The 143,492-nt window shown below is 37.4% G+C and overlaps 1 protein-coding gene across 1 annotated transcript; it reads left to right on the plus strand.

Annotated features, from left to right (window-relative positions):
- The first annotated feature begins 8,782 nt into the window (after nt 1-8,782).
- On the plus strand, nt 8,783-79,909 carry LOC309627342 (uncharacterized protein). Its single transcript, XM_082389222.1, has 2 exons — nt 8,783-18,062; nt 78,618-79,909. Exons 1-2 carry the CDS (start codon nt 17,885-17,887, stop codon nt 79,616-79,618), a joined length of 1,179 nt encoding a protein of 392 aa, XP_082245348.1. The 5' UTR covers nt 8,783-17,884; the 3' UTR covers nt 79,619-79,909.
- The last annotated feature ends 63,583 nt before the right edge of the window (nt 79,910-143,492 follow it).

Raw genomic sequence — 143,492 nt, forward strand, 5'->3', positions numbered from 1 at the left:
AAACACATCATTCATCAAGTAGAACATACCAAAGCATACTTTCTCATGCAATTCTTGAAGGAATAATATGTAAAAAGAAAATAATCCATTCAAATCTGTAGAGTTCACTGCCTCATTCTAAAGCACCAACTGACTGATCAAAAACAATTTCAATTGGCACAGTGAAAATAACCTACACAACACGAGAAGCAAATGAGGAATTCTTAAGGGAGCAAAAAATGGGCTTCATAAGTTCTAGAGCTGGGACTGTAAATCAAGAACACTTGAGTTCCAATAGACAGCAATAGACTAGACTGGCTGGCTTCAGCCATATGCCATTCTATGTCATATGTCATATATCTATGTCAATGTCTGTGCCTACCTATGTCATCTATGTCTATTAACATATATGTAAATATATTCAACAACTATTATGTGTCAGATATCAATGCTGGTATAGTATCAAGCACTAAGGAACTCAACGGAACAGAATACACAGTGAATGCCATACTATAACTAGCAACATGACCTACGAAGCTCTACTCATTAGGCACTACACGCACAATGGCTCAGGCCCATGAACTTTTCAGAGACCAAGAAAATAGTTGAGTCTTGAATTAAACAATCAAATTTATGGTCTAAAAGATGAAATCAAAACTGCCAAGTCAGATTCACAGTGGCTTAATCAGATGTCTATAAACATAATATTGTGTCAGCTTCATTCATGATGATATCCAGCATTCATAAACATTTCTTTACACTTGAAATCAACTTGTAGGTTAGATTTTCTTGGTTCACAAAAATTTCTGAGTGTGAGCAAAGACTGCTGAGAAATTGTAGCTGACTTTAAATTAAATTAGATATTTGTAGCCCCAAAATTTTGAGGCCCATTATAAGTATCCTCATAAAAATTTTCACTGGCAAAATATACTATTTTGAATGTAGGATTTGGATGCATGTTTATAGGGTTGATATAATGTGGGGTAGGGACTCCAAAAGAAAGAGTGCCAGAGCCTATGGAAGTCTCAGAATCACCTGGATGTGCCAAGGGGAAACACTGGCATACATAGAAAGGGTTTCTTTGAAGATGCGAAATTTGAAATACAATTAAGAGTTCATATGACAAAGGGAGAGAAAATACATACATCTTCAAAGACACAGTCATGCATTTTGGGGCATTGGTAAGGCATTTCTTATGACTGAAGGCTCGGGTTTGCAGCTGGAAGGGAAAAAGTTCCTGGAGAAGGATTAAGGCCAAACAAAGAGCAACTCAGGAGAAAAGGACCAGCGAAGCTTTCTCAACAAGAAAATGACATGATCAGATACACTTTCTTATAAGGTAACCCTGGTGGCAATATGGACAATAGATTTAGTGAGGTCACCCATTCGGAGACCATTGCAATATAAGACAGATAAAAGATGATGAGAGTCAAAGGTCTGGCTCGAAATTCAAGAGATATTTAGTTTGTGAAAGCGATTCTTGGAGATAAAAACAGTTTCCTGCTCTGCACTAAGCCTTTGAGAGCAATTCAGAGAAGAAGTGTTGAGTGGGATCATTTTCTCTGAGGTGCAAGTTATTTTATAAAGTGGGTAAGTCCAATCCACAGCAACCATTAATGCATCCTTTCTCTTTTAGAAATGTAGTATGATTCTCTTTTGTTGAGTCCGGCAAAAATCTGAGTGCCCACTACGCAAGCAACATTATTACCTTGTAAGGACTGGAGAAAATAAGCAGTGCTGTCACATGGCTTTAAAACATGGCTCTTGCTTCTTGTCTACCCCTTTACCTGTTCTTTGTACTTGGGTGGCTCTTTTGTCTTTAGCCAGTCAACTTGCCATCCCCAAATGATGCTCTTATTGTGAACCCAGAGTGCTAACCTCACTACCCGTTTTATCCTCCTACCTTCAAGTTGCTAATTATGCTTACCTAGCCTATCAGGCTGGCTTACCTGCCTTACAACTCATCAATATCCTCCACCCAACAGTCATCTGGGATTTGCCTTCCCTTCTAACCTGCTGCTGACTACCTTTGTCTGCTAAATTTGTAGCTCCATGCCTTTTTTTCAATCTTTCAAAGCCATATTATAAATAGTCCTAATTCTATTGTTTATAACCTAATAATACCTTAACATATTTAATAAGATCATGACAACCCTGCAATTAATTACTCTTTCTACTCCTAGAGATAATGATAACAAAAGAAACGGAAATGTGATTTATGTATCATCAGGTATCCAAGAAACCTGTTTATCCTAAGAGAGGTGGTAAAGAAAGATTTTATTATTGCCTTTTAAAAAATACAGTGACTGAGCCAGAGAAAGGTTAACTGGCCATGTTTACCCATTATTTGGTTTCCATGCCAAGGTAAAGTTCATGCTTCAAATACATCTCCATACTCTTCTCACAAACTTTTTGTTTCTGTTTTTTCTCAATAATCCCTTACCTCAACAGAAACCTAGCACAATTCTTATAAAGATGTTTGTCTTATAAATTGATGTTTGCCTCTGGGCTTCAGATATTTATTTTTGTTTTACTTAAATTGGTTTAAGGTGCATCCCCTGAAGATCAGTGTTCTAACCGTCTCCATCACTCTAGAGGGGTAAGAAAAGGGAGAAAGAAAATAATTGGCTTTCTTTTCCTTTCTGTCCCTGCTCCTGTACCTCCTCTTCATCTCTAGCTTTTCCCATTGTTAAATCTTGTTCCAATAAAGGGAAAATTAAAAAATGGAATAGGAAAATGTGAACAGTGAAAGAAGTTCTCTGATTAACCACTGAGTCATAATGACCTCAGCTACAGTGTTCTCTGGTTGGTTAAGAATTTAAAAATAAATAAATAAATAACATATCTGAGAATATTTATAACATAGTAGGTGTTCAAAGAATTTCGTGGGGTTGTTTTTTCCTTCTGTGCACTCCAACCAACAATTTCAGTTCAGTTATTTTTTATAATCCCAAATGGTGTGTTACTGTAATTATGCATAGATCATACATAAACCACCATATTTTTTAAATTATTCATTTTGCATATCAGCCATCTCATAATTGTATTCATTAAAATGATCCTTATTTGAACATCCATCCAGTGCAACCTTCAGCTTGCTGAACATCTGTACATAACCTGGAACTATGGGCTTCATTTGGCTTTCTTTGTTGAATTACCAGCAAATATAGAGAACTGCTTTTGTGCAGTTTTATTTGAATTTTGAAGGCAGGTAATTTACTAATCCTCCTTTCAGATGCTTCCTTTGTTCTTTTCTGAGATTTGTATTGACTGAATGTTTCAAGGTCTTCATTGTTTAAAGTCAATGAGATAATGGAATTCCCTTTGATAAACTAAATTTGTTGACAGAAATTTAAAAAGTGCAGAAATAAAAATTTTTATTTTATTTCCTTTGCAGAAATTTAAAAAGTCTTCAATGTATAAATATATGTTGATGGAGGTGACTGCATCTCTTGGTGAAACATTTAGCTGCCTGTCTTCATAAGATCTGGTATCTTAACAGGAGAGCATAACTTTCTATCTTTCTGTTGTAACTTTAACCACCTAAAGGTGCTGGCAGCAAAGCAAAAGAAGCAGGAAGTCTAATAAAGACATTAATAATGCATGTCCACAAATCATCATTTTCATAGACACTTCTTATGCTGCATCTACACTTAAATGAACAATTTACTTCCTTGGAATCATTTCTAAACCTTCTCCAATACATCCTCTCCCCCAAGGATCTACATCTGGGCACCATATGCATGCTCAGCTGCTTTCCTACTGTCTCATCTCACACTTTGCACTGAACTGAGACATTTGCTGAAGAAATAAGAAGAGTACTGCCCCAAAAGTAGAAGACAATGAGTTCTATGGCCACCCTCACCATTTATTCTTTCTTTCTGCAAACCACTGAAATTCTCTAGGCACCAGGGATCTCAAGTGTAAAGTACAGATCATCATAGCTTATCTTCCTAAAATTAGATGATCCCTGAATGCTTTTTCAACTTTAAGTCTCCATTTCAATAGAAATATATGGAGAGGACTTTAAGCCTTGTCAAATTCAAACTTTGTATTTTGACCCTATCTTCCTTATCTCATAGGAATAATATGAAAGCACTTTAAAGATCTATGAAATAATTACCTAAACGTAAGGGGAAAATGTATTATTGTAGAAAACCTAAATAAAATATCTTAATAACTAACACAGGACTGTCTCTTAGGGTAGAAGTGAAGCTGTGCAGAGAAAATACCTTAAGAGGTTGCTTGCTGGAAGAAGGTGAGGCATCCGCTGGGAGAAACCAAGGTAAAAAGAGAGGTAACTGGAATTGAACAATTCTGGTACCTGGGCCAGAATTGAACCAAAACGTTGTGTTGGGGGATAGTCAAGCAGAGAAGGGTAAAGATGGAAGAAATGAGCATGACTAAAGAGTATATGATGGACATCAGAAGCCTCAGCTGAAGTTATAATTTTCACTTTGACTTGAATGTAAATCCCTCAAACCTATATGCTAGAAAGCCTGCTTCACACACAAAATCATGGTGAGTAAGTCTTCTTAGTAGAAATTATAGAAAATGGTTAAAGTTCTGTTTCTCAGTCCATGCGTTAGAGTTGAAGGATAATAAAGTCCAGAAATGAGATACTGTCTAAACTGAAATAATTCAGAAAAAAGTAGGGTCTCAGAAACACAGTAGAACATGAAAAATTTTAGAACGTGAAAACCTTAGGATAAGTGTAAAATTTGTTTTGGTCATGATCTGAATCTTACTTTTCTGAAATATTAAGGGGAGGTGATCAATCTCAGCTCATATCTGGATAATGATGGTGATGAGGAGGAGGGGGAAGAGAAGAAGGGAGGAGGGGGATGGTGATGATTATGACTGGTATTAGGAGAATTTTTATTTCCAGAGAAATTTAATGATATGGAAGGAGAAGAATCAATATGCCCTAGTGAAAAAAGGGGTTGTCAGTGAAAAGAATAGCTTTATAAACAAGATAGTAGTTAAAAACCATGAACCAAAAGGTCACAGGTAATTTGTAATGGAGAAAATAAGTTAGGACAGAGGAGTGGGGAACAATCCAGAAAAGAAATGTGAGACCTTGAAGGAGATGCTACGAGGTTAGACTACATCTTAACATGCACAACAAGTTTCCATAAAATTAGCATTCCTTTTTGAATCATAATTATTGTAACATTAAAGGAAATAATTGAAATGAATTAGTAGTCTTCTTCAATAAATGTCTTAGCTACTATTTCAACTAATAGAACAGATGCACTTCCAGAATTCATTTATAATAGTAAGATGAAAAACAACATAAAATGAAGGTGACTGATGTGATGGAGAAAAAAGAAAAGAACTGGACTTAAAGTTCTAGGATCTAAATTCAAACCTTGCTTTAGCTATTGAAAATTATTTACTGAATTTCTACATGCCTGACTTTGTGTTATATTCAAGGATATAAAAATGACTAACATGGTGTCTGGACTGCAGAAATGCACAGTCTACTCAAACAAACATGAAAACAGATTACTTTATTACAATATAAAATGCTACCGTAACAATCTGAATGGTAAGTACAGTGCAGTGTGGCAACAGAGAGCATAGACCCAGAAGCTAGACCTCCAGAGTCCAAATTCTGTCTCCTGCATTTAATTGTTGTGTGATCTTGAGTGACTTATATAACCTCTCTGTGCCTCAGTTTCCCCACTAATAAAATGGAAATGCTAAGATTGCTTCATGAGGTTATTGAAAATTGTAAAATACTTAAAACAATTCCTGGCATATAAAGAGGGTTGTGTCATCACCATTCTCTTCACTGTCATCATCATCACCATCATCTTCATCACTATGGAAACACTAAAGTGAGAAGAGCTAATCTTGTCTAAGAAAACCAAGAGAGGCTCACAAAGTAAATGTGAATCCACTTAAAGTGGATATTCCAGGTAGATAAATGGGAAAGTATATGCCAAACAGCATGAACTACACATCCAAAAGTGAAAAAATTAAGACAAGCCCTGCTGAATTGCTGGCTACGAGGTTAGGCTCAACTGGGTTCCTGTCCCCTTCTCTGTAGTCTCAGAGCTTCTCCACATGGTTTCTCGAGCAGAGTTGTCAGACTTCTTATTGGTGTCTCAGGGCTCCAAAAGACGGAGGCAGAAGCTGCCAGTCCTCTGAAGTTCATGTGTCTATTGCATTCCATTGGTCAAAGAAGTTACGTCCAGTCCAGGTTCAAAGGGAAGGGAAATTAACCCTACCTTTCGAAGGGAAGAGGGTCAAGGAATCTGTGGCTATCCTCCATACATGTAAAGAGTGGAGGACAGATTAAGGAGCTATGTCTAAGAATCAGCAGGATATGTTGTCCATCAGTGTGTGGAATGGAAATGAAAGGTAAGAATCATGAAGAAACACAGTCAAAGATAAGAGGATCATTTTTGCAATACACAAGCATATGGAAATGGAAATTGTAAGTCCTGAATTTTCCAAGAAATTATGATCAAGATGATGGTCACATCCAGGAGATTTGTTTCAAGATGTTATTTGTGTAAGATGTTTATAAAAGTTCTACAAAAACACACCAAAAAGCATATGTTAAATCAAAATAAACTTTATTTTAGAAAGTCACTTTAAGTATGTGGTGATATAATTAAGCCTTATTAATATGCTGTTTATTTAACAGATTAAAAATGCATAAGAAGCATGTCCCATTCATCTTAATTAGACAATATGCTTGTCACAATTATTTGCTTTATATTTTCATTTTTCATGAACATTTTGAGGATATCCATTGATGCTATTAAAATCAACTTTCCCCTTGGTTTGTGGTTCTCTGATCTCAGTGCCACAGCTCTCCTGAGGCACTACCCAGGATTTCTCACCTGACCCTCTGCCAATGCCTGGCTGTTAGATCTGTTCTGGAGCTAAGAACAGCTACAAAAAAATGACTGCATGTATTTTCATGTTCTCAACAGTGTTCTTGCTTTCTTTGTGATTCAGATTTCAAAATTTGCCCACTCTCAAGTACTGCACACAGCTATGGGTGTGAGATAATAGATACTGGCTGACAGAATATCAAATTCTAGAGCTGCAAGAGGTTTTTAAAATTATCCCTTCCAATTTTTTCCAAACTCAATCATTTGGAATCATTTTCCAAACTCACCACTTTCACCACATTGCACCAACCATTCACATACTATTATTTTTTCCTGTAAATGTATTTACATTTTTACTCATATACTTTGAGGAACGTATATATTGCTATTACAAATAGAAAACTAGTTGAATCTGCCATAATTGAAGATGATAATGCAAATGAATATAACCAAAACAAAATTATATTAATAGATTCTAACTTGATGTTTTTGCTTGCCTGAAGCTCAGGGCCTGAGGTTCACTCACTCTGTTAGAAAAGTAAATTCTCAAGTTTGAGATTACCAGGATCAAATGGAAGGTTTCTCCTTGAACCATAAGGATTAGAAGAAAGTTGTAAAGGTATAAATGCCTCCACCATGTCATCCAGTAGACTGCACCTTTGAGGCATCACTAATCACTTTGGTATTTTCAGTGGCATGGAACACTTGCTTGGGAAGCATTTACTATTCCTTTCCCCTCATCAAAGACACACTTATTGAGTACACCTTGTGCCCAAATCTTGGTTTCTAATACCATTTCTGACAAAAGAAACCAGGGCTTCTTGGTGATTCTAGGACTGAGATAGAAAATATACAAAATTAGCCTAGAGCATCATGTAGTGCCAGAAAGTAAGGATATTCTGAAAAAAAGAAAATCAAACCACGATGATGGGGTATGTCAAAGGGACACAGGAGCCAATCAAAAGAGCTTCCAATGGTCAAAGTTGGAACAATTTGAACAATAAAGTCAAGTAGTATTGGATTATAAAGAAAAGCATAGAATAAATAACCATAAGTCCATGCTGATAAAAAAGAAATAACTGAGTAAATGAGGAAGAAGAGACAAATCTCCCAAGTAGAAGACTTCCAAATCATTTATGTAGATACTTCATCCTCAGCAAGGTGGAGTAAAACCAACATTCCTTAAGTGCAGATTGAGCACAGTGACTTCTTTCATGGTATGGAAAAGAAGAAAACTTTACAGTGGAGAAACCTTACAAACATTACCTCAGCAACAGTGATCAAGGTCAATAACAACAGTGATAAGTCATTTTGATAATATGTGCCCTTGATATGATGTGATGAAAATACCACAACCCCAGGATAATTATGACAAAACATCAGACAAATCCCAATAAGGGGACACTCTACAAAACATCTGACTAGTATTACTCAAAACTGTCAAGGGCATCAAGAGCAAAGGAAATATGAGACATGACAACAAAATGTAATGTGGTATCCTGGATAGGAAGCTGGAATCAAAAAAGAAAGAAAAAAAAAGGACATTAGATAAAAACTAAGGAAATTTGAATAAAGTATGGATTTTGAATAAAGCATGGAACCAATAATGTATTGGTTCATTAATTGTAACACTGTACCATGCTAATGTAGATGTTAATAATAAGGGAAACTGGGTGTGGGATATATAAGAACTATTTGTTCTCTTAATTTTTCTGTAAATCTAAAACTCTTCTAAAAAATAAAGTTTATTTTTAAAATATGCATTTATTTGTCCATTTAACACATATTTTTCAAATGTCTAATAGATGCCAAGGTCCAAGCTAGATGCAAGGGGCACAAGATGGTAGTTGCCCTCATGGAAATAACTGACACACAAAAAAATTAAGTGGCTCATCCAAAGTCATATAGCTGGGAAGGAAGAAGTGCCTCCAAACCCATGATTTTGCCACTCAACCTTAGCAGCCTACTTTCTTCCATATTCTGACATATTCAAGAAGATATTCCTTGTTGAGTTATTGTATGTAAATGAACCTGAATCAATCAGCAAATGTTTATTAAAAATGTATCTTGTTCCTAGGACAAAGCTACCTGCTGAAAATTAAAAAGGGAACCAGTGGTCTCTGTCCCCAACGAGCATGTTCTTTCTGTGACTGTAGAACAAATATACAAGCATAAGATTTAAGGATGATCCTCAATAAATTTGAAGGGTAAGGATCACAAAACAATAGTGGTCAAATAAAATGAGAATGTTTTAGAAGAAAAGGGGACTTAAACTGGGCTGTCGTTCTAGGTAGAGTGTTCATTTGGAACAAGGATTTTTTTTTATTAAAGCGTTATAATGTGGTAAAGCTACACTTCCTGTGTTCCAATCCCAACTATTCTACTCACAAGATTTGTGATCTTCTGCAGATTGCTGAAGCCCAACTGTTTTCCTCATTTGTAAAATGAGGCAATAATGGTATATTCCTGAGAAGGTTGATTTAAGCATTCCATGATATATCAGCCAGGGTTCCAAGAAAAAGGATGACCCATTCACTCTAGGGAAATTCAAGGAGAATATATTTTATGTCATAGTCATATATATACAATTGATCATAAACACATAATTGACAACGACATGAGTTTAAATGAGTTGGAATATGAACGTTGGAGGATACTAGGAAATGGAGTTGCAGGGGGAGTTCATGAAACCTTTAGAAAACAAAAATCACACTATTAAAATATCTACTGTTCCACATAGAGGGACAAGTTAGGAAGTGGTAAGGGGTAGTGAGATGCAAGGGAAGGATTCAAGCTTCCAGACATAGAAGCATGTTCGCCCATGTCTATATGTCTTTGAGCAAGTTTCTTTCCCCTCTGAGCCTGTGTAATTTTATTTGTCAGCATGGCTGGACCACAGAGTGCCCAGACACTTGGTCAAACATTATTCTGGGTGTGTCTGCAACGGTGTTTCTGGATAAGATTAACATTTGCATGGGTAGTCTGAGTAAAGCAGGTTTCCACCTCTAATGTTGGGGGTGGGACCGGAACCCACCCAATCAATTGAACACCTGAATAGAACAAAAAGGCTAAGTAAGTAGGAACTTCTGCCTGACTGTTGAGCTGGGTCATGGGTCTTTCCTAGCCTTTGGTCTCCAACCAAAACAAGGGCTCTTCTTTGTTCTCAAGCTTGGTGGCTTTCAAACTGGGCTTACAGCATTGGCTCTTCTAGTTCTCAGACCTTCAGACTCAAAGTGAAAGTACATCATCTGCTCTCCTGGGTCTCCAAATTGCAGATCTTAGAATTTGTCAGCCTCCATAACTGTGTGAGCCCATGCCTCATAATACACACAAACACACACACACACACACACACACACACACATAGGTTCTGTTTCTCTGGAGAAGCCTAATACAGAGCCCTAATGCCCTAATTTATAAAAGAGGGAGTATCAGGAGAATTCAGTGAGAAAACCATGTAATTATTGCCAGCACATAGTAGGCATTCAATGAATGTGTTTGTTCCCCCTGCACAGCTGAGGGATTGAAAGCACAGCCAGTAGAAATAAAATAAAGGGCTATCTTTCTAATAGACATCGTTTCTGCTTCCAGTCTTTAATAGAGTCCATTAATATCTATCAAACATTCCTGGGAATGGAAATATAAAGCTATCGTTGCTATATATGTGGCAGCCTAATGAGCCAGCTTCTCCCAGTGAGGCAATAATTTACTCAAAGGTCCCAAAGTGGCCAGCATGATGAGTTCAGAGAGCTTACCAAATGGACCAGTTCTTGCACAAAGAGATTGCATTATTATGCTACCCTTTCTGTGTGGTTTGCTCAATGAAGCTCTATGTAGGATAAACCAATGTGATATCTGCCCTCTAGGACATTTCCCTGCAGGGATTTCAGTGCCAACTTCAATCCCCCAAAATCATGCAGTCAGCTCTCCTAGTTTCAGGCCAATGGAGTTCTCCTAAAACACAGCTTTCTCTAAGTCATGTATATCCATTTCCCCCAGGAGGGAAGGGAGGGGCAGGGGAGGCAGGGGAGGTGGTGGTAGTGGGGGCTGGAGGAGGGATGACATTGGGCAATTTCTCAAGCTCCATTTCTCAGTAAAATGTCTCAATATTTGTGTGCATAAGAGCTTTTTTATGTTGGCCAATGCATATTGGGTGATGATATATGTATATGTCACTTCACAGTGATGGAAGGCCCGGCTGCAGAAACCATTTTCTGAAGTCAAGGATTGCAGCCCCAGTGCTAATTTGGCAAGAGAGATATTTATGACCTTAACAATGGTACCAGAAGGCTCTCTGTCTCCCCTTTTGAGTCTGGACAGTGACTGTGGAGAGACTGGATTGCATTTTAGTCACCAGAGTTTGATGTTTAAACATATTAGAAAGTACTTAGCCAAAATGACTGAATAATATGATATGGAAAATGAATCTAGTAGAAAGAGCACTGCAAGCAGAAAACTGAGTTATCAGACCTCTTCCAGTCCTAACTATCAGTGTCACCTTGGGCAAGCCACTTAATCTTTCCATGATGAAATTGTGTGACCTGAAAAATGGGTTAATAATAATCATTCTAACTTTAAAGCCTAAAGAAAGTAAAAAGATTTCCTGAGGTTCTTTCCTGCACTATTATATCTAAAACTGTGCTCTTTATTCTAGGTAAAGACAACATTAATCACCATCAGCCTATTAACACTTGATAGATTCCCTTTATATGGTGCTTCTGATTTGACAAAGTATTTTTTAAGATTATTTTATTTTTGGACTTCCCTGGCAGTCAAATGGTTAAGACTCAGTGCTCACTTCCACTACCAAGGGAGCGCATTAGATCCCTGGCTGGGGAACTAAGATCCCACATGCCACGAGGTGTGGCCAAAAAAATAAATAAATAAAAGAGTAGATGGCTAAAAAAAAAAAATTATTTGATTATTTTATTTTGTTTTTTTATTGAAGTATAGTTGATTTACAATGTTGTATTAATTTCTGCTGTACAGCAAAGTGACTCAGTTATACATATATATACATTTTTTATATCCTTTTCCATAATGGTTTATAGAGAAAGACAAGTACCATATGATACCCCTTATATGTAAAATCTAAAATATGACACAAATGAATCTATCTATGAAACAGAAACAGAATCACGGAGGTAGAGAACAGACTGGTGGTTGCCAAGGGGCAGGCGGTTGGAGGAGGGATGGAGTGGGAGATTGGGGTTAGCAGATATAAACTTTTATATATAGACTGGATAAACAACAAGGTCCTACTGTAAAGCACAGACAACTATATTCAATATCCTATGACAAAGTATTTTTATGTACATTGCTTAATTCAATACACACAGTATTGCACTTAAAGAGTGGCAAAATGAAATTATCATTCTCACTGGGAAAATGAAGAAAATGGAAGCTAAGAAGGATAAATGACTTACTTAATGTGTTCCAAGTACCAAGTACACTGCTGCCTCAGTTCCTTTGAGATTACTCTTCCCTGCCACACTTTCTCAGCTATCTCCCATCTCTCTTCTTCACCTCATTCAAGCCTCTCTACTCAATACCACTTTTTTAGAGAGTCTTTATTCCCTGATCACCCCAGATAAAATAGTATCACTCTATCCCCTTACCTTGCTTTATCCTTCTTCAAAGAACTTAATATGTCAAGAAAAAGTCATCATTTATTTGTTTATTCATTTATTGGTCCCTTGTCTCCACTTGTAAGCTCTATAAGAGTAGGAACTTTGTCAGTTTTTTGCTCATTCTTATGTTCCTAAAACCTAGAATAGTGTCTGATCAGTAGTAGGCACTCGATAAATAATTGTTAGTGAATAAACGAACAAATGAAGTGAAACAGGAAAGCCACTGGAAACTTTGGTTTTTATCCTTAAAAAAATGGAGGGTATCCATGTCCCTTAACTGAGTTTCCTAGGATATCTTGATTGAATTTTATTTCACATATATTTTTATCTGTCTTTTTCATGAAAAATTAGACCGTATTTTATTATTTTTTTCTTAAACCATGGGGAAATGTAATTATATTTTTCTAGTTTAGGAATTATAAGAGTGGTCCTTCAGGTAGAAAATAAAAATAAATATCAGTGATTCCAAGCTTGGCTGTATATCAAAATCACCAGGGGACATTTTTTTAAACTCTAAATTCCTGATGCTTACCCTTGACAATTTTGAATTCATTGGTAAAGGCAGGATTTGTACATTTCAAACATTCCCCAGTTGATTCAGATGCACAGCCATGTTAGAGAACTAACGAGTTCAGTGAGAAATTCCTTTCTGCTCTGCATATTATTACCTGAGGCTTGAGCAAGCACCATGATGGTTGAGTTACAGCCATAAGATCTATTTTGGAAGAATAAGAGTTATATTCTCATCAGAAACCATCCAAAATTTGTTAGCCATGGGGATTTCTGATTACGTGGATAGAACACAGAGGTCAAGCAGTAGTGTTTTCCTTATGATAAAGGTCTATCCTCAGGGAACAGAAGCCCATTCATTTTTCTGAGTGTGGAATAAAGCTTTTGACCCCATAAGGAAGCCAGGTAAATACAAAGTAGTACAACCCAAAACCTAGAAGCAAGGAATAAGGCAAAATCTTGGCTCAGTGCACTGGGGCAACATGATGGATGGCATGAAGTGAATCTGAGAACATTCATTCAGTCTTCTATGGATATTTACTGAGCATCTACTAGGACCTAGAAACATACAAGTGAGCAAGATGGTCTCTGCCTTCCAGAAACATACATTGAAGTGAGAGAGAGAAAAACATACTAAACATAATGGTACAGAAGAATTGGATTTCGGTGGTTAAATATTGAAGAAATGTCTACCTCACTAATGAAATAAGGAGAGTTAGATCTAAACTCAAAATGGAAGGATGTGTTAAAGATGATAAATAGGAAATGGAAAGAGGAAAAAGAGTGTTGCAGAAAGTAAAAAGAGCAAAGAGGTTGGTCCAGACTTATGCTACAGCTTCAGCATTTAAGGAAGTGAAAGTCTAGAGAAAACAGAATGACAGAGAGTAGAAGTCTGAAGTGATAGAAGACAAGTTTGTTGGAAAGACTGTGTATAATATTTTTAATGACTTTTTTAAAGGGAAATTCAGCAAATATATGTTGAGTTGACCCAATATATAGGTTGTGCCTAACACAAGGCATTCATTGTTCTCGGCATTGGAGATACAGTGGAAAGAAAAAGGACAGACAAGATCCTAGCAACCTCAAAGCTAACATCTGAATAATTGGTTAACCAATATACAAGTGAATAAAAATATAACCATAGTTCAATTGATGGTGACTTAGTCTAACTTTGGCAATGGGAATGGACAAAATGAAGAACATGTAAATGACCACCTGCAGAGATATAGCATGAAGAATGAGAAAGGAATGGCATCCTTATAGGGGTTACCTGACCCTTGGATGAACCTGACTCTGTCTGGATGAGTGGCTAAATTCTAAGCTCCACTATATGTGAGATATTGAACTTTATATTCCACCTGCTTCAGTGTATGGATTCCAGTTCAGTGTATCCAGCTGAAATGTCCTAGGAAGGAATTGCTTGGAAGAATTGAAACTGAGGCTGACCCCATTTATCTGTGAAGAATAAACAAATTCTATGCATTTGGAAAGTTGTATAATTAAATTCAAATACTGAAGTAAATATAAAACACCCAAATGTTCTCTCTAAACCCCAGTGATCATTGAACTAAACTTAAAATAATTTTGAAGGTGACAACAAAACAAAGAGTTTAAAGTCAAGATTAAACTTACATTTATCTTGTTTTATTTTATAATGAGGTGAACTTGTTTGTTATTCCCTTGAAAATCAGATATCTGATAGCAGTACACCTTTTGAGTTATTACATTATGATCTTATAAATCTCTTCTAAACCTTGCATGTGAATGATTCATAGATGAAAAATGAAAGGATGGGCTTATAGCAAATGGAAGAAAGTATCCATAATCCAAGTGGACATAGGCAAGAAGAATTAAATCACAGTAAGACAAACAGAAGAGACAAGATCTGAATGAGTTAAGAGAGGTTAATCAAAATGTGTTCTCACTCCAGAAAAGAAGGGGAAGTATAGAATAAATGATAGCCTCAGGAGAAATACAAAAGTTATGGGTAATCTAGTATCTGATGGTCTGGGTGTGAGGCTTCTGTACACAGTGCCCTACAAGCAAGTGAGACTGGACTAAGCATAAAGGAAAAGAAAAGGTTCAACATCAGTTGTCTATGGAAAATGAACAGATGGTCTTCTAGCCCCTGGCAACACCATTCTGCTTTCTGCCTCTATGACTTGGACTATTCCGTGTGGCTGACAGGGGCTTCATGCTCCAGCTGGGTGTCAGGCCTGTGCCTCTGAGATGGGAGAGCCGAGTTCAGCACATTGGTCCACCAGAGACTCCCGGCTCCATGTAATATCAAATGGCAAAAGCTCTCCAAGAGATCTCCATCTCAATGCGAAGACCCAGCTACACTCAACGACCAGCAAGGTACAGTGCTAGACACCCTATGCCAAACAACTAGCAAGATAGGAACACAACCCCACCCATTGACAGAGAGGCTGCCTAAAATCATAATAAGGTCTCAGACACCCCAAAACACACCACCAGACACAGCCCTGCCCACCAGAAAGACAAGATCCAGCCTCATCCACCAGAACACAGGCACTGGTTCCCTCCACCAGGAAGCCTAGACAACCCACTGAACCAACCTTAGCCACTGGGAGCAGACACCAAAAACAACAGTAACTAAAAACCTGGAGCCTGTGAAAAGGAGCCCCCAAACACAGTAAGTTAAGCAAAATGAGAAGACAGAGAAACACACAGAAGATGAAGGAGCAACGTAAAAACCCATCAGACCAAACAAATGAAGAAGAAACAGGCAGTCTACCTGAAAAAGAATTCAGAGTAATGATAGTAAAGATGATCCAAAATCTTGGAAATAAAATGGAGAAAATACAAGAAACATATAACACGGACTTAAAAGAACTAAAGAGCAAACAAACAATGATGAACAACACAATAAAAGAAATTTAAAACTCTCTAGAAGGAATCAATAGCAGAATAACTGAGGCAGAAGAACAGATAAGTGACCTGGAAGATAAAATATTGGAAATAACTACTGCAGAGCAGAATAAAGAAAAAAGAATGAAAAGAATTGAGGACAGTCTCAGAGACCTGTGGGACAACATTAAATGCACCAACATCCGAATTATAGGGGTCTCAGAGGAAGAGGAGAAAAAGAAAGAGACTGAGAAAATATTTGAAGATATTATAGTTGAAAACTTCCTTAATATGAGAAAGGAAATAGTCAATCAAGTCCAGGAAGTGCAGAGAGTCCCATACGGGATAAATCCAAGGAGAAAAATGCCAAGACACATATTAATCAAACTATCAAAAATTAAATACAAAGAAAAAAATATTAAAAGCAGCAAGGGAAAAACAACAAATAACATACAAGGGAATCCCCATAAAGTTAACAGCTGATCTTTCAGCAGAAACTCTGCAAGCCAGAAAGGAGTGGTAGGACATATTTAAAATGATGAAAAGGAAAAACCTACAACCAAGATTACTCTACCCAGCAAGGATCTCATTCAGATTCAACAGAGAAATTAAAACCTTTACAGACAAGTAAAAGCTAAGAGAATTCAGCACCACCAAACCAGCTTTACAACAAATGTAAAGAAACTTCTCTAGGCAGGAAACACAAGAGAAGGAAAAGACCTACAATAACAAACTCAAAACAATTAAGAAAGTAAAAAAAGCAAAGAGGTTGGTCCAGACTTATGTACTTGTGGACTTATGGGCTTCTTACAATTAAGAAAATGGTAAGAGGAACATACATATGGATAATTACTTTAAATGTAAATGGATTAAATGCTCCAACCAAAAGACATAGACTGGCTGAATGGATACAAAAACAAGACTCATATATATGCAGTCTACAAGAGACCCACTTCAGACCTAGGGACACATACAGACTGAAAGTGAGGGGATGGAAAAAGATAGTCCATACAAATGGAAAGCAAAAGAAAGCTGGAGTGGCAATTCTCATATCAGACAAAATAGACTTTAAAATAAAGACTATTACAAGAGACAAAGAAGGACACTACGTAATGATCAAGGGATCAATCCAAGAAGAAGATATAACAATTGTAAATATTTATGCACCCAATATTGGAGCACCTCAATGCATAAGGCAAATGCTAACAGCTATAAAAGGGGAAATCAACAGTAACACAATCATAGTAGTGGACTTTAACACCCCATTTTCACCAATGGACAGATCATCCAAAATGAAAATAAATAAGGAAACACAAACTTTAAATGATACATTAAACAAGGTGGACTTAGTTGATATTTATAGGCCATTTCATGCAAAAACAACAGAATACACTTTCTTCTCAAGTGCTCATGGAACATTCTCAATAGATCATACCTTGGGTCACAAATCAAGCCATACTAAATTTAAGAAAATTGAATTGTATCAAGTATATTTTCCAACCACAAAGCTATGAGACTAGATGTCAATTACAGAAAAAAATCTGTAAAAGATACAAACACATGGAGACTAAACAATACACTACTAAATAACCAAGAGATCACTGAAGAAATCAAAGATAAAATAAAAAAAATACCTAGAAACAAATGACAATGAAAACACGACAAACCAAAACCTATGTGATGCAGCAAAAGCAGTTCTAAGAGGGAAGATTAGAGCAATACAGTCCTACCTCAAGAAACAAGAAACATCTCAAATAAACAGTCTAACATTAGACCTAAAGCAATTAGAGAAAGAAGAACAAAAAAACCCCCAAAGTTAGCAAAAGGAAAGAAATCATAAAGATCAGATCAGAAATAAATAAAAAGAAATGAAGGAAATGATAGCAGAGATCAATAAAGCTAAAAGCTCGTTCTTTGACAAGATAAACAAAATTGATAAGCTATTAGCCCGACTCATCAAGAAAAAAGGGAGATACTCAAATCAATAGAATTAGAAATTTAAAAGGAGCAGTAACAACTGACACTGCAGAGATACAAAGGATCATGAGAGATTACTATAAGCAAGTATATGTCAATAAAATGGACAACCTGGAAGAAATGGACAAATTCTTAGAAAAACACAACCTTCCAAGACTGAACCAGGAAGAAATAGAAAATATAAACAGACCAGTCACAAACACTGAAATTCAGGCTGTGATTAAAAATCTTCCAACAAACAAAAGTCCAGGACCAGATGGCTTCACAGGCGAATTCTATCAAACATTTAGAGAAGAGCTAACACCTATCCTTCTCAAACTTTTCCAAAATATACTAGACGAAGGAACACTCCCAAACTCATTCTATGAGGCCCCCATCACCCTAATACCAAACCAGGCAAAGATGTCACAAAGAAAGAAAACTACAGGCCAATATCACTGATGTACATAGATGCAAAAATCCTCAAGAAAATACTAGCAAACAGAATCCAGCAGCATATTAAAAGGATCATACATCATGATCAAGTGGGGTTTATCCCAGGAATTCAAGGATTCTTCAATATATGCAAATCGATCAATGTGATAAACCATATTAACAAACTGAAGGAGAAAAACCATATGATCATCTCAATAGAAGCAGAAAATGCTTTTGACAAAATTCAACACCCATTTATGATAAAAACCCTCCGCAAAATTCAACACCCGTTTATGATAAAAAAAAAAAACCCTCCAGAAAGTAGGCATAGAGGGAACTTACCTCAACATAATAAAGGCCACATATGACAAATGCACAGCCAACATCGTTCTCAATGGTGAAAAACTGAAACCATTTCCTCTAAGATCAGGAGCAAGACAAGGCTGTCCACTCTCACCACTATTATTCAACATAGTTTTGGAAGTTTTAGCCACAGAAATCAGAGAAGATAAAGTAATAAAGGGAAACCAAATCAGAAAAGAAGAAGCAAAGCTGTCTCTGTTTGCAGATGACATGCTACTATACATTGAGAATCCTAAAGATGCTACCAGAAAACTACTAGAGCTAATCAATGAATTTGGTAAAGTAGCAGGATACAAAATTTATGCACAGAAATCTCTTGCATTCCTATACACTAATAATGAAAAATCTGAAAGAGAAATTAAGGAAAAATACCATTTACCACTGCAACAAAAAGAATAAAGTACCTAGGAATAAACCTACCTAAGGAGACAAAAGGCCTGTATGCAGAAAACTCTAAGACACTGATGAAAGAAATTAAAGATGATACCAACAGATGGAGAGATATACCATGTTCTTCGATTGAAAGAATCAATATTGTGAAAATGATTATACTACCAAAAACAATCTAGAGATTCAATGCAATCCCTATCAAACTACAAATGGCATTTTTCACAGAACTAGAACAAAAAATTTCAAATTTGTATGGAAACACAAAAGACCCCAAATAGCCAAAGCAATCTTGAGAAAGAAAAACGGAGCTGGAGGACTCAGGCTCCTGGACTTCAGACTATACTACAAAGCTACAATAATCAAGACAGTATGGTTCTGGCACAAAAAAAGAAATACAGATCAACTGAACAGGATAGAAAGCCCAGAGATAAACCCACGCACATATGGTCACCTTATCTTTGATAAAGGAGGCAAGAATATACAATGGAGAAAAGACAGCCTCTTCAATAAGTGGTGTTGGGAAAACTGGACAGCTACATATAAAAGAGTGAAATTACAACACTCCCTAACACCATACAGAAAAAGAAACTCAAAATGGATTAAAGACCTAAATGTAAGGCCAGACACTATAAAACTCTTAGAGGAAAACATAGGCAGAACACTCTTTGACGTAAATCACAGAAAGATCCTTTTTGACCCACCTCCTAGAGAAATGGAAATAAAAACAAAAATAAACAAATGGGACCTAATGAATCTTAAAAGCTTTTGCACAGCAAAGGAAACCATAAACAAGATGAAAAGACAACCCTCAGAATGGGAGAAAATATTTGCAAATGAAGCAACTGACAAAGTAAATTTTGGAGATTTCCAAAATTTACAAGCAGCTCATGCAGCTCAATTTCAAAAAAGCAAACAACCCAATCCAAAAATGTGTGGAAGACCTAAATAGACATTTCTCCAAAGAAGATATACAGATTACCAACAAACACATGAAAGGATGCTCAACATCACTAATCGTTAGAAAAATGTAAATTAAAACTACAATGAGGTATCACCTCACACCAGTCAGAATGGCCATCATCAAAAAATCTACAAACAATAAATGCTGGAGTGGGTGTGGAGAAAAGTGAACCCTCTTGCACTGTTGGTGGGAATGTAAATTGATACAGCCACTATGGAGAACAGTATGGAGGTTTCTTAAAATACTAAAAATAGAACTACCATACGACCCAGCAATCCCACTACTGGGCATATACCCAGAGTAAACCATAATTCAAAAAGAGTCATGTATCACAATGTTCAGTGCAGCTCTATTTACAATAGCCAGGACATGGAAGCAACCTAAGTATCCATAGACAGATGAATGGATAAAGAAGATGTGGCACATATATACAATGGAATATTTCTCAGCCATAAAAAGAAACGAAATTGAGTTATTTGTAGTGAGGTGGATGGACCTAGAGTCTGTCATACAGAGTGAAATAAGTCAGAAAGAGAAAAACAAATACTGTATGCTAACACATATATATGGAATCTAAGGGGAAAAAAAAATTGTTCTGAAGAACCTAGAGGCAGGACAAGTATAAACACGCAGACGTAGAGAATTGACTTGAGGACACGGGGAGGGGGAAGGGTAAGTTGGGACGAAGTGAGAGAGTGGCATGGACATATATACACTACCAAATGTAAAATAGATAGCTAGTGGGAAGCAGCCGCACATCACAGGGAGATCAGCTCAGTGCTTTGTGACCACCTCGAGGGGTGGGATAGGGAGGATGGGAGGGAGATGCAAGAGAGAGGAGATATGGGGATATATGTATATGTAAAGCTGATTCACTTCGTTATAAAGCAGAAACTAACACACAATTGTAAAGCAATTATACTCCAAGAAAGAAGTTTAAAAAAAACCCAAAACACTGTGGGTAAAACACACATCCTAGAAAGAGCATGTGAGGAAAAATATGGAAATCTGGATGTTATAGTTTTAAGAAAAGACCTTTGTAACAAAGTCATGTAACACAAGATTGTGCTTTACTTTAGGTGTTTTAATTTTCTTCTCAATCAGTCCAAGAGCTTTCTTGTCTCTCTTCCTCAAGTCTCTCTTTATCTTTTTCCTATAGTCAAGCTACATTGGAATAATCTTGATCCTAGAAGTTGATTTCTTTTTTTTAATATCTTTATTGGAGTATAATTGCTTTACAATGTTGTGTTAGTTTCTGCTGTACAACAAAGTGAATTAGCTATATGTATACATATATCGTCATATCCCCATCCTCCCTATCCCACCCCTCTAGGTGGTCACAAAGCACCGAGTTGATCTCCCTGTGCTATGCAGCAGCTTCCCACTAGCCAACCATTTTACATTTGGTAGTGTATATATGTCAATGCTACTTCCTCACTTCATCCCAACTTCCCCTTCCCTCCCGTAAATGTGTTTTCAAAGTAAGTTCATCTTTACCACTTAAAGAGAGGTTTATCTGCTTTTTGCCAGGCAAGCTGTTTGATCAAGTCATTTAATATCACATATTTGGGATACAAGCAATACAAGCTGTTGAGATCAAGAGGAGCTTTGCACTTAAAACGAGTATGTAGTTGTTGACTGACCTCTAATAAAATGCAGTGTCCTGTTTTCTTTGGGAATTAGATGAGAGGGTGGTTTTTACATCTATTTTTATGTTCAGTTTCCAAGATGATTCCAACAGATTCCATGAAATCCACAAAAGCAAATACTCAAACTACAGGATAACATATGCTAAAATTACATGTGTGTTTAAACCAAGATAGGTACAAACAGACCCAAGCTGAGCAATTTTTTTTTAAACAGCAGGTTAATTTTACATACTTTTTATAACTGAAATAGTAGCTAACAAAACATTATATCAGCATATGTGGTTTAAAAATTAAATGATAGCTTGGATTTCCTCGTTCAAGGGTTCTGGCAAAGATCATCTTAAACTTAGAGAAACTACCATGATATAAAATGGGATATAAATGGCAAAATCAACCCCACTCATGATTTGTAATTTTGAAGAACCATAACTAATCAGTACCAGAAGGAAAAGCAGCCAAAGAGACATACCAGTGTAACTGATATCATTTAAATCCCTAATCTGACTTCGGAATAAGACATCTAACCTGATAGTGCTATTCATGTATCACTAAATAAAACTATAATTCAAAGTACAGTGATACTGAGAGTCCCTTAAAGAAGTTATCTAACAAAGATATGGAAAGAAATAAAAATGCAAAAGCCAAATTTCAAGGTAGAAACTGATTCCAGGCTGCTTTCTCTGTTTCCCAATAAGACCCCATCTAAGCTGTCTCTTTCCTCCCTAAATCCCCTTAGCCATGTAGTCTGGAATTGAAACATCGAGCTTTTGGGTAGCGAGAATCTAGTGGCTTTCTGTTCACTGAGTTTTCTTGCCTCTGTACATAAAGAAGCCAATCCTGACATTGGGAACTTGATCCAATTGGCTTAACTACCTAGAAAAACACTCTTGGTCACCTACCTTCTTAAAGAACCCTGTTTCAGAAAATCTTTAGCAGAGACAAAGTGGAAAACTTCATATCTATAATGCTGAACCGAAGAATCAAAATTCCTATTTCTGCAGGAGCTAAAGTTTGAAAGAGTCTATCAGTAGATCGTGGAGAGAAATATGGTATATAAAAGTAAAATAGCATGATTGCTACATTTCAGCCTCCTTCAAAATGCTGAGCTTTCCTTATCCTAATAGTTTTCCCTTTGGTATACATGGAGTGGAAAGTAACTAAACCCTTCTGAGACAGTCAGTGTACAGATTCAATAATAATCATCCTTATTTCTCCTTTCAGGACATGCATAAAGACTGTTTTAATGTTACTGAAAAATAAGACTATATATAACTAGCTTTCACCAGAGCAATAAAAACACATGGTTAGACTAACATTTCTAAAGGTTTTTTTATATTCCAAACTCTAGCAACAGGTGTGGTCAACTGAACCCCTAATGTCCACAAGAATGAAAGCCCTGCATTTGAAGAGATTTTGAAATCCTGAGATCTAAACCCTGGTGTTTCATATATGAAGAATCTGGTAAGTTATATAGCTAGTTAGCTGCAGCAGTGAGAGTAGAAATCAAGACAGCAGGTTTCCAGACCAGGGCTTTTCCTCATCCATCCTCCTGCCTCTCTCTGTACCTTGTCCTTGTAAAGTTACTTGGACACAAAATTGGGAAAGGCATGGTGATTTTCAAAAGATCATCTGATGGCCACTGGTCTTGGAGGAAGGCATTATTGAGAGGAAGAAAGAGATATCCTTAATATCCTATGAGTGGAGACCAAGTTATTGAATAAGATAGTTCACACGAAGACAATAAGAATGCTGCCTAGCAGGCAGAAAGTCTGCCGAGCACCCCATGAGTGTAATAAATGTAAACCACTATTGCCTTCTTCATCATAGTCTTTTTCTTTTTTCTCCTCCTCCCCTCTTCTCCTCCTCCTCTGCCTCCACCTCCCCCTACTTCCTCTCCCCTCCCCCTCCTGCACCTACTGCTCCTCCCCCTCCCCCTCCCCTCCTCCGCCTCTCCCTCCCCTCCTTCTTCTTCTTCCTCTTTATTACCAACATCATCATTACCATCTTCACCCATGTCTCCTTCACTTCACAACAACCTAAGGACAAGGAGCATGGGCAGGTGTGAGTTTCACCAGCACCCAATACAGTGTGGAGTTCTTCATCCATACTTTGGACCCACTTATTTGTAGCATTTCCTTGATTTCTTTGGCCAATATAAACACATCTCCACAAATTAATATCACACTGTTAGCGTCCTCACAGAATTATTTCCTAGTGTTTGTGTTGAAATAAATGTATTCAGAGTCAAAGTTTTTTTCCAGGAGAAAGTGAAATGAACAAGTTCCCTGAAACAAGCCCTCCACCCAGAGCAAGGATGATGGAAAACCTAACCAGACTCCTCGGAAGAGACGAGCCTGACTCTAACGCTCTCTGTGCATCTTTGCCTTCTTCGGGTGAAAGAGAAACTTAATTACGACATTTCAATATTGAAATAAAATTAGTTTGGAATATATTCCTCACTCTTGAGAGGAAATTATGCTCCATTTTTAACTGTGCCAGACAACTACCGATTCATCTGTGGAGTGATAGCAGTGTTATTTTTGTGCACATTCAACAAACTGTACATATGCAGGACCTGCTCAGGGCTTCTTTTCTTGTGGGTGCAACTTGGCATCCAAACTCTTGCTTACAGAAACGTTTATGGACATCTCACATGTCACAATGCCAACCCTGCCAACTGCTCATATTGGTTAAATTTCTTTAGCAACAATAAACATAGACAACTATGATGACATATTTTGTCTGTATCCCGTATTTGTGCCTAGTTGTAATGGACCAAAATAAAAGGTTTAGAGAATTATCTTATCCAGTTTAATCTAAATATTTTTTCATCCCAAATAGAGTATGTGCAACTTCATAATGTCCCTAGATAATGAATCATATATTAAGGTATTGTTTAATATATTAGTAAAGTTTAAAAATCATGTAATAAATATTAAAGACCACATAGCCAATGTAGTTTCACTCCTCTTTAAATGCCTCTGGCAAGGACTTAATTTAGATTTAATAAAAGCATTATTATATTATTTATTTGATTATAAATATGCTAATGTAAATGCCATGCTATAAATACTTCTGCTAATTAAATACTAGCTGACTTATGGAGTTTTATTTAGGCACAACTAGCAGTTTCTCAAGATCTATGAGTTGAAACTCAATAACTGTATTCTCAATAATACATTGATGTTTAATAGGTAATAACCACATTACACTCAATGCAGTGCCTTTATATGTATTCTTTCTATTGAACGTTAGTTTAAAAGTAATTATCAGTAGCATATTTACTAAGCTTTGATTGTTTAAGAGATATTCATCTTAACAAAAGAGGTTGTTATGCACCAATAGATATTCACAATAATCAGTTTATATTTAATTAACATATAATAACTCCCTCATTAAACCTAAATTAAATCCTTATTTGAAATACTCAATTTAAAGTGTAACTGAAAATATCACTATAGAAAATTACACAGCTTACCCTGCATTGCTTTCACAAGCAGAATGAGCGATGGTCCTGACCACCCAAGATGAAATTTCATAGGACATTGAAGAATGTTTAGAGTACTCTTTAAGCCCACATATATAGATCATAAAATAGGACAAGTTTTAAAGTAAATGACATTTCTTGTTGAACTCATATTTGTATGTTTTTTACAATCACTAAAGTCTAATTATCTAGAAACTAAATGAAACACTAAAGCATTTGATGTTCTTAAATAAAATATACCAATTAAGGTGAAAGGGAAGCTGTACCAGATATTCTTCATTTCTCCCTTCAGACCCTCTCTCCACCCTCCCTTACCTAGTTCTCTGACCCAGGAGGTTGACCCCTAAGGAATGCTTCATCAGGGTCCCTTGCCCTCTAGATTCCAGTTGGTTTTGGCCAATGGGAAGCGCCATCAGGAGAGGAGTGAAAGAATAGAGAGATGTTAGGGTCTTTATCCTTTCATCTCTCCTTGCTGAGCTGTGGTTTGCTAGTGGTTATGTTTCTGTACTTAAAGCCACAGGTTCTGTCTGGCAGCCCTTCCAATAGCTCTAGTTCTCATTGCGTGGTGGCAACACTTCCTTCTCTCTGATCTTTCAGTTTGGGGAGAAGTAATGGTTTCCTATATTTGCTAGTTCCAGGGTGTTTCTCCCCTGTTGGTTCCCTTAACTCTGCCCATAACTTTGTAAATACTCTACTAATAAAATTATCTCCAGTTACTCCTTTTGATTGTGTCATCTATTTCCATCTATTTAAGAACTTGGACTGATATGCAGCTTAAATTAACAAAACAAATAACAACTAAAACAGCAGCAACAAACCTTTGCAAAACTTTTCATATGGACTCAGGTTTTCTACACAAAGGCACATGGTTAATAAATGGAAAAGCCAAAAATCAAACCCAGGTCTCCCAATTCCATATCCTAAATATCTTCTATTATATCAAATAAGAAGAATTAAATCCTTCTTAGTTTCAAGCAACATTCTGTTAAAGCAGTAGCTGACAAATTTTTGAAGCCACAGAACCCTTACTTCAAACAAAATCCAAAGGATTTCAACAAGTAAAACAGATAAAAGTAGAGCATCTTTGGTTGAGGTAATCTTTAGTAATCCCATTCAGACCCTGAGGAGATGACTTCACAAAATCTTGCTACTGGGATTGTCACATGTCCCAAGACTGCCCATTTAGAGTGCTCTATCTCCCTCACTACAGTGACTAGTTCACCATAATCACATCATCCAAATGTCCAATGTCTTCCCCAGAAGTGCTGCTTTCTTCTGGAATGTCAAGCTGAAAATATATGAAAGCCTTAGGTCTGCCAGTAGTTACCTTGGCTGTCATACAAACACAACTAGCTTGAGAATATAGCCAAAAATAGAGGAAACCTGAACCAAGTGGAGGGGATCAGAAAGTCTTAATAACACCTTTTGAACTCATGGATTCAAATAAGACTGAAGGCAATGCTATCTTTGGAATAAGCAGGTATGGGAATCAACCAATTCTCTTTCTGCTTAAGTTAGTTTGAATTGTATTTCTAACACTTACAACCAGTAAAACAGAGCTCCACCAAAGTTATATAAGTAGTTAGTTTGGTAGTGACTTATTTGTTATCCAAAAGACACGGTTCTCCCTGACTTGGAGATTTATCTGGAGATTTGATGGCTTATTTCTAGATTATTCTTGATGGTAGTCAAGTTGATCCTTGTAAAGAATTAATACAACACAAAATTTTCCAAAATATATGTAACTCTTTTGTTTTATGGTAGAGTAGAACGAGCACTGATATCTCCAACTTTGTAGCAGCAACCTTTGCAAAACTCATTCTCCTTTTCAAACTTTAATTCCTTACTGATCAGCAAATTAATATTACCAATCTTGCTTTTTCACAGCATTACTGTGAGGTTCAAATTGGGTTTAAAATTTTTTATAATGTAGAAGAGTTCTATATTGTACAAAATATAAGACAATCTGTCAGTAGTTTACCAAATGTCAATTTTAATTATTTTTCAATTTTTTTTATATAAAAGCATATCAAATTATATATTTGTGCCATATATACTAAAGGAGATAATGTGTTTAAAAATATGTGTCACTATTTGTTGTTTTTGGTCTGAACCCTGTAGTTAATGTTCTTAAAGCATTTTACAGACATTAAATGATCAGATTTCTTAACAGTCTTCTGACACATCAGTGTTATAAAGGGGAACACTTCACTGCTATAATGCAGACTTGTATTTATTTTCCAGATTTAAAAAATTCACTTAGGGAAAGTCTGGGCATTAAAAATCAATTTAAAATACAATTAAACTCTTAGTGTATCCAAAAGAGACCAATAACAACATTAGACTATGTCTATTCCTGGGTCAAATGAGTGGGGAGTGCAGGCAAACATCCAGACACTTAGGACATAATGGCTTAAAACATCAACTATGGAAGCAGAAGAACGTTGGGAGGACTTCAGTTTCCCAAACTAACTCTCCTGAATGAAATCCATGTAGATATTATTCTACTTCCATGTGCCTAAATAAACCCAACTTCTGTCTTTATTTTTTTTTGATATGCTCAGTTGGTATGTCATAGGTAATCACCATATTATATTCAAGATATTGCATTTAGATATCTTATTTCTATTGAATTTTTAAGACTAATTACTGGTAACTTTATTTTTTTACAACCAAAGTGTATTTCCATCTTGTGACCTCATCCATCCACATGGTGTAAACATAATCATTATCAAATTGGGGTTTCCCTCCACTCAACCTGGATCACATATTTGCCCTGAGTATGGGTGAGCCCAAATTTAAACCACAACCTCCCATTCTACCATTCCTGCTCTGGCTCCTAGGGAGGGAAAAAAAAACAATCATTAGTATTTTCTGGCTTTTTATAACTTAAAAAAAAATTTTCCTAGTGACAAAAAATAAAATTGACCATTGCTAAAATATATTATTCTACTTATATCAGTTATTAAGGAAGGGCAGAAAGAGAGCAAACTTGAGACATCTGGAAATAATGATGTGAGATCAACACTTTGCACAGTCTACAAGTGACAGCCCCTCACATCCCTCTATGGTTCCAGGATAAATTTAATATGTACACTGCCAACTGGCATAGAGTCAACTAATTTTATGCCTACATAGCAAATAACAAATATTATAAAACTTTTGGTTGGGTCCAGATCTCATATCTATAGTCACATAAATCACTAGATTGTTAGAACAAAAATCTCTATAATTGTCTTTCCTCACCACGTAAGAGAGTACAGAGTAGTCATTAGGTATGTGCGCTCTATTTTCAGACTGCCTGGGTTTAAATCTTGGCCTCACCTCTCTCTCGCCTTGTATTTAACTTCTTTACATTCCATTTCTTCATATGTGGAGGTAATGATAGAGCCTGGCTCATGGTAAAGGACTTGCTGTGTGCCTTAAAAATATCCTAAGTGAACACCAAATATTAACAATTGTAAGCTCTGCTTGGAATGTGAACTCTGCTTAAAATCCCATGCTGAGCCCTGTCCAGTTAGCTCCAGCTCAGCTTTTAGATTTCTTTTGGTCACACACACCTCAGTCTAGATTCTGCCTTCCTGTTAAAGCTTTCATATCACTCAGCACTTTTCTTTCAGAGATATGATTACTGCTTTTTATTATACACTTATGAGTTTTTATAATTTTAATATTTGTATCCTCCATTAAACTCTAAGTTCCACAGAAAAGAGGTGATATTTTGCTCACATCTTTATTTGTAGTGCCTAGCAGCATCTGGTACATAATAGGACCTCAATAAACATGTGTTGAATGAATAAAGGAATGAATAAATAAATGATTATAATATAGGTCTTAATTTTATTTCTTCTTTACTTCTACATATTTTCACTCTTTGAACAACCAATGCTTCAGCAAATATGGCCTTCTTTCCTATTCAAGCTTTTCCTATAATTCCAACTGTCTTGCCTAAACTATTGAATTATTTTTCATGATGGAGTTAGGCAAAATCACTCTAAACTCGGCATTTTGTAAGACTTACAGTGTGACTGAAACAGAATGTAAGCAATGAATTTGCTAACAGTGCTCCCAAACTGATACTAATTTAGTCTCTTTTCTTCTGCAGCAATATAATGGGATTAAAAGTTTCCTTTATATTGCCACAAATCAATACATATGCATTTTTATGCCCACTATGGCTTATGCACTATGGCAAGGTGTCCTATTTACAGTAGACATTGTGCCTGTTTCAATTGCTTTATGTAGCACATAACCATGTAAAGATTCAATGACAAATAAATACATCTTTATAACAATTAAATAAATTGGTGGCCACAAACCAGGGCCAATTAAAGAGTTCTAGAGTCAGAATTCTAAGGAGTTTATTGCCAAAAGGAAATGAAACTACTCAGGAGCTCCACATGGAGTGGATGTTAGAAATTACAAATGCAGTAGGAATATTGGAGAGGTCCACATCTGAGCAGAGTCATCACCATCTCCATAGAAACCACCCCCCACCCCCTTCTGGGGAGAAAGCAGCAGCTGTTCAACAGCACACAACCAAGAAAAATGCAAATCAGTAGGAAGTGGAAAACTCAGGATCCATTTCAAATTGTTAAGGGGGTGAAATTTGAGGTAAAGGAATGAGATTAATGAAGCCATGATTTAGCAAATAGGCTCTATCAGTCTCCTGTGCATTGTGAAGAATGCCAGGGAGGTAGAGGGGCAAGGTGAACAGAAATTCACATCAAACATCATTACATAGCTATGTTGGAATAATACATGGCAGGAATTTTGAAAAGTGCAATTGCAAGGAGAAAAGCATAGTTTTTAAGAAAGAAACCAGTGGAGATATGTTTGGGGTTAGTTTTGAAGAAGAAAGAACAAAGTTAGGCATGCCATTAAGTACCATATAGAAGAAAATTTGGAAAAGTAAGGGAAATAAAAGGTTGTATTCTATGGGCATAATCAATAAACTTGATTGCTTTATATGTTTCTTTCATGTGAGCTTTTATGTGTTTCTCATAGGTATATGTTCTGCTACAAAGGTTTTACTTAAATGTAATATTCAATACTCAAATAGGGAGCCTTACATGACAGCCTTAGATGAATACATGCAGCCAAATCAGGCAGTTTTAGCCATAGCAAGAAGGATGAGGATCTGGATGGTTAGTGGTCTGTTTGCATGAAGAACTCAGGATTAAAATGAGAAGAAATACATGAACACTCCTAAGTGCTAGAGTGAGAAAGGCCTCCTGTCTCATCAGATTTTACCTCTTCAAAATTTAGAGCTTAGATTCCTTTAGTCAGCTGCAGAATGAGGAAGAGCTACGATGCAAGATTCTGCAATGGAGATGGAAAAGCAGAAAGAGAAGAAGAAGAAGAAGCAGGAGGAGGAGGAGAAAGGGGGGAGGGGGAGGAGAGGGGGGAGGAGGAGGAGACGGGGGAGGATGAGGAGGGGGAGGAGAAGAAGAGGAAGAAGAAGAAGAAGAAAGGAGGAGGAGGGAGAGAGGGAAAAACAGGAGGAAGGGGAGGGGAAAGAGGGGGAAGGGGAGGAGGAAGAGAAAGAGAGGGGATGGAGGAGGGGAAAGGGAAGGAGGAGAGGGAGGAGGAGGAGATGGAGAAGGAGAGGAGGGGAGAAGGGTAGACATTCAAAAGAAGAAAGCAGAGAGAGTTTCTAATACCTGCCCATTTCCTGTTTTCAGTCCCATTTCAAGGTCCATCTGCATTTATGCCCTAAAATTCCCAAAATACCACTTTTTCCTTATAAAAAAATTTCCCTTATTATGTAAAGTAATTCAAAATGATTTCCCTTACTGGTAGCCCAAGAGACAGATTGTTATGCCCTGCTCCCCATTACGCACTGCCTGGGGGTAAAGGTCATCTTTAACTCTCTCTGATATAAACACATACACAAACATTGTAACAGCTGGAAAAAGAGGTCAGTTTGTGGGGAGAAATATTCAGAATTTTAGACTTATGTGAGAACAAGTAATCACCGATGAGGAAGAGTTTACCAGATTCAGTAGAATTTGCAGAGGTATATGTGCTGAAAAATACCAACTTATTTCCTTTAATTCCCTCCCTTTTTTAATGGGAGTAACCTTAGCTATTGTTCGGGCTTTCCCCAGGGTAATGCCAAGATCCTAGGGTCAATTCCAGTGGCAAGCATTGGATGGCTCACTGCAGTCTTCAGCCACTGTCCAACAATGGTTATGGATGAAATGCATATGAACCCTGCTTATGTGGTCTTTTCAGGTTAGTCATTGAGACACTTCCCTACTGCTTTTGAGGCTCAAGCATTTGTAAAGATTGGGAGCCTAGGCCTAAGATAACAACTGAGTACTTCCAACTGTATGCCACTTCCTCAGGGTAGTGCCAAGGTACTACCTTGGGACACACATACCCCTCCCCTCCCCACAGCCTCAGGAAATGATTTTCTGGACTGAGGTTAGCACTCTCCCTCTCTCTTGCTTTTTAGAAACACTCCATCTTATTCCATCTTACCCCATCCTTGTTTTTGTTTTTATTTTTTGTTTTGTTTTGTTTTTTAATGCTCTTTGTCTTTTAGATGCAAAAAAACAGGAAGTCTTGCAGGTTGCTACTTTTTCTGATTTGCCACATTCTTCTTCCTGAGCTTTAAAGAACAGAGCTTGAACATGTGGAAGAAGAAAAAAATAATGGGAGAAAATAGTTAATACATCAAATTATGTTCAGCTCACCCTCCCATAGGCTTTCTCTGACTTTTCTCTGAAAAAGAACTGAAATACTTGTGAAAAATAAAATAAAAATTTTAAAGTTCCATCCTGAAATTTCTGTTAGAAACTCAGAGGACTCAAGGCAAGACTTCTTCATGACCTAATGCAAATAATGGGGAAGGTTCCTTGATGACAGTTGGGCTTACAGAAAGCTGTATCTGAGGAGCAGTTTTTGAACTCTCCAAACAGTGACAGTGACACTAGGTATCCCTAGAAGAAAGCTCTGTATTTTGAATTCCATTCATCAATTGACTTTTGTGAAAGATTGGGAACAGCATTCCAATAGAAAATATCTGATCCTCAAGATATCATAAATTCCATGTGCGGGTACAATAAAGCTTTAAAAGTACATATTTAAAAGAAAATGCTGACTTCCTGATAAAATATTAATACTGTTACTCAAATGAAGTCACTAGATAGGAATGCAAAGTAGCCAAAGTTATTGTTATGTTTAGCCTGATAGCTTAGGCTCTAAAGGAAAAATAGCAACCTTCACTCAGTGAAAAACACTTATATGATTGCCAAGTTCCTTAATTTCTGTCCAGCCCATTCTCCAGTTTCTTAGCATTCTGGGCATGGATGGGGACCTTGAAAGAAAAGCTAGGGAGGCAGAAGAAGAAACAATGTGCCCTGGGCACTAAACTCCAAATTAGGAAACAGGAAGAAAATTCTAGAAACACATCCAATCTTCCATATCTTTCAAAACACCCATTCCTATCACCTATCACCTCCTGAGCCTCCTCTCATTATTTTGTATCATTTTATCATTTTCCGTGGGTGTGATAAGTGATTTAGGATATAAGTGGCTAGGTATTCATATATTATTAAATATCATACTATAAAGATGCTAATATAATCTTTAATAGTATTCATGCTATATAAAGACAAATTCTTACTTTTCCCATTTAACAAGTGATGCATACTGTTTCATTTACTTTGAATTAATTATGTAATGAAAAGCATGAATTGTCAACAAATAAATTCAAAAATGATATATATTGTTTTTGTTTGGAGAACTAATGAGTATTAAAATGTAGATTGAAATTTAACTATGCCTCACACCATAAAAACATAAGACAAAAAACTTTTTAGTGACTTATAATGTGGAGTCTTTGAAAACTGCATTTAAAAGAAACAACTGTTTTATTTCTTAATTTGCTTATGATTTTTTTCTACATGATGGGATATAAATGTTACTGTTTTTGGGGGGGTTTTTTGCCAGCAGTTGGCAAATAGTAGCCTGAAGATGTAAACACTCTTTATTCCAATAAATCAAAAACCAAATTGGATTCAATTGTCACTACCTCTTCAAGTTTCAGCCAGGTAAGCCATAAAAGAACATCCGAATTAATTCAAAGATATGTTATGTTCCTGGAAGAGAAGACCTAATAGTGTAAATATATTAATTTCCCCCACGTCAAACTAAAATTTCAGTTAAAGACTTATTAAAACTCCAACAAGATTTTTTTATAGAACTTAATAAGGTGATTCTATTTCTGGAAGAGAAACTATGCAAGAGGTACTGGAAAAAAAATTTTAAGGTAGAATAATGATGAGATCTTGTTTTACCAGATAATAAGATATATTACACACCTACAGAAATTCAAATAGTATGATACTGGTATGAGTATAGAGGAATAGATTGAAGAAAAATTATACAGTCTAGAAACAGACTGACACATATATGCCTGTATTATGTGTTAAACTTGATACTATATCAAATTTAGTGGACAGAGTATAAACAAGTTATTAATGTTGAAGTAATTAGGTCACCAGTTTCAAATATTTTTATCACTTTGGTTTAGGAAAATCTTAAAATGCAAAAACAAATAGCAGCAAGGAGGTAGGGAGAGGTAAATTTTAATTCACTAATATTTTTGTGTGATTGAAAATGATCATAAGAAGCCTCAAAATAAAACATACATAAAAATATTAGCAACACATGTAACAAAGGATTTATATTAATAAAATAGAATAAGGCTTTAAAATAAATAAAACCAAATAATCCAATAGAAAAATAAGCAAAGCATTTAAACAAAAAATTCATAGATGAAGAAATATACATGATCAAAAACCAGAAAAAGTTACCTAACTCTAAAATAATTAGAAAAAAATTAAATTAGAACAATAAAGATATATATTCATCCAACGGGTAAAAACAAAAATTAATTGTTAATATCCAGTGTTGGTCAGAGTGTTTAAAAGAAACATTCTCATTATTGAGTTGTATGGGATTTTTGGAGGGAAATTTGACAATGTCTTATTTTGCAAACGTGTAAAATGCATTCCCTTTGATTACCAAACCATAAATTATTTATTTAAAACCATAAATGTATTTATTTATTAAAACCCAGAAATCTGTAATACATATGCACATATAAGTGTATGTATGTATGAGATGTATGAATGGGTACAGCTAGATTCCTGGGCCCTACGCTACGCCTCCTGATTTACGATTTGAGGAGATGGTATCTAGGATTTTTATTTTTTAAATATTTCTCAGAAATTTTCATGCAGCCATGTTTACAAATTACTGGAGCTAAGCCAAACACAAAGAAGAACTCTTGGGCATCTACATTGTTCATTCATTCAGAAATATTTATTGAATGCTTATTATGTGTCAGTCCTTGTTCTAGCCTCTGGAAATTCAGTAGTGAACAAAGTAACAATTGTGACCTAACAAAACCTCAATTTTATAAGGAAAGAAAAAAAATCAAATAAGAGAATTTATTGCAAAATGTTCTCAAAACTTGATGTGCATTTTAATTTTCTTATTCAATAGATACAAAATATACAACTACTCTCTTTTGAAGATCCTGAACATTTGTTACATGAAAGAGTTCTTGACACTGAAAACCAATAAATAAATAAATAAATAAATAAATAAATAAATAAATAAATAAAGGAACCATTAATACAGATCTGCATTTTCTAGTTAGTGAATTGTGTACTACCCTAGGTTTCAAGAAATCATTCCAAAATATTCACACCTATTAAAGTAATGGTGTGTTAGTTTTGCTTATACCAGAAACAGTCATTGCTGAGATTGAAGTGGAGCTAATTTAAATGAGAGATGGTTTCATGAAACACTGGCAGAGGGAGAACATGTGTCTTAGAGTTATACAAGGAAGCTGGGGTATTTAAACACCAACTTTCATTAGCCATAGAATGAAGAGGGGTTTCTCGGGGTGTTGGCTTCTCCATAACTCTAGCCACATACTCAGAGAAGGCTGCAGAGGTCAGAGGAAGCCCTTAGAAAAACCTTGCACACACTCACATTTGAACATTGAGTATTGAAAAGATATGATGGTTAGTTTTAGTTGTCAACTTCTCTAGGTTATATTATCCAATTAGTTCATCATACATTAATCTAAGTGCCGCTGTGAAGGTAATTTGTAAATGTGGTTAACATCTAAAATCAGTTGACTTTAAGTAAAGGAGATTACGTGTGAAAATGTGGATGGGGCTCATTCCCCCTGCTGAAGGACTTAAGAGCCAAAACTGAGCTTCCCTGGAGAAGAAGAAATTTTGCCTCAAGGCTGAAGTACCAAATCCTGCCTGAGTTTCCAGCCTGTCCTATGGGATTTCAGATGGCAGCCTCATAATTGCATGAGCCAATTTCTTCAAATCAATCTCTCTCTCTCTCTCTCTCACATGTATGTATGAGTAATATAGACATACATTACATATATAGTGAGTATATGTATTATATATTATAATACGTATTGTATCTCTCTCTCTCTCTCTCTCTCTCTCTCTCTCTCTCTCTCTCTATATATATATATATATATATATATTCTGATTCTCTGGAGAACCATAATTAATGTAAATGGTAAGTAAGGGCCAGGAGGATATAAGTCAGGCACTGAAAGCACCTGCTACAAATGATATTTATACCCATTTCCTTGTTTTTTTTAAATTAAAACACAAAAAACACCAGCATAAATTCCATCCCACCTCCATCATGAACACTAAAGATTCAGAGAACTTCTTAGTGTGTACTATTTGAACAAATGGAGACTTGAGTGGAAATCAGATGAATACATCATATCTTAAACACAGCACTCAGCTAAATCCTAATAGCCAGCACGATATTCATGACTGCTATGACCATTCAATTATATTATATATATTGACATATTTTTAAATTTTTTAAGCACAGGGTTCAGAAAGAACACTACTATTTAAATATTCAATACAAATTAATAAGCATTAAAATAAAAATAGGAAATTCATCATTAGATGATCTACCCAGATCATTTATCTGATCAAAATCCTTCTATGAAATAGCAATATATTCTCAATACATATTTTAAAATTAAACATACAATATGCAAATGTGCTTTTATTTTTTAAATCCAACAATATAAAAGTATATTGATTAAAAAGCAAACATAGTACTTGATGGATGCTTCTTGCCCCTCTCATTCTTCCTCTGCAATTCAGATAAAGATAACTATTGACAATTCGGAGTTATACTTCCAACCTTTTTATACACACACACATACAATACAGGCCATCAGTGACCTAGTCTTTGAAAAATACCAAAAGCCTGGAAGACCTGAGGGATTTACAGTTCATCTCTTTTTTGTAGGTATCTGTCAGTCTCTGATTTATTATATTTCTTATTCTGAATGCTTTAATACAGTAGAGACTGTAAAATCCTACATTAAACAAATTTAATAAATTCTACTTACTAACTCCAAAAATTGTACAGTATTGTACTTATGAAAACAATGATATATATAACAATTATATATTGTTATTTAATGGCTCCTGGTTTCATGTAGAAAACTCAAATTTGGCTCTTCCTGCCCAAGACTCTAATGAAAGAAAGTGATGACAAGCATGCTTGAGCCAAAGTCATGAATAAGATTAACATCATGACCAACAAGATCCTCAGTCGAAAAACACATTGAAAACTTTTGACTGACAGTGAGTGGAACTGAGAGCTGTGGGTAAGGAAGCTATAGGGGTCTAACAGTAGAGTTGTCTGTCCAGAAGAAGGGGCCAGCTACCTGCTACGGACAGAGTGCTTGTGTTCCCTCCAAAATCATATGTTAAAACCTTAATCCTCAATATGATGGTATCTGGAGACAGAGCCTTTGAGACATAATTAGGTCATGGGGATGGAGCCCTCCTAAGTGGATTAGTGCCTTTATAAGAATAGACACAAGAGAACTGCTTCCTCTCTCTCTCTCCACTCTGTGAGGATACAGCAAGAAGGTGTCCCTCTGCCAACCAGAAGTTGAATTGGCTGGTACCTTGACCTTGGACTCCCCAACCTTCAGAATTGTGAATATGAAATTTCTGTTGTTTAAGCCACCCAGTCTACGGTATTTTGTTAGAGCAGCCTGAACTGACTAAAACAATCCCAAATAACAAAATCTGAAGGTATATTGGTCTAAGGTGACTGATTAAGAGCTTGAGATAGGGGCAATTGTTCTAGCTAATGGGCATAGGCACCAGAGGTCAGCAACTTTCTTGACTTACAAAGACAATAGACAGTTTATAAGGGGAAAACTTGTGCCTAAATTCCTCCTAATAATAAAAAGTTTAGGTTTCATCATTCTCAACTGATTCAATGTGTCAAATAATTCTGAGCTCATAAATATTCTACTTCCCAGCTTATCAGTGACCTGTTGTGTCTTATTCATGGTCATGTGCTCAGGAAAACACAACTTCCATATAATCTAATGGGTTAGAGAGTCCATTTTGCAAAGTGATCAATATATGCTGAATTTTCTCCTGCTGAGAAAGCTTCAAAAGATGTAGCAGTCCTCCAATATAAAATCCAAATACAGATGAGTTGCATTAGAATAAAGTTCTAATAACAAACTGAATTTAATTCACTTTTGAAATGGAGTTTATTCTCTAATATAAAGTAACAAGACACCTTTTATAAACTTCTGTTTTAATCTTCCATTTACCCAAGATCACTGTCAACTAGCAATTTCCTGTAAGTTTTGTTTATTTCTAAAGGAAAGCGACATAGTACCTTTACACATCTATAGTACTTAATAGAGTGCTTGATTATACTTTACAATCCCATTCATAAATGTAACATTCTTAGGAGCCAGCATTTATGATTTTCAGAATAACAGGTAAAATTAGGTAACAAGAACCCCTAAGCTGATAGTGTGGAATAGTAGACCAATCTTCCTATGCATAATATGCATACATATTTCATACATACATATGAACACATACATATATATATTTCTTATGTATGCACATGTAAAGATGTATGTGTTTGCTACAGCTCCTTTCACGTTTTTAAGGAAATATCACATCTATATATACACAGATATATGACACATAATATGTAATATGCCCATAGATATGAAATAACATATAAATATATACACATAATAGGAATATATAATTTATACATATGAAAATGTATATTTAGGAACAGGAAGGACCTGAATCCTTCAGTCTACTGAGAAGCAACTGAGGTCCAAAGACAATACATGACTTAATCAAGGTTACAGTAGTGAGAAAAAAACAAAAGCCTGAGTGTCGTGATTTCAGCCCAATGTTTTTCCCACTCAGTATTTTGATTTTATATTTTGAATTTCAGAGATGGAGAACGAACTGTAGACTCCTTTTTACCCCAGCATTCAGGTGACTTGTCTGCTGAGATTTGCCTTCTCTGAGATTTGGATTGTTATCATAAGGCTCTGTTTTAGAAGGACCAATTGCCATTTTAATGCAACTTACTGATCATGCAGACAGCCAGCCTTTCATAAATCATGTAAAGTACCTGAAAATATGATTTATGAGCTAAGTTATGGGAAATGGGGCCCTTTAATATCCTTAGTTCTTCAGAATGTTGTTACCTATCACAGAGTCCCCTTACCTGATTTAACTGAAGGTGTGTCTGAATGTTTTCAGCCCAAACTACCCTTATCTCCACCCCAGCTAACACTGACCTTTACCCAACCCCCCATCCATAAAGAATTTTAAGCTTCTTTAATTTCATCAGCTGAGTCTGAAATCTTCATTCAGACCCTTACTCTGCTGTGCCTCTTACAGAATATGCTCCTGAGGCATTGCCTCACATGGTAATTAAAGAACTGCACCTAATATCATCTTACTATAGAATTAAAAGAGCCAGAGTATTACAGTTTGTTGTAGAAAACAGCCCACAAAAGATCCTAGAAAACCCAAGATGAAACTAATTTAAACCATATGCCTTGTTGAAAAGGAATGTGGAAAAAATGTCTGTAATATGCAGTAAATGAGGTCCATAACTCATTGGGGCCTCCAATGAGTTATGTGTTAAATCCATATTTCACAACATGGTCATGCAGTTTTTTAGATCTCCCTGTCTATTAACCCTTTGCTTTGTGTGGGAGAGTTTCTAAGAACAACATAGTTCTGTGGGTATTAACATATTTACATATGCAAATCGAAATCCTATACCAATAGTTTTTTTTTACCCCCTCCCTTATGGCTCAACATATTATCGCTTCACCAAACCAACAAATTAAAAACAATTTCCAATTTCTTCCACAAATATCTAGTGGTTAAATGTTATTAATGCATTTGTCTGAAAGGCACAAATTCAAACATTGCTCAGTTAGGGAAGAAGAATATACAGTGCTGATTGCTTGCAATCAGTTTCAGTAATCTATATTTTCTTCATGGAGGTGAAAGTTTATCTCACCATAGAACAAGTATTTTGCTTCTACCATTCATCAACTCTGATATTTCAGAGCCTCAAATCATCATTTTCTGGAGCTACAGAGTAAGCAAGCTGTTGACTATTTTCTTTTTAACACACTCCTTTAAAGAAAAAATGTTTGCCTGCACATTATGGGTTTATCTTCTGCCTGTGAGAGACCCTAATAAATCACATTTGCTTTCAGCTATCACAGATTATTAGGCTTTTATAATCATGAAATAAACCCAATAGACTATTGTTATTTTCAGAACATTGAAAATCACTAGGTAGTTGCCTCTTTGTATGAGTACATGATTCTCTCATTTTTTAGGAGGGTAGTGTTACATTTAGACACTGTCAGCGTATTGCTTGTACAACAATGATGCTTCCAACAAATTGTGATCCAGGGGTAGGAGACAGAGTAAGCACAGGAAACAAGGGAGCTCCAGAATCACAGGGCTTTAGTCAGCCTCTGCCATCCTTCAGTTAAAAGCCTGAAGTTTATTTCACAATGTGAACCTCTCAAATTGTTCTTTCACCCTGTCTCTTTTCATATACAATAATTGCTGATAATGTTTTGTAGAACAATACTTTGAAATCATTTTAGCTTTAAGAGAGTACATTAAGGCCATCAAATGGAATGAAGCCCCTAAAGGAGATTTATGTGAATTCTTTTCACAACACAATTACTGCAGTTAGACACACGTATACCTTTGTGTCCTTAATATTGTAATTTTCATGGGGCAATGATTTGAAGGAGTTCCTTACTAGAAATAAATCTAAAACACAGGGTTTTGATGACAGTCTCAGCTAAACTAATTGTGTGAGCTGGGAACAAGGTAATGAGGACAGATGTCAAGGTCAATACAATTACTAATTTCTGAATCTGGGTTAATATTTCCAAGGGCCTTGAATATAAGTTACAACACATAACTACCACTAATGGAAAATTCAACTTTCGTTTTCTGGTGTGGATGTAATGTTTGCTTTTTTACAATTGTGTCCCAAAGTGAACTTTATTTTTGCCAAAGGAACAAAACCAAATCTACTTTCTTGTTGACTCTTCATCATATCGAAAGATGCAGATGTGAACAACAAAAGAAACACTTGGCATGATCGCTGGAAATATGTGCATTTCAAAACGCAGCTCATAAAAATCATATTTATCCCTTTGAGAGGAGACAGGCATAAAAGGGGACAAATTCAAGGAGGAATTGTGGTGTTGAGTTATTTACATTGCTAATAGTACTGAAATTATTAGCTAGCTATTTTCTTGGATCTTTTTTTCCCTATCAGCCACAGACTGTACATCTTGTGTCATAATTGCTATGAAAGGACCTTATTCCAAATGACATTCATTTCCAGGTTTTTATGCCTAAGTTGCTGGATGATCACCATGTTTCAAAGTGATATAAGAGTATTCCAGAAACAGTGTTTTAGAACTCTATTCACTTATCTTGGCTAGGAAAAATCAACAAAGGTAGAGAGGTGCTGATTAAACGGCATGTTTCAATGGAAAATTATTTCAAAGCCAAAATTAATAGAAACTGCTTAACTAAACAGATTTAGGGGCCTGGGGAAAAACTGGCGTATAATAACATACAAAGGATAGCAACAAAATCAATCTCTCTATTTATCTCTCTCTTTCTCATACACACACGCACACACACAGAGAATTGCTCAATAATAATGCACGTTTGTCTTTATACTTCATATGATAAAAGTTTCTCTTTAATTAGACTTCTTTTTTTAAAATGTGCTTGTTGAACAGAATTCTATTCAACACAATATTTCAGTGTTCCATAGAGAGTGTGGATGGCAAGCTCTCTGAACTGTAATTGTCCAACAGGTTTCTGGAACTATTTGGCTAATTCAGAAAGGCATCTCCTGCCTTAGGCTTGGCTGAATCTCCCCTCTCTGCAGTGTTCCACTGCCAGTCTGCCTCTGTCTGTCCTGACTTGCTCCACTTTAACACTGAGCCTTGCCTCATGCCAGTTGCTGAGTTCCACTGAGAAATCCTTCCCTTGTGGAACCAAACATTTAAAATCCTAATTAAAAAACACTTCTCAAATTCAACCAAAAGAGAGAAAAGGAAATCTTTCCATCCCCCTTCCCCTTCTACTGACAGCTTGTCTCTCTCTATTTTTCATCCAAATAAGCAGAGCTCTGTAAATCTTGTCCAGAAGACACGGACTGAAAGAATTAATCAAAGTGTTGTTTATGAGCTGCTCAGAGCAGATTAAATGTTGTGTTGACAACACAATTTGCAAATTATCTATCAACATCAACAGACATACAGCAATGAGCCAAGCCAATTGGATACCTTTGGACACAAGAGGACCATGTATCTCCTAGCCTTGCTTCCAAAATTAAGTCCTTTTGAAAGAGTTTTATCCAACATTATTTGCAGTCTCATTGCTGCAGTCGAGTTCCTTTTACAATTTATGTTGGACAATGTCAGTTTTATTTCTGCCACATACAAGTCAAATTTTCATAATCTGACTACAACTTTTCTTCCTCAGTCTTACTTGACTATCCCACTTCAAACATCCTATATACCAGTTCACCATCAGATATCTACCAGATAGCCATCTCTGGAAAATACCTGAAGCAGCCAGCCTCCAAAATGATCCCAACCTTCTGATATTCACAACTTCAAAACACTTTGTGTAGTTCCTTGCATGTAATAAGATCAACTGTGTGACCAATAGAATAGGATAGAAGTGGTGGTATGTCTCTTCTAAAGTTTGTTGTTGTATCTTTAATGTGTTCCTGTATACTTCTGAGGAGTTTTTCATTGTATTGTTATACCACAATTGGTTTATACATTTACCTATTGAACATTAGAGCAGTTTCCAATTTTGGCAACCATGAATAAAACTACTGTGAACATATGTATACAATTCTTTTTGTGGGTATATGCTTTCAGTTCTCTTAAATAAACATCTATGAGTGGAACTGGTCACAACACAACTTTATGCTTTGCTTTATAAAAATTGATAAACTGTTTTCCAGTATAATTTTACAATCTCATAAACAAGGTATGACAATTCCACTTGCTCGACATCCTTGACAATACTTGCTATTCTTGGTCTATTTAAAATTTTTGCCAATCTAATTGGTGTGAAATGTTGTCTCATAATGGTTTAATTTGCATTTTTCTGATGCCCAATAATTTTCAGAAACTTTTCACGAGCTTATTGGCTATTTGTATACCTTTGTGAAGTGTTCGTTCAAATCTTTTACCCTTTTTTTTTCTTTTACCCATTTTTAATTGATTTGTTAGCTTCTTATTATTGAGTTGTCAATTTTTTAATATATTCTTGATAAAAGTCCTTTGTCAGAATTACATACAGTGATTATTTTCCCCAATCTGTGGCTTGATATTTATTCTTAATACTGTTTTACCACAGATTGAGCTTTACTTATCACCTTTTATGGTTAGTAAAACTTTTTTTTTTTTTATGAAACTGTCCGAGAAATACTTGCCTACCCCAAGTTTGTGAAGATTCTTTTCTATATTTTCTCCTAGAAGTATTATAGTTTATCTTCTTGATATAAATTGTAGAATAAGCCTAATAAAATCTATGAAAAAAAAACTTTCTGGAATTTGAATGGGGATTACATTCAATTTAATTCAGGAAGAATCTACATCTTAAAAACATAGTCTTCCAATCCATGAATATTGTAACCCTCTCTATTCTGTAATTTTTTTGGTCAATCTCAATGTACTAGTCTTGCATGCCTTTTGTTACATTCATTTCTAGGTATTTTGATGCCATTGTTATTGTTGTTTTATTGTTATTTTATTTTTCAGATATAATAGACATATGATTGATTTTGTTATAAATCTTATATCCTAAACCTTGCTAAATTCACTTATCAATTGAAGAAGACTTTTTTGTAGATTACCTAAAATTCCCTAGTACTTTCTTTTTCTTCATATGGTCTGTAAATAAATACAATTTTAAATCTTCCCTTCCTATCTGTTTAGTTACAAGTATGCTCCTGTTTTGTTTTGTTTTGTTTTCTCCTTCTTGTTATACTTGCAAGGACCTCCAGTATTATATTGAATAGAATTGAGTAGAACAGACATTTTTGCCTTATTCCCATTCTTTCTCTGTTTTTACCATTAAGCATAATGTCACTTTTAGAAATTCATAAATGTTTTTTATCAAATTCAGGAAATTCTCTTCTATTCTTAGTTGGCTGAGTGATTTTTAATGCTTAAACCAACCTTGCATTCCTGGGATAGATACCACTTGGCCATAATGTGTTATCTTTTTTAATTCATTGTTGTTTTCAATTTGATAATAATTTCTTGAGAATGTGTCTGGGTTCATAAGGGATACTGGTGTGTACTTATCTTTGTAATAATGTGTTTGTCAGGTTTGGGTATCAGCATTATTCTTACCTCATAAAATTTATTGAAAAGCATTCTATCCACTCCTATTTTGTGAAAGAATTTTTTCTAAAAATGACATTATTTATTCCATAAATGTTTCATAGCATTTACCAGTGAAATCACACAGAACTAAAATTTTCCTTAGGAGTGCATTTCTTACTGTGTGTTCAGATATAGTGCTATTCAGCTTTTTCTACTTCATTTTTTGTCAGTTTAGGTAAAATATATTTTTCAAGGTACGTGGCCATTTCATCTAAGTTATTGAAAGTATTGGCATAAAGTTGTCCATACTATTCTTTATATTACGTTTAATGTCTGCAAGATCTGTAATGATATTCCCTTTTTCATCTATGGCATTGCTAATTTGTATTTTATTTGTTTTTTGCTTGATCATTCTAGTCAGGTGTTTCTCAATTTTAGTAATCCTTTCAGGGATAAACTTTTGGCTTTGTTAATTTTCTCTATTGTTTGCCTATTCTAATTCATGGATTTCAGTTATTTTTTTCATTCACGTATTTACTGTTTTTCCTATTTTACTTTTTACTGTCTACTAATTTACCATTTTTTCCTAACTTCTCAAGGTAGAAAATTAAGTCATTAATTTAAAGAGGTCTCCATTTCAAATATAAATATTTAATACTTCAAATTTCCCTCTAAGAATTCTCTAATATTTCTTTCCACAAATCAATTAATTTTGTTGATAGTGTTCTTCAAATTTTCTATGGCCTTACTGATATTTTTCTACTTGTTTCATCTTAAAGAGAGAGGGTTGTTAAAATTTTCAACTATTATTATCTCTGCCTTTACTTCTGCCAATTTCTGTGTAATGAAATTTAAAGTTCTGTTATTAGGTGCATACATCTTTAGGATTGTTATGTCTTCCTGTTGCATTGCTCCTTTTGCATTATAAAATGTCCCTCTTTATCTCTAATAATATTTCTTGTCCTTAAGTCTATATCGTCTGATATAAATAAACTCAATAGAGCTTTTTCTTTGATTAGTATGTCCATAGTATGTTTTCTATCTTGTCTCTTTTAACCTACCTATATCTTTATATTTAAAGTACATTTCATGAAGACAAAATATAGCTATCTTATGTTTAATTCTTTCTAAAAATCTTTGCTTTTAACTAGAATGCTTAAACACTTTGTATTTAATGTAGCAATAGATATGGTTGAGTCTAAGTCTATATACTTCCTATTATTTGTCTATTTATCTCACTTGTTCTTCGTTTCTGTTTTCCTCTTGTATGCCTTCTTTTGGATTAATTGGATGTATTTTATTATTCTATTTTATGTCCTCTATTGGCTTATTAGCCACATTTCTTTTATTTTTAATTACTGTTCTAGCATTTACAATATCCCCACTTAACTTATCAAAGTCTATTTAGAGCCAATATTGTATTACCTCACACTTCATACCTGATAATTCAGCTTTATCGTTTCTCACATCGCTACTGACAAACTTCCTATTTTATACTTCACAGTTCCCAATTAGCAAATCTAGTAACCTTTTGCCTTTTGTTGTACCGTAAAGCATACTTTAAAGCATTATTTCTTTATCTCTACATATATTTTAACCCTGACTTCAATATTATTTTTACACTAAATAGAAGTGTAAGTTTTAAGAAACTTATGAGAAAAAAAATGAGATTTTCCTTTATATTCTCCCATTCCTGTTTCTTTCCTTCCTGTAGTTTCCATTCTCCGCTAAGATGTCCTATCTATTCATGTATTTAGATCATATTTCTATTAGTTATTTTAACTTATTTTATTTTAATTCTTTGAGCATATTTATTCATTTGTTTTACAGTATTTGCCTGCTAAGTCTAATATCAGGGCACCTTGGATTTGGTTTCTAATGCTTGTTTGTTTTCCTCTACTTAAATCTGGATTGCATTTTCCTGCTTCTTAGCATGTCTAGTTATTTTTATTATATACTGGACATTGATAATATTGTAGACACCAGATTCTTTTATTTTCCTCTTAAAGTTATTCATTTTTGTTCTATTAGGAATTTCAATTGTGGCTTCTCATCTTTAAATTGTATCAGCTTAATTTCATGTGTTGTTAGATAGATCTATGGAAAACCAAAGACATTTTCTTTAGTCTCTCTTATATTATAGACTCTACTTCCAAACTCTCAACTCTAAAGATCTTTTCAGGGCTTCTTTTTGGCTTGGATAAGGCTGGTCCAGAATAGATTTAGCTTAAAGATGTGGGCCTTATTTCTGAGGGAAAGTAATTCCTGAAGGGCCTTACTCCTGAGGAGTCTTACTTTCTGGTATCTCAGCTAGGTTCCAAAAATGTTAATGAGATTTTTCTACTCTAGCTGGGCCAGAACGCCAATGTCCCCTGGCACTATTCAAACTCTTGTATCTCTGTTCTACTATCAAACCCATAGCAGCTGCTCTCTAGTAAAACTGGGTAGTCTTATGCTGTGTATGTGTACCCAGGACTCGGTCAGGAACTCATGGGGAATTCCTGTCCCAGAAAATACTGGACTTGTCTATCACAAAGAGCTTCTTTCTCTCCAGTGCCCTGTCTTGTAGATTCCAGCTTCTTCAGGATCCTCATACTAAAATCTTAACTTCTTTGGCTCAGCAGGAGCCATTTTATTTTCTTGGATTCTAGCTCCTTGGATTCTAGCTACACAGTTGGGGATTTGTCCCAGGCAGAGAACCAGAGAAATCACAGGATTCCCCTTACAAATTTCCCTTTTTCAGGGATCATTGTTCTGCCATTGTTGAAGGCCTCAAATCCAATAATTCATATATTTTGTCCAATTTTATGGTTGTCTGTGGTTGATTATGATGTAATGGTCTTATCTAGTATTCTATTATATTTTAATATGATTTATAAGTAAAGAAATTTCAATGTAGATTATTCATGTTTGTGAATGAATTATATTACATTGACTCCTAAGCCCTAGTCTGGGTTTGAGAGTCACTGTAATGATTTTGCCTACTCAGTATGATTTAAATTTGCCAAAAAAGCTTGTTTCTAAAGAATCCATGACCCATCTATCATGAAGCCTCTTGATGTTTTTTTCCCTTGGTCCAAAATTCCCATTAATTTATTACAATGTTGCAGTACATGTAGGGACATACCCTTCAAGAGACACCAGTTATAACAACGTGAATCAGCTACACATATACACACGTTGTTATAAAGCAGAAAATAACACACCACTGTGAAGCAATTATAATTCAATAAAGATGTTTAAAAAAAAAAAAAGAATGTTACAAGAGACAAGGAAGGACACTACATAATGATCAAGGGAGCAATCCAAGAAGAAGATATAACAATTATAAATAGATATGCACCCCCCCAAAAAAAAGACACCAGTTAAAATTCAGTTTGGCACATATTTTTGCAGATGGCCATATGAGTTTTAGAGTAGTATAGCTGCATAAACTCAAGATTCAGAGTTGAGAGAGGACTACTCAGCCTCTCAAAGGCTCTGTTTCCTAATGTGTAAAGTGTGCTAGAGCTCTTTGTGAATTGTTAAATTCTGTCTGAAAATAAGGCACTGATTAAAATATGCTTTCTGTTTGGAGGGAAGAGACAGATGAAGGGACAAAAGGCAGAAGAACAATTTTCTTTAACTTTTGCCCATTTTCATATATTAATTTACCAGAATATTTATTATCTGAGGAAATAAAATGGAACTTGTCCCACTGAAGTGTGAAGAAAGGGGTTCATGACATCAAAAATGCCAACACTGTTGAGAAGTATTGCAAAATGGAAAGAGAAATACCATAAACTTAAAAACTTGTAGTAGAGGCAATGAAGATAAATTACATTCAAGTTGCCCTGATTTTCAATAGCTTACTCTGGCTAATTATTCATTTTTACCTTCAGCAAATGAGCAACTAATAGATGATACTAATATATAATCTGCCATCAAGTGCCAAGCAGAATGTTAAGCACTTTATATGGATTATTGCACATGGTTGGCATTATTTATTCCCACTATGCAGAAGAAGAAATGAAAGTTTAGAAACTGTGAGAGACAGACTTTAAGGTAGCCTTCATGTTCCTTGCTTCCTGGTGTCCATGCCCTGTATAATTTCCTCCTCTTCAGTGTGAGTGACATCTGAAACTTGCTTTTAACCAATAGAATATGTCAAAGGTGATGAATCACTCCCATGATTACAATACATTATACAAGACTCCATCTTAATAACATACTTTATTGGTGGTTGTGAAGAAGCAAGTTGCCATGAATCCTACAGTCACAAGGAAGTACTGACAACAGCTGAAGGAATTTGGAAATAGATCCTTTCCCAGTCAAGGCTCTAATGAGAACGCAATCCTGACTTAAACTTTATTTGCAGCATCGTGTGGCACTAAGCAGAAAGCACAGCTAAAATGTGTCCACACCCCTGACCCACAGAAACTGTGAAATGTATGTTTTTTAAAGCCACTAAGTTTGTGGTGATTTGTCATGCAGCAAGAGATAACTGACATAAGAGGTAAATTAAGTTGCACAAATTCACACAGCTAGGAAGTGGCAACAATAATAACCAAATCAGACCTATTTGAATTCCAAATCCTTGTTCTTTACTTATATTCTATTTTAAATACCACCCCTTTGCCCTATAGTACCCAGTCCTCCACTAGTGAAAGCGTGATAATGCCAAGAAGTTTCACAAAGTAATTCAGAGTTTCAAATAACTTTGAACCTTGATTATGAAATCTGCTTGTTTGTTATGTGAAGTGCTTACAATATCTCCATGTGTGAATAATAATAATAATAGCCGCTTCTATTGAGTGTACCATGTATGAGAAACCATTGTCAGGGAGGTACATGCATTACCTTATTAATCCTTTGACACTCCTATGAGGTAGGGACCATAATTATTCTGCAATAGAGAAAACAACAAGTTAGAGAGTTCATCAGATTTGTCAAAGGTCATATAGCTTCTAAGTAGCAAAGTACAGATTTGAACTCAGGTCTGCTTTATCCTGAAAATTTGGATTTAGAGTCGGAGGAATCTTCGAGCTCTTTACAGAAATTCACTTAAGTCCTAGGAAATGAAAAAATTGGAAAGTGATGGGTTTCAACTGCAATTCCTAGCCTTTAATGTGTGTGTATGCAATTATTTAAGGAGACAGACACTATTTATTGACCCCAAGTACCATACATTGGATTGGGTTCTATAATAGTATTAATAATAATAATGAACTTCATCTATCTACTCTACTATTATTTATTGATTTTTCTCCTATGGTCTAAGCACACAGCAGATCCTAGGAAAGAGAAAGGAAAGGCATAGTATATGACTTCAAGAAGCTTACAGTCAACTGAAGAAGAAAGACAAGCGAACAAACTAATTACAATTATGGAAAAATGTTGAATCTCTCTACTTGCAAATTCAACTTTCTTACTTATTGGCAAGTGACCAAAATCATCCCTGCCCAAATATGTAAACCTCAAGTAACTGAAAACTTATTTAAGTGATGATTTCCTTTGAAAGTAAGGTATTAGCATTGCAAATATAAATTTATCTCTATATTTTGTTAAGTGATTAAACAGAAAAATATACTCTTTAGGAGGTATTTGGGAGAGACATCCAGAATTTGAAAAACTTTTTTTCTTTTCTTTCTTTTTTCTTTTTTTTTTTTTTAGAAGAGAAGAGCAGTATAAGTTATGCCCATTTTGGTAGAGTGCATGTATCTGGTTAGATCAAGTCAGAGCTACTAATTCTAATAAACATGAATATTTGTCCCTGTACAAGACATTATGGTTCCTTCCTACATTTTTTTTTTTCATCCTTTTCTCATCATAAAGCAGCTGCTTATTAGGATGGGTCTTAAATGATGGACACATTGAGAATAATAACTTCCCCTTTACCACACTGATGGTCCAACCAGAAAAATGTTCAGCTAATGAACGTGGATACAGATGAAACTCCCAGGAGAATTCGGCAGCCATTCTGCCACTATGTAAGGAGTCCATTTTAGGATGAAAACATGACAACAAAATAAAAAATTAATTAATTAAAAATAAAATTTTTTAAAAGTAGGTCCTAGATGACATTGTTGAGTACCTAGATTAAGTCCATCTTATTCCTAGACTTCCCCTTTATGTAAGCAAAAAATATCCTCTCTATTTAAGCCAGTATAGATTGAATTTTCTCTTATAGATAACAAACTGAGTGACTGAGTATTACAAAACCTTAAAATTTTTCTCATCACACAAAAAAATGTTAATTATGTAATACAGTAGAAGTGTTAGCTAACTAAGGTGGTAAACATATTGCAATATATAAATGTATCAAATCAACACTTTGTATACCTTAAACTAACACAGTGTTATACATCAATTATATCTCAAAAAAAAATAATTGCAATCATAGCTCTGATTACTCCTATTTTGCAGATAAGGAAACTAATGCATCAGGAAGTTGAATGATTCACAATCATAGCTGTTTTAATTTACTTAATTTTGAGGTACATTGTTACACAGCAATAGCTAATACAAATATCAGGTATTTAATAAGCATGTATGTTTTAGAAGCAGGGGAATAAAAATAATAAATTACCTCTTCCTGGTTAACAGAAAATTTACAATCTTATTGGAAAGATAATAATAACAAATGAAGAAAACACTTTCCTTTCCATATAGTTGACATACAAAAATGCAACATTAATTAACTTAGAGACCAATACATAATAACCTTTTAACAAAGACTAGATTGTGCAGTTCAAGAAATAGTTATGAAGTTAGTCAGCTTCTCACCATTTTCTGTAACCAAAAATTGTGTATTGCTTTATTAGAATTTATTAGTTTAAATTGTGTTAAAAAATTAAGATTACATCTTTAGGTCTTTAATTCCTACAGTAAAATTTGAAAATTTAATTCCTACAGTAAAGTTTGACTAATAAATGGTTTCTGGCTCATTAATAGGCAGTTTATATCTTAAGGTTATAGAAACTATCCTAGAAATGGTTTATGAGATGCCAAAAAACCAAGAGAGCTAATACAGTAATCAATCAATAACCAAAATTTTATATAATTAACATTTGAAATGGAAGCTTGACAATTCTCAGGTTACAAATATATGTCCCTTTTAATATTTTCCTCTTAAGATGGAAGAATGGAAGAAACAGTATGACCATAGGGTTTTGCCGAAGATTTACATCAATGGAGAGCTTAAAACACAGTGTTTCCCTCACCTATGCAGTAGCTACATACAGCATATGAAATAGGAACTGAGGATCCCTTTAGTACATAACAAAACAAAAAAATGATAAATATATTTGCTGAGGTCTACAGGATAATTACTCTAATAGGTGAAAAATAAACTTCTATAATGTGGTCAGCAATTTGCTGGAGGACCAGGAACATCTAATACCAATGATTTCATTAAGCTATTAGATTCTCTTTGATTAACAATAACAGTTGGTGTTACACCACCTGACAATGGAAGCTTTTCATCAGGGCAACTAGTCAAAATACAGCAGCATTGTCTCTCTTATCACTGCTTCCATATGAAAATGCTAAGAATAGAGCTTTCTCAGTCCAACAGCTGGAAAACTCCACTTCTGAGATAAGACATGTTGTGCTCATTGTGACAAAAAGTGCAATATTATGAAGGAATTTGCAGAAATAATAGGATCTACAGGAAATGCTGAAGACAATTTAACAAATGTGTCCAGACACGTTTTAAGCTTCTCTTCAAAACTGGCAATTGCATTCATGGCTGCTAACTTGCACTCGGCTTTTCAGCTTTGAATACTCACACGTAGCTATTCTCTCTCTCTGTCTCTGTCTCTCTCCTTCCCTCTCTCTCTAAAAACAGTAATGATATTTAACAACCAAAACTCAGAAAAGAATTGATACAGCCAATACAGCCAATTTTTCTAAATCTAATAGTAAGTTTTTTATTTAAAGATTGAAGGTTTCTTTTTTAGCAGAAATAAAAATAACACTTGCTAGGCACTAGACTCAGCTACAAAGAGTTTACTTATATTGACTCACTTGAGCCTCACAAGAACCTTGAGAAGTAGTTTACTATGGTTATTCCTATTTTGCAGATAAGGAAACTAATGCATCAGGAAGTTGAGTGATTCACCAAAGGTCATGTAGCTAATAAGCTTTGACATCTGCTCCAGACTCCATGCACTTATTGCCCAACTAACTAGAATGTGTGTTCCCCTCACCCAACATTTTTTTTCATTTTTAATCAAGGAATCAAAACACTGAATAGAGCTGCCAAACTTTTTTTGTGTTAGACAAAGTGTTTTTTGTCTGTTGTCCCATCTTTTTAAAACGGCTCCAATATAAGCAATCTACCAGCTAGAGCAAATATATACATTCCTGAAAATGTTTGTGCAAATCCAATACTTTTGTACACAAATAGTATTTTAAACGAATTAAGAGAGCTACTGTTTAAATTACTTTTTGAAGTACATTTTAGAAATTCAGGGCTTCCTTGGTGGCGCAGTGGTTGGGAGTCCGCCTGCCAATGCAGGGGACATGGGTTCGAGCCCTGGTCTGGGAGGATCCCACATGCCGCGGAGCAGCTGGGCCCGTGAGCCACAACTACTGAGCCTGCGCGTCTGGAGCCTGTGCTCCGCAACAAGAGAGGCCGCGACAGTGAGAGGCCCGCGCACCGCGATGAAGAGTGGCCCCCACTTGCCGCAACTGGAGAAAGCCCTCGCGCAGAAACGAAGACCCAACACAGCCAAAAATAAAAATATAAATAAATAAATAAATAAATAAATAAATAAATAAATAAATAAAAGATTACTAGAAATTCAAATTCCCATAACTGGGTTCAGTTGAAGCATGTCACCTTGTAAATGATTTTTTTACCCTTCTTGGTTAAAAAGGAAAGAAAGAGATCAAAGAAGAATGATAGAAGGAATGCCAAGTTGTAAGAAGAAAATATTTTAATGTATTATTTAATCATATGACCCTTGAATAAATAACAATAATTATAATAAATCCCTGATCGTAGAGAACGTTGTGGTTTACAAAATGTTTTCAAATTCATTTGTGTTTTGAGGCTTAAAACGAAACTGTGATGAAGAAAGTCCAAGTGTAATTATAATCACATTGCATGTGAATAATTGCTTGGCTGTCAGCTCTTGAAAGATAGGAATAAATTTTTGTTGTTCACTCCTGTACCCCAGCTCTTAACATAATATCTGGAATGTGAGGCACTCAATAAGTAGCTGCTAAATAAATAAATGAATCAATCAGTTAATGAGTTGATGTGTGGATGAGAGATCAAAATTTTTATCTCTGGACTGACAGCCCGGGTATGAAGCCCAGCTCTGCTGCTTAAACATTTTGTAACTTTGGGCAAGTTTTCTAACACCTCTGAGTCTCAGTTTCTTCATGATGGGGATAACAGCACCTACCTCCTCATGAAAAGATGCAAGATGCATGAGCTAATGCACGAAAAATACACAGAATGGAGCCTGGCACATAGTAGGTGCTGAATATATATTTAGTGAATGAATGAAAAATACAACTATTAAGTGAACTAAGACACAAAACAAGTCTCTGACTCCAGTGCAGGCTCCTTCTATTACCCTATCACCCAAGAAAAATTTAAGTCCTCTGAAATACACCCCCAGAGCACTTACTTAAAGCCATGGTGCTAATGGACTGACCCAGACACTTGACCAAGTACTTGATAGATTTTTTTTCTTTTTTCTTGGAGTATAATTGCTTTACAATGTTGTGTTAGTTTCTGCTATACAACGAAGTGAGTCAGCTATATGTATACACATATATCCCCTCCCTCTTGAACCTCCCTCTCATCCCCCCATCCCACCCATCTAGTCATCACAGAGCACCGAGCTGAGCTCCCTGTGCTATACAGCAGGTTCTAACCAGCTGTTTAGTTTACACATGGTAGTGTATATATGTCAATCCTAATCTCCCAGTTCATCCTACCCTCCCCTTCCCCTCCCATGTCCACATGTTCATTCTCTATGGCTGGATCTCTATTCCTGCCCTGGAAATAGGTTCATCTGTACTATTTTTCTAGATTCCACATATATGTGTTAATATACAATATTTGTTTTTCTCTTTCTGACTTACTTCACTCCGTATGACAGACTCTAGGTTCAGCCAAATCTCTACAAATGACCCAATTTCATCCCTTTTTATGGCTGAGTAATATTCCATTGTATATATGTACCACATCTTCTTTATCCATTCCTCTGTTGATGGACATTTAGGTTGCTTTCATGTCCTGGCTATTGCAAATAGTGCTGCAATGAATATTGGGTGCATGTGTTTTCTTGAATTATGGTTTTCTCTGGGTATATGCCCAGCAGTGGGATTGCTGGGTCATATGGTAGTTCTATTTTTAGTATTTTAAGGAACCTCCATACTGTTCTCCATAGTGACTGTATCAATTTACATCCCACCAGCAATGCATGTGGGTTCCCTTTTATCTACACCCTCTCCAACATTTATTGTTTGTAGATTTTTTGATCATGGCCATTCTGACTGCTGTGAGGTAATACCTCATTGTAGTTTTGGTTTGCATTTCTCTAATAATTAGTGATGTTGAGCATCTTTTCATGTGTTTGTTGGACATCTGTGTGTCTTCTTTAGAGAAATGTCTGTTTAGGTCTTCCGCACATTTTTGGATAGGGTTGTTTGTTTTTTTGATATTGAGCTGCATGAGCCACTTGTATATTTTGGAGATTGATCCTTTGTCAGTTGCTTCGTTTGCAAATATTTTCTCCCATTTTAAGGGTTGCCTTTTCGTCTTGTTTATGGTTTCCTTTGCTGTGCAAAAGCTTTTAAATTTCATTAGGTCCCAGTTGTTTATTTTTGGTTTTATTTCCATTTCTCTAGGAGGTGGGTCAAAAAGGATCTTGCTGTGATTTATGTCAAAGAGTGTTCTGCCTATGTTTTCCTCTAAGAGTTTGATAGTGTCTGGTCTTACATTTATGTCTTTAATCCATTTTGAGTTTATTTTTGTGTATGGTGTTAGGGAGTGTTCTAATTTCATTCTTTTACATGTAGCTGTCCAGTTTTCCCTTATTGAAGAGGCTGTCTTTTCTCCACTGTATATTCTTGCCTCCTTTTTCATTGATTAGGTGACCATATGTGCATGGGTTTATCTCTGGGTTTTCTATCCTGTACCTTTGATCTATATTTCTGTTTTTGTGCCAGTACCATACTGTCTTGATTATTGTAGCTTTGTAGTATTGTCTGAAATCAGGGAGCCTGATTCCTCCAGCTCTGATTTTCTTTCTCAAGATTGCTTTGGCTATTCAGGGTCTTTTGTGTTTCCATACAAATTGTAAAATTTTTTGTTCTAGTTCTGTGAAAAATGTCATTGGTAATTTGATAGGGATTGTATTGAATCTGTAGATTGCTTTGAGTAGTATAGTCATTTTCACAATATTTTTTCTTCCAGTCCAAGAACATGGTATACCTCTTCATCTGTTTGTATCATCCTTGATTTCTTTCATCAGTTTTTTATAGTTTTCTGAGTACAGGTTTTTTCCTCCTTAGGTAGGTTTATTCCTAGGTATTTTATTCTTTTTGTTGCAATGGTAAATGGGATTGTTTCCTTAAATTCTCTTTCTGATGTTTCATTGTTAGTGCATAAGAATGCAAGAGATTTCTGTGCATTAATTTTGTATCCTGCAACTTTACCAAAGTCATTGATTAGCTCCAGTAGTTTTCTGGTGGAATCTTTAGGATTCTCTATGTATAGTATCATGTCATCTGCAAACAGTGAGAGTTTTACTTCTTCTTTTCTAATTTGGATTCCTTTTATTTCTATTTCTTCTCTGATTGCTATGTCTAGGACTTCCAAAGCTATGTTGAATAAGAGTGATGAGAGTGGACATCCTTGTCTTGTTCCTGATCTTAGAGGAAATGCTTTCAGTTTTTCACCATTGAGAATTTGGTGAATTTTCTGTGGGTTTGTCATATATGGCCTTTATTATATTGAGGTAGGTTCCCTCTATGCCCACTTTCTGGAGAGTTTTTATCATAAATGGGTGTTGAATTTTGTTCAAAAGCTTTTTCTGCATCCATTGAGATGATCATATGGTTTTTATTCTTTAATTTGTTAATATGGTGTATCACATCATTTGATTTGCATATATTGAAGATTCTGATCTGATCTGGTTAAGGGACTCATCCTATGACTCAAAGTAACTTTCCTTAATGGTTCCTTCAAGCCTTCTTTGGAAATAGCCAACATTCTTGGAGTCATCTTACCTAAATATCAAATGATGGAGTTAAACTTAAATTCCTTAATTTTGTGGTTTTAAGTGGCGTTCTCAGTAAACTGCAAGCTCCTTGAAGACAAGGGCTTCATCAATCTTCTTCCCCAGAACTTAACATAGTACTTGGCACCTAGCAGTACTCTGTAAATATTTGTTGAATGAATGGACATGCCACAGAAATCTAGATGTCCACAGGGTAGCTTTGGGGCTTCTGAAATATTTTTTAAAGTATTTATTTTTTAATAAGAATTTATTTTATTTTTAATAAATATTTATTTTAAACATTTTAATTATTTCAAAATCTGTAAAAAAAATAGCACACATGCATTACAGTTCAAAATTTCACATATTGGATACCAGCAATACAATGAATCATACAGTCAGGTGAACACCAGTGTAGTTGTTAACTTGAATAGTGTTTCCTGCCATTTTCTGTGCTTTCATTTACTCATTCATTTAATTCAACAAATATTGATTAAGCAGCTACCCTGTGCCAGGCAACATCTAGGTACTTAGGAAATATCAGCAAATAAAAAAGATAAATATTTCTGCCTTCATGGAGCTAACATTCTAGTGGAGACACTGACAATAAACAGTAAATTGAATAGTTTATCATAAGGAAATAAAGTGTTATAATTGAGAGTTGTGTTTGGGGAGTGATTGGAGGTTGCAGTTTTAAGTAGTCAGGGTAGGTCCCATTGAAAAGATCACATGACAGCAGAAACTTGAAGCAAGTGAGGATGTTAGCCCGATGGATATGTAAGGGAAAGATAGTTGGATGCCCACGTGGGAAAAAAATTAATATTAACTCATGCCTCATACCATGAACAAAAATAATGTTTTGAATGGAGTAAAGATATAAATGTAAAATTCAAAATAAATAATGCTTTTAGAAGACAAAATAGGAGAATAACTTCATGACATCAGGTTGGGAAATTTTTAATAGGACATAAGAACTGTAATTATAAGAGAAATGATAATAAATTTGACTATATTTTGTTTATCAAAGTCACCATTAAGCAAATAAAAAGACAAGGATGGACTGGGAAAAGGCATTTCATCAAATATAACTGACATAAAACTAGTATCCAGAATATATAAAGAACTTCCACAAATCAATAAGAAGTAATGGCAACCAAATAGAAAGAAATGGAGACTGGAATAGATACTTCACAAAAGAGGCTCTCTAAATAGTAGTCATATGAAAAGGTCTTCATCCTTAGTAGTCATAATATAAATGTAAATTTAAAACACATGGATTATGGCTGCAGGCCTACCAGAATGACAAAAATTTTAAAGGCTAAAGTTACTGTTTTCAAGGTTTTGGAACAACTGAAACTTTCATGTACAGATTGGTGAGAATGTAAATTGACACACTTTGGAAAGTAGTGTGACATTATTAAAACTGAAAATATGCATCCCTAATTTCACTTCCATTTATATATACCTCTGAAATGCAATACACACAATAATCAAGACACATGTACGAGAATGTCCACAACAGCACTATTCAAAATAATTCAAATCTAAAAGCAAACCAAATGCCCATCAATGGTAGAATGGAAAAATCAACTGTGGTTAGTGCAGTGTGCAGCAATGAAAATGAACAAATTCCTACTATACACTGCATAGAAGTAATAGGATCACAATCATAAGATGAGGGAAAGAGGCCAGATACAAAGAATACACAGGCACAAAGACTATATCGCCCTATTTATATAAAGTTCAGAAACAGACAAAACTAAACTAAACCGCTTAGATATGTACAACTAGTATGTGGTGTATATCACAAAGAGATTGATATTTTTGAAAAATCAAATAGTGATTACCTATTAGAAGACACCGGGGCAGTAATTGGAAAGACACACATGAAGGGCTTTTGAGATGATGGCAATATCTAATTTCTTGATCTTCATGGTTTTCATGAGAGTTTCTTTATAATAATTTATTAAGCTATCAATTCACTTTTAGCTAACTTTTGCATATTATATTTCATAATAAAAAATCTTAAGTCATTAGAAAGATACTAAAAATTTAAGCAATTTTAAAAATTGGGGAGCAGGGAGAATATATGGGACATCCCTGTACCTTCCTCTCAATTTTGTTGTGAGCTTAAAACTGCCCTTAAAAAAATAGTCTTAATTTTTTTTTACAAAAGAGAGAAGATTTTTTTCATTTTTTCTTCCAGTTTTATTGAGATATGATTGACACACAGCACTAAGTTTAAAGTGTATAGAATAATAATTTGACATATATACATCATGAAATGATTATCACAATAAGTTTAGTGAACATTCATCACCTCATATAGATGCAACATTAAAGAAATAGAAAAAATTTTTTTCCTTGTGATGAGATCTCTTAGGGTTTACTCTCTTAACAACTTTCATATATAACATACAGCTGTGTTCATTATATTCATGTTGTACATTACATCCCTAGTACTTATTTATCTTATAACTGTTACGTTTGTACCTTTTGACTGCCTTCATCCAATTCCCCATCCCCCCACTTCCCACCTGTGGTACTACAAATATGATCTCTGATGTGAGGAATCCAAAAAAACAAAACAAATGAACAACATAATCAAATGGAAACAGAGTCATAGATACAGAAAATAAGCAGGTGATTGCCAAAAGGGAGGGTATGGGGAGAGGAGATAAATAAGTGAGGAAGATTAAGAGGTACAAACTTCCAGTTGCAAAATAAATGAGTCATGGTACAAAATGTACAGTATGGGGAAAATAGTCATTACTTATAAAATATCTTTGTATGGTGACATTGTAATTAGACTTGTGATGATCATTTTGAAATGTATAGAAATACCGAATCACAATGCTTTGTAACAAGAACTAATATAGTGCTGTAGGTTAATCATTCTTCACAAACAAACAAACAACCTCATAGAAAAAGAAATCATATTTGTGCTAAGGATTTATTTGTTAATTATGAAGAAAAAGAATTAGAGATTATGACCATAGACTATACTTTTGAGGAGTTCTGTTTCAAAAGGGAGTAAAGAAATGAGGCTGTAGCTCTTGGGGGAAGTGAACTCAAGAGGAAGATTTATGGGAGAAACTGATTCTGTAGAAAGCAAATGCAGGAGAAATAAAGGAGAATTTCTGAAGCAAGGTTTTTGAACAGGCAAAAAGAGATGGAATCCAGGGCTCAAGTAGAAGGGTTGGCCTCAGACAGAAGCATGGCTACTTCATCTTTGGAAATAAGCAGGTTGTACTGAAAACAGATGTTGGAAGGTGAATTGATGTGATGGTGCCCCACAGATATTCTCTTCTGATAGATTCTAATTTATTAAAGAAGTGAGAGGCAAGGTCATTAGCTTAAAGGGAGGACAGAAAAACTGTGTTAGGGATTGAGAAGAGAAAAAGTGTAAAACAGTTCTCTAGAAAAGTAAAAGAGTGAAAAGTAAAAAAGTAAAAGACTAAGGAAGTGTAGTATAAACACCAAGTAGCAGTGAGTCCTCTTCAAGTTAATGGAAATAAATATAAAATGGGAAGAGTCAGCACATTGTGTATTTTTCTCCAGCCCCTATTCAACTGCACAGATGCAGGTTTTGATTTTAGTACATACACATGTATACAATGAAATGTATTCATTTATATGCTTATGTACACATATGTGTGTATTTATTTTCTGTCTCACCTTATCAGAATGTAGTCTCCAAGAGCCAATTACTTTTTTATACAGGATATTAATTATAGTTCCCTGTGCTATATAGTATGACTTTGTTGTTTACTCATCCAATATATAATAATATGTATCTGCTAATCCCAAACTCCCAATCCTTCCCTCCCCCACTCCCATACATGACATCTGTAAGTCTGTTCTCTATATCTGTGAGTCTGTGTCTGTTTTGTAGATAAATTCATCTGTGTCATATTTTGGAATCCACATGTAAGTGATATATGGTATTTGTCTTTCTCTTTCTGATTTACTTCACTTAGTATGATAATCCCTAGGTCCATCCATGTTGCTGCAAATGGCATTATTTCATTCTTTTTTATGGCTGAGTGCTATTTCATTCTATATATATACCACATCTTCTTTATCCATTCATCTGCCGATGGACATTTAGGTTGTGTCCATGCCTTGGCTATTGTAAATAGTGCAGCTATGAACATAGAGATACATGTATTTTTTCAAATTATAGTTTTGTCCAGATATACGCCCAGCAGTGGGATTACTAAATCATATGACAACTCTATTTTTAGTTTTTTGAGGAACCTCCAAACTGTTTTCCATAGTGGCTGCACCAATTTACATTTCCACCAACTGTGTAGGAGGGTCCCCTTTTTTCTACACCCCCTCCAGCATTTGTTATTTGTAGACATTTTAATGATGGCCATTCTGACTGGTGAGAAGTGGTACCTCATTGTAGTTTTGATTTGCATTTCTCTAATAATTAGTGCGGATGATCATCCTTTCATGTGCTTATTGGCCATCTATATGTCTTCTTTGGAGAAATATCTATTTAGGTCTTCTGCCTATTTTTTGATTGGGTTGTCCTTATTTTGTTATTGAGTTGTATGAGCCATATACTTTTCTATCTTATACATCACTATATCCCTACCAACTAAAATAATGCTGTTCATAAAGTAGATTCTCAAGAAATGTTTGAATATTGAATAATGAATGAGAACCATTGGTAAATATTACCAGTGCTTTAGTTTAGTTTGTTTGTTTGTTTTTATAAATTTATTTATTTATTTTTGGCTGTGTTAGGTCTTTGTTTCTGTGCGAGGGCCCTCTCTAGCTGCGGCGAGCAGGGGCCGCTCTTCATCGCAGAGTGCTTTAGTTTTAAAGCAAGAATTTCTACTGTTTTTTTCAAACATCTGATTAATTTCACTTGAAAAGTATCTTGTAGTTATAAGAACAATGGAGTTAAAAACTAACCAAACAAACTATTGCAACTACTGTTTCAATCACAATATTCTCAATACTGTGCAACCAAACAAAATATTCAAGTAAATTAGATGATAAGATTGATCTGATTTCAGCTGTCATCCATAAACACTGATTTGAAATTTTGTGTTCAACAATAACCTCCTCATTTAGCTAACATGAAGAACTTCATAACGAATAAATATTAATTATTTAACTTGCAAAATAAAATTATACTGACAAATGTCTCTTTCACATTTTAGGATGTTGTGTAACAGTTTACTTCAAAAAACTTTCTGTTCATGTAAATTTTAATCGACTACCTTAGATAATAATTAGAAAGACGGGCTCATCAAAATATGAGAATGACATGAAACTGGGGAGAGGGGGAACAGCCATTCATTGGCTGATGAAACCAAAATGGAAAATATTTTGACAGACTGAAGCATTGTATTACATCTAGTAAGTTAAAATTTAACAGGAAGAAAAACATTTAGTTACTATTGGGGTTCCCCAATAAACTACCTCAGAAGTAGAACACAGGGACAATTTGGTTTAATATAGCAGGTGAAAATAATTGTTGGAGCTAGCAATAGGCTCAAGGAATGCTTATGATGAGATGAAACTGCCCCCCAAAGAGCTAATGTGATCTTAAGCTGCATTAATAAAATATGTATCTTGAACAAATGAGAAGGTAACATTCTTTTCTCTATACTACTCATAACACACTTGTGTACTAACCCAATTCTAAGTATCACAATGTAAGTCAAATTGGAACATTTTTGGAAGACAACGTATAAGATGGTGAAGAAAATCCAATGTCTTAAGTGAAAGCATTAAAAAGGGGGGCAGGGGGGTAATGGAGTTATTTACCCAGAAGGGAAAACTCAGTGAAGATAACAGTCTACCTCAAACATTTTAGTATCCGTATATGAAAGAGGGATTCTACTCATTATGGCCCCAAGAAGTAGGACTGGGCCAATGAGTAAAATATAGGGAGACACATGTTGGTCAAATTACAACATTTTTTAAATTAGAAAATTGCAATTTAGAAGCTTTCCAGCAATTTCTGCTCTCCGAGTTAGAGAATGGGATTTGCCTTTGAAACAGATCCATCTTTTGTTCAGGGAGCAGTCCCTCTGGTAAGTTCCTTTGGTCATGCAGGTGACAAGAATCTGCTGATTGTTCCTAAGTGATACTTGATGTGATTGAAATATCCCAGATTGATTAAATGCTCTTCTGACAACTAAAAATTATTTGATCAATGAGTTTATGTGTTCTTGCTCATCACTTTGCTCACAGGAAGGTTGGAGATCAAATCTAAATCTTCCATGTAAATCTGTGAACAAGACTGGCTTCATCAGATGATGCCTGCATCTCCATTCCATCCACACATTTTTATTGAATTTTTGCTGTGTGTCAGGCACTGTTCTAAATGGCAGGTTTACAAGAGGGAACAAAATGTTCTTGTCACAAAGGTCAGTTTTCCCAAATATCAAAAATTCCTCAATTCTCACCTTCTCAATAAAGCTGACTCAGACCCCCCAACTGAACACTACATCCTGCTTCTATCATATTACATCCCACCCTCATCCTCACACCTGAGTCCTAATATCCTGTTATCTTTTTCATTTCTTATTCTTATTTTTTTTCACAGCATTTGCCACTTTCTAATATCTGTTGCAACTCACTTACTTGGAGCTTAGATTCTTCAAACAGATTTTTGACTATTTCATTTACTGCTAAATCCCCAGCACACAGAAAAGTGCCTAGCAACAGTAAACACACAATAAGTACTTGTGAATGAATGAATAAAAATGCTGCACTGCCTGCAAACTGCCTTGGTTGCTGCTGACTCTCCTCTGGGATACGTGGGATGTTCCTGGTTAATCAGGTGATCAGTCTTAGGTCAACCCTACTGTAAAAACATTGCAGCAACTAGTATAAGGTTTGCCCTAGTTGGGCAGAAGGTTCTACCTCCTTTCAGGCACAGTTAAAAAGACAGGAACTTACACTGAAGGTGAAAGGAGAAAAATTCTGACCATTGTGGGCAGAAATCAAGCAAATCATTAGAACTTTGTCTGACTGGCTTAGGAACTTGGGGGTGGGGGTTGATGAATATCACTTGATAAAGAAGGATGGGCAATATTACAGTTCATCCCCTAATGTAGTTTATCATGCCAACTAAAATCCATCAGAAATGATAGTAAAAGTTCTCGGATTTTTTTGCAGTGGGTCCCAGCTGCTATAAGAAAGCTTTGGTCCTCTCAGAGAGATTTCCATAAGAATGAAAAAGTCCTGTGAAAAACCATAGGTGGAGCACTGACTAATATTAAGACTTTTAATGGCTGGATTGGGTTCATAGAACTGATGAATGTGACCCAACTGGAGAATTGGAAACTGACCCAAATAAACCTAGATAAATTTTTGAAGTCAGCCACACTGCCTTGGAAAACTCCCTTAGGCCTTATGCTGACAGTGGTCAAGAATTTAAGTGGTGTTATCTTGATGATGGGGTAGAATTGTCCCAGATCAAGATAAACTCCTTAAAAGAACATTGACACTGTGCTAGTAAATCCCACATCAGCCACAAGATACAAACCCCATGGGCCACATCAGAAAGCAATGTGGCTATGACTGCTGGATCAGGGGACATACAAAGCTGAAGTAGGTTATGGCAGTAATGATGACCTCCCCACCTGATATAAAGGATTATGGCTGGAAACGTTGGACCTTTGTTTGGATGAACCATGAGCTGCTGCTATACCACTTAAAACTAAAAGTGCAAAGCCTTCTTTACTGGTGCAGAGCCATTCCCTCTCCATGGCGCCTTATTCCTCCATCCTCTCCTACCCTGATCTTGGCTGCTTTAAGGACAAAGATGATGAGGCGTAGGTCAAAGATCTCACTGTTTCCAAAGGAAACTGAAGGCCATATTCACCTTTGAGCAGGCAGTAAAACCTTGGGGAGAGAGGGGCACAAGCTTCTATGGCTTTTTTGGATAAAGATACTCAATTAATCATCTGATTCAGTGCAGTAGTGAAGACGGGGCACCTTGATTGGGTTAAGAGTGGAAAAAGAAAGTGAACATGACCTTGTGGATGGAGGCTTCGGGCTGATTTAATGTACTGTTGCTGTTGATTCTTCATCCAAATGAATAAGAGAAAGAAATGATCTACATGCTTATTTGCCCCATCCTGTAAATGCCACAGGAGATTCTCCAGATTGAGAAGAACCAGATGAAGAGAAGTACTAATACATTTGGGACTCACCACCCTAATGACCCATTTAAGCTAAAAGTCTCTGTGACTGAAGAGTCTGTGAAGTGGAGCCTCCGGCAACAGGTGGTAGCCTCAACCCAGAAGAGCCCCCTGGTGTTTGGACTCACTATCTCTAAAGACTACCAGTACACTCCTTTTGAGAACTATCTTTTAGCTTGCTACTAGGCTCCTGACATAAATGAACTCCTGGCACATAGAATCCTTGTGACCCTCCGGACTGGCATTCCCATTTTAGACCGGGTCTACTTAGACTAAATGGTAGAATGTAGAAGAATCCCAACAAGACATGCTTGTCAAATTGAAATGATATATTCAAAAATGCAGCCAATTTGGTCCCAGCAGCATCTCAACTTTGCATGAAAAAGTGGCATTTATCCCTTTAGGGGAATATTTTACCCCACAAAACTACTGATTCAATGGGACTTCAACGTGCCAAAGTTCCCCTAAATTCCTGAGTGTGGTTTATTGATGGGTCAGCTCACCTGAAATTCAATGGTGTCCACTGGCTACCACAGCAGTTCAACATCAACACTAACTGAACAGAAAGTAGATGTGATTCTTTGGCTCAGTGGCCAAAACTCAAGGCCATTCTTAGCTTATACTAACTCTTGAGCTTGGGGCTCTTGTTGCCAATAACCTAGCTGTCTGGTCTACCACTTGGAAAACCGTAGACTGGCAGATTAATGACAGCCCTCTTTGGAACCACAAACTGTAGAGACAAATCATAGCTGATGATGGAAGCACGAGTCACTCACAAAAATGCCTATGGTAAGCGTCAGTCAGACCAAGTGGAATAAAGCTGCTGAGCAATTCCCAGATTGCCACTAGTGCTGCCTGATACCATCCTACTACTGGAAATGCATCCATCATCACAAACTGGGCACAACACAAAGGATTCCCTATATCTGAAGCAGAAGCTACCATTGCATGCCAGACTTGTGAATCCTCCCAAAAGTTTACCAGTTTGCTTTGAAGTGAGGAAGACTACATTGCATAGGGCGTGGCCCCCACCTGTTTGCTATAGATCGAGTATGTCAGACCTTTGACCTTCTCAGGACTATTGGTGATGCCTCACAAATGCAGACACTATTTCAGGTTGTAAGTCACTTGTCAGTCTAATCAGTCGGCTCTACTCCTGCCATTGCAACCTATAAAACTAATTTGTGTTGGGTTTTCAGCTTTCTGGACTATATGCAATCTGGCAATGTTGCACCTCTTACTGCTGAAGCCACTCAACAATAGCTGATAGTCAAGGTATTTGATAGACCTTTCCACCCCATCCCGAGGCATCTGGTATTTTTGATGGTTTCAATGGCCTCCTCAAAAATTGACTCAAAGATCTTTTTGACTTTACCTTTCTTAACTCCTCCTGGTCTACGCACCTTAGTAAGTCAGTTTGTTCACTGCAACTGTCCACAGAAAAAGATTTTCTCCTCTTATCTGCTTCTAGGGTAATTGTCAGGAAGAAAGTGGTGGGCATTATATAGACCTATTTTGAAAATTCAGGATTTCATCCTGACCATTCCTAGCCATGAAGCTACCTTCTTTCCCTTAACAGCAATCCCAGAATGACCTAGATGATATACCTTCAAGATGTCTGACCACATAAAGGCCGAAAGGACTCACAGTGAATTCTCGTTCAGCCTCCTGGATTCTCCTGTTGGATTGACATGAAACTACATCATAAGGATAATAAATACATGGTTGCTGAATTTTTCTACCGTCGCCCAAGTAAGCCAAAAATGTTGAGTATGTAATAGGCGTCTGTATATATTATAAAAATATTCTTAGCCCTTTTACAACAGTCTGTTCCAAGCAAAAGGTCTGGGCATGAACAGAGGATGCTTGGTAACAAATGTGAAGTTACAGCTACTGGAATGGAGCATACTGACTTTGGGGCAGTGGAGAGAGAACAACACCCCAGCACCCAGTAGCTTAGACCCTGTGAGGTACCTCAGAGGGAGGGACATTGATGGTCTTTTGTCTTTCATAGCCACCTCTAGAACTTTTCTCATTAAGGAAAACACCCTCGTACAGCTCTTCCAAAGTACTACAAGCAGATTAAATGACTGCTGGGCCTGCCATCTCCTGCCAGACAGCTCTGAACACAATCTGATCACATCCCCCTTAACCTTACTGAGGAGTCTATCAGAAACATCAGGGGATTCCCCAGTCCCTGTGTCTCCCACTCACAACCCCCATCAGCAACTCAGGATGTCTTCCCCACCTCCATTGCCATAGCTCTTGAACAGGTGGTGGTGCAGACAAACAGGACAGATTGGATGGACTATTCTTGGGTAGTCCCTTCAGGAAAAAGGATTAGACACAATTATTCAAATTGAACTGGGAAACTTTAGGCCTATTAGATGTCCAGGGGACCATGTTGGAGGCACTGTCAACCTATGTCCCCCAACTGATGTAGGTCCCACTTGGTGGTGTAAACAACATTTTCTTTCAGGCATGGATGCCCCCATGTATGCTCCCAGTACTGTACTTCTTGTATGGAAGCCAGGTGTTAATTTGCTTCCCTCCCCAAAACATGGTAACTTGAACCATTGCAAGCTAAGTCTGTTGGCATGGAAGACTCCAGATGGGGGTACTCCAGGTATTTATAAGGCAGTACTGAAACAAAAGTGAGTACTTGAGTACTTTTGACAGTGGAAGTACTGAGTGCAGTCAGTTTCCATGATGTAGACCATTTTTGGATAGCTTTTTTTTTTTTTTTTGTATATAAGGAATGTAACCTTTTGTAGTCATTGTAAGGTGAGGGAAAGAACATATTACATAAGGTGGAACAGTTAGAGTGCTTCAAAGATGAGTAAGTTTGCTGATTGTGGGTATTCTGTAACTAGAGGCACTCAAGTATGGAATATATAGTTATTTAGTAAAAGTGTTTTAGAAGAAATTCAAATGTTGGCTGCAAGACTAGACTAGATTCCATGATACTTCTTTCTTCTTAATTTTGATCTAAGAAAAAAATACTCCAGCATAAAAGTGTGCACAAAAATTTTAAAATATGAAGCTTCAAAACCGCTGAGCACACCATCAATATAAATAACCCCTCTGCATAATACCTCCCTTCTCATTCACCTGAGATTCTCTGAGTAACAAGCCATCTCAGAAATTGACCAGCTCCTCTTATTTGACAGATAAAGAAAATGATACCCAGTGCAATTAAATGGATTTCTCAAAATCTCATAGGTTTATGACATACCAAAATTAGAAAGTGAGTATCATGACTCTTAACCAGCCTTTCTCGTCTGGGGTTCCTTATCTAATTGACAGAACTCAGAAAAATCATTTGAATGAATATGTTCTTGATTCTCCCAAAGAGGGTACCTAGCACATTTCAGATGCTAAGAAGAGAAGACAAGTTCATGTGTACCTGGATACCTAGAGTGCTGGGTGTTACCCCCTGGCCCTCTAGTGGAGACGGCTGGCCCTGGAAACATGCTGCATCTCTTATCCACCCAAGCCACTCCTTTTGTCAACATGAAGGATTGTTTTCCCCTCAGAATTAACAGGCAGTCCACAGAATACAGTGAACCACAGGTAGAATACACAGTCCTTTTGTAGACTTTGGGTTCTTTGGTAGAAATGGAGGGAAGCACACTTAGAGAATTTGCTGAAAACCAAGTTAGTGCTCTGACCCTTTGCTGCAAGCAAGCAACCTTACTTTACCAGGGTTCATCCTATCTCAGAGAAACACCTACATTTTTATCCTCAATATATTATTTGCTGAGCAAAATGCCCAGTTGAGCCACTCTGGGGTTCAGTGCTGATTAAATCCTTACTCTTTAAAAAGAAGCACATTCCCTGAGCACTTTGGGGGGAAGTGGGGAGGCCAGTGGCCAAGGCACTATCTGTGCCTCTCTCTATTCTCTTTGTCTTTAAACAGGCTGCTAAGATGTGCAAGTGTGTGAATTATTATTTTCCGAACATTATACACTTTATTTAAAGCATATTCCCTTTGAAGGAAGGTATAATTTGGGAATTATTTGAAGTCTCTAAGTGGTTAGAAACTGAGCTTAGCCAGATTTCTAGCTGTAAGCAAAAGTCAGCCTCTGATAAGAAGCTGTTGTACTTTATTGATGCAAAGGAGGTAAGTACCCTCTTGGGGGTGTCTCGGTTCAAGAGCATCCTAGTTGTTATTTGCAAACTGCAGTGTGCAATTCTGAATGTCTTCAGAGACATTGACCCCATATAACTGAGTTCTCCTCATAGGAAGCTTCCAAGTACCTGCCCAAAGTTTTAACGACATATTGGTTGCAACATGGGTTTTGTGAGGCAGGAAAGCTTCCCTCCAATACCTATTCATATGCAATATTGAACTATAAAATAAAGCACAGAACCGAAATAGATAGACTTTCCAACAGATAGACATGCAGCCGCATTACAAAGTCAATGTCATATATGGGATCCTGCGCTGAATCATTTAGCTATTTAGGAATGCATTTCGCAGCTAACTCATCCTGGCAGGCCCAACGGGATGCAGTTCCTCTTAAAATAAATATGGAGTCATCAAACAGACATCACTGTGACAATTAACTGCTGGGCTTGAAGGAACTTTTGCTTGGCTTTTCAAAGCAGCCAGAAGAAAAAGAGAGACTCCATGAGTCACAAGCACAATCCCCATATGGGAACAATCTTTTGCAAAAATCAATCTTGAATAAATACACTATATTAGTCCTCTCACTTAGCACAGTTAGGAAATAAGGGGTTCCATATAACTGAATTTTCCAGATAACTTGAAACTTACAACTTTAATAATAAAAAAGAAAAAAAAAAAAAAGGAGAGAGTGGGCTAGAGATAGTCCTAAATATTTTACATAGACCTTGGTTTCCTTAAATAGAGGCTGGGTTATCATTTAATTTTATAAGTTTTTTAGTTGACTTGACATCAACCATTTGGCAAAGCCCTTGCAATAGTCCCAGGAAGGGATGGTGCATGTCTGGACTGGGCAGGGGCAATGGAGAGAAGGGGACAGATTTGAGATATAATTTGGAGGTAGAATTGACAGAACTTAGTGACTGATTGAATGTGGAACTTGGGCCAAGGATGAAGGCAAATATGATTCCCAATTTCTGCTGCAAGTTACTGAGAAGATGGGTATGCTATGCATGGTGATGTCATACGTAGAAGAAGGAGTAGGTTGTAAAGAAAAAGTATCAAATGTACAATAAGGTCAATAATCAAGAGCTTGATAGAACTCAGAAATAAAGGAAAAAGACCCCTGAGCCAGAGAAATAATGTCTGCAAAAGTCAGGTCTGAGTTCACACAGACTTTGGTGAGGTTCACTCAGCACAGATTGGCTCTTGACTGATCCTCAGGTGGAAGGCATGATGTTTCATGATTTTAGCATGTTGGAAGCAGTACATGAGAGAGGAGAGGCTTCATGAAGCTGATACAGTCACAGTTAAAGCAGTGGCTTAAAGCCTGAAAGGAAACTTGGTGTATTATAGCATGAAACAATAAGTGATATTTGTCATAAAGTCCCCTACATTGGGTGAGAACCAAATGAGGTATTATCTTTAAGGTTCATAGTTCACCATTTCCTTTAATACTCAAAGCAATTCTCCGTGGTCAGCAGATTATCAGCATTTTACAGGTGAGCCAATGGATACTCAGAGAGTTCATGCCACTTGCCCAAAATCACCAGTCAGTGTCTAAGTCGCGATTTTGACTCCAAAGGCTAGTTCTCTTTTTCTCACACTGAGGCTAATGAATGGAACTTATGGATGATATAGCTATCAGCTCTGTTCAAAACAAAAATTCTTCTGAGCAAGTAGAGTTGTACTTTTAAAATACTTGGCATCCTGAAGTGATGGGCTCCCCGTCACCTGAATTTTTCAAGGACAAGTAACTGCACGTGTCCATTAGGTTTTTTAATGAGATTCTTGTGTTGGATGGGAAGAGAGGTAAATAAATTCCTTTCAATGGCAATATTCTATGAGTATAGAATCCAGGTTCAAATGAAATTGTGGGTAGAAAAGTGCTGCAGATATTGTAAAGTGATATTCAAATGTTAGCATCTTTGTTATTTGTGTCAGTGTGGGCACATCAACAGACCCTATTCTACAATAGGCTGAATAATCCAATACTTAAGTATTATAATGAGATAATCCTGTACTGCCCTGCCCACCCTCATCTGTCTCATTCTTTCCCTCTGATTCTACCTACGTTGAAAGGCATGTCATTTCTTTGAATGACTAACAAAATTAGGCATTTTCTCCAGAAGGCCACTATTGAAACGGACACATATGCCAGGATGAGGATTGTAGGAGCTCAAACAGCTTCTATCACTGTTTTGAATTATTATATTCACTTAGATGAAACTGTTTAACAGACTACTTAGCGGTCCCTCTGGGAGGTAGAGACACATGGACAAATCATCTTTGATTGGTAGTGACATGAAAATGTGGCAGAAAGAGTTTTGCATTATTAATTTATGTTTTCTCTGTCTTTCCCATGTCTTTTGCCCACATTCATGCAGGCAACAGGCTCACACCAAGAGAGATTTGTGACAAGTCTCCTGGCTTTTATAGTCAAAAGCCTAAACTCATTAAGAACAGTAGTGTTTGAAATAAGAGGGATACCCAATAATTAAAAGCAATTTTCCTGGATGGAAGAGAGTTGGTTAAAAAAATGTCACATGGTTCTCCGTGCTGAGGATACCTGCAACCTACCTCTTTGTGGTACCAGATGGTGGACAAAACTTCAGTGAATGACCACATAGTGTCCCAGAGAGACTAGGGCCCAGGGCTCACAACCTTACCAAAGATTCCTTAAATGCATTGTGCATTGTGGAGGCTGGGACCATGCACTTCTCAATAGAACCAGTGCATGGGTACTTTGTGATGATCCCAGAACCTTGGTACAACCTCAGGGAAGTGGTCATAGGAAACCTCAAGAATGTGTAAGTTCAATTTTCCATAGGAAAAAAGGTGGGGCCTCTAAAGGTGAAAATTTAGTTGGTCTAAAGTCAAAGAATATGAAAAAAAGTTTTGTTCCCCTAACAAGAATAGAGATGGAGCTGCACATCTACTCCAGAATTTAAAGCCCTAAGGAACAGGTAGAGAAACTGCATGGAAGGTCAAAGTGGAAACGCAAACTCTGGTGAGGAAATCCAAGGAAAGCCAGGAGTTTCTAAAAGGATATGAGCCCATACACGACAAGCCCTAGATAATGAATAATCCTGGGTCCAAAAAGGAGCTAAGCACTGCCATAGAAGGAGTAAACAATCAGAGGAAGAGGGCATCCTACATCACCTATACCAGCCTCATATAGTTCCTAAACAGCAGCCTTACCTATGAGATTCAAATTCTTGCATGTTTTCATGGCAAATCCTAATTTTACCATCTCCCCAAAGGCCAAGCAGAGCTTAATTTAGTGTGACACTTTCATGTCCAAACTAGTTTTACTCCTCAGAGTGAGCTGGGCAGGACAGGAATAAAGACACAGACGTAGAGAATGGACTTGAGGACATGGGGAGGGGGAAGGGTAAGCTGGGACGAAGTGAGAGAGTGGCATGGACTTATATATACTACCAAATGTAAAATAGATAGCTAGTGGGAAGCAGCAGCATAGCACAGGGAGATCAGCTCAGTGCTTTGTGACCACCTAGAGGGGTGGGATAGGGAGGGTGGGAGGGAGGGAGATGCAAGAGGGAAGAGATATGGGGACATATGTATATGTATAACTGATTCAATTTGTTATAAAGCAGAAACTAACACATCATTGTAAAGCAATTATACTCCAATAAAGATGTTAAAAAAAAACGAACATCAAAATGAAATTTCAAATACATTAGTGTTTTTTCCCCTAAGCCCTGAAACTTTTGCTAGAAAATCCATGGCACTATGAAAGAATTTCTGCCTTCTAACAGAAATACTACAGTTCCCTCTATGGGTAGGAGAAATTCACCCATAAAATAAACTCCAGCCATTAGCCTCTTCTATGGGCAAGTGAAATCCTGGGTTTTCTCTTTGCATATCAGGAAGCTGGATGCATTTTCTTCCCACTCTCCTGTGGTGGTAGATAGTCTCCAAAGATGGCTCTCATCAATTGCCCTTCTCCCTATATATGCAGCTTGTCCCTTTATTAAGAGGGAGAGTCTATGAGAACCTGCTATATGGCACAGGGAACTCTAATTCACTTCGCGGTACAGTAGACACTAACACAACATTGTAAAACAACTATACCCTGATTTAAAAAAAAGAAAGAGAGAGAGTGTCTACTTCAATCATTCTCTTTGAATCTGGGCTGGCCTTGTAATTACTGGAATGTGCAGAACTGACTTTGTTGAGTTTCAGTCCTCACTTTGAAAAAGTCTAGCAAGTTTCCCTTCTGTGCTCTCGAAGGAAGCCAACCTCCACACCATAAAGAAGCTAGCAAGATTATTAAATGATAACACACAATGTGGAGAGAGAGAAAGAGAGAAGGAAGGGAAGGAAAAAGGAAAGGGAGAGAGAGAGACAAAGAAAGACCATGTAGAGGTGCCAGACTTGTAAACAAATTAACCTTAGACCTTCCAGCCCAGTCTAGGTCAGATGGGTAACCTAAGTGATGGCATTTCACCAGAAGAACTGTCCAGCTGAATCTTGCTTGGATTCCTGACCATGAGAAACAATAAATCTCTGTTATTTTAAGCCATTCACTTTAGGAGTTATTTGTTATGCAGAAATAGAGAACCGAGACACAAGTCTAGACCTCACGATTTCAAGCATTCTTCTGCCACCACTTCAACTCCCATGAAAGTTTCCAATTCAGTATAAAGCATTTATCTCCTAGACAATACCTGCCAGGACCTTCTGGAGAAGAGTAAACATATGTTCTCTGTCCTCAGCTGGGCTTTGATTCCCCTGAACAATTCTTCCATATGTCCCTGGATCACTCTTTCATTCTTCAAAGCAGCCATTACACACATGTACTATGTTTCCTCAGCCCTCCTACCCCTATTCTCACCTCCTTCAAACATAGGAAGAACTCACTTTCTGCTTCAAATAATAAATCGAAGTGGGATTTCCTTCAACCTCATCAATTTTCCCTGTTGGAAAGAAGACTTCCTGTATCACCAGTCTCATGGTGCCAGAATTAAGTATCTGATTGGTTCGTATGGGAGAAAGGACTGGACATGCTCACTTCAACCCTTTCTCTTCCTTGAGATCCATCTTCAGAGAGCACACATTGGCATCTGCTCATTGTTCTTGGCCCCAGAGTAAGGGGCCCATTCTGTATGGGGAAGCTTGGATATGTCCAGCTGTCCAGCTCTATATGCCTGTCTAATTCCTAATTCATGGCTAGAATATTAACAAGTCTCTGGACCCATACCTCACAGGGCGTTTTCCAGTCAACCCATCATTTATAAAGCTTCCACGTTGAGTTTCATCTCTCTGCCTCATTGTGTGATTCTTCATTTGGTTCTGAATTCAGGGAACATGGTGTGGAGTGGGGAGAGTTATATACTGATTCCTTAATACACCAGTGTTCCCCATATGTTTATTTGTAAACACCACCATCCTCTCCTCTCAACTCCAAAGAACAAATAATCTTTTTTTTTTTTTTCCTTTGGGGGTTAATGCCTCCATTTTTGATCTGCATCCCAACTCCTATTTCTCCCCACACAGAATGGGCCCCTTCCTGCAGGGCTGAGAACAGCTTAGTCTCTCTCTCCTTTATTTTCAAACTCTTGGACAGCACTGAATCTATCTGCCCAACAATTCTCTCTTGTATGAGAAATAATTTTCTCTTCACCTTATATCCACCTTAAATTGTTTCCTTATTTCTATGCTACCCTTCATATCTGGTTTCTTAAAGACTCATCTATAAACATAATCTTCTACCCATTATACCCCTTAGACTTTTCAATACACTGTAGTTTGTCTTCCAGTCCCGAAACGCCTCTGAAAATTTTTCTTCGTAAGGTGGGTAACTCCTTGGTCTCCATTCCTTATCTTCAGTGGTCTCCCTATAGTACCGAATCATGGGGGCCATTCCTTTCTTTCTTGACTTCCATGACACCACTACACCCTCCTTATCTTCCCAAATCTTTGATGATTTATGCAATATCCCATTCACAGGTAGTATTTCCTCTACCTAACAATAAAATAATAACTTTCCCTAGAACATCAACCTTGGGTTTCTTATCACTCGGCAGATTCTGGTGGGACAATGACACTACTCATTATGGTTTAACTGTCACTAACTATTCCTGCTCAGATCTCTATCACCACCTTTCTAAATGTGTATCCTAAGTTCTACCCACTTAATTCACTTATTTTTAATTACATTATGACTCCTCTGGGAGTTCCCTCGCACAAAAAACTCAACATTTCATTAAAAATATTATTTCCCCAAACCTGATCATCTCTTAATTTTCCATTTATAGCTAATATCATCACAATCCAATTGGTCACTCATATTAAAAATGTCAGAATTATTTTAGACTCATCCTTGTTCCTTGCACTTCATCAGCTATCAGTTACTGATTCGTGAGAGGTCTTCCTTTTAAATCTTTCTCAGACATGACCCCTCAGCTCTCTGACTCCATTGCCTTAATTGAAGTCTCCAGCAGTATCCTGCAAATGGTTTCTTAGACACCAGAGGCATTTTCTCCCATCCATCCTATGCTATCACTATATTTAAAAATTTAAATCGCATCATTTCTCCCTTGTTCAGTCCTTCAGTGAATACCTGTTGTCTTTGGGACAAATCTAATCTCTTCAGCTTTGCAAGTGAGACCCATCATCATCTGGCTCCTCTATTGCTCTACCTGTACAACCTCATTTCCAACTTCTACCCTATATGTTCCCTGTAATACATCTAAGCGTATTGCTTGCACCTTTTTTCCACAAATATATACACAGAGTGGCTCTCACACACCAGTGCCTTCTCATATGTTGTTCTTTCTATCCAGAACGCATTCCCTCACCTGTGATATTCTAGTCTGCCTGGTGAAATTCTCATCATGCTCCCAAATCCTGCACTAATGTTACCATTTCTCTGATCATTTCCTCAAGCTTGTCTTCATCCTCATGTTAACAGAGAAGGAAAATTTCTATTTTTACTTTTAAAATAACTACAGACCTCCATCATCACACTTACCAATTGTTTTATATTTCACTATCTTGTCTGTTTCCCACCTTGAAGATAGTTACTTTCATTTTTTGAAAAATATATTTATCAGGTACCTGCTTTTCTCAGACACTGTTCTAGGCTCAGGGAATAAATCACTGAACAAGCAAAGGTCCCTTTCTAATGGAGCTTACATTCTAGTGTAAGAAGAAAGACAATTAACAATAAACATAATAAATATGTAAATTGTGTAATATGTTAAAAAGAACAGGGTAAAGGAAATCAAGAATGCCAGGGTTAACTAACACAACACTGTAAATCAACTATACTCCAATAAAAATTAATTAAAAAAACAAAATGCCAGAGTTGAGGGAGAGGAGGAGGGTTGATTTCAGTTTTAAACAAGGTAGTCAGTGGTCACTGAGAAGGTGAGGTTTAAGCAAAGTCTTACAGAAAGTGAGAGTCAGTCATTCAGATATTGAGGGAAGAGCCAATAAAAGAGCACTAAGTTGGGAGTGGGTCTGTCTTGTCTGTGAGAAATAAGGAAGAAACAAGCTCTGCAAGTAAACAGAGGACTGGATCTTGTAGGACCCTGTAGCCTCTGTACGGGCTTTGGCTTGGACTGGGGTAAAATAGGAAGCCAGGGCAGGGTGTTTTGCAGAGGAAGGGTATGACCTGACTTACGTCCTAAAAAGATCTCTCTGGCTACAGTGTTGAGCACAGACTTTAGGGGCAAGGATAGAATCAGCAAAACCAGGAGACTATTGCAGCAGCCCAGGTAGGAGGAATGAAAGAAAGCATGAAGAAAGGAAAAAAGGAAGAGGAATAGGTGTGGGAGGTAACTTGGAGAAAGCAAAAAAGTGTATAAAGAGCAGAAATAATAAAATGGAAAAAGAAAGAAATGAACAAACAAACAAAGCCTCCCTGTGCAAACTTTGAACCATTGGCTAACACATCAGGATGATATTCTATCAGCTTCAGACTCACCAGTGTGTTGTTTATTGGTCCGTTACTAATCTGAGAGTATTTTTTGCTGGCTGAGTTATTCACTGTAGGTGTGTCTGCTTCTTGAACAACAAAATCAGCCTCTGGGACAAGAGCCTAAAAGAAATTAGAATAAAGTTTGGTGGAAATCAGGCAACTGGCCTAAATATAGTGTCCTACTTCTCTATTCAATCTCTCTGTCTTGTTTTCTTGTGAATCTGTGTTTGGGAGAAAATTCTATCTGCCTTTACTTCAAGAAAATGTTTGTGTTCTCTTAGCCTAGTAGGATGCTGAGAAATGGAGTGATTCAACAGTGACTCAAGGTATGACAGGAGAAGCTGAAAAACAGGATGGTACAAATCTCATGCGGGAAGCCAATCGGTCTCCTGCCTTAAGAAAACTATCTTAACTGAAACAATATTTTAAAATCATTGGAAATAACTAGTTTTAAAATTGTAAGTTGTACTATTTTAATAAGACAACTATTTTCTATGTACACTTTTCTATGTACACTTTCTTATAACACGTCAACTTGATTTTTAGCTATAGAAGAATAACTCTCCATGTTTCTATAGGTCTTTGTCTGTTTCCCATTTTCTACCTAGCAGGCATTTTATTACAATGTTGTTTTGCTCCGACAAACCTTGCTAGGATATTTAATAATTGCTCTTCCTGTGTTGGAAGTTGTTATATTGATCACTTTGAGAGATAATATTTACTTTTTGGTCTGTGTCTATTTGCTCAGTGCATTTCTAATGTAGTCACAGCAATTACCAGAGCTAATTCTTAAAAGCTGAGCAATCCCAGTCCTTGGTTCCTATCTATAGGTTTTCCTTCACTTTTACAAATAATGATTTATGCAAAGTCGCCAAGACAGCTATTGCTTCAATGCAAGATTTATTATCTCCAAGATGAACAGACAAGCCATTAAGCGCTCATGGAAGGATTAGTGTAGAGAAAGATCACCACATTGTGATTTTCTGGTTACATGGTTCAATACAATGATGGTTCAAGGAAGTAAAAGCCAATTTTAGCACTGCCATTGTAGAGCTGTGTATATCTTCAATAAGCAGTTATAAAAGCTGTGACTGATAGGAATTTCCCTACCATAAAAGTTTCTTCCATCACATACCCACTAAGTGAGTCACATAGAAGAACTTCTAAGCAGTGTGATTGATTCCCCCAGTTTTATTTTCTGATATATTTCTTATATAGGAGCCAGGGCTATAGAGTAATAAGATAGATTCCACAAGAGCCTTGTTCAATTAGCATCATTACTTTATAGCCACATTTCATGTGTGGGTTTCTTAGTGTACAGCATATGTGTTTGTGAGTCTGTGATCATATCTATTGTCCTGAGAATAGCTAAGACCTTTTTATCTACATTCCTAATGTGCATTAGAGTGGATGGGGCACATGGGTGGGTGACACAACTTAATCATTCCCTTATTAAAAAGACTCCGAGGATTAACCAAGATGGCGGAGTAGAAGGACGTGCTCTCACTCCCTCTTGCGAGAGCACCAGAATCACAACTGGCTGCTGGACAATCATCGACAGGAAGACACTGGACTTCACCAAGGAGGATACCCCACGTCCAAGGACATAGGAGAAGCCACAGTGAGACGGTAGGAGGGGCGCAATCAAAGCAAAATCAAATCCCATAACTGCTGGGTGGGTGACTCACAGACTGGCGAACACTTATACCACAGAAGTCCACCCACTGGAGTGAAGGTTCTGAGCCCCACGTCAGGCTTCCCAACCTGGGGGTCCGGCAACAGGAGGAGGAATTCCTAGAGAATCAGACTTTGAAGCCTAGTGGGAATTGATTGCAGGACTTCTACAGGACTGGGGGAAACAGAGACCCCACTCTTGGAGGGCACACACAAAGTAGTGTGCGCATCGGGACCCAGGGGAAGGAGCAGTGACCCTAGGGGAGACTGAACCAGACCTACCTGCTGGTGTTGGGAGGTCTCCTGCAGAGGCAGGGGGTGGCTCTGTTTCACCGTGGGGACAAGGACACTGGCAGCGGAGGTTCTGGGAAGTGCTCCTTGGCGTGAGCCCTCCCAGAGTCTGCCATTAACCCCACCAAAGAGCACAGGTAGGCTCCAGTGTTGGGTTGCCTCAGGCCAAACAACCAACAGGGAGGGAACCCAGCCCCACCCATCAACAGTCAAGTGGATTAAAGTTTTACTGAGCTCTGACCGCCACAGCAACAGTCAGCTCTACCCACCACCAGAGCCTCCCATCAAGCCTCTTAGAGAGCCTCAACCACCAGAGGGAAGACAGCAGAAGCAAGAAAAACTACAATCCTGCAGCCTGTGGACCAAAAACCACAGTTACAGAAAGATAGACAAGATGAAAAGGCAGAGAGCTATATACCAGATGAAGGAACAAGAAAAAAACCCAGAAAAACAACTAAATGAAGCGGAGATAGGCAACCTTCCAGAAAAAGAATTCAGAATAATGATAGTGAAGATGATCCAGGACCTCGGAATAAGAATGGAGGCAAAGATTGAGAAGATGCAAGAAATGATTAACAAAGACCTAGAAGAATTAAAGAACAAACAAACAGAGATGACCAATACAATACCTGAAATGAAAACTACACTAGAAGGAATCAATAGCAGAATAACTGAGGCAGAAGAACGGATAAGTGACCTGGAAGACAGAATGGTGGAATTCACTGCTGCAGAACAGACTAAAGAAAAAAGAATGAAAAGAAATGAAGACAGCCTAAGAGATCGCTGGGACACCATTAAACGCAACAACATTCGCATTATAGGGGTCCCAGAAGGAGAAGAGAGAGAGAAAGGACCAGAGAAAATATTTGAAGAGATTATAGTCGAAAACTTCCCTAACATGGGAAAGGAAATCGCCACCCAAGTCCAGGAAGTGCAGAGAGTCCCATACAGGATAAACCCAAGGAGAAACACGCCGAGACACATAGTAATCAAAGTGGCAAAAATTAAAGACAAAGAAAAATTATTGAAAGCACCAAGGGAAAAACGACAAATAACATACAAGGGAACTCCCATAAGGTTAACAGCTGATTTCTCAGCAGAAACTCTACAAGCCAGAAGGGAGTGGCATGATATACTTAAAGTGATGAAAGGGAAGAACCTACAACCAAGATTACTCTACCCAGCAAGGATCTCATTTAGATTTGATGGAGAAATCAAAAGCTTTACAGACAAGCAAAAGCTACGAGAATTCAGCACCACCAAACCAGCTCTACAACAAATGCTAAAGGAACTTCTCTAAGTGGGAAACACAAGAGAAGAAAAGGACCTACAAAAACAAACCCAAAACAATTAGGAAAATGGTCATAGGAACATACATATCGATAATTACCTTAAACGTGAATGGATTAAATGCCCCAACCAAAAGACATAGACTGGCTGAATGGATACAAAAACAAGACCCATCTATATGCTGTCTACAAGAGACCCACTTTAGACCTAGGGACACATACAGACTGAAAGTGAGGGGATGGAAAAAGATATTCCATGCAAATGGAAATCAAAAGAAAGCTGGAGTAGCTATACCCATATCAGATAAAATAGACTTTACAATAAAGAATGTTACAGGAGACAAGGAAGGACACTACATAATGATCAAAGGATCAATCCAAGAAGAAGATATAACCATTATAAATATATATGCAACCAACATAGGAGCACCTCAATACATAAGGCAACTGCTAACAGCTATAAAAGAGGAAATCGACAGTAACACAATAATAGTGGGGGACTTTAACACCTCACTTACACCAATGGACAGATCATCCAAAATGAAAATAAATAAGGAAACAGAAGCTTTAAATGACACAATAGACCAGATAGATTTAATTGATATATATAGGACATTCCATCCAAAAACAGCAGATTACACGTTCTTCTCAAGTGCGCACGGAACATTCTCCAGGATAGATCACATCTTGGGTCACAAATCAAGCCTCAGTAAATTTAAGAAAATTGAAATCATATCAAGCATCTTTTCTGACCACAATGCTATGAGATTAGAAATGAATTACAGGGAAAAAAACGTAAAAAAGACAAACACATGGAGGCTAAACAATACGTTACTAAATAACCAAGAGATCACTGAAGAAATCAAAGAGGAAATCAAAAAATACCTAGAGACAAATGACAATGAAAACACGACGACCCAAAACCTATGGGATGAAGCAAAAGCAGTTCTAAGAGGGAAGTTTATAGCGATACAAGCCTATCTCAAGAAACAAGAAAAATCTCAAGTAAACAATCTAACCTTACACCTAAAGAAACTAGAGAAAGAAGAACAAACAAAACCCAAAGTTAGCAGAAGGAAAGAAATCATAAAGATCAGAGCAGAAATAAATGAAATAGAAACAAAGAAAACAATAGCAAAGATCAATAAAACTAAAAGCTGGTTGTTTGAGAAGATAAACAAAATTGATAAGCCATTAGCCAGACTCATCAAGAAAAAGAGGGAGAGGACTCAAATCAATAAAATCAGAAATGAAAAAGGAGAAGTTACAACAGACACCGCAGAAATACAAAGTATCCTAAGAGACTACTACAACCAACTCTATGCCAATAAAATGGACAACCTGGAAGAAATGGACAAATTCTTGGAAAGGTATAACCTTCCAAGACTGAACCAGGAAGAAACAGAAAATATGAACAGACCAATCACAAGTAATGAAATTGAAACTGTGATTAAAAATCTTCCAACAAACAAAAGTCCATGACCAGTCGGCTTCACAGGTGAATTCTATCAAACATTTAGAGAAGAGCTAACACCTATCCTTCTCAAACTCTTCCAAAAAATTGCAGAGGAAGGAAAACTCCCAAACTCATTCTATGAGGCCACCATCACCCTGATACCAAAACCAGACAAAGACACTACAAAAAAAGAAAATTACAGACCAATATCACTGATGAATATAGATGCAAAAATCCTCAACGAAATACTAGCAAACAGAATCCCACAACACATTAAAAGGATCATACACCACGATCAAGTGGGATTTATCCCAGGGATGCAAGGATTCTTCAATATACGCAAATCAATCAATGTGATACACCATATTAACAAATTGAAGAATAAAAACCATATGATCATCTCAATAGATGCAGAAAAATCTTTTGACAAAATTCAACACCCATTTATGATAAAAACTCTCCAGAAAGTGGGCATAGAGGGAACCTACCTCAACATAATAAAGGCCATATATGACAAACCCACAGCAAACATCATTCTCAGTGGTGAAAAACTGAAAGCATTTCCTCTAAGATCAGGAACGAGACAAGGATGTCCACTCTCACCACTATTATTCAACATAGTTCTGGAAGTCCTAGCCACGGCAATCAGAGAAGAAAAAGAAATAAAAGGAATACAAATTGGAAAAGAAGAAGTAAAACTGTCACTGTTTGCGGATGACATGATACTATACATAGAGAATCCTAAAACTGCCACCAGAAAACTGCTAGAGCTAATTAATGAATATGGTAAAGTTGCAGGATACAAAATTAATGCACAGAAATCTCTTGCATTCCTATACACTAATGATGAAAAATCTGAAAGAGAAATTATGGAAACACTCCCATTTACCATTGCAACAAAAAGAATAAAATACCTAGGAATAAACCTACCTAGGGAGACAAAAGACCTGTATGCAGAAAACTATAAGACACTGATGAAAGAAATTAAAGATGATACCAACAGATGGAGAGATATACCATGTTCTTGGATTGGAAGAATCAACATTGTGAAAATGAGTATACTACCCAAAGCAATCTACAGATTCAATGCAATCCTCATCAAATTACCAATGGCATTTTTTACGGAGCTAGAACAAATCTTAAAATTTGTATGGAGTCACAAAAGACCCCGAATAGCCAAAGCAGTCTTGAGGGAAAAAAATGGAGCTGGAGGAATCAGACTCCCTGACTTCAGACTATACTACAAAGCTACAGTAATCAAGACAATATGGTACTGGCACAAAAACAGAAACATAGATCAATGGAACAAGATAGAAAGCCCAGAGATTAACCCACGCACCTATGGTCAACTAATCTATGACAAAGGAGGCAAAGATATACAATGGAGAAAAGACAGTCTCTTCAATAAGTGGTTCTGGGAAAACTGGACAGCTACATGTAAAAGAATGAAATTAGAATACTCCCTAACACCATACACAAAAAATAAACTCAAAATGGATTAGAGACCTAAATATAAGACTGGCCACTATAAAACTCTTAGAGGAAAACATAGGAAGAACACTCTTTGACATAAATCACAGCAAGATCTTTTTTGATCCACCTCCTAGAGTAATGGAAATAAAAACAAAAATAAACAAATGGGACCTAGTGAAACTTCAAAGCTTTTGCACAGCAAAGGAAACCATAAACAAGACGAAAAGACATCCCTCAGAATGGGAGAAAATATTTGCAAACAAATCAACAGACAAAGGATTAATCTCCAAAATATATAAACAGCTCATTCAGCTCAATATTAAAGAAACAAACACCCCAATCCAAAAATGGGCAGAAGACCTAAATAGACATTTCTCCAAAGAAGACATACAGATGGCCACGAAGCACATGAAAAGATGCTCAACATCACTAATTATTAGAGAAATGCAAATCAAAACTACAATGAGGTATCACCTCACTCCTGTTAGAATGGGCATCATCAGAAAATCTACAAACAACAAATGCTGGAGAGGGTGTGGAGAAAAGGGAACCCTCTTGCACTGTTGGTGGGAATGTAAATTGATACAGCCACTATGGAGAACAATATGGAGGTTCCTTAAAAAACTAAAAAAAGAATTACCATATGACCCAGCAATCCCACTACTGGGCATATACCCAGAGAAAACCGTAATTCTAAAAGACACATGCACCCGAATGTTCATTGCAGCACTATTTACAATAGCCAGGTCATGGAAGCAACCTAAATGCCCATCAACAGACGAATGGATAAAGAAGTAGTGGTACATATATACAATGGAATATTACTCAGCCATAAAAAGGAACGAAATTGAGTCATTTGTTGAGAAGTGGATGGATCTAGAGACTGTCATACAGAGTGAAGTAAGTCAGAAAGAGAAAAACAAATATCGTATATTAATGCATGTATGTGGAACCTAGAAAAATGGTACAGATGAGCCGGTTTGCAGGGCAGAAGTTGAGACACAGATGTAGAGAATGGACATATGGACACCAAAGGGGGAAAACTGCGGTGGGGTGGGGATGGTGGTGTGCTGAATTGGGCGATTGGGATTGACATGTATACACTGATGTGTATAAAATTGATGCCTAATAAGAACCTGCAGTATAAACAAACAAACAAACAAAACAACTAATACTAAACTTTCATTGGGTTATTTGTATGGAAATATGTTAATATAAATGTTTCAGACATTACATGAAATTTCTAAAAATCTTGTATTTGTATTTGTATGGAAATATGTATGGAAATATGTTAATATAAATGTTTCAGACATTACATGAAATGTCTAAAAATCTTATATGTTCTGGTATAATGTTATAAGTAATAATCCTAGTTATTACTTTAAAATGTATATCTCAGAAATAACTAATTTTCTTGTCAACTGCATTATTATGAACTTTCATCAAATCTTTAACTGTGGTCATTTTTAAGTCTTTTGTCATTTACAGACAGTTCTGGGTGTACTCTGATGCTTTTGCAAATATGTTCCTATAAAAGGGTTTCATCTTCAAGAAATTCATGGAAAAGACTCTGACAAGTACAGGTTTCTGGTAACTGACTGTACTGCTGAACTGAATGGATAAGCATTTTCAGAACTCTAATGAAAAACTGATGAACTCAAAAAAGTGCTAACAAAAGATCAAGATGAAAAAAAAAATTTAATTACATGGGACTGAGTGAACTGATGAGGATGAGTATAATTTTTGTGACTTTTTGTCTGAATTAAAAAAAAAAAAATCCCACAAGGACTCAGAGGCAAAGAATATACAAATCAGTTTTCACTGCAAAGTAAAGGAGCTGTTACAGTGGAGGATTAGTGGACTGAATGTCAATATTATGACATAGTATGAGTGTGTTTCAGGTTTGGTAATTGCAATCATTGTTGCTTTTGTTGTGGTCATCCATGTACAATGCTTGGTGTCAGTCTATTTATCTCTTGTAAAAATAAAATACAGTGTGTGTGTGTGTGTGAAAAAAAAAAAAAAAAGACTCCAAATCTCCCATTTTCATAACTAATAAGAACCTACTGTATAGCACAGGGAATTCTACTCAGTACTCTGTGGTAACCTAAATGGGAAGGAAATCCAAAAAAGAGGGGTATATGTATATGTATGCATGATTCACTTTGCTGTACAGAAGAAACTGACACAGCAGTCGAAAGCAACTATACTCCAATTAAAAAAAAAAAAATCTCCCATTTTCCTCAGAACAAAGCCCTATCAAGTTAGAGTGAGATTAAAGATCTCCTGTAGTCTGGCGCCAACCTCCCTCTTCCACCTAATTTCCTACTTCTTCACCCCACAAGCTCTCCACCTCAGTCATACTGGCCCAGCAGCTCTCTATCAGGACAGATGGATCTCCACCTTTCTACCTTTACTCACACTAGAATGCACCCCACTTCACCTTACTTTGTTCAGCTTTCCTGAAGCTGTAATGGCATACAATACAAATAATATTAATAACCACTGCAGCAATCACAAAAATAACAACAAAAATAGTCATTGTGATGGTGGTGGTGGTAGTATAGTAGAAGTAATAATAGAACTGATGTCTGTATAGTTGGTATAGTTTAGTAAAGAACACAGATTTAAGGCCAGATACCTGGGTTTTAACCACATTTCTCACAATACCAAATTGTGTGAGTTAAGGCAAGTCATTTAATCTCTCTGGACTTTAGTATTCATATATTGAAAATGGGAATAATAATGCATGACCTCATGGGGTTGCTGTCAAGCTGAAATGAGTAGACACCTGTAAGTAGTGCTTAGAACAAGTAGATGATCAATAAAATTAGCTCTGATTACAGAGCACTTTCCACGTATCAAGCAGTATACTAAGTGTTTTTTTATGTCTTATTTAATTTTCTCAACAACACTTGAGGTAGAACCAATTATTCTCTCCCCAGCTTACCAATGATCAAGTTTAGGCTCAGAGTTACTTCTGAGAGTAATTGAGTCAAGTTACTTAACCCAAATTCACAGAGTATGGGATTGGCTGGGCTGTAATTCAAATCCAGGCACCTAAACTCCAGAGCTTTGCTCTTAACCACTTTGATTTTACTTCTTTCAAGAGCCAGTAAAAATCTTGCTTCATCTGTTGAGATTTCCTTGACCACTAAATATTTCAATATTCTATAACTTTTATTGTTTAAACACCTGTTTGATAGTAACATTATTTGAGTGTTCATTAGGTATTAAGCATCTAACAAAACTGTATTAGCTCATTTGATTTGATATCTGTAATTTGATATTTCAAATCTCCTCTCTTATGTTGTCATGAAAATCATTTGTGTGTTATTTGAACAGCAGGCCTTGACTCCTATGTTCTTTTGTATATCCAGTGTACCACACAAAATATTCCTTAAACACAATAAGTGCTTTTCAGAAGCACTGCCATGGAGTGTTTTGGGTGATAATGGTAATGACGTTGATGATAGCTAAGTATATTATAAGCATATATAACAATTTAGTTTGAACATACAATATGTTAAGCAAGGCAATCAATTTAGAGGGTTTTGGAAGGATAAAATGAAAAGCATTTTGTTAGATGGCTCTACCACCAAACTAAAAGCTGGGATCCTTGGTTTCATACCTCTGCTTTGTCACAATGCTTTGTGTGATCTTGGGGGTGTCACTCGCTGCTATGTTTCTCATTTGAATTATCTGTAGAAATAAGTTAGCAAAATATTCAGCTGGTCAACCTCAAAGTGGTAGTAAGGTCCAAATAAGATAACGTATGTGAAGGAGTTCCCCAAACGTACAAAATGAACCCCTGACATGGATGAGGTTTCCATCTCAAGTGAGAGTTTCTTAATCCCGAATTGTGAACATCAGTATAACATATATTTTCTTCATAAAGTACATTCAGTTTGCAACTACAAATTTTTAAGTTGCTTCTTTAAAGCCTTAATTACAATTACTGGGTGTGTAACAATAAAAGGAAAACAACACAGCTGCCTTGAGCTGTGATTCATGGGTAGTCGCTCAGGTTCACTCTCCATTTAAAGGGTGCTCTAAGGACCAGCATCATTGGCACTCTTGGAGAAAAATGCAGAATCTCAGGCCCTTCTCTGGAACTGAAAAGCAGGATACAAATTTTCATAAAGTCCTTTGGTGATGTATGTGTAGAATAAAAGTAAGTCACTGCCATAAGTGCCCTAATTACCCTACACATTTGCCTTCAATGACAGCTGAGATGAATTCACACCAGAAAAAAAAAAAAAAACAAGAGCTATTACTACATTTCAGGGATATCCAAGGTCACACCCAACATGTCAAAGCCACAAAGCTTAAGTCCCAGGATTCCCAAAGGTTGCAGGTAATGGACTAATGGACTAAATAACTAAAATGTACAGTCACTACCAATGACTGGAGCTATTTGAGTATCCTGTCTACCAAGTGATGCTGCTTGATGAAAGGGGCCAGTCTTAGATTCAAAGATTCTTCTGGGGATAACTCATCTATAAGGCATGTGAAGGAGAAGGAACAATTAGCTGATGAATGCAGGATAAGTATTGGGTTGGCCAAAAAGTGCCTTTGGTTTTCAAGTAAAAATAAAGGACACATTTTTCATTTTCACCAAGAACTTTATTGAACAACATATTCACCCTTTTGTTCCACTACCTTCTGTCATTTTTCAGGCAACTTCATAATTTTATCTTCCTAAAGCTTTTTATCTTTTTGAGCGAAGAACTGTTCCAGGTGTCTTTTACAGTCTTCCAGGGAATTGAAATTTTTTCCATTAAGAGAATTTTTTAAAGACCTAAATAAATGGAAATCTGAAGGTGCAATGTCTGGTGAGTGTGGTGGATGAATCAGAACTTCCCAGTGAAGCTGTAAGTTTTTGCCTGGTCATCAAAGAAACATGCGTTCTTGCACTACCCTGATGGAAGATTATGCGTTTTCTGTTGACTAATTCTGGACGCTTTTCGTCGAGTGCTGCTTTCAGTTAGTCTAACTGGGAGCAGTACTTGTTGGAATTAATTGTTTGCTTTTCCAGAAGGAGCTCATAATAGAGGACTCCCTTCCAATCCCACCATATACACAACATCACCTTCTTTGGGTGAAGACCGGCCTTTGGTGTGGTTGGCGGCAGTTCATTTTGCTTGCCCCACGATCTCTTCCGTTCCACATTATTGTACAGTATCCACTTTTCATACCCTGTCACAATTTGTTTTAAAAACAGAACATTTTCATTACATTTAACTAGAGAATTGCATGTGGAAATACGGTCAAGAAGTTTTTTTTCCCTTAACTTATGTGGAAACCAGACATCAAAGCGATTCACATAACCAAACTGATGCAAATGATTTTCAGCGTTTGATTTGGATATTTTGAGTATTTCTGCTGTCTCCTGCATGACATAACATTGATTGGTCTCATTTAATGTCTCAATTTGATCGCTATCAACTTCAACTGGTCTACCCAACCGTGGAGTGTCATCCAGCGAGAAACCTCCAGCATGAAACTTTGCAAACCATCTTTGACATGTTCAATCAGTCACAGCACCTTCTCCATACACTGCACAAATCTTTTTTTTTTTTTTTTAACATTAAGCTTGGGTTTTTTCCTTTCTTGAAATAATAAAGCATAATATGCCAAAAAAGTTGCTTTTTTTCTTCCATCTTCAATATTAAAATATCTACACAAAAATTCACCAATTTTGATGTCTTTTTTCAAATGCACCCTGATATGACAGCTGTCACATACAATCAAACACAATTGTTTTGAAGGAAGTTAAAGACAACCAAGTACTACTAGAGCCATCTTACAGAAAAAAATGAATGAACCTTTTGGCCAACCCAATAGGTGGCCAATTTTCTCTTTGAAAAAAAAAAAAAAAAAAAGGTTTTTCCTAAATAAATGTCATGGCATGTCTTGATGAGTTACTGACCTACCATGCCCACAGGGGTTCAGCTTGTACACATCGATGGCCTTGGGGACTACTGTCCACACCTGTGCAATTTGAGTGAGTCAATGAAGTAAATTTTAATTCACTAAATAATTCACAAATTTTTGAGGCACAATTATTGTCAACAATCCCCTAATTCCCATATAATATTAGAGCATAAAGGCTCATTACCATTTTACCAAAGCAGAAATTATATTACTTCAATACTGTCCACTGAGAAACAGAGCACAGATCAAAAAACAATTTTAAATATTTTTCTTTATTCTCCATTCTACAAATTTAATTCATTTTCAAAGGAATATTTGAGGTCCCAATAGGTGCTTAAGGCTGGTTACGTCTACAGAAGCAGTGAAATGGACTAAAGAGGCGATTATCTGTGTAATTTGGGATAATTTGTTTCCACCTGAATTGTAATTGAGACAATAATGGGAATGAGAATTCCATAAGATCATGGATTTTATCTGTGTTGTTCTCCCAGTTTTCCTGAGAGTAAGGATTTTGTTCAGTTCTTCTATGCCCCAAGCTCAGAAAAGCAGGTACACAGTAGGTGATCAATAAATAGTCTCTGTAAAAATGAATTCCAAAATTCCTTGAATCTCTAATTTTATTATGGAAAAATCTAATATTTGGTGATATATCATAATACCTCACAAGATCTTCATAGGTGAAAAATGCAGGCAACTGACTGATATTTTCCATGTACTCACCATTTATAATTGTCCTTTTATTTCATTGGATTTTCTGATTATTAGACAAAATATATTCCATCTATCAAGAATTTAATATCATGAGGGACATCATGAAATAATTAAAAGAATACAGATAATGAAATTAGATCTTGGTGTGACTTCTAACTCTGACACTTACCAGGTGCAAAACCTTGGACAAGTTATTCACCCTCTAACTTTCTAATTATTAAAAAATAGGGAGGATAATATTTTCTTACAAGAATATAGAACTTTAGTGTGATAACATCACTGAAAGCACTTAGCCTGGCATTCAAATATATCAGTTATTATCACTAATGTTAAAGTTATTTGTGTAAACATAACTTGGATGACAGGTCAATGAGCGTATACCCCTAGTCAGAGAATATGGTACAAATTAGAAAGGATTACAACTGGAGAAAAAGGCAGTGAAAATTATTCAAGATGGGCAAGGAGAAAGGATTTTACTTAAAGCCGTAAGTTACCTTTCCACCTGAAAGACTTGCTTTGATATTTTCTCCTTGCCCACCTTCAATAATTTTCACTGCATTTTCTGCTGAACTTTGTTTGTGGCATTTTGACACAGATACAGATTTGAGGGAAAAATCAATCTCAGGAGAAGGTCTTTATGATACTAAACTTTTCTACAAAATTCTACAAAATAAAGGCTATTTGCACTTGAAATAAAGATCATAGTTATGTCTGGAGCTTAACCTTTCTGGCTGCTCAATATTATCATAACCTGGGGGAAATTGTAGACTGTCTATAACCATCAGACTTTCAGCAAAATGTGAGTTCATTCACTCATTGATTCATTCATTCGTCCATTCATCTGGCAAACATATATTAAGCATTTACTACATTCCTACCTCTGTGCTGAGAGCTGGGGGTGGAGAGATTATTGAGACTTCCTCCTCTCTCCAAACAGCTGACTAGACAACTAACCTGTTTTGATACACAGTTGCACTTCTTACACTAGAGGTAAGCATAGATACCTGTGAAAACACAAAGGGAAGTCCCCTAAACCAGAATGAATCTGTCCCAACTGGGAATATGGGTTTTTTAGTGGGCTATTCCTAACCCACATTTAAGAACAATCCTGATTCCTCAGGACATCAATGAGGAAGAGCGATTTAAGGAGACGTTGTTTTGTGAGCACCACAGTGTTGGACAGTGACTTGAGGAGGCAAAAAGGAGGTGATTCCACCAGTGAAGTTGCAACGCGTCAGGGTCCCATGTTCTGTACCCCCATCTCCCGTTGCCATACTTCTAGGCATCCATCATAGAAGGGACTTTAAGATACTTAACCACCAATCCCACTCCAGTTATAGATGAATAAGGCTCTAAATAATTGATTGGTTAAGGTCACAGAGCCATTCAGCGGGGGAAGAAAGTTACAAGCCCCTGAGTCTCTGGGGTCTCTGATAAATATCCTACTCCCAGACTTATGGAACCCATGGCCCCACCTTCCTGGCTCACCAGAGCCTTTGAAGAGAAGATTGACTTCTCGTCACTCTGGGATCCACACTGAACACATGACTTTCCTCTCACAACCCCCTCCCCACCAATCTGGTTATTTAAGAAGTTCCACTTTTTTTTTTTACATTGTGTAATTATACCAAGAAAAGGGCATTGTAGTCAATGGGCTCACATAGACATTCCCCCACCAAACTATAAACATAAACTCTTTGAAGAGAGTATAGATTCTCTTACTTTTTTTTTCATCTCCAGTACCTATCCTAGCTCAGTAAATGTTGAATCAACAAATGCTTTCATCTACATTTGGTTACTGATTCCTTCAGTCCCCTGAATTCACCCTCGAAAATTCTAGAACAACCCCTTCCACAAAATTTCACACAACTTGGTTTGAACTCTCTCTACTGGTGAATCCAGTAAAAATCCCTACGACTACTGATCTAGCTTACAACATTCACTGAGAAAAACAGAACGCTACCATGCAGAAAAAAGTCTAAAATGGACAGCATTTCCTGAGGGAGTATTATACATCATCTTTAAGAGATCATTGCTTTGTGCAAGGAAACACTATAAAGAAGAGTGAACCTTATCATCAGTTTCACTGTAGTTGAGTCTGGGAGTAAAGAGCAAGAGATTGAGAAAACTCCTGGGTGGAGATAGGAAGACTAATGAACTAGAAGATATCTAGGGTGTGTGATCCTTAATTGTACATTTCATCGCTTTTACTATTTTCTATTACAACTTTATAGGTGGCTAGCTGTATTTTCCAAGAGCCAATACTTGGCAGTAAGAATTTGTTGAAGAAAATAAACAGAAACTCTCAAATTCTTTAGAAACTTTTTTCCCTTTAATAGATTTTCACCTTTCTCCCCTGAAGCAGCAATTCTTTCAAAAACAAGCACACTACATTTATTTCAGAAATGCATAAGGAACTTTTTAATATCTCACACTCATTTTCTCCTTACCTTCTTAAGAATTTGTCTTCCTTATATTTCAATATAAGGCAATATCATGAGTCATAAGATTGATATCTAATTATTACAAGTGAAATAATTGGAAGTAATGGAAATTTATTTCTCTCTCAGAGTGTTGAGGAAATTCAAGTATTTTCTATTTGATAAACAGTTATTGGCTTTGAACTGTGCAGAATTTGGTGGGTCTTAATCCCATTCAAGAAGTTCTCAGTTAGATGAGGCCAACTGAAGTACAAAAGCTCATATAGACCAAATTCACTCCTACAAACTTAAGTGGAAAAGAAAACAAAATGGAAGCTCATAAACATTTATTTAGTGCTCAATATGCATGAGAGATTCTCATAAACGTATCTCATATTTATGTCAGTTTATCTTCATGGAAACCCAGTGAGGTTTCCTTTGGTTTACAAAAGAGTGAATAGGCTTAGAAAGTCTAGGTAACTTGCCTAAGGTCACACAGACAATAAGTAAGAGAGCCAGGATAATAATTCAGGTCTGTTAATCATTGAAGAAGAGAATGGAATGGTGGTTGCCAGGGGTTAGGGGGAGAGGGAAAGGAGAGGTATTGTTCAAAGGATATGACGTTTCCATTATACAAGATGAATAAGTCCTAGAGACCTACTGTATATCATGGTGCCTACTATTAACAATACTACATTGTATACTTAAAATTTTGCTAAGAGGGTAAATCTTATGTTGTGTTCTTATCACAAAAATATTAATAATAATGTATAGAAGGGTGGAAGAAAACTTTTGGAGGTAATGAATAGGTCTATGGCATAAATCATGATTATGATTTCATGGGTGCACACTTACCTTCAAAGGCATCAAGTTGTATACATTAAATATGTACAGCTTTTTGTATGTCAATCATACCTCAGTAAGGTATTTTTTTTTAAGTATGACAATTCTACTCTTCTCACTAAATACTTTTTGTTTGCAAATGTTATTTTTCCTTAAAAAATGTTATTTCTGTAAACAAGCCAGAAAACAAAAGCCCTTAACGTTTAAGTTGACTAAAAAAAAATAGTATGACACATAAAGTAAATGTGTTATCAATGACCTCTCATAAATCCAAATTAGAAATAATGGGTACTGTAGAAATAATGTCTGCTCATCCTTTCTTGCTCAATGGAAAATTTCCCCTGAAGTTTCTGGCAGGTGCTTATAATTTGGTCTTCTTTCTATAGATAATATGCACACTGAAGTATTTTATGTCAAAAAAAAAAACACAAAGAATTCAAGTCTGTTGGACTCTAACACCACCTGATAGTGGTTAAAGAAGAGCTAAAATGAATTTTTGGTGTCCCCTCTTTTCCAGTCCTTTTAGTGATAGGAACAGTGAGGACCAGAAGATCTTAAAACTTGTCAGTTTGTGTCAGATCTAGAGGAGACCCATTCTGATAAAGTCTCTGTTTAGAGCATAGATGACCCTTTGTTTAGAGCATAGATGACCCTTTGCTTCACTTATCTGGTATTTCAGCTGAAGTACTTTGAAGATCGGAATCATCTCAGAAAGTGATCTAATTCTGTTTCAGCCAGCACCAGCTGTGTCCACATATGGTGACTGAATTGAACTTAGACTTTAAATAGAGTCAAGTCGGTGAGCAGAACTGCCCAAACGATCCATTGCACCAGTAAACACAGCAGCAAGATGTACCCTAGCTCAAGTGGTCAACACCATCCTTTAGTCCTATTCTTATTTTGAGGAGATAGTGTATCATTATACTATTTTAGAACATACATTTAAAAATATACATTCTGGTCACTGAGAAAAATTTTCCTTCTGAGATTCTATTTGAAAAGTGTGCTGAACCTTCCCAGAACTTCTGAATAAGTAATAAAAATAAAATTTTTTCTCACATATATAAATAAATGTGTTATATTCTCTGGCATTGCTGTCTCATTTGAACCTCACAACCACCCATTAGACGAGGAAAATTGAGACTCAGAGAAGTTAAATGACTCATCCTGCAAAGTCCAATCTTTTGAGTCTAAGTCTAGGACTCTTTCCACTGAGCCTGCTGCCAACTAGAAAATTACAACTGGACACTTAAGGCCCTCACACACTTTCCCATAGCTCACGTCCAGACAGGACCTCTTTAGTCTACCACTCCTTTGTCAATTCTGACAAGGCTGAGGAAGGAGAATGAGAGGGCAAGAGGGTTGGCATCAGGAAGAAAACCCTACCCTTTGCTTCTTCCTTTGCAGACCAAGTTCTTAAGGAGAAACTTAAGGATAGATCAAATCTCACTTCTCTAAACTTTCCTGACACTATAAACCTGTCCTTCCTAGCCGTGTCATGATTATAATTTTACATCTCTATTGGTGTGATTTACAGATTAATGTCAGCCTTCTCTCCTGGATTACAGCATCCATCAGAGTAGAGACAAGGGGTGGCCCATCATTGTTTCTCTAGTGCCTATCATAATATCTGGTATATAGCAGATGTCTACAAATATATGTTTACATGTTCAGTGAATGAATAAATGAAGGAATGAGCCAAGAGAATATGGAAGAAGAAAAAGATATGCATCCTAGGATCAGATGCAGAGATAATTGGGGAATTTTCAATTATACAATATGTTGAAGCTTACCTGAATGAATGCAATGAGATATTTTAATTTTAGTCATTATTGTTATTATTATATTAGCATTTTGATATTATTTTATGGGTCTTTTTGGCTTTTTTGGGGGGAGGTGGAGCAGAGAGTAGATTAAGGAAGATTTGAGGTAAGTAGAGAAAGAAATAAATAGGGAAATTATTTGATGTAATACTTCTGGTTTTCTGCCCAATAAACCAATAGTTAGGTTGTCAATACAATGAAGCATTATTCAAGGACTGCATTTCTTACCATTTACCAAGAACAAAAAATCCAAATAGAGTATATTTCTAATTTACTCTTTGAATCCTTTAACTAACATAAGACTTTGAACTCTGAAAGAATTTCCACCATCCAATTCATGTTCATCATCAGGCCCTATACTCAGTTTTTAAACATTTCATTCTCAATGCTATTGTATTACAGTTCACAAGAGAAATGCTTATTCCCCCAAACACCTGTTTTTGCTCAAACAAAACAAAAACCATCAATACAGTTCAAGTGCGGTAAATCCTATCTACAATCCCCATTATTTTCATTGGGAAATAATAACAATTCCTGAACCTGAGAATTGAATACTCCATTCAACTTCTGTAAAGATTTTCATCAGCAAAACCCAGAGCACTCAAGTATACAATGATGAGATTAGAGTCTGCTAAAACTATTGCATTGTTGGAGCTTTCAGATAGTGCTCATTTGACAATCTCTATGTTTTAAACCTAATGAAGTACGGCCAGCATATATGCAAATTAAACTATGTTGAGAAATACTGCATTGTCCATATCATCAGAAACCCTCATGTGGAAATGGATCATTTCTGTGGCTTGGGGTAGCTAATTATTCCTGGAAAAGGGAGGGGTGGTAGTCAGAGAAGGAAGTGCAGGGGGGGAAATGGGGCACCTGGAAAAAGCAGAGAGTCAACAGAGATAAAAGGGGGCACTTGACTGCTGAGATGGAGAGACAGAAAAGCCAAAGTCGCCCCAGCTTGTCTCCCAGCTGTAAAATCAGCCCAGGATCAGATGAAAAACATCATTAATTTCAATGTAATTAAATATCATTAATAAGATGCTCTGGAGTGTGTGCTGCTTAGAGATAATGGAAGCCCGTGGGCATGACCTATGGGAAGGCTATATCTCAGGATCACACCGACTCTGGGGTTCCATGCAGAGCTAGGAAAGTAAAAGTTGTGCAGTTAGTTAACTTTGTTTATTGACTTCACAGCTCTTTCAATAACACTGCCTCTAATGAAAGAAATCAGAGAAGATGGTTCATGGCAGCCATAAAATTTATCTTCATCAAATCAGTAGAAAGAATTGCATTTCCTAAAGCCAACCAGGCAAACATTTCACCTTAACGAAAACCCCTATGGATAAGTACGTGGTAGGAATGCCTTTATAAGTGGAAGAACATCTTACAGGGGTTTCAATTCTACACTTCGCTTATAAAATCACGTATAACCAAAACAGTTCTGGGTTGCACTGGCTTGGTGAGATGCTAACACATGCCTGTGAGAGGTTTTGATGGCTGTGAAGTTGCCCCTCTTCCTCCACGAGTGTGAGACTCAATTATGACTCCCTTGAGCTGGAGAGCAATGCACGTCACAAAAGCACAGCCTAGGAGAACAGGAGGAGTGACAGTCCATGTTGAATTTTATTTTCTTTCTAATTTTCTCCCTCCCTTCCTTCCTGTCTCCATAAATAAATAAATTCAGGAAAATGAAATGAATATCTGATGCTATTACACTATACTCTTCCCTCTGTCTGCAAGATCATTTCTCTCACCTGTGTTCTCACACCTCACTCTTTATACAGCCCATTCATACCAATACAACATTTAAGACTCCACTCAATACCCCTGACTCTCCAAGTCTAATTTACTTGGCCCTCTTCTGTGTTCTTGGAATCCTGTGTGCCCCTCTATGCAATCGCTTATCATGTCTAAAGTAATAATTGGTTTACATAGCTCCATCTGCACTAGACTAGGAGTTCAGCTGTCTGTGTCATATGTCTCTTTGTATCATTAACATTGAAAACAGTGCATGGCATCTGGGAGTTATTCAGCAAATAAGGAAGGGAGGAAGAAGTGAAAGAAGAAAGAATGAGAGATCTGTGTGACTTGAGCAATTTTTCACCCCAAGGGGCATCAATTTCCTTATCTGGAAAGTGATGGGGTGGCTAGTTCCAATTTTGGAAATCAGTATTCTATGTTTCTAGACTTGGAACAACCTCACTGAGACCTAACATCAAGCCAAAAAGAAGCAATTAAAGGAAATACTTTAGATAAGAAATAGGCTTTAAAAATAATCCAATCAGCAGAATGCATCTCAAAATATGTGCACAGCTCTGAGCCACTATCTTAAACAGTTGGGAAGTAGCATGTTCAGCAGTGAAAAAATATCTAGGGACTTGGCCAGTATGAACCCACAGATGTTCCTGTTGAACTCAGCTGATGAGTTTCCTTCAAAGCCATTAACCAGAGTCCTTAGTTCACCTCCAGGGCACAGCCCACTCAGGCCCTGCACCTTTGGCTTATAAAAAAAGAGAAGGAAGGAAGGAAGGAAGGAAGGAAGGAAGGAAGGAAGAAAGAAAGAAAGAAAGGAATAAAAAGAGAAAAAGAGAAAGGTATCTCCCAACAGAGAGTACAACTTGTATCATGTGTTCCAAGAGTTGATGACCTCTCTCTTTCTAGAGAATAGTTATCATTTGAAGTAAGAGTGTCAAAAAAAATAGATTTATTCATTATTTTATGGTTACTCCTCACTTATCATTCCTCCCTCCAGGCCAGAATGCCCTACCACTATCCACAGGCAGCAGGTGTAGAAATTGGAAAAGGCATAAGTTTTCTTATCAAGGAATTTTTAATTGTGCATAGGGAGGTTGGAAACGTGTGAAGAAGGAATTAATTTGTTGAGTGTTGACTCTGCAGCAAAAGCTTTATATACAATATCTCATTAATTTTAAGCTTCACAAGATCCCTTCCAGGTACTATCATCATTTTACAAGGAGGAGGAAAGGGAAGAAAAGGGGTTTCAAAATACGTTGCTTAAGTCATCCAGTAAAAAAGTGACAAAACAAGAATTTGAGCCTCAGCCATGGAGAGTGCAAAGCCACCAAAATTCCTCCTGACCTAAAACCTACCTGCTCAATCACTGCTTCCCTAGTTACTCCAAATCGTCCACCTGGGTGCCAAGGGTTATAAGTGAGTGGAGTGATACACTCAGATCTCAGAGAAGCCTAGTGGGACCTAGGGAAGCATGAGTCCCTGGGCCCATTCTTCCATCACAAGTGGCTTCATCTGTTTAACCCAGTGCTCCAAATGAAAGAGGAGGGAAGAGGTCAGGGCACAAGCTTTGAAAGAATGACACAGCCTAAGGACATGACATAAACTCATTAGAACCAAATGGGTCCAAGATTGTGGACAAGTCGACTTCCACTAGACCTTGAGCCTCAGTATATGCTCACTTTAATACATTAGCAAGCTAAGCAACACACCCACAGGTGTCATTACAGTTCCAAGGCTGACCATAAGGATCAAAAAGTGGGCAGTGGCCCAATTCCTGGAAATCCCTGCACCTTCCCGAAATAGCTGGAATACTGCTCCCACTCATTAGCCTATGAAATTACCCACCCCTATTAAAACTGACAACCCCATACCCTGGTGCCACTCTCGCCTTCTGAGATGACCCACACTCTGTCTGTGGAGTGTGTTTCTTTCTAAATAAATCCACTTCTTACCTATCACTTTGTCTCTCACTGAATTTTTTCTGCAATGAGACATCAAGAACCTGAGCTTTGGTCAGAGACCTTCAAGATGGCAGAGGAGTAAGATGTGGAGATCATCTTTCTCCCAATAAATACATCAAAAATACATCTATATGTGGAACAACTCCTACAGAACACCTACTGAATGCAGGCAGAAGACATCAGACTTCCCGAAAGGCAAGAAAATCCCCACGTACCTGGGTAGGGCAAAAGAAAATAGAAAAAACAGAGATAAAAGAATAAGGACAGGACGCACACCTCTGGGAGGGAGCTGTGAAGGAAGAAAAGTTTTCACACACTAAGGAGCCCCTTCACTGGCAAAGACAGGGGGTGGGCGGGGGGAAACTTCAGAGCCATGAAGGAGAGTGCAGCAACAGGGATGCAGAGGGCAAAAGCGGAAAGATTCCCACACAAAGTGCCAACAAGCACACACCAGCCTGAGAGGCTTGTCTGCTCACCCACTGGGGAAGGTGGGGGCTGGGAGCTGAGGCTCAGGATTCGGAGGTCAGACCCTAGGGAGAAGACTGGGGTTGGCTGCGTGAAGACAACCTGAAGGGGGCTAGCGTGCCACAGCTAGATGGGAGGGAGTCCGAGAAAAAGTCTGGACCTCCTGGGGAGGCAAGAGAACTTTGTTTTGGGGTGCTCAAGGAGAGGGAATTCCTTCCCAGTGTGCCCACAGAAGACAGTTCACCACCAAACGAGCTCAAGAGATGGGCATGAACTGCTAACGCTGCTGCCGCTGCCACCAAGAATCATGTGTGCAAGCGCTGGTCACTATCCACAACCTCTGGGAGCCTCTGCAGTATGCCACTGCCAGGGTCCCGTGATCCAGGGACAAGTTCTCCAGGAAAACACACAGCACGCCTCAGACTGTCTTAACGTCATGCTGGCCTCTGCCGCCTCAGGCTCAGCCCACATTCCAATTATGACTACCGTACCCCTCCCTCACCCTGGTCTGAGTGAGAAAGAGAGCCCTAATCATCTGCTGCTTTAACCCCCTCCTGTCTGAGCAGGGAACAGACTCCTAAGGGTGGCGTACACACAGAAGTGGGGCAAAAACCAAAGCTAAACACCAGGAGCTGTGCAAACAAAGAAGAGAAAGGGAAATTTTTCTGTGCAGCCTCAGGAGCAGCAGATTAAATCCACACAATCAACTTGATAAACCTTGCATCTGAAGAATACCTGAATAGACAACGAATGTTCCCAAAATTGAGGCGGTGGACTTTGGGAGCAACTGTACACTTGGGGTTTGCTTTCTGTGTCTAATTTGTTTCTGGTTTTATGTTTATCTTAGTTTGGTATTTAGAGCTTATTATCATTGGTGGATTTGTTTACTGGTTTGGTTGCTCTCTTCCCTTCTTTTTTAATATATATATTTTTCGTTTTGTTTTGTTTTTCTCTTTTTGTGTGTAAGTGTATGCTTCTTTGTGTGATTTTATCTCTATAGGTTTGCTTTTATCATTTGTCCTAGGGTTCTGTATGTTCGTTTTTATTTTTTGGTTATATTTTTTTCTCCTCTCTTCCTTTTCTTCTGAGCCATGTAGCTGCCAGGGTCTTGGTGCTCCGGCGAGGTGTCAGGCCTGAGTCTCCAAGGTGGGAAGGCTGAGACCAGGACATTGGACCACCAGAAACAACCCAGTCCCACGTGATATCAATCGGCGAGAGATCTCCCAGAGATCTTTGTCTTAACACTAAGACCCAGCTCCACCCAACAACCAGCAAGCTCCAGTGCTGGATGCCCCATGCCAAACAGCTAGCAAGAGAGAAACACAACACCACCCATTAGCAGAGAGGCTGCCTAAAGTCATATTAAGTTCACAGACACCCCAAAACACACCAACAGACATGGTCCTGCCCACCAAAGGACAAGATACAGCCCCACTCACCACAGCACAAGCACCAGCCCCCTCCACCAGGAAGCCTACACAAGCCACTGAAGCAACCTCAACCACTGGGGGCAGACACCAAAAATAACGGGAACTATGAACGTGCAACCTGCAAAAAGGAGATCCCAAACACAGTAAGTTAAGAAAAATAAGAAGACAGAGAAATATGCAGCAGATGAAGGAACAAGGTAAAAACCCACCAGACCAAACAAATGAAGAGGAAATAGGCAGTTTACCTAAAAAAGAATTCAGAGTAATGATAGTAAAGGTGATCCAAAATCTCAGAAATAGAATGGAGAAAATACAAGAAACGTTTAACAAGGACCTAGAAGAACTAAAGAGCAAACAAACAATGATGGACAACACAATAAATGAAATTAAAAATACTCGAGAAGGAATCAATAGCAGAATAACTGAGGCAGAAGAACACATAAGTGACCTGGAAGATAAAATATTGGAAATAACTACTGCAGAGCAGAATAAAGAAAAAAGAATGAAAAGAATTGAGGACAGTCTCAGAGACCCCTGGAACAACATTAAATGCACCAAAACTTGGATTATAGGGGTCCCAGAAGAAGAAGAGAAAAAGGAAAGGGTCTGAGAAAATATTTGAAGAGATTATAGTTGAAAAGTTCCCTAACATGAGAAAGGAAATAGTTAATCAAGTCCAGGGAGCACAGAGAGTCCCATACAGGATAAATCCAAGGAGAAACACACCAAGACACATATTAATCAAACTATCAAAAATTAAATAAAAAGAAAAAATATTAAAAGCAGCAAAGGAAAAACAACAAATAACACACAAGTGAATCCCCATAAGGTTAACAGCTGATCTTTCAGCAGAAACTCTGCAAGCCAGAAGGGAGTGACAGGACATATTTAAACTGATGAAAGGGAAAAACCTACAACCAAGATTACTCTACCCAGCAAGGATCTCATTCAGATTCAACAGAGAAATTAAAACCTTTACAGACAAGCAAAAATTAAGAGAATTCAGCACCACCAAACCAGCTTTACAACAAATCTTAAAGGAACTTGTCTAGGCAGGAAACACAAGAGAAAGAAAAGACCTACAATAACAAACCCAACACAATTAAGAAAATAGTAATAGGAACATACATATTGATAATTACCTTAAATGTAAATGGATTAAATGCTCCAACCGAAACACAAAGATTGGCTGAATGGATACAAAAACAAAACCTGAATATATGCTGTCTACAAGAGACCCACTTCAGACCTAGGGACACTTACAGACTGAAAGTGAGGGGATGGAAAAAGATATTCCATGCAAATGGAAAACAAAAGAAAGCTGGAGTAGCAATTCTCATATCAGACAAAATAGACTTTAAAATAAAGACTATTACAGGACACAAAGAAGGACACAACATAATGATCAAGGGATCAATCCAAAGAGAAGATAAAACAATTGTAAATATTTATGCACCAAACATAGGAGCACCTCAAGACATAAGGCAAATACTAACAGCCATAAAAGAGGAAATCAACAGTAACACAATAATAGTAGGGAACTTTAACACCCCACTTTCACCAATGGACAGACCATTCAAAATGAAAATAAATAAGGACACATGCTTTAAAAGATACAATGGAACAGATAGATTTAATTGATATTTATAGGAAATTCCATCCAAAAACAACAAAATATACTTTCTTCTCAAGTGCTCATGGAACATTCCCCAGGAAAGATCATATCTCAGGTCACAAATCAAGCCTTGGTAAATTTAAGAAAATTGAAATCATATCAAGTATCTTTTCCAAACACAGCTCTATGAGACTAGATATCAATAACAGGAAAACAACAGTAAAAAATACAAACACATGGAGGCTAAACAATACACTACTAAATAACAAAGAGATCACTGAAGAAATCAAAGAAGAAATCAAAAATCCTAGAAACAAATGGCAATGAAAACACGATGAGCCAAAACCTATGGGATGGAGCAAAAGCAGTTCTAAGTGGGAAGTTTATAGCAATACAATCCTACCTCAAGAAAAAAGAAAAAGCTCAAATAAACAACCTAACCTGACATGTAAAGCAATTAGAGAAAGAAGAACAAAAAAAAAAAAAAAAAAAAACCAAAGTTAGCAGAAGGAAAGACATCATAAAGATCAGATCAGAAATAAATGAAAAAGAAATGAAGAAAACAATAGCAAAGATCAATAAAATTAAAAGCTGGTTCTTTGAGAAAATAAACAAAATTGATAAACCATTAGCCAGACTCATCAAGAAAAAAAGGGAGAAGACTCAAATCAACAAAATTAGAAATGAAAAACGAGAAGTAACAACTGACACTGCAGAAATACAAAGGATCATGAGAGACGACTACAAGCAACTATATGCCAATAAAATGGACAACCTGGAAGAAATGGACAAATTCTTAGGAAAGCACAAACTTCCAAGACTGAACCAGGAAGAAATAGAATATATGAACAGACCAATCACAAGCACTGAAATTGAAACAGTGATTAAAAATCTTCCAACAAACAAAAGCCCAGGACCAGATGGCTTCACAGGTGAACTCTATCAAACATTTAGAGAAGAGCTAACACCTATCCTTCTCAAACTATTCCAAAATATAGCAGAGGGAGGAACACTCCCAAACTCATTCTAAGAGACCACCATCACCCTGATACCAAAACCAGAAGAAGATGTCACACACACAAAAAAAACTTTCAACAAAATTCAACACCCATTTATGATAAAAACTCTCCAGAAAGTAGGCATAGCGGGAACTTATATCAACATAATAAAGGCCATATATGACAAACCCACAGCCAACATTGTTCTCACTGGTGAAAAACTGAAACCATTTCCTCTAAAATCAGGAACAAGACAAGGATTCCCACTCTCACCACTATTATTCAACATAGTTTTGGAAGTTTTAGGCACGGCAATCAGAGAAGAAAAAGAAAAGGAATCCAAATCAAAAAAGTAAAACTGTCACTGTTTGCAATGAAATGATACTATGCATAGAGAATCCTAAAGATGCTACCAGAAAACTACTAGAGCTAATCAATGAATTTGGTAAAGTAGCAGGATACAGAATTAATGCACAGAAATATCTTGCATTCCTATACACTAATGATGAAAAATCTGAAAGAGAAATTAAGGAAACAATACCATTTACCACTGCAACAAAAAGAATAAAATACCTAGGAATAAACCTACCTAAGGAGACAAAAGACCCGTATGCTCAAACTATAAGACACTGATGAAAGAAATTAAAGACGATACAAACAGAGGGAGAGATATACCATGTTCTTGGATTGGAAGAATCAACATTGTGAAAATGACTATACTACTGAAAGCAATCTACAGATTCGTTCCAATCCCTATCAAGCTACCAATGGCATTTTTCACAGAATTAGAACAAAAAATTTTACATGTTGTATGGAGACACAAAAGACCCTGAATAGCCAAAGCAATCTTGAGAAAGAAAAGTGGAGCTGGAGGAATCAGGTTCCCTGACTTCAGACTATACTACACAGCTACAGTAATCAGGACAGTATGGTACTGGCACAAAAACAGAAGTATAGATCAATTGAACAGGATAGAAAGTCGAGAGATAAACCCATACACCTATGGTCAAGTAATCTATGACAAAGGAGGCAAGGATATACAATGGAGGAAAGACAGTCTCTTCAATAAGTGGTGCTGAGAAAACTGGGCAGCCACTTGTAAAAGAATGAAATTAGAACACTCCCTAACACCATACACAAAAATAAACTCAAAATGGATTAAAGACATAAATGTAAGACCAGACACTATAAAATTCTTAGAGGAAAACATAGGCAGAACACTCTATGACATAAATCACAGCAAGATCCTTTTTGACCCACCTCCTAGAGTAATGGAAGTAAAAACAAAAATAAACAAATGGGACCTAATGAAGCTTAAAAGCTTTTGCACAGCAAAGGAAACCATAAACACGACAAAAAGCCCTCAAAATGGAGAAAATATGTGCAAACAAAGCAACTGACAAAGGATTAATCTCCAAAATATACAAGCAGTGCATGCAACTCGATATCAAAAAAAACAAACATCTCAATCCAAAAATGCACAGAAGATCTAAATAGACATTTCTCCAAAGAAGATATACAGATTGCCAACAAACACATGAAAGGATGCTCAGTATCACTAATCATTAGAGAAATGCAAATCAAGACTACAATGAGGTATCACCTCACATCAGTCAGAATGGCCATCATCGAAAGATCTACAAACAATAAATGCTGGGGAAAAGGGAATCCTCTTGTACTGTCGGCGGGAAGGTAAGTTGATATAGCCACTGTGGAGAACAGTATGGAAGCTCCTTTAAAAACTAAAAATAAAACTACCATATGATCCAGCAATCCCACTACTGGGCATATACCCTGAGTAAACCATAATTCAAAAAAAGTCATGTACCTCAATGTTCATTGTAGCACTATTTATAATAGGCAGGAGATGGAAGCAACCTAGGTGTCCTTCGACAGATGAATGGATAAAGAAGATTTGGCCCATATATACAATGGAACATTACTCAGCCATAAAAAGAAACGAAACTGAGTAATTTGTAGTGAGGTGGATGGACCTAGAGTCTGTCATACAGAGTGAAGTAAGTCAGAAAGAGAAAAACAAATACCGTATGCTAACATATATATGGAATAAAAAAAAAAAGTGGTTCTGATGAACCTAGGGGCAGGACAGGAATAAAGACACAGACATAGAGAATGGACTTGAGTACACGGGAAGTGGGAAGGGTAAGCTGGCATGTAGTGACAGAGTAGCATTGACATATATACACTACCAAATGTAAAATAGATAGCTAGTGAGAAGCAGCTGCATAGCACAGGGAGATCATCTCAGTGCTTTGTGATCACCTAGAGGGGTGGGATAGGGAGGGTGGGAGGGATATGGGGATATATGTATACATATAGCTGATTCACTTTGTTATACAGCAGAAACTAACACAACATTGTAAAGCAATTATGCTCCAATAAAGATGTTAAAAAAGGAAAAAAAAAAAGAAAAGAAAAGAACCTGAGCTTCATTAACTCCTGAAACCAAGTGTGTGATCTCAGTTGAAAGAACGTGGGTTTTGGCCGGGTTCGAGTCCCTGTCGCGTGTGTTGGAGTACCAATCTCAGTTTTGGCTGGGTTCAAGACCCAGCCGCGTGGGTTGGAGTCCCAGCACATGGGTTCAAGTACCAATCTGAGGTGCATGGTTCACAGACATGTAAGGCATATATGTGCCATGATGTGAAAAATTTGGGGAAACACTGCTGTAGCCTCGTCTTCTGTCACCCTACACATGTGATGCTCCAGGCACATGAAGTAATATAAAAAACACTTTATAAATGTATGTTTATATCATGCCTATGTGGATTTACTCCTTGGTGTATCCACTATACTGGATTCCTTCCACTTCTTCTCTACCTGGTAAATCCCTACCTACTTCAAGAGCAGTTGAAATTTGACTTCAAAAAGAGAAATTTGCATTTTTTTTTCTCAAGCACTTTGACTGTACCTCTGTTAGGGTACTCATCACATTGTACTGTAATTTACAGGTTTATACAGCTGTCTCATTCACTTAAAGCACATAGGAGATATTCAGTAAAGATATGGTGAATGAATAAATGCATGAAATGTGGAGGGCAAAAACTGCATTTTAATCATTTTAGCATTTCCATGAACTTGCTAAGGGGTACACAAACTATGGCCCTTGGACCAAATCTGGTCTGTGGCCTGTTTTGTTTTCGTTTTTGTTTTTTAATTAAGACTTTAATTTTTTAGAGCAGTTTGGGCTCACAGCAAAACTGAGGAGAAGGCACAGATATTCCCCATATACTCCTGTGCCTACCCATGCATAGCCTCCTCCATGATCAACACCTCCCACCAGCGTGGTACATTTGTTACAACTTATGAATCTACATGGAAACATCATAATGACCCAAAGTGGCCTGTTTTATATAGCCAGCAGGCTAAGAATGGTTTTTACATTTTAAAAGTTGCTAAAAAAAAAGAAAAATATTATGTGAAAGAGACTGTACATGGCCAGCAAAGCCGAAAATATTTACTATATCAGGCTCCTTATGGAAAAGTTTGTGAATCCTCCATACCTAAATCAAACAATCAAGATTAATTGGTTGATTTCATAAATAGACTATGTATAAATAATTTTTCTTCTTAACTCATTCTTGTTTTTCACCCAACCCTGTTTCTGGCTTCAATTATACCACTTTTTCCTGTTAACCCTCTAGTCAATATTTCTTAATTTATTGTTGAACTATAACACAGATACAAAAGAAGCAAAAAATCATAACTGTAGAGTTCAAAGAATTATTACTAAGTGAGCACACTCAAGTGACTACCACCCAGGTCAAGAAATAAAAGATTGCCAACAAATCAGAAGCCCCCATATGCCTTCCTAATCATTATTGTCTTCCTTAAAAATAGCCATATCCATTACTTCTAGCCCCATAGACTGTTTTTGCCATTTATGTATTTTTTTATCTTTATATATCAATAAATGGAGTAATTCAGCATGGAACCATTTATATCATACCTCAGTTTTTTGCTAAATACTAGGTTTGTGATACTTTTCTACTTGATTTTAGGTAACAGTAGTCAGTTCATTTTCTATACTGTATAGAACTCCTTTGTTTGTGCATCTTGTTTTCCTTTTTAATGTATTTTACGGTTGGTAGACATTAGCATATTTTTATGACTTGGGATTAATGTGAATAATTCTGCATTAAATGCTCTTACACGTGCATTTTTAAGGCATCTCTGATCACTTTTCCCACTCAGTTGAGTTCCCACATGAACCACCTCCCTCTGGTCGTCTCCTTCTCTGTGGTTATAGATCCTAGTGTCATTTCAGGGAGACAAAACAGAGTGAGGTTAAGAGCTCAGAGTTTAGAGCTAGGCCACCTGGATTTAAATCTGGGTCTGCCGTTACTATCTATGTGATCTTCAATAAATTACCTACCTTTTCTACACCTTGGTTTTCATATCTGTAAAATCAGGATAATAGAATTAATTGAGTTAATATTTGTAAACTACTTACAGCAGTGCTTGGCACATAGTAAGTGACAAATATGCATTTCCTCAATAACTAAATAGTTATGCGGAAACACATCTGCATTTAGAAAGATGCCTTTAGTTTGAACAGTTCACATGACACAGGTTAACTACTTTCTTCTATTTGAGAGTAATTAAAAAAAAATCTAATGGTTCAGGAACTGGAATTTAAATTAAACACACACACAAATTACCATAGCCTCAAGTTTTTGTCTAGGGATATATTCTTTATGTACTCTACCCTAAATATATCCAAAACAATTGAAAACCTAGGCAACAGATAGGTGTTCAAAACAAACTTATTGAATAAATGAAATAAATACCATGCCCCCCAAAAAAGGGATCAAAAAATTCTGATCACTGTAGTCTCAAAATTAAAATCAGTTCACAAAATAGCTAGCTTTTTCATTTAACTACAGTTTGTTATACTACCTGAGAAATACCCTCTAATTCAAGTTAAAAACCAAGTATGTATTTATTAAATCATGTTCTCAGTACTGTGATAAACTCTGTGAAAGAACACTAGAGGAATCTCCTGTATAAAATAAATAAATAAATAAATAAATAAATAAATTCAAAAATTCAAAAAAAAAAAAGAACACTAGAGGAGTATAATATACCATATTTTCCCTAAAATGCTTGCAATTTTGTTATTCATTCATTCATCCTGTATTTATTGATTGTCTATTGGATTCTATGCACTTGAAGGCCACACTTACATATTAAATAATTAAAGAATATGGGATGACAGCTACTCAGATACTAAAGCAGGGCTGTTTTTGTTCCCAAACCAAAACAGAATGCCTTTCTGGAATCTTTCTCAGAATTGTACAAGCTATAACAACATCCACAAACCTCATTTTAACTAGACATTTGTTCTACATGGATGAAATTATTTTCAAATCAAGTAATACAATATGTTGCTTTAGATGCATGTTTAAAAATTAACATTTTTATGTCCATCAGCTAGGTTTCCTAAGTCAATGGAAAAATCCCATTTCTCTTGAGTCTGATGTAAGGCCAGTCTATCTAATATGGGATACTACAGAAAATACCAAGTGGAAAGAAGGAAAAAGGTGTAGGTAATGGAGAGCATGCAAATGTTTAACAACCAGCTGTCTGAAGAGAAGGGCCTGACTTGTATCTTTTGCTCACGTCTCTGGCAGCACGGCAGCTTTCAAGCCCCCGGGGAGATGTCACTGAACATGGAGCTGGGAAGCTATGCTATCAGCTATCATGAACCAGTGCAAGTTGGTTCCAGCACACTACTGAGGGCAGACAGAGTAAGAGAGCTTCAAGTTTCCTTTGAAGAACAACCCATCCTCCATGGCATGGTGGACCTGACAATGAAGGCGTCCTGCCCTGCCTTGAGGAGTAATCATAGAACTGAGGTGGGTCAAATAGATTCTCTCTCCAGGAATCTGAATCTTGAGTGGAGCACACTAAAGAACAAGTGCTTGGAAGAAATCCCTGACAGTTTCTGCCTTCCATCCCAGCCCCACCCAGTGCCTAAGCTCTTGGCCACCTAATTTATGAAACCTGGATTTTCCAGGTTTCTCCATGGTTCTATGAGCTTTTTGGAATCCTTCTTATAGATTTGTTTCTCCTTAATCTGCCTAGAGTCAGTCTCTGACTTAGACAAGGAGTAAAGCAACAGATTTCACACTTATTAGTTTGGGATAATGTGTATTTAAATAGTTGCTCCACAACACTCTCTCCCAGACTCATTCTGAGTCTTACGAAGAAGGAGATGGCATGAAAGGAGTCAAAAGTACTTTAGTGACAAAGGCACAAGGTGACACAACTTCTTTCCCACCTTTTCTCATTATGCCAACTAATTACATGTAACATTAATAGAGAGTGGTTTGGGTAGTGGAGGAGTACTATATTAGATTAAAAGCTAAGCTGCTGTAACAAGGGGATGTGAAGCAATATGGAGGCTTAAAGGAAAAAGGACTTTATTCCTCTGTCTCACAAGAGTTCCAGTGTGGATGATCTGGGTAGGGTGAGCTGCTCTGCTCCACGTGGTCACTCAAGCATCCAGGCTCCTACCCCTTGCTGCTCCATCTTTCCTTAGGCATCTTGTTACCTGTATGATTGAAGTTGGGTTTCTACCAAATCCAGTTTCCAGCCATCAGGAAGCAGATGGAGAACAGGGAGGAGGCATGCTCACATTCCAAGGGCAAGAACTTTGCCATATGAAAAAATGTAAGTAACTGGTCATCCACATATCCAGATACAACTTAATTACAATGCAAAAGAGAAAAGGAAACATTGACTAGAAAACTAGCCATCTCCCCAACAAGAGCCTTTTAGAACCATTTGCTGCTACTTTTTTTCTTTAAGAACACAGGCACAGATCATAAATGTGAAATGTGTTCCAAAAAATTAAAATAGAGATAGTCCAACATTCTATACTTTTTCTATGTAATAGGTTTACATAGGTTAGCAGTTCTAAACCAGAGTGATATAATACACTGGGACATCTTAAACGTTTGTGAAATATATCATAAGGAATCTGTTAGTAATAATCTTCAGTGTATTAAAAGTTGAAAAGGATTTATTTTTGAAAAATTAGAGCCAATTCAAGATTATTCCTATAGCAATATTACCTAAACTTCTATCATTCAATTAGTACTATCAGGATTTTCTCTCTAACTATATTATTATTGTAGCATATCTGCATTATTATGCATTATGGGATATATCTTTACTGTTATTTACTTAAATCTTTTTCTTTAAATGGACTCACTTTTTTTTTTAAGAATTTTTTTTTTTGGACTCACTTTTTGACTTAAATAAATGTATTTATGAAGGAAACTTTATGTCACTACTATAAATGGAAAACCAGTATCACTTGCCAAAATAGAAAATAAAATTTAAAATAAATAAAATTAACAAAAAATAAAGTAAAATAAAAATTAAATTAAATTAAATAAAAATAAATAAAATTACCACACAATGTTGTTAAGTTTTACTTAGATACTGTTACTCACTAGAGACTGTTGCTAGCTGAGAACTCTGAGTCAGAGCTGGGTTTTGATCTGTTCAAAGGGAGATAGTAAAAGCTGAGATGTTTAAAGAAACACTGGCAACAAACTGAGTCTTTCCCCTTGATGTAATCTAAGAATTGAAAGAGAATTTAAATAGGATTAAGTGGCTATGTGTGTCAATGTTATTTGATTCCTATCTATGAACTACCTAAAATCACTCTTTGAGAAACCTGGCCCTAAGGAAAATGCCACTTTTACTCATTTGCACATGGATATGTTTTGTGAGTGAGAGAGAGAGGTGTGAAGTTACAGTTAGCACACAGAAGTTCTATAATAATAATCCTGCCCATGCCATGGATTGTGAACATCATCATTCATCTGTGTCAAGGAGTAAGAGAGGACAAGGAATTTCTGTCCTAAATCCAGCTATTGTCTCAGAACCATGAACTGGAAAAAAAAATGCCACAAAAGATTAGTCATTCATACCCATGGGCCTCATATATGAACCATCTTTCCCTCCCAACTGCCATTTGGATGAAGTTTGACTTCCTGACTTCACAGGGTTGTTTTCCACTACCAGATCTCCTTGACATGCTCCCTGGAATGTTTGTGTCAGATGCTGCCTCAAATGTTTTAATCAACCACACACTCCTCCCATGAAAAGAAGATGATTTGAATATCTGGTTGGCAAAACTAACCTATAATTATGCTGAGTATCTGACTGCCTTTGATATTCCTAAACTTATACTGCACTCTAGGAAAACATTTTCCTTTTAGAAACAGACAGTCATGACGCATGAAAGTAGTTGTGGCAGCCAGTCTTTCTCTTCAAGTGGCATCCAGCTATTGCTAGTCATCAGGGCTACAAAAGGGAAAGACTTCAACTCTCCAAAAAACTGGAACAATGGAACACTATGGCCACAGATAGACTAGACAATGCAAGAGAAGTGTAGCAGGATATGCCACCCCAAAATATGTCACTTTGACATAAGGATTATTCTGAGCTGAAGGCAATTGAGAAGAAGCAGATACTAGAAAAGCTCTCTGATCTTCCTCTATTTGCCTAACAGTGGGACATAATCTGTAGAAGTGTCTCTTCTTCCCTATCAGGAGGGACAGAAGTAAATCACTGGAGACAACTCTAGGACCTTACCAGCCCAGACACCCATCAGAGGAAGCTACATAACAAACCTCCCTAAAAGCAGCCCTTATCTACCCTTAGTTTCCCTAAGTATTTGCTTTCCCACAATGTGTCACCCCTAGAAGCTCAAAGTCCTTTTTCTTTGTCTTGTCACTTCTCTACAAAATTATTATTCTTTGCTAAGATGCTACGTAAGCTCAAGTTCTAATGATTCCCTTCGAGTTACTCATCACTGAGGGCTCCCATGTATGTGTGACATACATGTTAATAAACTTTTGTTTGTTTTTCTCTTGTTAATCTGTCTTCTGACAACCTAATTTACAGGGCCCAGCCAATGAACCTAAGATGGGACAAAGAGAAAAGAATTTTTTTCCTCCCCTACACAGAGATACAAAGACTAGATATACGGTTTCTCAGCGATAGGGATCAAGATTTAACTTAAATATCTGGTTACCATAGTGAGACACCAATTTAAATGTGACAATGAGATGCATTCAGAGATAACTGGGGAAACAGTATTGATGATGGGGATAAAGGGACGTGTTCTAGTCGTGTGTTATGTACATTATAAAGGTTAGTTCATTTGTTTCTCCCAAGTCTTTGAAGATTTGCAGAAGAATATGAGGATAACTTATTGCAATTTTTCTCCCTAACGGTAAGCCAATCAGACACTCAGGGTCAGCAAACTGCAGGTTCAAGAACTATCTCAATTTCAATCATCTATCATTTGCTCCCTAAACCACTTACTCTCAACTTGGAAGTGATGAGGTATAGAGAGGGAGTTACTATACGGGAGCTGTAACACACTCCTGCAAACCCCCAAGATTTTGATGTCCCTAAGTGTTCCCTTTCCACACCATTGAGAAGCATTACCTTAGTAAATTACTGTTGCTAAGGGTAATTTAAAATATTCTTCAGGTAAATTCTGCAGGTAGGTTGCGAAATATTTCAATACCTCAATTATAAATGGTCCCTGAAGATCTTATATTTCAGAGAATTGGGCTACCTGTCTAAGACTGCTCCTTACAACTAGAAATAAGAGAGAAACCATTTTCAAACCATATTATGCTATCTTTCCCTGAGTAGAGCCCAACTCTCCAAATTTTGTGTCTCTCCATTCCATCTAAAGTAATTTTCTTGGTGTCCCAGGGACACGTACAGGAGGATGTTTCAACATGTCCTCCACCTTGAGATATCTATGATCCCATAATATAATCAGAATAGAAAACATCATTAATATCTGTCAAGAAACTGAACCCAAATATCTCAAACCTTTAAAGAATCCTATTATAGCCTTCCCAGTACTTCTCAAATGAGAAGAAATGGACCTTATCTGGGGAATTATTTTCAGCTGCAATTTTTAGCCACTATAAACCTGGCTCAAAATCCAGAGCGGGTGGATAAAGATTCTTAATTTACATTGGAGAAAATATATTTAAATCTCTTCACACATGTGTATGTATTTATTGTGTATAACTAACTTATCTGATAACAGAAGGCTTACAGAATGCTAGCAGTGGGGAAGAGTTGTAAGTGGAAAAATGTTGCATTAGTCTGGTTCTTTAATTACAAGCTGTTTGCACTGTGGGTTGCTTATTGATGTATTTTTGTTTGTGTATATACCAGTTGATCCTGGATATTTGCAAATAAACTTGTGAATAGGAATAGTAAAGATGGTTTTGTTATTCCTCATAAAGGGAGTCTCGTGATTTGATCCTTTTTCCAAAATCACAAAGATGTAAAAATTTCAGGGTTAGAGAGGAAGTTATGTAATCCAATTATTTATTCAATTATTCTTCCTACAATATGCTTGACAAATAGTCATTCAACCCCCATCCAAGTGCCTTGAGCCAAAAGGAATTCCTGGAACAGACTATGCATTTGCAGCAGATGACTAATGTTTTAGCTCTGCGTCTTGCATTTCTTCTTCTTCCAAAGGATACACCTTGGTTTTCCTTTGGGGAATTGTCCTTCTGCATTTAATGTTGTCTTAATAGTACCATCAGCTGAGGTGTCCTCTTCTCTGTTAGCCAAGGAGTGCTCATGTGATCCAAGCTATGACAATCCAAATCTACCTCCCAAGGATTTAAATTCTGAGTGTAAGGGGGTAAGAGAGAAAAAGAGTTGGAACCAATTTATCCTAATGGCAGTACCTTGAAGAGCCTAGTTTCCTTAAAGAACAGGTTCTTCAACTTAAATTTCAGATCTGTGAGCACACAGTACTTTCTCATAAATTTGATTTTTGCCTAAAACTAGGTAAAAATCAATTTATATTATTTTCAACCAAAAAATATATTTGCTACCTTACTGGTCTTGTATGTAGCCACTGGGAGAAATGTAGACAGGCATACTCCCTCTTTAATATTACAGTCTTTCATATGCATGACTAGTTAGCATGTTCTTCAATCAGTTTTATTTCCTTGTATGACTTTTTAAGAGGCCAACTCACCTTTCCTCAACTTCTGCTATGTGTCATATGTTTATTTTTCTGCCCTCATTCTCCCTTTTCTCCCCCACTGTCAGGTATTCCTGAAAATATCTGAAATACAGGATGATAAATGCTTGCCCAATTTTTATTCCAACGCTTTTGCAATGGTTTGTAAAGGTGGTACAGGAAAAACTGTAAAACTATAAATACAAAAACCAATGAGTTGACATATGGTGAGTGGAGGCTGGAATTCCCCATGCCACAAAATTTCACTGTTCTACACATCCTTTTTTCACTCTTGATGACTGAGGTATCTCAAGTTTCTTTGATTTGCTTACACTTTGACTTCCATTGTATACAATGTGGTGTTTCTGGCCTTCATCGTCCTTGGGGCTTCAGTCACTGGCATTATTTTCCAAGACTCAAAGAAAATCCTTCCATTTCTGGCATAAATTCCATTGTATGTTTGGATACCTGAATTCCTTTGAAAATACATGGACATGTATTGCCAAATGGCTGGGAAGAAGAAAGAAAACTCATAACTTCTTTTTTTGCATCACATAATTGCTTTATCCCTTTACATATAGCTTTCTCATTCTTGCTCTTGGAACAAGGTAAAGAGTACCTTCTGGCTTCCCCTGGAGTCTCTCTTCCCAGTCAATTTACAGACCCTTTCCATAGTACTTCCTATGAGGGGATGAGCTCGTCCTCCCCTACAAGGAAGAAGCCCACTACTGGTCAACTTGCTAACTTAGCATGACCTGACTCCAACTGGGTTTCAACACGACTTCAAGTCCTTTCACCTTTCTACTTGATCTTCTCCAAACATGCTCCAGCTGGTCTGTTCCTCTCAATTCCATAAATATGTACTGAGCCCCTACTAAGTGCCAGGATCTCTGGGTAAAAAATTGAATTAGACCTGCATCCTGCCTCCAGGGCAGACGGACACATAAGCAACATGGCAATGAATAGTGATGAATGTAATAGTACAACTGAGTCTGTGCAAGATGGCAGTGATTAAATCTGGTGAGAATGGGGTCAGGAAAAGTGTCATAAAAGACAAGAGGTGACCTTGAGCTGGCTTTGGAAAGATGAATAGGAATCTACCAGGCAAACAAGGGGGCATGCCACACACTTAAAAGGGAATGTGTCGCTCCAGGTGTGCAGAAAAAGGGGAATGATCACTTTCTTCTATCCTCTATAATTGCAGCCTATGATCATATTAGTCTTTTGGGCAGCCACAACACACAGCTGGCTCACAGAAGGCTAAAACCACATCTTTCTTGCATTGTTTTGCCATATCAACCCTCATCGTTCATGCCAGTGAGTCATTACTCTTAATCAAGGAAACAAAAGTGAGCCCTGAGTTTCTTTGTCTGTCCCTCCTTGATCACTGCTTCTTGGTTCTGGAAAACGCAGCCTCGTCTCTTCCATACTCAGTGTGAGAACCCCTCCTCCTTCGCCAAATTCCCCTTCCACTCTCCCTCACATGACTCCTTCAGAGATGACATGTTCTGAGCTTTGCAGGAGGCAGAAATCATCTTTCGACAAGTTTTACAGACAGTTAGATGCAGTTTCTACCCAGGTGCTGTCCAGGGTTCTCTGAAACCATTCAAAAGAAAAGAAACCAAAAACATGTTTGCAAAAATCAAATTAAAGCCCAGCTCTGAGGGAGACGCAGCTATCTACGCCCATACGAGCTGCCTGCCAAGAATGTTTTTAATGTAATAATTGCTCATCCACAGACCCATAATAATTGATATTTGCAATTCAATAGTGCTTCTGAACAATTTTTTATTTGTTTCCAATCTCTCTGCTTCTCTCCTCACCTCATCCACCCAGCAACCCCCTGTGTCGGTACATTCATGGCTCTTAATGACCCTCTCAGCAGCTACTGATCAAAGTCAAATTTTAATTACAAGTCTAATTTTGGAAGTTTGCTTCCTTTTAATCTGAACTTTTAGAAGGTAGTCAAATGTGTGCTTGCAACAATTCACAGGAAAGACATCAAGATCTAGGACTAGTTAATTAGAGATGGCCAATGAGTTTTGAGCCTCATGCTTCCTACCAGTTTGTATCTACCAGGTGATTACACCTATAGAATGTGAAATACATCACTAATGACTGCAGTATGACCTGGGAGATGGGAAGAGTGGAAACAAGATGCAATTGTGTGACCACAGAACTTTATCCTCATCATTTGAGAATGGCTACTTTTTCTCTAATACTTTTCTTTCCCCAGTTTGGTCTGAGCCTACACCAAGCTTTCTCTGCATCTTGGCACTGTTACCACTATCCGTTCAAGAATATTTTACTTCAGCCTTTGGAAATCTTAACGATTCTTACAAGACCACCTCAAAAACTCTATCTTCTGTTCAGCTTTTTTGAGCCCTCCCAATAAAAATGACCTCCCTCTGGAAATCTCATAGCACTTTTTGTCATCATCAATATCAAATAGTAATCACAATGATAACTAGCATTCATTGAGTGCACACTATATTGGTGCATAGGAAACATTATCTGATTTTATCATCCCAATAATTCTATTGTGTACTATTTTCATCCCCATTTTCTAGATAAAGAAACGAGTCTCAGACGTGTTAAAATGTGTTCAAAGTGAAGTAACCAGTTAGTGGTAGATTAAGAATTTGAATGCCAGGTCTACCATAGCAAATCACAAGGATTTATATTCCTCCTACATGCACAAAAATAATCGTCATTAGAATGTAAGCTTGTGCAAGAAAGAAATTATATCTCATATTTCTTTGAATTTTCTAAAGTTCACCAAGTTGTCATTTAATAAATATTTTTGGATTGGACAACTCCCTCCTAGAACAAATACAAATGTATTTAGAAACTTGTTCATGAGGGGGAATAAGTGACTTTTTAAAAATTATTTCTCTACTTCCCAACATCTTTATAAATTTGGCACTTCAAAAAGACAACAAAGGTGATGTCTATACGCACCACAGCAAAGTCTTAATAGAAAGATAAAAGTATAGACTCATGCATCAGTAGTGTCATTATTAGACAGTCGTTATTAAGGACCTAATATGTGGGCAATACCATGCTAAGTGCTGTAAAGGACACGAAGATGAACAAAATTGTTCTTGCCATCAAAGAAACTTACTACCTAGTTTAGGGGTGCAACAAAGAAGAACAGTATTTGCTTTGGCTAATCCAGATTGCCTTCTGAAAAGGTCAGATAATGATAAAAGCAGAGATTTTTTTCTAGAGAGTATTTAAATGAATAAGCGGGAGACAGAGGGAGAACTCAATTGCTGTGAATAACAGAAGGAGAATTCCAGACAGACTCTGAACTGAGACGAGAAGAAGGCAAGAGAGAAAAACTGTCAATAGCAACGTTTTAGGAGGGAAAAAAATTGTGAGCTGTGAATTGCAAATTGTTTGCTGGTGGGTACATAGTATACAGCCCTCCTCTATGAAATCTTCAGTAGGGTCTACACTGATCACTCATAATCTTAGATAAGTGAACTTTTCTGGGAAATAAAAAGATGCTCAATTTTACTGCTGTGTCAGAGCAATAGAGTCCAAGGACAGTATGAAGGCTGGAGGGGACCTGGGAGATTTACTAAAGCTAACAATACAGGACAGCTGCTGTTAAAGATGATCACAGGATCTGCCCCCCACACCCATTCCTTCCTATGGAAGTGCCTGTACTTACTCTCTTCTCCTTGGCTTTGACTTCCTGCTCCTTTATCACAGTGCCAGTGCCCTGACCCTGGACCCCATTGTTAGAATGGGGAATTGGTGGAATTCCCTTTTAGCTTCTCGGTCTCTATACTGGGTTGAATAGTGTCCTCCAAATATTCGTATCCCAATCAGAACCTCAGAATGTGACCTGATTTGGAAACAAGTTTTTTTGCCCATGAAATCAAGTAAAGATGAGGTCACACTGGATTAGGGTGGGGTCTAATCCAGTGACTGATGTCCTTGTAAGAAGAGAGAAATTTGGGCACAAACACTCAGGGAGAGCTCTGTTTAACAATGGAGGCAAAGATTGCAACAGTATGTCTACAAGCCAAGCAATGCCAAGATTGCCAGCAATCATCAGAAGGTAGGAGAAAGGGATTGAACAAATTCTCCCTCTCCTCTCCCTCATTTCCAGGAGGAACCAAACCTGCCAACACCTTGATTGTAGACTTCTGACTTACAGAACTATGAGGTAATAAATTCCTATTTTTGTAAGCCACCCACTTAGAGCAGCCCTAGGAAATAATATAGACCCTTAATTTCCTAACAGAGGTTCTGGCATCCCCCAATATTCAACGAGACAATCTTTCTCTGTCCCAGGCCTCAGCACCCAATTCTAGCCAGATCTACCTTGAAAAATGAGAGGATTCAATGGAGATCCATACAGAACGAGTTTAGTTTTTTCTAAGATCCTGACAAGGAAAACCATAAGACATATTTTTTTCTATCACAACCCTTTCTGATTCTCTACATAATAACAGCTCAGGACTCTTCAGAGGTTTAAGACTCTTGAGTGATAAAATCACTGCAGGAACTCAATAGCCCAGTCATGTTAACAGACAATAAGTACAATGTGGCAAACTTCATTTATACTTGAAAACACAGATGATAGGACTGTCCCTGTCCATGAACTCACATGTGCTCACTCCGTACCCTGCAGACAGACAATAAATGCACACTGCCTAGAGTCAGGATGTTGCTCTGCCATGTGGGCATCTCCGTAAATGACCTAGTCCAAGAATTGTTATGTGAGATGAGCACAAGATAAATACTATGCTGCTCTGATAAGTGACTCCATTCATCCATTTGACAAATAATTTTTTCCTTTCCATTTTGGTTTATCACAGGACACTGAATATAGTTCCCTGTGCTATACCATAGGACCTTGCTGTTTATCCATTCTGTATATAGTGGTTTTCATCTGCTAACCTCAAACTCCCAATCCATCCCTCCCTCACCCTCCCTACCCCTTGGCAACCACAGGTCTGTTCTCTATGTCTGTGAATCTGTTTCTGTTTTGTAGATAAGTTCATTTGTGTCATATTTTAGATTCCACATGTAAGTGATATCATATGGTATTTGTCTTTCTCTTTCTGACTTACTTCCCTTAGTATGATGATCTCTGAGTCGATTCATATTGCTGCAAATGGCATTATTTCATTGTTTTTTTTTTATGGCTGAGAAGTATTCCATTGTATATATGTATACCACATCTTCTTTATCCATTCATCTGTCAATGAACATTTAGGTTGTTTCCATGTCTTTTAGTGCTGCTATGAACATAGGGGTGCATGTGTCTTTTTGAATTTTAGTTTTCTCTGGATATATGCCCAGGAGTGAGATTGCAGGATCATATGGTAGCTCTGTTTTTAGTTTTTTGAGGAACCTCAATACTGTTTTCCATAGTGGCTGCACCAATTTACATTCCCACCAACAGTGTAGTAAGGTTCCCTTTTCTCCACACCCTCTCCAGCATTTGTTATTTGTAGACTCTTTAATGATGGCCATTCTGACCGGTGTGAGGTGGTACCTCATTACAGTTTTGATTTGCATTTCTCTAATAATTAGTGATGGTGAGCATTCTTTCATGTGCTTATTGGCCATCTGTATGACAAATATTTTTAAGTGCATTGTTTTGGGGACTTAATTCTTTTTTTAAAAAAAGACATGGGACTCAAGGTATGGTTATGAAGGAAGAGAAACAAACACTCATTTATAACACATGGAGATAAATGCTAGGGCATGGGCTTTGGGAATTCTTAGACTTCACTGAAGTTTCACATATTTAGGAATGAGATGAAGGCGCTTTTTACACAAATTTGTATTGTCAGGTTTAATTGTTTACTTGGTGGGTGAGTCTAGTTAACTGCCCAACATCAGCAACTCAATACAGGTTCACTGTTCTCTATTCATCTTGTGTACATAGTTACTTTAGCGAGTGACAAAACCTTTGTTTCTTTGAGATAAAACTTTGGTGTGAGCTGAAAAGGCATATAACTTGCCTTGTGCTTCTAAAGATTCCAAAACATCTACAGACATGGAATTTAAGAGAAACCAAGTAACTTATTGTCATTGTAGAAGTTGAAGATTTTAAAAGACACCATGAGGGACCACAGATAAATGGCAAAGGTCCACTTTAGTGAAAAAGAGAGAGAGAGAAAGAGAGCCTTTGAGTACAATTAAGTAATGAAAGTCTGATGCTCCTTTGTTTTGGGGTAAGAAGTCTGTAAAAGGTTTGGAAGAGAATCTCCATCCTCCTGTCCTTGTATTCTCATGAGAAAAATTCAATTAGAGTGAAAATGCTGGTCTCTCTTTCCTGTTCTTATGGATCCTTCAGAAGAAGGACAGACAGGGGATTCATAAATTAGGCAAAGACACTAGGCAAGTGTGGCTTAGTCCTTTCTGTCCTCTGTTTTTCAGAACTGTTTATCTTTAAGATGCACTTCTGTAAGAAACCGGTTCCTGGTGAGGCAGAGCAAGACAGCAACTGCCCCCTGTGCCTTCCACTCAGTGGGTGACTGTAGTTCAGTAAAAGCAAGTCTTAGGAATTCAGTTGAGTTACAGACACTCAAGCTGCACCACCAATCAGCTTTATCAGTCACAAAGCTGATCCAGATTCTAACTCCTGCATTTCCTTCTCTGTTGGCTCCAAACTCAGGAAGGAAAATATCAGGTGTGATTTACCAACGTCTCAGACAGTCACTCCTTACTGACTCACTTCTGCACTATCCACTGGGATTGCTCCATGCCTCTTCTTATCTCCTTAACTCTGCAGCCCTCCCTGTCAGGTTTCCACTATGAAACACTTTTAGGCTCTTTTTAATGCTGGGGAACTGTGTGCACCCACTTGGGCTCCCCTCTTCCACTGAACACCGTGGCTTGTCATGAATGTGACTCTGTGGCAGTTTTCATTCTGCTTTGAGTTGAAGTTTTAGAATTTATTTGATCTGCCCTGCTAAACTCTACCCACACACCACCATGCCATCGACTCCAACCTCATCCCCTTCTTCACATGACTGAGCTTCAAGTTCAGGGATGATGGGGGACTTAAATCATCTTCACAGTTCCTACGGCACCTGTGACAAGGTTTGTCAAAAGGGAGTACGTTTCATTAAGAATCTTTATTCTGACACGCCTGTGCCCTGCTTCCCCAATTTCAAGGTACAAATATCATCACACATCCAATCAACTATTCAAATATCCCTGTGCCTATATTAGCAGTGAGTCCGGGGGTCTCCTCTGGAGGCTCTCTTCCACCACAGGCTTCAGTTTAGAGGGATGCACTCATCTGAAGATGTGGGCCAGTTCTGCTTCCAAATGGCAGTGAAATGCAGGATCATGCCAGTCACATGGCAACACCCAGGCATCACATGATTCTGTCACTCACCCATCCTCTTTCCTTGTGGAAAATATGGTCTCTCTGGGGACCTTGGGGTTCTTTTCTGCCAGTCAGTTGGGACTATCTTGATCCATCAAAGAGATTCTAGTTGCAATCTGCTCTTCTAGGAGATACCTTGGCCCCTATGCAGACTTGCTGCCCCACACTTGTCTGATCAACTCTGCATTAGGAAGGGGTAGCCTTGGTCAGGACTCAAAATATTCAGTCCCACACAAATGCATCCACATTCATCACACAGTTGCAAAACTAACTCTTCCCTGAAAATACAATTGTGCTCTAAGCTCACTAGCTGGGTTCTCCTAACAAAGCAGTTCACAGCCCCTATAGCTACAATCTAAAGTTAAGTAAAATAAAATAAATTTTCCCTCACAGGCATATCACCAAAATTACTTATGCCCAGAAAATATGTGTATGTGTCTGTCTATTTGTTTGCCAATGTAGAGTTTAGAACTTTTTTTTAATACAAATGGCTTTAGGAAGGATATATACACTCTTGTTCTCCACGGGATCCACCTAAACGTGGGAGCTGAGCTTTCTGCCTGACCTCTGTAGGCATTTGAGTTTGAGCACTCTGCTTTATGAATCCACATGATTAGTTACACCCCTGGGGCTGTGGGGATACACACACACACACACACACACATACACACACATGAGGCCACATGAGCTGAGAGAAAGCATAACCTTCACAATACTTGTGTGTTTCTGCTATTGATCCTGGAGCTCTTTTTAGCAAACTTGTCCTCTGAACAACCACAGGTAAAGGGGTGGAAATTGAAGCTTATCTGCACAGGAAGAGAAGATGGCCCTACGATCACAAATAGGACCAAGGCTTTTCCCAGTTGTGCATGTCATTGTGATGGTCAGATTGTCTGTTGGATAGTTTAAAATTCTACTCCATGGGATATATTGAAGTCGGTCGGTCACTGTCCTGGGGGTGGGCATGGGCACAATGGCCATCTGCAAGAGATGCACAGCCTGAGGGGTGATGAATGGGAGCCAGGGTCCCCCCACCACCACCTTCTTCTTCGGTGAAGGAAGCTCTGTTCTCATCTGTTTTACCCAGTGGTGATCCCACCAGGAGAAAATGAAGCAGATGAGAAAACCACTGGGATAAGTTAAAATAATTTTTTTAAAAGCACTCTCTTTAGAAAACCCTACACTTCATTTATTTTGTTTAAGTGAAGTTGAAGAGTAGTGATCCTCAACCTTAGATGTGCATTAAAATCATCTGGGGAGATTTTTTAAAATGCTGATGCCTAGGTTCAACCTCCAGAGATTCTGATTTTTAACTCATCTGGGCTGTGACCTTAACACTGAGGTTTTTTAAAGCTCCCAACAGATTCTGATGTGCAGCCAGGATTAAGAACACCTGCAGGAGAGGGACAAGAACAGATTTTGGAGTTAGGGAGATAGAGTGGACTCCTGACTCATCTCTAACTGTCTGTAACATAAGCTTATTATACAAACTCTCAGATCTTCCATTTTATGCATTGATATATTTATGTATGTATATGTTATTATTCACTTACACCTTTTTTATCCTCAAAATAGCTGCAGGCGCCTTAAAGAAACGCATGTAGTATAGCAAGGAGCTTTGGGAAAAGAAAAATGAAGCAAGAGTAGAATATTCCCTAATGGTTGTCAGATCTCTATACTTCCTAGAGCTTCTTAGCAGTGAGTATAAGTAAAGAGGGACACACAGCCATTTGCAAAATATACAGCTCCCATAAGCCACCGACTGCTCAGTGAATCACCAGCAACAGGGTTTTGTTCTGGGGTTCTCCAAAGGGATCACTGTGTGATGTGATAAACAAAATCCTTAAAGCCACAGTAAGATTAATAAGGAGCTCTACAGGGTGGACCCTTTGTTTCCTACCTACACCTATAAAATGGAGACCATGACAGAGATTGCTAGTACCTGCCCCATAACCAGTGTCTCCTTCCTTACTTCTTAGCAAAAGAACCATGGTTTTTGGAGGCAACGATGTACCCAGGTATGGAGGAAGAGGGGGAGGAGGAGGCCAAGAACAAGAACAGGAATAGGATGAAAAGGAGAAAAAAAGAAGGAGAAGAAAAGGAGAAGAAGAATGAGAGGAAAAGGAGGAGCCCTATATCTTCCCTATTTGCTTGCAGATGGTGGTGGTCAATGGGAAGTAAGTAGAAGTCCTTAAAGACAAGCTTATCAAGGATATCTCTTTAAAGGGAGATGCCCTAGGTGGGAAAAGTGCTCTTGTTATTTTTCCTTTCCATTTATATCAGGGTGTGATGGCTGGACTGCAGCAACCACCTCAGGACTACTAGGAAAAACAGAAAGAATTGCAGAAATCTTGGTCCTGAACTATGAGCTTGTAAACTCTAGTCAGTGACACTTGGACTCCTGATGACATTAAGCCTTTGTTGTTGCCATCATTATAGTCAGGTCTCACCAACCTGCAGCCAAACTCAATTCTTAACTAACATAGAGACAATTATATCTTAAGGTCTTGTGAGACTTGAAATGAACATGAGCAGAATTTCTGGAATTTCTTTGTGCTAATTATGTTATTTATCCATTCCATCAGAATTTATTAAATGCCTCCTCTGGACCAGGCACCATTCTTAGTGCTGGAGAACATGACCCTACCCTTATGGGGATTACATTCTACTGAAGCATTACTTCTGTTTGCCCAGATGTTTCCTGTTTTTATCTCTATATATTTTTTTTGGTAAATTTTTGGCTTATGAAAAATCTGGATTTAACTACTTTCCATGGCACTTTTTTAGCATTAGATCCATTGATCAAATCAGATTTACATGTATGTGTGTCTGTTGCTATGTAGGTATTGAATATATCTAAACCACACTCTTTATTCTCAAGAATTAAGATTTCTACTGGGAGACATAAGACATGAAGGGATAAAAACAAAGCCAGAAGGGCCAACAGACAATAAGGCTAGTTGCTAACATCCACCAACCTAACTTATTATGTGCTAGACATTTTTCAAGCATGTCACATGAAGTATCTCATTTATTCCTCACACCAATCTCTAGAGAGAGTGATTAATATTATCTTCACTTGTACCTTAATTGCCCCCAAATCACAGAACTCCTAAGTGGTAGTGCCAGGATCCAGACACACTTAGTCCAATACTGGAGCCCATGGATTCCACTGCTACTCTATAAACAGTCTCAAGTAACCAGAGATGCCAAAAAGAGGTAATGACAGCCATCAATGGAAAGTTTATCCAAACACTATTCGTGGAGCTCCTTCTGAATGCCAAACATTGCTTGGGATACAAACAAGTCGATCAGAAAACAAACAAAAATAGAAAAGTAGGAAGGAAAACTGTCCATCACGGGGTCATCCCTTACACTATCACGATATCAGTAATCACTGTGAGGAAAGCACAGATTTTATGTGGGGAACAAGGGAGATGCTTTCAGTATTGTTTTTAGTATTTTAAATACCTGTAGACAAAAAATTAGACCATGTTCCTCAGTAATCCACCCAGTTACTGAGAAATCTCACCGCTGGTGACTCTCTTCCCCTGCTCTTCCCAGAACACTTGTGGAAAAGTTAATCTTCTGTACTCTTTCTTTCCCTCCCTGGAGACCTAAGTGATGACTGATTTTTTAAATCAAACATTTCCTTTCCTCTTCCCCCTTAAAAAAATAGGTGTCAAAATGAGAGTCTGTGAGGGCCTGCCCAAATTTGGTGAGCTGTGAGAGTCAGTGACCAGCATGACAAACCAGAATGGTATTTCAAGGATGGCTCTGCTAGGAGGGAATCATTTGCAAAGAGTATGGTCTCTAGTGAGAGAAGGGCCCACAAACTCATCCCTAATAGAAACCCTTAGCCACAGGCTGTGATCATGCTTTTTATCCTGCGGGCTCTTCACTTTCACAAACCCCAGTGAGCCATGTTGAACGACTGTTCATTTCTCTTTAAGAGTAAAGAATATTCTCAGCTTCACACCTTCACTCTTTAGGAAAGAAAAAAAAATGAAGCTCTCACATCTTTTTTTGGAAGTAAGTTAGTCTCTTGGGTAAATATGTTGTATCCTTTACAAATAATAGCCACCATTTATGAGGCATTGACTTCTGGCATGTACCTGCCACTGTGCTAGTGTTCTCTGAGCATTTTCTCATTCAGTCTGGCAACAACCTTGTGAGGTGGGGTCTTTTGTACACCCCATTTTACAGATGAGAACAATGAGGCTTATAAACTATGAAAAACAATTTAGTGGTTCCTGAGAACATTAAACATAGAGTCACCATATGACCCAGCAATTCCACTCCTGGGTGTATATATACCCAAATGGCTTGAAAATGGGTATTCAAACAAATATGCCTACACAAATGTTTATAGCAGCATTATTCACAATAGCCAAAAGGTGGAAAAACCCAAATGTGTGTCAATGGATGAATGAATAAGCAAAGTGTGATGTAGCCACATAACAGAATGTTATTCAGTCACAAAAAGGAGCAAAGGACTGATACACATGAATACAATATGAATGAACCTCAAAAACATTGTGCTAAGTGAAAGAAACCAGGTACAAACATCACATATTTTATGATACCATTTATATGAAATGTCTATCATAAGTAAATCCACAACAATAGAAAGTACATTAGTGGTTGCCAGGGGGTGGGGGAGGGGGAAATGGGGAGTAACTGCTTAATGGGTACAAGGTTTCCTTTGTGGGTGATAAAAATGTTTTGGAACTAGGTAGAGTTGATGGTTGTATGCAAGTTGTGCACGTAATAAATGCCTCCGAATTATATAATTTTAAATGGTTAATTTCATGTTATATGAATTTCACCTCCATTTTAAAAATAATAAAAGTTTTTAAATGAGACAGAGTCTGTGGTGGCCATGGAGGTACTCCACTCAGCTCTTGCTCTAAGAGGACTTGCTGCAAGGGAGGTGGTTGGCTGACAGCCTCCAGTTACCGCAGCATTTATGTCCCAACTCCATGCCCTCTGTGGATTGTTCCCAGTCAATGATGGGGCACAGCAGGGGTACTGGAGCTGTACCAGTCCTGCCCAATGCAGGACCCCTCTCACAGGCGAGCTTTGCTTACAACTGAGCTGCAAGCTGAGGTTCCTTCCACTCACTTCTGCTTCCCTCTCCTTCTTTAACACATCAGACGTGTACTTCGCTCCTCCACCTATTCCTGCTCCTCATCACTTATCCATCACAGACACTACCCCCCCAATAAATCTTTGGCACATCTAATCCCATTTGGTGTTTGCTTCTTAGAGAGCCCAAAGTGACACAGCAAATAAATTGCCCATAGTTACACAGGTAGCTGGTGGCAAAGCCAAGACACCGTATCTGTACAACGAATCTTCATCAACTGAACGAAAATACAAAATAAGATGTATTTGATGATGAGAGCTACCTCAGAAGAATTTTCATGTATTTCTGGTGGAATGCTTCTGATTCTCTCATTAAACAGCTGTGATTTTGAGCAAACCGCTTATCTTTCTGTATCTCTGTGTTTTAAAACGTAAAAATGAAAGGTCACCCACTTACAACTTGTAAACCACTTCTCTCTCAGGTGTCCATGGTTGAGCTCATTAATCCTTCTTAGCCCTTTCTCACACTGAGGCTCCAGGCAGCTATTCTAATTAATTAGAGTTGGGCATATATATATATGGTGAAACACTTGCCTCAGATGTGTAGGGTCTACTACAGCTAGTCCAGCCCAACGTGACTAAATCATCACGTTCTTTTTGACCTTGGCACTACCCAGAGCAGTGAGTTCTCCAAGCCAGACCTCCACTCCTTCCTGCCCAGCATCCTCACTGCCCAAATCAGCCTAAACCAGGACATCTGGATGAACTGATCTTACCCTGCATCCATATTTATGTCAGTCCACACCAGATGCCCCATCTCCCAGCTCCTCTTTCACCACCTTATAATTCTGCATATCTTCTATGTGATTCCATCTCCCACTCCTCCCCATGAGCCTTCTAGAATTCATGGCCCATTGACAGCAAACCCTTCCTTTTATCTGCATTCCCTTCTGCTTCTCTTACTTACTCTAACTGAAATCTTGCTCTTTGCTGAAGACCCCGGCTCCCTCATAGCACTCTTAAGTACTTGTTCCTTTCTCTCCCACACTCCTTATACCACTGAACCTAGGGGCAGGCTGCTGTCTTTGCACCTCCTAGCCATTTCTAGATCATTGTCTCTTCCTCTCACTGAAATTCCCAGGTTTAAACTTAGCTCAGTTGGACAATGCTACCACTGCCACCCTCCTTCTTAATCACTAGCCCTTAGTCACTCCTCATTTCTTAACAATTTCAGTACCTGACTCATGATTAGTCTCCAGTATTCTTCCTGTCATGACTCTTGGTGACTTTCCATATCCATTTAGACAGTTCTTTTATTACTCTAGCCTCTTGGTTCGATGTTTTTTGACCTCCCCTCTCCATGTTATTGCCTACTCAACTTCAGCCATCCAATCCTTAGGCTATTTCCTGAACTTAGTCATCACCATAGTTTCCAATTCAAGTATCCTCTTCTCATACCACACATTCTCTCTGTGCAGCTTACTCACTCTTATGTCATGACTCAAAGAATTAACAAACCCCACAGGAACCAGTAGACCGTCCATCCCAGCACTCATTCTTCTTTTGTCCTCCTTTCCCCACTGTCCCCCAACTTAAACTCCATGGTCCTTTGCAAACAAGTTCAAGTCCCTTCCCCTATCTTCCTCCATCATGATTCCCGGGCCAAGCCTCAATCTTGAATAAATGTAATCCCCCACTTTCTCTGTGCCTACACCAGGGTAATTGAACTTAGTTGGAGAAAAACATACACAAATGCTCACTCATGTCACTTACAATCATTACCATGGCTCTCAAGAGGGTCCTTAAAGCTGCCTGACAGGTCCCAATTTGGTTTTCTCTCCCATGATTCTAGGTGACAATTTTATACCTTCCCTTTAAAATTTCAACGCCTCCTGCCTCGTCTTTACTCCCCACAATGATGTCACGTCTAAGTGCACTGAGAAAATAGAAGCAATTAGAAGAGAACTTCTTATGCTACCACTATCACGTTTACTCTCTCCTCACTCCTTTTCTCTTACTCCCATGTTGTCCCACCAAGGACCTGATTATTACAGAATGATTATTTATGTCATCATTTCTTTATTGTTTTTTCATCCACTTTCCCCTGTAGAATCTAATTCCCAAGATAGTAGAGATTTGTCTTTGTCCACTGCTATATCCTGAGCACCAGAGTAATGCCTGGCATATAGTAGCATTCAATAAATATTTTCTAATTGTGCAGCCATTATGTTGAACTGGCAAAATTTACGTATTCAATCACCAAACAACCTTGCTTTATCTCCCATTGTCCTTTTAAACCCACTCTCATGGTTCTAGTCCTGCCAGGAACCTCTGCAGGATTCATGACTTTTTAATTTTTTTGGTCATCCTTCAGTTTATAATTAATTTTTTTTCACTTTAAGTAACAAAACACTCAGTTCAGTCATTAAAATGTGTAGTTCCATGTATATCTTCAATTAAACAGTATATCTTCAATTAAAATTAAAGCTTCTCCCTCACCTCTGCCTCAGACTTTTCCCTTTTGCAGTATTTTTCCCTCTTCCCCAATTTGCCATACAGGGTTTTTGATGGCTTCCCCCCAAATCCAACATTTAGGGAAGTAAGAGAAGAAAGTAAAGGGAGAAGGACATTTCTTATTAGCTGACACTATCACGTTGACTTGTCATTGACTCTTTCTGAAGTTGTCAGCTGTTGACAACTGACTCCCTTATGAAGCTTTCAAGAGTCATTTGGTGTCCTTCCATCACTGAGGGTCTCACCTGCAGTTCCATAGATGGGGTGAATGCGTTTCTATTTTGGCTGACTCTTACTCCTTTTCTCAGATCCCAGGAATCCTGTAGCATCTCCAGCTTCTCCCTGCTTAGATCTGCTCACCACTTTTGGATGAGACTTAAGACGGTTCCTTGCAGATGTCTGTTGTGTCTAGCCACATGGATTCATATAAAATATTAATTCTTCCTTTACCCTCACAAACTCTTAAGTGCCTGCGGCTCAATGCAGCAAACTTGCCTTTGTTTTACCAAACTGATCATTCACCCAGCCAGCCCATTCTTGCTGGAACTTGACAGCAAACTGGAGTCTCCAAACAACCATGTCATAATAGCTTAACTTGGTACTTAATATATGCCAGCTGCATTTGAAGTGCTTTAAATATATTAATTTATTTAATCCTCTAACAGCCATTAAAGGTATGTATTATAATCATTTCTATCTTACAAATGAGGAACTCAGTCATCCCCTTTGTGGCAAGTCCTGCATGGTGGATTCTAGCCCCACTCTTTGGGGCATGATTTCTAGTATCTTTAGCCTTAGCCAAAACAACTCAACTGGTTAACTAATAATTCTAGAGTAGATAATTTCTCAGGTTATTTCCAGTACTTATAATTTAAAAATTTTAATGATATCATTTTCCCATCTATCCATGGTGAGGAATAGGAATGGGTTTAGTTCATGGTGGTGATGATGTTGCTGACAGTAGAAGATTGGAAAAGGATTTTCCTGGCCTAAATCCCTAGAAGTCCCCCAATGTGATTCCAGCTATGACTTTGTAGTTCAGCAGAAGACTAGCATAACATAGAAAGTATTACTCATGGAACCATGGAGTTATAACTCTTCCCTGGTCCTACTAACAGATGTTTAATTGACTATTCAAACTTGCACCAAACTGCATGAAGCAAATGAAAGCATAGTGCCAGAGAGACTAGATACGAAGGCCTGCTTTTTTAAATGTATATACTTAAAACCAAGCTCCCAACTGTTTATGCATCTCTGCCCCCATACAATTCCAACATTCCTCTATTGCAAAGATTTCAAAAGAGTGGGAACAAAAATTAACTCCATGATAACTAGTTGGAGATTTTCTGATATAGGAAAAAGAGGCAATAAACATGAATTTTATGACAATATTTTGATACTTGCTGCTGGGGCATCTCCTGCCTGAAAGGGAAGAAACAAGGGAACTTAACTATGCATTCAGAAAGATGTTTAATTTGGGCTCCTGAACTTTGGTCTGTGATGATCACAGACTTTATAACTGTGTAGCTGAAGAGCGTCACCATGATGTAGAACTAAGGAAAGCAAAGAAATAGTAAAAGTTAGAAAGCTCCTATGCCTCATGTCTTGGATTTTGAAGGCTCTTCAGTGCACCTGGAGAGCAGAGTCCCCTGTCTACCACTATGCAGCTGTAACTGGTGAGGCATCTGGAACTCATAAATAAAAGCCAAAGAGAACCCATAAAAGTAAGTATGTAATAATAAGGTGGATGTAGAAAGAAAATGATACCTGGTTCTTTCCTCTATCCCCGCTACCATTGTCTTGACATTGCAGTTATTGCCTAACTCTTTTCTCTACTTTCAGCCTTCCCTACTCTTATCCAAACTCAACTTCACAGCCAGAGTCATATTTCTAAAATGCAAATCTGATCATGTCACTTCTCTGCTCAGAAACTGTTGCTCCCCACTGCCTACAGGCTAGAGTCCAAACTCATTAAACTGGAAGTCAATGTCTTGAAAAGCTGACATCTGCCTTCTAGCCTCATTTCTTAATGTAACATTTCCAAACCCATCATGCCCTCTTCTCTGTGAGCCTTTGCACATGTAGCCGTCCTATCTAGAATTCCCTGCAGTTAGGATAGATCAGTTGCAAGTAACAGAAAACTCAGCTCAAACAGGCTTCAATAATGAAGCATATGCATCGGCTCACAGATTGGAAAGTCAAGAGGTGGACAGGATTTAAAGTTGGTTTAACCAATGACTCATCGGCATTATCAAGGGTTCACATCTTGCCATCCCTTTTCTCTGCCTTCTACAGTATCTATTTCAGTATCTGGGAGGTTCATCTTGGGGTTACAGGATGAATATCAGCAGCAACAAAGTCTACATGGGATGGAGCATACACACCTTGAGGAAAGAGTGGTTCCCCAGAGAAAAATCTGGATGTTGAAAGGAGAAACAGAGAAATAAATTAAGTGCATCTTTCAAGTCCCAGCTCATCAGCTGTGGGGAATCCCCCTATCCCCCAGGCGAAGCTAATAGTTTCCACCTTAATGCTCATCTGATGCATTATACATAGCTCTTTCCTATTTATTAGTACTCCCACAATTCATAAAAGTTTTCATGTTGGCCTATTATGTGCTGACTATTTGATATATGTTAACATATTTAACACTAATAGTAAAACTTTGAAATAGGTATTGGTATCCATGTTTTATTTATGAGGCAACTGTTCTGAGGCATTAAATAACTCTCCCCAAACTCTCTAACTTCTGAGTTCATATTCTTTGCTCTATACTATGTAAATGAAAGCACATTACAAAATATTCACTACATAGCAGTTATCAGAAAGGTATGTTGAATGAATCATATCTTATCATATCTTCAATTCAATCATATCTTGAATGAATCACAGCTTACCATATTGTCATATATTTATGGATCTCTCTTCCACACCAACCATAAAATCCTCATAAAAAGGGATTGTATTTTATTCCAGTTGAGAGCTCTAAAGTGTCATGATTGAAATCGTGGGCTTTAAATACAAACTTCCTGGGTTAATACCTGAGTTCCTTCACTTCCTATGAGATTTTGGGCAGATTTCTTTTTCTTTTTCTTTTTTTTTTTTTTTGGCCTCACGGCCTGTGGGAATTTAGTTCCCCCAACCAGGGATTGAACCCACGCCCCCTGCAGTTGAAGCGCAGAATCTTAACCACTGGACTGCCTGGGAGGTCCCCCGGGCAAATTTCTTAACCTTCCTATGCCTCATTTGCCTCTTGTGTAAAATGGGGATAATAATAGTACCTATATCATGGAGTCATTATAAGAACTGAATAAGGTACAGAAAATCCAAACAACTATGCTTGAAACACTGAATGACCTCAGTAAGTATTACCTATGAAGTATTGCTATTTATCTGTGTCCCCTTAAGATAATGACCGATACAAGGCAAAATAGTCAATGAAGTATGATCAGTCATGGGTAAGATCCTTACCCTGCAGAAAATGTTTAACCTTTCCTCACATTTTTCTTCCGTCTTCTAGTTTTAAGGACAGAGAACTATTTTGTTAATCTGCAAAGCAACCAGGACTTGTTCAGCACTGAACAATGACCTTTTGATGTTCTGGACAATACAACATAGGGGAGAAAAAAATCATGTTATGGTGAGATGGAAATTAAACGTTGTCTAAGAATCAGGAGATTTCAGTTCTTAGAGTTGCTTTTTTTATTGGAGTATAATTGCTTTACAATGTTGTGTTAGTTTCTGCTGTACAATGAAGTGAATCAGCTATATGTATACATATATCCCCATATCCCCTCCCTCTTGGATCTTTCTCCCACCTCCACCGCTAATCCTACCCATCTAGGTCATCACAGAGCACTGAGCTGAGCTCCTTGTGCTATACAGCAGGTTCCCACTAGGTATCTATTTTACACATGGTACTGTATATATGTCAATCCTAATCTCCCAATTCGTCCCACCTTCCCTTTCCCTTCCCTGTGTCGACATGTCTGTTCTCTACATCTGCATCTCTATTCCTGCCCTGGAAGTAGGTTCATCTTTACCATTTTTCTAGATTCCACATATATGCGTTAATATACGATGTTTGTTTTTCTCTTTCTGACTTACTTCACTCTATGACAGACTCTAGGTCCATCCACATCTCTAGTTGCTTTTTTTTTTTAACTCTGTGGGACACTGAGGTGAAATCAATAGAACCAGATGACTGTCTGAATGTTGGGATTGAGAAAGAAAAAGTAAGAATCATTCTCAGTTATTCTGATCTAGTTTGTTCTCTATATCTATGAGTGTGTTACTATTATATTCATTCTTTTATTTTTTAGATTCACATATAAGTAATAATATACAGTATTTGTCTTTCTCTATCCAACTTATTTCACTAAGCAAAATAACCTCTGGGTCTATCCATGTTTTTGCAAATGGCAAAATTTCATTCTTTTTTTTTTTACCGCTGAGTAATATTCCATTGTGTGTGTGTGTGTGTGTGTGTGTGTGTGTGTGTGTGTATCACATCTTTTTTTTTTGACTTTTTATTTTTATTTTTTATTTTTTTTAAACATCTTTATTGAAGTATAATTGCTTCACAATGGTGTGTTAGTTTCTGCTTTATAACAAAGTGAATCAGCTACACATATACAAACGTTCCCATATCTCCTCCCTCCTGCATCTCCCTCCCTCCCACCCTCCCCATCCCACCCCCCCAGGCGGTCACAAAGCACTGAGCTGATCTCCCTGTATCACATCTTTTTTGTCCATTCATCTGTTGTTGGACACTTAGGTTGCTTCCATATCTTGGCTATTGTAAATAATGCTTCTATGAACATTGGGGCACATGTATCTTTTCCAATTAGTGTTTTTGTTTAACCAAAATCTTATTTAAAATGGAGGCAAGAGGCCAGAAAAGAGAGTTGTTATGCCCTACCACTCCACCTCAATTGCAGACCCAACAGGAAGAGATATATCTTGCATCTCCAACGAAAAGAAGGTTACTACTTACCAGGAGGAAGGAAGAATTTCTTCCTCCCTAGCAACACCCCAGCCAGTGAGAGACTGTCACAACTTTGGATGAAAAGAACAAGTAGCAATAAAACATGTTATAACTCCATTTGTTTACATTTCAAAACCAAGCAAAACTATAATAGAGCCAATCCTTGGTATCCACTGAGGATTGGTTCCAAGATGTGCCTTGGATATCTAAATCCAGGGATGCTTAAGTCCCACAGTCTGTCCTCCTCTCTCCGTATCTGCTGATTCTGCATCTTAGGGTTCAACCAACCTGGAAGGAATTGTAAGCATAGCACTAAACAATTTGTGGTTGATTGAATCTACGAATGTAGAACAGCTAATAGGGAGGGCCAACCTTATAACACCGTTGACCTTTGAACACCATGGGTTTAAACTGTGTGAGTCCACTTACATGACGATGTTTTTCAAAACATACTACTATGTTTATGGTTGGCTGAATCCCTGGGTGCAAAATTCCTGAATAGGGAAGGCAGACTATGGGACTTGAGCCTCCACAGATTTTGGTAACCATAGCAGGTCCTGGAACCAATACCTTGCCAATAGGGAGGGATGACTGTATAATATATTGTAAAAATACATATATATGTGGCAGAACTATAAAGAAAAAAAGGGGATCATTAACAAAATGCAGGATAGAGGTTTTCTCAGGAGGCAGGGGCGCATGCAATCAACATCTTCAAAGATGTTGGTGATTCCTAAACCTTAAACTGGTTGATGGATACAGGGACGTCATTTTATTATTATCTTTTAAACAATACATTTAAGTCCTCTAAATTCTTCTATTATATAAAATAGAATGTGTGTATGCTATATTTCACAATAAAAATGAAGAATTAAAAAAGAGTCTATTGTCTTGGTCCAGGTGATGGTGGCTTAGTCCAAGCTGGTGGAGACTAAAATATGGGGTCAGATTGGTAATATATCTTAGAGGCAAAAGGGACAGGACTTTGTGATGGTTTGCATGTGAGTGTTGGGGGTGGGAGTGTCAAAGATGACTCCTGAGGATTTGTAATGAAGACTGGGTATACTTGGCATTAGGTATTATTTCTTAAAATGAGAGGACTTGAAGTGAAGCAGAGTTTGGTCCTGAGTAAATTTGGGATGCCTGTGAGATACCTGGGTGGAGATGGCTTTAGGCAACTGAGTATGTAGGTCTTGCTCAGAAGAGAGACTGAGACAGGAGGACTCAATAGGGAGTCGTCAGTAAGAAGATGACATGTCGTGCTGTGGGAGTGGATGGGATCAGCGGGTACTAAGCACAGAGGAAGGCTGTTTGTTCAGTGGTGAGTGCCTAGGTCTCAGAGTCAAATCCATCCTCTGCCAGAATGACTTGGGAGAGTTACTAAATACTCTCTGGCTTAGTTTCTTCATTACATGAAGACAAAGGCAATTGAGGCACATTGCTGGTACTTGATTAAAGGTAGCCCTTAACTAATATTATTACTCATTAAGGTCACAGAAAATGTTGACCCAGTGAACGAGTAGGGAGACTTCAGAAAACATCCTTATTCAATTCTGCTCTTTTCATTCTTGCTGGGGAGAAACATCCACCCTTTTACCAAAACTGTACCTTTTATTCCCAGCCTAAGGCAAGTGGAAAGCTGTGGGGAGAAACCAAGGAAGGAGGAGGAAACACTGGCTCACCGGATTATACTGCATTTTAACACAACATAAATCTCACAGAACTTGTTTCCTGCCTATTATCATTGCATCCTGCTCTCTCTCTGAGTAGGCTGCCCAAGTCCATAAATGTATCTGAACCATGCATAAACTTCATTTTCCCTTCCTCTTTTCTTTACTTTTCATTGAGCTCATCCACCCACATCATTTTCTCTTGATGAAAGCCACCATTCTCATCTAGAAAAAACATTAAGCTCTCAGTATTGTCTGTCACTGGGAAACATTTTCAAAAATTTGGTACGAAGATTGCTGAAGAAAAACAAATTCTCTCCAACCTGCCAGAATGACTGTTGCTATACCAAATTTAGTGAAAGATTGCCATCAGGTGTCTAAATGCTTAAGTGGCCCAAAGGTCAGAGGATGCCTTTATCTGCTGTTGCAAAACCTAATGCAAATTACAGACTCCTAGAATCAAGGGAGGGAGAGTAAACAACAGATACAATCATGAAACTCCTTCTCCTTTGTCTTGTCCATATGTTCATGCAAATTTTCAAAACTGTTAATAATATAAAATATTTTCTATGAAAAATGTGAAATTAAAAGCTCACCTTTTCCATTACTCACTGCAATGTGTTGTTACATCTTCTGAAACTTAAATATTTTCTAAAATTATTATTAGGAATGAGGCCTTTAATTGTAAAAGTATTAACCGAAAACATCATTCCTTTTGAGTGAAAGTGAAATGATATAAAATATTGAAGTGGTTTTAACTCTCAGGAAATTACAATGCTATAATTCAGTTTGAAACAGAGTAATCCATTCATTTATTCAACCACTATTTAATGAGAACCTACTATGTGCTAGAGACTGTTCTAGACTCCAGGAAGAAGCAATAGAACTAAATAGACAGGGTCTCTACAAGCTTAGAGTTTGCATTATAATTGGGGGGCAGGGAGTTGAAGTGGGAGAGGCTGACAATAAGTATAAACAAATATACAAACAAAGATTTTTGATTTCAGAGCATGAGAAGTGCTTTGAGGAAAAAACAAACAGGGTAGGGACTCAAAGGACCCCGGGAGCAGAGCATTCAGGAGAGGAAGCAAACCCTCTAGGAGCTGGTTTTAATACCAGAAGGATGGGAATAAGCCATTCAGATGATGATGGTAGTGAGGGAAGAGTCTTCCAGGGAGTGAGATTTGGAAATGCAAAGGCTCTGGCTGGGAGAGCACTTGGAATGTTTACAGATCACAAAGTAAGCCAGTGGATGGGGTATTTATGTAAAGAAAGTGACTGTAAGAGTGCATCTGCAAAGCCTCATGGCCAATGAGAGGGTTATATTCAAAATCAATCCATTACCTTTGGACCCAGGATTCTTACTATTGACCTAAAACAATAAAACAGCCAGGTATTTTAACCAGCAAAATGGGTTTATTCAACAACAGCAAAGAATTGCAATTTGGGACATGCAATCTATGGCGAACCACAGGCAAGTCTGGAGAACAAAGGAGAGGAACGTTCTTTATAGAGGAGAAAGGGGAGGTGGGAAGGCTTATTATAAGTCCATTGGAGGAAACTGAGAGTTTGAAGTGCAGTGGCTTTTCAATGACTGAGTTGTGACAGTCTCTCATTGGCTGGGGTCTTGCCAGGCAAGGAAAATTCTTCCTTCCTCCTGCTGAGTAGTAAAGTAGTAACCTTCTTTCTGTTGGAGATGCAAGATATATCTCTTCCTGTGGGTCTGCAAATGAGGTGGAGTGGTAGGGCATGACAGCTCCCCCTCTGGCCTCCTGCCTACATTTTAAATAAGGTTTCTGTGAAACAAAAACACTAGTTGGAAAAGATACATACACCCCAATGTTCATAGCAGCATTATTTATAATAGCCAAGATATGGAAGCAACCAAAGTGTCCATCAACAGATGAATGGGTAAAGACGATGTGCTATGTACATACAATGGAATAGTACTCAACCATAAAAAAGAATGAAATTTTGCCATTTGCAACAACATGGATGGAGAGTATTATTCTTAGTAAAGTAAGTCAGACAGAGAAAGACAAATACTCTGTTATCATTTATATGTGGAATCTAAAAAATAAAAGAATGAGTATAACAAAATTGAAACTGACTCATAGATATAGAGAACCAACTAGTGGTTACCAGTGAGGAGAGAGAAAAGGGGAAGTAGGGGATTGAGAGGTACAAAATACTATGCATAAAATAAATAAGCTACAAGGATATATTGTACAACATAGGGAATATAACCAATATTTTATAACTTTAAAAGGAGTATAATCCATAAAAATATTGAATCACTATGTTGCACACCTGAAACTAATATAATATTGTAAATTATAATATTTATAATATATTGTAAAATGTACTTCAATTTTTTAAATTGTATCCACAAAAATAAATAAATAAGGTTTCTGTTTCTTAATTTTCACGTTACCCACTTGTGATCAATCTGAGGAGAAAACTGTTACGAATCTAGCAGCTGTTTTGATTTCTCCTTTTTTGTCAGCTCTGTCCTATGGCTGATCAGGTTTACTTATGCAATGTTTTACAAATCCCACCCAAAGCTCCTGGCCTAATTTAGGTCTTCAACATTTTTCACCTGGCCCATTGAAGAAGCCCTGGGCCCTGGCGTCCTGCTGTCACCCTCTCCTCCTTCAGCCTAAAGTTTTTCCACTCTGCTGCAAAGTTAGCTTGTTAAGGTACCTCTAACCAGGCTACTCAGTCTCAGACAACCTCAGAAGCTCCCGGCTGCTCAGACTGCTGGGCACACAAATGAAGGGCTCTCACAGTCTAGCCCCAATTTACATTTCCTGCTTCACCTCCTGTATTAGTTTCCTAGGGCGGCGCTAACAAACTACCACAGATGGGGTGGCTTTAGCAAATTTTATTGTCTCACAGTTCTGGAGGCTAGAAGTCCAAAACCAATGTGTTGACAGAGTTGGTTCCTTTTGAGGGCTGTGGGAGAAGGATCTATTCCAGACCTCTTTCCTTGACTTATAGATGCCTGTCTTCTCCCTGTGTCTCTTTACATCACTTTCTCTCTATGTGTATCTGTGTCCAAATCTCCTCTTCTTAGAAGCATACCAGTCATATTGGATTAGGGCCCACCCTAATGACTTTGTTTTAACTTGATTACCTATGTAAGGTTCTATCTCCAAGTAAGGTTACTTTCTGAGGTACTGAGGCTTATGACTTCTGCATATAAATTGGGGGGAAGACACAATTCAATCCATAACACCTCCCATCTCCCATCCAATATTTTCTCATCCTATGCTCTGATCCCATTTAATATTCAGGTCCCCAAATCATCCTATACTCTTTAACACCACCAGGGATTTCCTCATTCTTTTCCCTCTGCATATGGAATTTCCTTCATGTCTTATTCAATTTGGTGAAATCTTACTCACCAAAAAAGCCAATTTCAAAAGCCATGACCTCTATAAAGTCCCTTATCTCCCCCAATACACACATATCTACAATTGGAAGAAATGGCCTCACCCACTTGTGTTTTTGTAGTAATGTGTTTATAAGTTGACATGACTTGTAATGCATTGTATTAATTAGTATCTGTATCTCCCCAGATAGAGAGTGGTGAGCTGCTCCATGCTCTGCATGTAATAAATCCTCAATAAATGCTTGATGGACCACACTGCGTGGCACTGCTTTTACTCTTACTTTTTTGGTTTTCTTTTTAGAAATTTTTTTTTTGAGACTTTGACAGTGACAAATGGCATTATCAAAATGATGATGGAGACAATGTGATGGATCATGTTGTCAGGCTCTACAGTTTCTTTTATATATGAGGTATTGACCATCTGTGTGATTGAAGGAAAATAAAAGTATTATCCATTGGATGAGTGGTTGGACTTGACAACCTTTAAGCTCTCTTCCATCCCTGGCATGTTATGGTAGAACTTTCAGTTGGATTTGAGTATGTAGTTGTTTAATTACTAACCCATCCCATAACCCCCATAAACAATACTTTATTACCCAGCTTTTAAACATGCATGGCAGTGAATAATAATCCAAACCATTAGCCAATGAATAAAGGTGTTCCATGGTCAAATGAGTTTGACTAAAGCTAAATTCCAAATCTCCCTCTTGAAGATGAGAATGATGTCAACATATTAAAGACTCTGAAAAATCCAGCAGCAAAGAAGACTTTTTAAATGTATTCCAACATTTCTGCCATGTATTTGATTACATAAAATTTTATATATATAAATATATATACAAATGTAAATAATGCATAAATTTATAAAATGTTTATTTGTATGTAAATAAAGATTTCAATGCAGATAGATATATAAATAACAATATTGCAAATAGACATTTCATCTTAAGAAACTAGTGTTCTGGATTGGTTCAAGATGGTGGAATAGAAGGACATGCACTCACTCCCTCTTGCAAGAACATCAGAATCACAACTAACTGCTGAACAATCATTGACAGGAAGACACTGGAACTTACTAAAAAAGGCACCCCACATCGAAACACAAAGGAGAAGCCACAGTGAGATGGTAGGAGGGGCACAATCACAATAAAATCAAATCCTATAACTGCTGGGTGGGTGACTCACAAAATGGAGGACAATTATACCACAGAAGTCCACCCACTGGAATGAAAGTTCTGAGCTCCACATCAGGCTTCACAACTTGGGGGGTCCGGCAATGGGAGGAGGAATTCCCAGGGAATCAGACTTTGACGGCTAGTGGGATTTGATTGCAGGACTTCAACAGGACTGGGGGAAATAGAGACTCCACTCTTGGAGAGCACACAGCACCCAGGGAAAGGAGCAGTGACCCCATAGGAGACTGAACCAGACCTACCTGCTAGTGTTGGAGGGTCTCCTGCAGAGGCAGGGTGGCTGTGGCTCACCATGGGGACAAGGACACTGGCAAAAGAAGTTCTGGGAAGTACTACTTGGCATGAGTCCTCCTGGAGTCCACCATTAGCCCTATCAAAGAGCCTGTAGCCTCAAGTGCTGGGTCGCCTCAGGCCAAACAACAAACAGGGAGGGAACTCAGTCCCACCCATCAGCAGAAAAGAGGATTAAAGTTTTGCCGAGGTCTGCCCAGCAGAACAACACCCAGCTCTACCCCCCACCAGTCCCTCCCATCATGAAGTAGCCTCACCTACCAGAGGGCAGACAGCAGAAGTAAGAAGAAGCACAATCCTGCAGCCTGTGGAATGAAGACCACAGGCCACATTCACAGAAAGACAGACAATATGAAAAGGCAGAGGACTATGTATCAGATGAAGGAAGAAGATAAAATCCAGAAAAACAATTAAATGCAGTGGAGATAGGCAACCTTCCAGAAAAAGAATTCAGAATAAAGATAGTGAAGATGATCCAGGATCTTGGAAAAAGAATGGAGGCAGAGATCGAGAAGATGCAAGAAATGTTTAACAAAGACCTGGAAGAATTAAAGAACAAACACCTAGAAGAATTAAAGAACAAACAAACAGAGATGAACAACACAATAACTGAAATGAAAAGTACACTAGAAGGAATCAATAGCAGAATAACTGAGGCAGAAGAACAGATAAGTGACCTGGAAGACAGAATGGTGGAATTCACTGCCATGGAACAGAATAAAGAAAAAAGAATGAAAAGAAATGAAGAGAGCCTAAGAAACTTCTGGGACAACATGGAACGCACCAACATTCACATAATAGGGGTCCCAGAAGGAGACGAGAAAGGGAAAGGACCGGAGAACATATTTTAAGAGATTATAGTTGAAAAATTCCCTAACATGGGAAAGGAAATAGCCACCCAAGTCCAGGAAGTGCAGAGAGTCCCAGGCAGGATAAACCCAAGAAGAAGCACACTGAGACGAATGGTAATCAAATTGACAAAAATTAAAGACAAAGAATAATTATTAAAAGCAACAAGGGAAAAAATGACAAATAACATACAAGGGAACTCCCATAAGGTTAACAGAGGATTTCTCAGCAGAAACTCTACAAGCCAGAAGGGAGTGGCATGATATATTTAAAGTCATGAAAGGGAAGAACCTACAACCAAGATTACTCTACCCAGCAAGAATCTCATTCAGATTCGATGGAGAAATCAAAAGCTTTACAGACAAAAAAAACACTAAGAGAATTCAGCACCACAAAACCAGCTCTACAACAAATGCTAAAGGAACTTCTCTAGGCAGGAAACACAAGAGAAGAAAAAGACCTACAAAAACAAACCCAAAACAATTAAGAAAATAGGAACATACATATTGATAATTACCTTAAATGTGAATGGATTAAATGCTCCAACCAAAAGACACAGGCTCAATGAATGTATACAAAAACAAGACCCATATATATGCTGTCTACAAGAGACCCACCTCAGACCAAGGGACACATACAGACTGAAAATGAGGGGATGTAAAAAGATATCTCGTGCAAATGGAAGTCAAAAGAAAGCTGGAGTAGCAACACTCATATCAGATAAAATAGACTTTAAAATAAAGAATGTTACAAGAGACAAGGAAGGACACTACATAATGATCAAGGGATCAATCCAAGAAGAAGATATAACAATTCTAAAAATACATGGACCCAACATAGGAGCACATCAATACATAAGGCAAATGCTAAGAGCTATAAAAGAGGAAATCAACACTAACACAATAGTAGTGGGGGACTTTAACACCTCATTTACACCAATGGACAGACCGCCCAGATAGAAAATTAATAAGGAAATACAAGCTTTAAATGACACAGTAGACCAGATAGATTTAATTGACATTTATAGGACATTCCATCTGAAAACACCAAACTACACTTTCTTCTCAAGTGCACACAGAACAATCTCCAAGATAGATCAAATCTTGGGTCACAAATCAAGCCTCGGTAAATTTGAGAAAACTGAAATCATATCAAGCATGTTTTCCGACCACAATGCTATGAGATTAGAAATCAATTACAGGGAAAAAAACGTAGAAAACACAAGCACATGGAGGTTAAACAATATGTTACTAAATAACTAAGCAATCAATGAAGAAATCAAAGAGGAAATCAAAAAATACCTAGAGACAAGTGACAACAAAAACATGACAATCCAAAACCTATGGGATGCAGCAAAAGCGGTTCTGAGAGAGAAGTTTATAACAATACAATCCTACTTCAAGAAACAAGAAAAATCTCAAATAAGCAATCTAACCTTACACCTAAAAGAACTAGAGAAAAAAGAACAAAACCCAAAGTTAGTAGAAGGAAAGAAATCATAAAGATCAGAGCAAAAATAAATGAAATAGAAACAAAGAAAAAAATAACAAAGATCAATAAAGGTAAACACTGGTTCTTTGAGAAAATAAACAAAATTGTAAATCTTTAGCCAGACTCATCAAGAAAAAGATGGAGAGGATTCAAATCAAAATTAGAAATGAAAAAGGAGAAGTTACAACAGACACCACAGAAATACAAAGCATCAGAAGAGACTAATACAAGCAACTCTATGCCAATAAAATGGATAACCTGGAAGAAACAGACAGATTCTTTGAAAGGTATAACCTTCCAAGACTGAACCAGGAAGAAATAGAAAATATGAACAGACCAATCACAAGTAATGAAATTGAAACTGTGATTTAAAATATTCCAATAAACAAAAACCCAGAACCAGATGACTTCACAGGTGAATTCTATCAAACATTTAGACAAGAGCTAACACCCATCCTTCTCAAACTCTTCCAAAAAATTGCAGAGGAAGGAACACTCCCAAACTCATTCTACAAGGCCACCATCACCCTGATACCAAAACCAGACAGAGAGACTACAAAAAAAAAAGAAAATTACAGACCAATATTACTGATGAATATGATGCAAAAGTTCTCAACAATATACTAGCAAACAGAATCCAAAAACACATTAAAAGGATCATACACCATGATCAGGTGGGATTTATCCCAGGGATGCAAGGATTCTTCAATATACGCAAATCAATCAATGTGACAAACCACATTAACAGATTGAAGAGTAAAAACCATATGATCAGAGACCTTCAAGATGGCAGAGGAGTAAGACGTGGAGATCACCTTCCTCTCCACAAATACATCAGAAATATATATACATATGGAACAACTCCTACAGAACACCTACTGAACGCTGGCAGAAGACCTCAGACCTCCCAAAAGGCAAGAAACTCCCCACGTACCTGGGTAGGGCAAAAGAAAAAATAGAGACAAAAGAATAGGGACAGCACCTACACCTCTAGGAGGGAGCTGTGAAGGAGGAAAAGTTTCCACACACTAGGAAGCCCCTTCACTGGCGGAGACGGGGTGTGGCGGAGGGGAAGCTTCAGAGCCACGGAGGAGAGCGC

The sequence above is a fragment of the Balaenoptera borealis genome, assembly GCF_965194805.1.
Source record: "Balaenoptera borealis genome assembly, chromosome: 4".
Taxonomy (NCBI): Eukaryota; Metazoa; Chordata; class Mammalia; order Artiodactyla; family Balaenopteridae; genus Balaenoptera; species Balaenoptera borealis.

What these genes read in the sequence shown, in the direction of transcription:
- LOC309627342 (XM_082389222.1), top strand. Translation starts at nt 17,885, where the DNA reads ATGAGAGATTACTATAAGCAAGTATATGTCAATAAAATGGACAACCTG. An exon ending in AAATCTTCCAACAAACAAAA is followed by an intron (nt 18,063 to 78,617) that starts GTCCAGGACCAG and finishes AGCCTCTTAGAG; the next exon opens with AGCCTCAACCACCAGAGGGA.